This window comes from Telopea speciosissima, chromosome 2, assembly GCF_018873765.1.
Source record: "Telopea speciosissima isolate NSW1024214 ecotype Mountain lineage chromosome 2, Tspe_v1, whole genome shotgun sequence".
Taxonomy (NCBI): domain Eukaryota; kingdom Viridiplantae; phylum Streptophyta; class Magnoliopsida; order Proteales; family Proteaceae; genus Telopea; species Telopea speciosissima.
Window position 1 is genome coordinate 68,837,113 of NC_057917.1, and position 125,870 is coordinate 68,962,982.

At 39.5% G+C, this 125,870-nt stretch overlaps 9 protein-coding genes across 18 annotated transcripts; 5 read left to right on the forward strand and 4 right to left on the reverse strand.

Moving 5' to 3' along the window:
* Positions 1 to 5,007: 5,007 nt before the first annotated feature.
* LOC122649606 (protein RICE SALT SENSITIVE 3-like) lies at positions 5,008 to 7,488 on the forward strand. 2 transcript variants are annotated; one of them, XM_043842820.1, is made up of 7 exons: positions 5,008 to 5,392; positions 5,518 to 5,568; positions 5,724 to 5,864; positions 5,976 to 6,081; positions 6,277 to 6,318; positions 6,427 to 6,483; positions 6,644 to 7,488. In XM_043842820.1, the coding sequence occupies exons 1-7, from the start codon at positions 5,262 to 5,264 to the stop codon at positions 7,445 to 7,447; spliced, it is 1,332 nt and encodes a 443-aa protein (XP_043698755.1). In that variant the 5' UTR covers positions 5,008 to 5,261; the 3' UTR covers positions 7,448 to 7,488. The 2 variants fall into 2 exon arrangements, with proteins under 2 accessions (XP_043698755.1, XP_043698756.1); XM_043842821.1 differs by having other exon boundaries at positions 5,010 to 5,392; positions 5,724 to 5,852.
* An 11,328-nt stretch (positions 7,489 to 18,816) lies between these two features.
* Positions 18,817 to 20,363, reverse strand: LOC122652426 (UDP-glycosyltransferase 90A1-like). The gene has a single exon (XM_043846160.1). The coding sequence runs from the start codon at positions 20,232 to 20,234 to the stop codon at positions 18,849 to 18,851; it is 1,386 nt and encodes a 461-aa protein (XP_043702095.1). The 5' UTR covers positions 20,235 to 20,363; the 3' UTR covers positions 18,817 to 18,848.
* An 11,537-nt stretch (positions 20,364 to 31,900) lies between these two features.
* LOC122652427 (dof zinc finger protein DOF1.4-like) lies at positions 31,901 to 33,324 on the forward strand. Of its 3 annotated transcripts, none has more exons than XM_043846162.1 (3): positions 31,901 to 32,086; positions 32,272 to 33,013; positions 33,044 to 33,324. In XM_043846162.1, the coding sequence occupies exons 1-3, from the start codon at positions 32,051 to 32,053 to the stop codon at positions 33,199 to 33,201; spliced, it is 936 nt and encodes a 311-aa protein (XP_043702097.1). In that variant the 5' UTR covers positions 31,901 to 32,050; the 3' UTR covers positions 33,202 to 33,324. The 3 variants fall into 3 exon arrangements, with proteins under 3 accessions (XP_043702097.1, XP_043702098.1, XP_043702096.1); XM_043846163.1 differs by having other exon boundaries at positions 32,272 to 32,870; positions 32,916 to 33,324; XM_043846161.1 differs by having other exon boundaries at positions 32,272 to 33,324.
* LOC122652428 (squamosa promoter-binding-like protein 3) lies at positions 32,516 to 41,939 on the forward strand. The gene is given in 4 exon segments (XM_043846164.1): positions 32,516 to 32,551; positions 40,366 to 40,787; positions 41,725 to 41,864; positions 41,867 to 41,939. Coding segments are annotated over 3 exon segments (582 nt in total). The 5' UTR covers positions 32,516 to 32,551; positions 40,366 to 40,413; the 3' UTR covers positions 41,935 to 41,939.
* Positions 41,940 to 48,295: 6,356 nt separating this feature from the next.
* Positions 48,296 to 61,599, reverse strand: LOC122651745 (glyoxysomal processing protease, glyoxysomal). Of its 3 annotated transcripts, none has more exons than XM_043845266.1 (14): positions 61,380 to 61,599; positions 61,232 to 61,278; positions 60,966 to 61,137; positions 60,746 to 60,793; positions 60,569 to 60,649; positions 59,440 to 59,586; positions 51,943 to 52,041; positions 51,683 to 51,786; positions 50,956 to 51,041; positions 50,779 to 50,873; positions 49,938 to 50,682; positions 49,614 to 49,815; positions 49,086 to 49,177; positions 48,296 to 48,972 (listed from the first exon to the last, which is right to left on the reverse strand). In XM_043845266.1, exons 1-14 carry the CDS (start codon positions 61,443 to 61,445, stop codon positions 48,707 to 48,709), a joined length of 2,250 nt encoding a protein of 749 aa, XP_043701201.1. In that variant the 5' UTR covers positions 61,446 to 61,599; the 3' UTR covers positions 48,296 to 48,706. The 3 variants fall into 3 exon arrangements, with proteins under 3 accessions (XP_043701201.1, XP_043701199.1, XP_043701200.1); XM_043845264.1 differs by having other exon boundaries at positions 51,943 to 52,068; XM_043845265.1 differs by having other exon boundaries at positions 51,943 to 52,052; positions 59,439 to 59,586.
* An 8,098-nt stretch (positions 61,600 to 69,697) lies between these two features.
* LOC122651973 (putative E3 ubiquitin-protein ligase RING1a) lies at positions 69,698 to 84,493 on the forward strand. Of its 3 annotated transcripts, XM_043845567.1 has the most exons (10): positions 69,701 to 70,075; positions 70,179 to 70,221; positions 72,390 to 72,448; positions 81,883 to 81,964; positions 82,143 to 82,263; positions 82,354 to 82,395; positions 83,015 to 83,545; positions 83,634 to 83,741; positions 83,857 to 84,090; positions 84,182 to 84,493. In XM_043845567.1, exons 1-10 carry the CDS (start codon positions 69,967 to 69,969, stop codon positions 84,212 to 84,214), a joined length of 1,362 nt encoding a protein of 453 aa, XP_043701502.1. In that variant the 5' UTR covers positions 69,701 to 69,966; the 3' UTR covers positions 84,215 to 84,493. The 3 variants fall into 3 exon arrangements, with proteins under 3 accessions (XP_043701501.1, XP_043701500.1, XP_043701502.1); XM_043845566.1 differs by having other exon boundaries at positions 69,698 to 70,075; positions 83,015 to 83,538; positions 83,630 to 83,741; positions 83,857 to 84,493; XM_043845565.1 differs by having other exon boundaries at positions 69,700 to 70,075; positions 83,857 to 84,493.
* Positions 84,494 to 88,645: 4,152 nt separating this feature from the next.
* On the reverse strand, positions 88,646 to 95,307 carry LOC122651974 (ADP,ATP carrier protein-like). Of its 3 annotated transcripts, none has more exons than XM_043845569.1 (4): positions 95,255 to 95,307; positions 89,853 to 90,354; positions 89,318 to 89,689; positions 88,646 to 89,173 (listed from the first exon to the last, which is right to left on the reverse strand). In XM_043845569.1, exons 2-4 carry the CDS (start codon positions 90,330 to 90,332, stop codon positions 88,874 to 88,876), a joined length of 1,152 nt encoding a protein of 383 aa, XP_043701504.1. In that variant the 5' UTR covers positions 90,333 to 90,354; positions 95,255 to 95,307; the 3' UTR covers positions 88,646 to 88,873. The 3 variants fall into 3 exon arrangements, with proteins under 3 accessions (XP_043701504.1, XP_043701505.1, XP_043701506.1); XM_043845570.1 differs by lacking the exon at positions 95,255 to 95,307 and adding an exon at positions 94,737 to 94,757; XM_043845571.1 differs by lacking the exon at positions 95,255 to 95,307 and having other exon boundaries at positions 89,853 to 90,368.
* A 10,518-nt stretch (positions 95,308 to 105,825) lies between these two features.
* On the forward strand, positions 105,826 to 106,631 carry LOC122652184 (auxin-repressed 12.5 kDa protein). Its single transcript, XM_043845861.1, has 4 exons — positions 105,826 to 105,917; positions 105,949 to 106,087; positions 106,167 to 106,389; positions 106,496 to 106,631. The coding sequence occupies exons 2-4, from the start codon at positions 105,982 to 105,984 to the stop codon at positions 106,530 to 106,532; spliced, it is 366 nt and encodes a 121-aa protein (XP_043701796.1). The 5' UTR covers positions 105,826 to 105,917; positions 105,949 to 105,981; the 3' UTR covers positions 106,533 to 106,631.
* Positions 106,632 to 107,927: 1,296 nt separating this feature from the next.
* LOC122649966 (mitotic checkpoint serine/threonine-protein kinase BUB1) lies at positions 107,928 to 115,060 on the reverse strand. Its single transcript, XM_043843234.1, has 15 exons — positions 114,921 to 115,060; positions 114,753 to 114,803; positions 114,490 to 114,637; positions 114,229 to 114,386; positions 114,052 to 114,142; positions 112,578 to 112,688; positions 112,422 to 112,500; positions 110,119 to 110,222; positions 109,953 to 110,024; positions 109,776 to 109,865; positions 109,532 to 109,689; positions 108,780 to 108,834; positions 108,565 to 108,699; positions 108,355 to 108,473; positions 107,928 to 108,114 (listed from the first exon to the last, which is right to left on the reverse strand). Exons 1-15 carry the CDS (start codon positions 114,935 to 114,937, stop codon positions 107,928 to 107,930), a joined length of 1,575 nt encoding a protein of 524 aa, XP_043699169.1. The 5' UTR covers positions 114,938 to 115,060.
* Positions 115,061 to 125,870: the final 10,810 nt, after the last annotated feature.

The window sequence follows — 125,870 nt, forward strand, 5'->3', positions numbered from 1 at the left end:
CCGCCATGGTTGGACAGGAGCCAAGTCCATCCTCTATGGGTAGAGAAAAACTGTCCTTTAATAATTACTTTCTCCCATTTTTTCGTTGAATTATTTTCAAAAGACGACAATTGTCTCATAACCACGATCAAAGGAGAATTCTTTCACAGATGCATTCGACTGGTTTAAAGAGAGCATCAAGAACAGCAAAAGAAGGTATTATCGATTTCGCACTATAGGGGCAGACATTAAATCATCCACATGGAAAACTCTCCTTTTCAAGATGGATAAATGTAGCTAACTAAACCGGATTGTTTTCCACGTAACTCCTTATTTCATCATTGTAGCTGTTTGATAGATGGAAAATGATCTAGATAAGTCACATGTTGAATTTGTGATCTTATCTCAATTTTCAATCATATGGCCACCAAGTAAAAAAAAATTTCATATGATCTGAATTACTAACCAACCATTTCTACAGAATTGCAAACAACCAAACTGGACATATGATCTCATTCAATGGTCAAAATGACCAAAGCATCGCTATCTTTGGTGGTAAAAACATAAACATAATTGAAACTAAAATAATTTCATAAAAATAAATGTGTCAATCCAATGAAATGGGACAATCTACCAAAAAATATGAAATGGGACAATGTGAACAGTGTAAATGAAGAAAGAAGACTTGCGACTATGCCGCACTTGTCAACAATACCAAAGCTAATAAACTCCATTTCAGCTGAGACCCATATTGGGTAGGGAAAGAGGGATTAAAATCATCTCCAATTCTTAACATGTGCAGTGTGGTGGAGGTCGGGGGTGGGATGTTGACACTTAGCAGACCGTTGGATGTCGTGCTTACCAGGTGACGATCTCCCAATCCTGAACTACATGTTTAGGGGAATAGAGAGGATTTCTTTTCCAAGAAAGAGTAGTTTTGAGTTTTGACCGTGTAAGAGCATGGTTGGTAATCTTGGTATTATGATCGGATCAATATAACCTCAAAATCTAGCCAAATATGACACATTTGTCCCATTTTTTTTAACCTTTTTATCTTGTCCGTACAAGTGTATCGGATCGATCTCAAGATCAGTCGTAACCAATACCGATCCGATCTAACCAAAATCAATCGATCTGATCTGGAATCAGGAACCATGTGTATAAGACAAGATATGAAAATTGAATATATCGTTTTAAAATCTAATCACAAGATCACATCACCTGAATCTCTTCAATAACCTATCACCAAAAACTCTTTTTTTTTTATAAAATTGAAAAAGTATCAAAGGTCTTTAATCTTAAACTGGGTGTGCTCGCTTAAAGAGATGGGTTAGTCTTTTGTCATTGGGAAAAAGAGGTCCAAAAAGGAGTAGGTTAGGGTTAGGGTTGTAGAAGAAAAAAAAATTAAGAGATGAGGGGACCCACCTAAATAGGGTCAGCAAAAGAGAAACAAAGAACCGAGGCTTGGGGCGGTCAATACGGAGGGTAGGAGATGACCATAAGGAGGAGTGAAATAATGGACGACCACGATTGAAGATTGAAATGAATGATGAAAGATGATATGGTGATGATGATGATAACGACGACAACGACTACGACCTCTAAAGATCCTTAAATTGATATTTTGATTAGGCGGACGATGTCGTGGGCTTGGGGTGCATAGCCCGCAATTCGTGCGCGCTTCGCGTCCCTCAGGCCTCACCTTCTCCTTTACTCTCGTTACCTTACAAACTCAAAAGTCTTTTAATCTTTAAAAGTCTCTTTAAGTTCATTGTATTAGTTTCCTCTTTTTTACTTTATGCCTAACGATGCACTAACCCCACTGCTACGGCACGTGCGAGCACGTGACTTTCCTCCATCTCCACATACTGTCCCTCACTCCCTCTATGTTTCTTTTATACTTCTACCAAGTGCTGAAATTACCCTGATGCCCATTCTCTTTAGACCATTGCAAAGTGATCCAACACTACCACATTTAATATGTAGGTGAACCATTTCTTGTGGGGGAGTATGGTCCCTGCGTGCGTGTGGGGACCAATGAGAGTGCATAAAGAAGCATCAATAAGAGTGTCTTATCGTATTTCATGGAAGTGTGGTGGTCATTTCATTCTTATGTTTCTGGACGTAGGTGTCAGGCTCCTCCTTAGAATTATTTTCCTTATATTTTTTAAGGAAATATATATATGTCTCTAAGTGTAAGGCGTTTCCTACACCTTCTTGTATATATATATTTTGGGTAAGAGATCGTTACCCGGTCATGTAGCTCCTACGCCAATGAGAGCAAGTATAGGAGTATCAATACGAATGAGATTTTTTATTTCAAGAGAGATTGGACGATAATTTTACATAATCTTGTGTGTAAGCGGCATAGGAGTCACAGGAAAACAGTGTTTTTTTTCCATATATTTTTTATTTAAAAAAGATACTAGGAGATAACGTAGTATAGTAAAAAATGTATAATAAAATAGTATCATACGTTGAAGGACAATAAGGTCATTTTGCATGATAAATAGAGAGATTGATACAAAGGTGCTAAGTGCCAACGTACTTGGCCAACCTTTTCTCAACCTATTTTATTTTATTAAAATATTAAACCAAATCTCTTAACTCTCAGAGTAGTCAGAGGCAACATTATCTTTTGACCAGTAAAGATTCTGTGCCATTCTTTTGGTTTCCCAAAACTGCCCTCAATCAAAGACCCTGCGTCATGTTCTTCAAGCTGAAGTCAGCTTGCGTTTCCCTTGAAGGCTAATGATTATATACACTCAAACCGATCTAAGCGATGGATGGTGATGGTTCCTGACCAAATGTTTTATTGGATGCGGGGGTTTTTGTTTTTTAATGGAAGTTATTGGTTGGATTTGGTTGAAATTAATTATTAGTATTAAAATTTACAACTAGACTCTTTTTCGATTATGTACATCAAATTGGTCTAAAGATCAACTCATTAAGGCTAGTCTCAGTCGCCAAAATATGCAATGAGTCTCATATGCAAATCTTCTAAACTCCTATATAATGAATTATTTATTGGGAGAGGGTTTTTTGAGCAAGTGGAATAAAGGAGCACATCACTTAGGTGAGCAAAACGATATTGTACATAGGAGGGCAGTAAAGTCATTTTATGTGAGGAGGAGCGAGAGAGATAGACAATGAGGGTGTTAACGTACCCTACCCCAGTGGTCTTTCGGATCAAGCAATTCGTATCAAAGCCAAGGTCGCAGATTCAAGTCACTTAACAAACATTGAGGGATCATTATCCTCTTAGGTTCCCTGCCCGGTATAGTTGTCTGGTTCCTCTCATAGGGAGGCGAAAATGACAATCTAACCCCCTGCCCGAACACACTGCTCGAGTGAGATTAAGTTGTCATTTTCGCACCCCTATGAGAGGAACTGGACAACCGTATCGGGCAGGGAACCTGAGAGGGAAAAAATTCAACATTGAGAGGAAAGGCGAGATTGCTCAGCATCTACTGGTGACTCTAGGATTAACTGTTCATCTTACATAAGCAAATAAAGTTGTGTTCTCACTACCACCAATTGATTTTAATGTATTGATAAACACTTCATCCGAAAGACCAACAATTAGACAATTGTTGTATATTACATATATGGAGAGGTGAAATCCGTGATCCAGAGAAAAGAAATAGATCTTTGTGCTCTATACATGTAGTACACAGATTTATTTATTATAGTCTCATTTAGCATATTATAAATTCATGTAAAAATTAACATGTTTGGATGATTATTCCTAACTACATTTCAATGGTAGACAAACTAAATATTTAAAGACTTATATATAGCTCACATGGCAAAACATCATTAGAACACGTAAATTTTCGGTGTAAGCAAGCTCTCAAATGGGACCCATAGTGTTCTGTCCTGATCCTCTATTGAATAGGCATTTTCACATGTCGTATTAGATGCCAGCCTAACACTATTTTTCTCCTTAATAGAATAGTTAGCTTCAAGCATCACAAAGAGTTGGGATTTGACAAGTACCTATTCATTTTAACAGTTATTAGGTTCAAAGCCCATTTTCTCTTAATATGGGTAAATCTTGATATCTATCAGTCTCAGTAGTCTTGATCGATGGTTTTAATTTTTTAAATAAACAATTTCATTCATCCAAAGTGTCACTGCTTGCATGGTAGATTCTTACAATTTTTATCTCCAAATCTGTTCCCTGTTCAAGGCAAAGCTATTCAGCTCTTGCTTCAAATCCATGCATAAGTTAGGTTTAGAGCCAAAATCCCCAAACCATTTCTCTTCATAAACAAAGTACAAACCAATTGTACTTTGGTTATGAATAGAGTAGTAGAGGCAACTATTAACTAAAAAATTTCTTGAAGAGTTGAGGTTGGAGCTTGGAACCCTGAACTATAAAAACGCAAAAAGTGGAGCATAGAGGATGATGTTTTCATAGAACTAAAATAGGACGGATAGAGTAGAAAGATGCGTCCAGAGTGTTGTGTGATTAGCGTATTCGTTTAAAAATTAAAGAAAATTTTTTATAAGACAATCAGACATCGGAGATGGAGATGAACATATTAGATTTGATTTGGAAGTAACTTTGATACATGATAAGCTATGAGAATATCGTTTGAAGTGACATGATCATGTTTAACGAATGCTTTGGATGTTCCACTATGGAGAAATGATTTGATTGAGGTTGAAGGAACTAATACAACCAATAATCCTTTGTCTAAGAATAGACTCAATAGAGTAGTGGAAGCAACAAGTAACCAAAAACCCTCTTGGCTAAGAAAGGATCAAACCCTCAAGTAGGCCTGTACCCAAACTATAAAGGGTAAGACCGTAATTTGATTATTAAAAAAACCGTTTTTCTTTTCTTCTCTCTCCTTAATCTTCCCCTTCCTCACTGACTGTGCTTTACAAGAAGAGAGGATAAAGCTGTCCCCACGGATTACTTTTTGTGGTTAATTACAAACAGCAGGAATATCACCTCTCTTTTAACACATACCCACGCACGAATAAATCCAGAATCCTCACAATCTTCTCTCACATAATCCTTTTTACCTTCTCCCCACCTGCGATTACCAAACCTGATTACTAGGGAGAAACAAACGAACAAGTGGTAAAGTTCACACTAACAGAGAGAGAGAGGGTCTCCCCTGTTGCTAGGGAGAGTGCAGATGCTGAAGAAGATAAAAAAGCTTAGTTAGAGAAATTCACTTATATATAGCAGAGAGAGAGAGAGAGAGAGAGAGAGGAGAAAAGGGGTGATTGTGTACTGAAAGAGATCAAAAAGGGGGTGAAGAGAAATGGTGGGCTCGGGAGCATCAGATAGGAGCAAAGAAGCGGTTGGGATGATGGCCCTTCACGAGGCCCTCAGGAGTGTTTGTCTCAATTCAGACTGGACTTACTCCGTCTTCTGGACCATTCGACCTCGCCCGTATGTAAACAACACTCCCCTTTGCTCTTTTTTTTTCCCCTCTCTGAATTGACTAATTTCTGTACTATATGTTTCCTTCCATTTTTGGTTCTTTTCTTCAAATGGGTTTTCTCTCCTGATTGTAGAAGAAGTAGAGGTGGTAATGTTTGCAAGGTTGGGGATGACAACGGCAGCTTGTGAGTAAGCTTTTCCTTTACTCTTTGTTCTTACTAAAAAGCAGAGGAATAAAACAGGGGATGATAAAAAGACAGAGAAAAAGATATCCAGAGACAATTTGGTATTGTTTGATAAATGGGTTTTGCTTGTTAATTAGGATTTTTGTTTTGTGTAGGATGTTGATGTGGGAAGATGGATTTTGCCGTGGAAGAGTTGCAGATTGCCTTGAAGATATAGATGGAGAAGATCCAGTCAGAAAGGTTTTCAGCAAGATGTCCATCCAGTTGTATAATTACGGAGAAGGGTACGTGGGTAGGTGTTTTTAATTTTTTTTCCCTCCGTAATTTCTTTCTTTGAGGAATAAAAAGAAACATAATGAGGTCTTATCTCGTCTCTGTAATTTGATGGGTTGAATGGTTTTGAACAGGTTAATGGGAAAGGTTGCTTCAGATAAATGTCATAAATGGGTCTTCAAAGAGCCTTCAGAATGTGAACCCAACATCTCTAATTACTGGCAGAGTTCTTTTGATGCAGTACGTATGTGACCCTAGAGTAAACTAACACATGAAATACATAGTTAATTTAGAATTTGTATACAATAAGCATTAGATATCAAAACCAGAAGAATAATCAAACTCTCTTGGCTCACATGGTTTCATCCTCTGCAACTGCTTAGAACACAGCTATCATATCCATAGATGATATCCTATACTTTTTTTTCCTTGCAGATTCCTCCTGAATGGACTGATCAGTTTAATTCAGGCATTCAGGTAAGAATAGGATTGTTTATGCAACTGTTTTTGTTTTATGTGCTATTTGCAATTTTTTGATTTTTTGGTCACCATAGTTTTTCTTACTATGAATTTCTCTTTTAACAGACTATTGCTGTGATTCAAGCTGGTCATGGCCTTCTACAATTGGGTTCCTGCAAGATTGTGAGTTTCATTCTCTCTTGTTTCCATCTCTAGCTTTTGTATTCTTTATAATTATTCTTCCTATTGAATGCTCCAGCAGAAAGTTTTGTGTGTCTTGGAACCCATTTATACAGATTGGTAAAGAAACAATGACATTAACTTGCATAATATCTATCCTCAGATACCAGAAGACTTGCATTTTGTGCTGAGAATGAGGCATACCTTCGAATCTCTTGGGTATCAATCTGGCTTCTACCTCTCCCAGCTCTTCTCTACTAACAGGAATACTTCCCCTTCTGCTTCTTCTTCGAAACAATTCCTTGCTCCAAGCCGTCCTCCTGCTCCCATTTTTAAATGGAGTCAAAGTCCTCTACCATCTGCAACTTCTGTATTTGCTTCTCCCAATTTCCAGAACTCTTCTCGACTTGGGTTGCCACAGACTAAAGATGAAACTCATCTTTTTCTCCCTCCACATTCATCTGAGACCCAAATGGAGGACATGAACATGATGGCTGATCATGACTCTGACATAAAATGGCCAAATGGGCTATCATTCTTCAATGCACTCACCGGACGGAATGACGATGCTAAACTTCTCTTCGGCCACGAGGGCTTAGAAAACAAGATTCACCAACAACATCATCAATTTGTACCAGGGGGAGAGGATTCAAACTCTGCCTTAAATCTTCGTGGAAATGCTGATGAGTCTAAGACCCTCTCAGAGACTCCAAATTCACAGAGTCAGCATGGGAACAGAAGTGATAACACAGGAATTGCGAATTTCAGCGAATACTTGAGCTTGGAGAGCCAATCAAACAATGTCAGGAAGATGGAAAACAAGTTCAAGAGGAGCTTCACTTTGCCTGCAAGAATGGCCTCATCTTCTTCTTCCACTTCTCTAGATCACCATTCACATCATTCCATTGACTACAGGAGCTCTGATGCCAGGATTTACTCTGATATAATGGACACCTTCTTAGAGTGATTTTAGACTGCTTTGTATGGAGAACAGTAGTAGTAAGATGTTAATTTCTCTCCCCCCCCCCCCCCTTCTATTGTTTATGTTCTTGTCACTTGTTATGATGCCTTTGCATTGATCCACAGGACTCTGCCTTTCTTTTTCTTAATCAAGTCCTACATTTTTTTTCCTTGAATCTCGTTTTGATCATGATATCAAGCTTGAAAAGGGTCAGTTTGTTTGCTTGGAATACCACCAAGTTTGAGTTCACTTCACCTGGGAGATGGGATTTTGATTTCTTCTTTGGTTTGGCTCAACTTTTAATTCATCATTTTTTGAGGTTGTGTAGTTAATTTGCATCAATTCTTGGATGGGAAAGAGAAGGGGGGGGGGGAGTTTGGGGTTAAAAGGTAAAAGTGGAATAGATTTCCTCCCTTTCTGTTGAAGATTCTCGCATTCTTGGAGAATGGCCTTGGTTGATGAAGCCAATTAACATTCTGTACTACACGCCACTAATTTAATGGTTAATTTCAGGAGAGCCTTGGTTTTTGTGAACCATTGACCCTAATACTGTTAGAATAGATAATTAGTAGTTTACTAATTAATACTGATACACTAAGTAGTTGATTAAATAAGTACCTAAGTAAACAAAAACTAATTTACCTGAACTTACAACGATCCACGTGAGGATGACACCCGAAAATTTTCCCATCTCCAACTTCCAAAAAATTCTGAAACAATGACGAGGTCAGAGTGTGGAAGTTGTTCTGAAAGTGGAAGAAAGGAAAAGAAATAAGGTATAACCTCCGTGTAACCATGCATGGTGACAATGAGTTGTAACCTCTTTTTAATCTGAAAAGGATTCTGTCCAGCACTTTGCCCGGGCTGCATGTGCAGCGTCGGACACAGTGAGGCATGAAAAGACCATCTCACCCCTCTTCGAGTAGGGGTGAGACAATCTTTTCACGCCTCACTGTGTCCGACGCTGCACATGTAGTTCGGGTAGGGTGCTGGACAGGAGCCGCATCTTTAATCCCTATGCAGTTGACATGGATCGTATAGGATAAAGGGTTATATAGGAAATTCAACTCTCATTATATATAATACTACAAAAAGAAGACCAATGATCATATAGAGGGCATAATGATAAAAGGCATCCCATCAATGAAAATGCTCCTGTCCTGTAGTGGCGGGAGCTGGAGCGTGCAGCCCAGCAAAACCACAGCAAAAATAGGGGTGGGGTGGTCATTTCACAGGTGGGTCCCACCTAGGCCCACATGTGAGATGACCACCCCACCCCCTATTTTCAGGTGGTTTTGCTGGGCTGGACGCTCCAGCTCCCGCCACTACAGGACAGGAGCCAAATCCTCCCATCAAGCGGTGTGGAACAACTAAAGTAGTTGCATCTTCCCTAGCCGCTCTAGATACCCAGGGAGGTTGAGGCTGGTGGTGTTGCTGTTGTTGCTGAACATGGTGTTGCGTAGCATGAACATCAAGAAACTCCTCGGCAGCTGATCTTTCATAGCCTTGGGGGAGCTATCAGTCTCTTTGGCCCTCCATCAAGTGGTGTGGAACCAATTAGTAAAAGGTTTGTTGGTGCCAGGGCTCACTGGTTGCACGGCCTTCTCTCCCTAGTATACTCCCACCCAGTGAGCCTCTATGCAATGGGCTTGCCCTTCGGATATAAAATCACAGTGGGGTGATGGTCATCTTCCAAGAAGGAAGGTGAAAAGTATGGGTAGACAACCACCACCTTTCCACAAGAACGTACAAAAGATTTAAATTGCAGGCTTGAGCTTGCAGCTAGGCAAAGTCCTTGAACCCAACCTCTCAAATCCTCTTTTGCACTATAGGGCTCACCTCATTGTACCACTGTAGTACAAGGTCATTGCAATCGTACTTCTTCAAGTTGATGATTAACTACCTACAGAATGTAACATGATGAATATACAGAATTATGATGATTGATTCCTCTCTCTCTCTCTCTCTCTCTCTCTCTCTCTCTCTCTCTCTTATCATCGGGTGAGCAGAATCTTACTGACACCTTGCGCTCAAGAGTGTGAAAGCACAACAAAATGACAAAAAATGAATACTTATGGTAGATGCTGAATTTTGTGACACTCAACAATGATGAAAAAAAGGACGTGGACTAACTTTTATATCTCTCTCAAGGAGGAAGGAGGACTCACTCGTGCACAAAGATCATATCACCCTTACATTTGTAATAATGATAATGACTATGGAGCCGATTTTGGCATGGAATTTATGTAAATACCTTTTAACCAATGCCGAAAGAGGTACTGTTCACCTTCTTTGACCGTGTACGGCGATCTCACTCACCATTGAATGGGTTGTGGGGATTATATGGGGCAAGAAGCCCCCTGCCAGAGGGTGTAGGGGGGTGGAGCCCATGACCAATTTTTTTTTTTATAAAGTATGAAGGACGAAGCATTGGCCAATGAGAAAATGTCATGTCAGCCCTAGTCCTATAGATCCATGCAAAGAATCGGGGTGTCACAGGGCCGTACAATGTACCGTGGTACTTCATGTGATGCCGTAGTTATTCCGCAGCCTCGCAAATTGCACTTCGCGATACCTTGCACTGAGCCACAATATAGAAAACGACATTTCGCAGAGCTATGGAAACCGAGGTGCATCCCGATGACCCCCAACTTCTCATTTTTGGGTCCCCTATAAATAGAGGACCCCCACATTTCTCAAAGCACCCCATTATAACTCAAGGAACCCCTTCCTTCCCCAATGTGAGATATCACTTCACCTCAGAGCTCTTGAATATTCGAGCTCTGATCCCTCTCAGGGATAGTCTGTTGATAGTCCTTTGGTGCTCTGAAACCTTAGAGAATGTCTAAACTCTAGGGGATCTCAAAAAAACATCCAATGACAGGGAAAATTACCCAAGGCATTAGAGTCTTGAGAGAGAGTGAGAGACAGAGAGAGAGAGAGAGGCCAATCCCCTCCCTCTGAGGTAGGAGACAATCAAAGTTCGTGCTTGAAGTGAAGTTGTCCTCCGCTTACGACTCTAATCCAGAGTTGACCTTAGGTACAATTTCGTCCCTATCTAGTTATATCATAAAATGTAGATCATGAAAGCAACATGGGGTAGTATAATTAAATTATTATAATATGCATATGTAGGAATAGCATGCGAGTCCTTTCTTTATACAATAGTACATTCGTCAATCAAATATTAGTCATGTATGTTGGTATAAGCCATGTGACTTAGGGGAATGTTTGAACTTCAATATCTAATAAAAAGATCCGTTTTGCTAGGCGGAGTGGGTGCCTAACACTTTTCCACTATCCTTACTCGAATCTCTAACTAAATAAACCATGTCGAATCAAATTTGTCTCTTTCCCCTAACCAAGGATTGAACCTCTCCTCTTATAGATTATATGCCCCATCCTAGGTAGTGATTCCTCATCATGCATAACCCAATCCCCTGTTATCACGCTAGATTTTAGGTCGTGGTGCCTACACTTACCAAAATCATCAAAGACACGTACGGTTAACGATGACAAAAATTAATAACTCAAAATCGTCGAGGGTAAAATATTAGATGTCAAAACGATACCCACGTTTCAAAAGCCTAAATGTTATGTATGTCTCGAATTCTTGGACCCGTTTCAAAGAATGCCCCGTCGAGGGTAAATCCGCTACCATCACAGATCTCGTTGGGGGTGCGGGGGCGAAGTCCCTGCGGTACGGTTCGACCCGGATCCGATGGAGGAGCATTTATGTTCCTTACCCGCTTTATTGTAAAGTAGTGTGTAAGATTTGGGGTTTTTCATTCTAGGGTTTCTGAGAGAGAGTAGCAGCGCCATTTTGGGTGTGCTTGAGATCTCCATTGTAGTCTCTTCTCCGACTTGCATAGTGAATCATCTTCGCCTTCGTCCATGGATGTAGCATACCATACTGGTGTGTGAACCACGTTATATCTCTGTGTCCTTATGCTATTTCTTGTTTTTTTTTTTTTTTTGTGTGTGTTTTTGGTTGGTGTTTGCTATAACACTAAATGACAACCAATTGGCTCAGAATCGTAAGGTTTTTAGAAGACATAGAGATACCGGCATACTGCTCGACACAGTCTACCCTAATTATTAAATGCATTTTGATCCTGTTGGATCTTACAAAACCCTGCATATCGTTATTTAATTAATTTTTTATTATCAACTATCTTGATACGGATCGAATTCGACAATTTGGCAATCCACTTAAGATTTCTAGTCTAAATCCCGCAATATAATTTAATATCCAATATCACTAATTTCAGGCTGTGTTTGTGTACGACATACAAAGATTGTATAGAGGCATACAAAGATACAACACTGATGAATCAATCCTTTTAGATAGAGATACCGGCATACTGATCGACACAGTTTACCCAAATTATTAAATGCATTTTGATCCTATTGGATCTTACAAAACCCTGCATATCGTTATTTAATTCATTTTTTATTATCAACTATCTTGAAACGGATCGAATTCGGCAATTTGGCAATCCACTTAAGATTTTTAGTCTAAATCCCGCGATATAATTTAATATCCGATATCACTAATTCAAGGCTGTGTTTGTGTACGACGTATAAAGATTGTATAGAGGCATACAAAGATACAGCACTGATGAGTCAATCCTTTTAGATAGAAATACTGGCATACTACTCGGCACAGTCTACCCAAATTATTAAATGCATTTTGATCCTGTTGGATCTTACAAAACCCTGCATATCGTTATTTAATTTATTTTTTTATTATCAACTATATTGATACGGATCGAATTCGACAATTTGGCAATCCACTTAAGATCTCTAGTCTAAATCCCATGATATAATTTAATATCCGATATCACTAATTCCAGGCTGTGTTTGTGTACGAGGTACAAATTAGGGTATTTGTAAGGTTTAAATGGATAAACGATTACCATTTTTAATAGAGATATTCTGAAAAAATATCCGAATACTTCAAATCGAACATCATTCTATTTTCTAAATGGATAGGATTTCAGTACATACAACCTAAAGAAGTCCTTAACTCGAACCTCATTTTATTTTCCAAATTGACAGCATTTCGGTACATAACATACAATATTGTTTACCTGTAAATAAGATACTAATAATTTTAACAGAAATATCTAAAATCCAACATCAATCAACTAAAATTCATTCAAACGTAATTCAATCCCATTAACATACCAACCGTGAAATAGTTATCCAAATCAAGCCCAACCAAATACACTTCAAGTCATCCGTTTAAACACCTTAAAATAACAATATTACAACAGCTTGTGTTCACAGCCCATAATACAACAAAAATAAATATCAAAGACTTCTTCAAGGCCACCATCTTCTTCTGCTGCCCAAACATATGTACCATCACCATCTCTCACTGATTATTTAAATCCATCCCACTGAAGGTATCCAAGAGTTCTCTTAAAGCTCTTGTTTGATTCTCCGAGCCTTTGATAGGTGCCATCAAATATCCTTTCACGAACTCAGATGAAGGTGTCGGAGCTTCAGTAATGGAGATTTCCACACCGTCAGCTGAAGTTGGAGAATCTTGGGTAGAAGAGCATTGTCCTTCATCTTCTATCCATTTGAACATTCCACACCCTTTACGTTTAGCCTATTTTTGAATTCACAAATTGTTAGTACAAATCAGAGAGTCAATTCCAAGATCGACATAATAATGCAAAACTTGATATGGTAGTCATACCGAAATTGAGTTTGGGCAGCACCAGAATGGTCGACCTTTGCTTTTATCGGATTTAGAAGTTCTCACCTTACATTGTCCATTTCCACAGTCACATAATCTGAACTGATCAACCCACATGAAGAACTCACATCCTTGTCGTGGACATTTGTAATATTTTCGACCATTATTTTTTACTGATCTAGCAATGTTTTTGTTACAACTTATACCACAAAGATCACAAATAGCTATCTGGTCAATTATATCAACAAAAGGTAGCATAATATCAAGTAAGCTCAAAGGAGATTCAAATTTGTAAGTTGCAACCAAAATCATGGCATGCTGTACACGTAGAAGGATGCAACATTTTTTTATGCTACTTCTCTTTAATTTTTTTAAATGCTCTATTATATGTCATTTAGGTGAAGGAGAATTCGAGGATCTTGTGTGGTTTGTGCAATTCTGTGTTCCATGGTGTAAGCATTGGTAAATATTCCATTCCTGTCTGGTCCCTTACAGATCCAAAATAGTATAATATTTCTTTCTACTGTTTGACTACTGATCCTAGCAAAATTTGTTTTCAATAAGAACTTGGGTTCATTGTGGGAGGACCTAGAAGAAGATCCAGATAAACAAATCCATGGATAGACAGTACTTGCCATAAAGTAGAATCAATCAACATTTTGCATAAAATTCAGTAGGGTACAGATTGAGATGAGATTTTAGGGGTTCATTCATAATCCTGAAGGCCTCCCAAAAACAACAACCAGCAGATTCAGAGACCATCCAAAAAATTACTAACATTTCCCAGAGAATACTCTAGTAGAACAGTAATGAATTTCAAATTTAACTCATTACAAAGCTTCAAGATTGGAAGCCAAATCCATACTATTAAAGTTGGTTTTAGTGGGGTTATAACCATAAAAAAATCTCAACTCAAACCATCCGGACTTAGGGTTCATCAAGTTTGAACATAATCACCTCCAAGTTTGAAGTTCCAAGCTTCAATTAAAGTTCCAGCCAAATTCAGTTCCAACAATTCACTGAATTTTTACAACTGAACCTATAAGAGACATATATCCAGAACGAATCAAAGTCTACCAGATCTGAGAAATTTTTTAGGGATAAAGCTAAAATTTAAAAATAGAACCCAGAAGCTAGAAAATGTAACAGCAGCAATTGGATACCAAAATAGAACACATGGGGACAGCTACACATGTATTCATATGATACCAAAATAGCGAATCAAACAATGGTTTATCAAGTGTGGTCACTGCAACACAACAAGATAGCAAGACAGGTATTCATGTGAAAAAAATATTTGAAGAATGAAACAATGGTTAATTAAGTGCAGTCACTACAGGACAACAACACATGAAAAATTATTTGAGAATCAAGCAATTGCTAATCAATTGAGGTCTTATTCAACACAACAACATATGTATTCATATTTGAAAAATGCTGAGAATTAAGCAATGCGTAGTCAAGTGTGGTCACTTAAAGACAGCAATAATCATGTAACCTTATTCATGACCAGGACTGCAATAATCATGTTCTCTCATTCATACATTATGAGGAATCATGGATGTACCTTAACACAGGCAGATCATGGATAAGCTTCAACATTAAGAAATCATGAAAACATCTCAACACAACGATCGGGTTAGGTGCATGTAATTGTCATATTGTTTAATCAAGATTAGCAAATCAGTTTCAAAATTTTTATTCATATAGATATGACAACATCAGTCCTAATCAGAAATGAGAAGTCAGTTAACTCGAAAACATGGGAATCACACCATCATGATATCAGTAGAAAGGAGAAAAATGAAGGATACCTTACCTTGCTACAATATTTCACCAATTCAAAATTCCAGATTTGCTATGACTGGTCACCACATAATTGTAAACAAGAAATCACAATTATAATGAAAAACAAAATGATGACCAACATTGATTTTATCTACTGACCATTCCTTTTACCATGAATCCTCCTTATTTTAGTGTGTGTGTGTGTGTGTGTGTGAAGGAGATGACCATCTCTCTTTTACACATTTCAGTAAGCCATAGTGCCTCAAAATGGAGTTCAAAGAGTTTAGAAACTTCGGATTTAGTGATCAGAACATCACTTTCCCAATTCAGTGGCACAATCGAGTGTTGTGACCAACTCTACTTGTGCGTGTGCAATGTGCATTTCAGAGACAACAGTCAAAGAATTTTGTTGGATTCCAAATATCATAATTTGCATCTCATTCAAGGACTGCAAACATTTTAATCGACGGTGAATGCAATTAAGCGATATCAGTTTGTTGAAAATGATGTTCAGAAGCTAAGGAATGAGGCCTGAATGAAATAAACCCCTCAATATTCATGATTTAAGATCATTTGGGCTGAAAGCTTAGCGAATATGGGAGAACTGAGAAATTGAGAAATATTTCCCACATTTCAGGTACAATATGTACCAGTTTTTAGCGAATATGTACCCTTCATTGTACCAGCTGTCCTACCGATTCAGGTGTGCATCACTTCAACAGCAATATTTCCTAGCTTTTAGCGAATATGGGAGAACTGAGAGACTACCAAACAAATCTTTATCCTTCTCAAATTTGCTAAAAACTGAATCTTCCTATTTGAACCTTAAAAAATTCAAATGAAATACTGAACAGAGTCTCCAAGAAAGGCATTTTGGAAGGTCAAGTCTAGCAAACCACACATAACAGACTTCTTTTCTAAGAGAAAAATTGCAGGCAATGACATTCACTGCTATATGCACTTAATAGTTAGCTCTCATTCAAGGACTGCAAACATTTTAGGTGTTCAAACCTGACAAAGAACGATGCTTAATGCAAATCTACGGCTTCAGCATAATGCTCACTGCAAAATCGTAGACAAATGCTGATAATTTCCTTTGCCGGATACTATTCCCTCTTCTATAAAGCCAATAATACAAAAAAAACACATCACCATCTAATCCAATCCAACTATTCAACAACAGATTCATAAAGTGAGAGCGAGATAGAGATACAGAGAAACAGAGGAAAGATTCTACCTTAATATCGCTTGGAGAAATAAGTCACAGATTTCTTCGATGATCTACAAGCAGGACTTTACGATCGGAGAATGATCAGAAGGAGGAGTTCGCCGGAAACACAGACGAGACGAATAGAATTTTCCCTTTTTTTTTTTTTTTTTTTTTAACCTTCGTTTGGTCGATTACCGGCTATGGGCAAGTGTTAACCGGTAAGGAGGTAAGTATTGCGAACGGTTAGGATGTGTCGTATATATCGAACGGTTTAGATTAATCCGTTGTGATTATCGGTGCGTTTATCCGCCGTGGTGCGACCTTTTTCCCTTTTAATTATGTTCATTTGTTTATATTGTTCTGTGCCGGGGGTGCAGGCTACTCCCAAACACATGGAAGTAGGCGAAATGATTACCCTACCCCATGAATGGCAGGCCCATGTGTCTAGGCGCAGGCTGTCTGCAGCATAGAGAACATCAGCCCATTGTTTTACAATGTCTTTCACCATGGCTTTTATCGATGGTATTTTTATGTTGATCAATTTTTTTCTATTTTCATGTTTTTTTAGCATGCTTATGCTAGTTTTGCATATAGGGGTATTTTGATAATTTTGTATGTACATGAATTTTCATAGTTTTTTTTTATGTTATTTTATCACATTATTCTTTGTCGGGCACAAGAAACATTGTTAGGATGTGATTAGGCTACACTCTCATCAATTTTCTCATTCAGGACGATAATGTGTTGTGTTTTGACATGAGTAATGGTATTTTTCATAATTTCTAGCATGTTAATTAATCCTCTCATATATTGTTAGAGCATAACAAAAATTAAATTTAGGGTTAATTTGTATGTGTATTTCTTTTACTTTCAGTATATTAATCCTTATCCGCAATGCAGGTGGACAGATGTGAGCATTCATCTCTTCTTCATTTTTATCTTTACTTTCTAGTATCATGGTGAGATTAGATGTAACCTATGTATTGTTTTACTTGATTTGCATGAAATTTGGGGAATCTTTGAAATAAAAACATTCTTTTGTTATATTTTATCCAATACTTTTCACCAAAAAAATATATATTCAGTTTTTCTCCCATTTTGATTATTATAGTTTTTTGACTTTTTTTGTTTCAGTTGATATTGTGCCCTATACAAGGCCTGATAGCAAAAAAATGCATTTTCCAAGCATTTCAATCCGATCTAGGCCAAGTTGGTCCAATCTGTATCAGGACCGATATTTTAAACCATGTTTTACCATTTTTTTTTTGGACTAAGTTTCCCTCCACCCATAGAGGATGGTTCACCCACCATCCTAGGGTTCACAAACCCCTCCTAGGGTTTTTGTATGATCCAAAATACCCTTCCGATACTTTATCCCGCCCTCTCCCGCCCCGCGGTGAATGGGATCAGAATGGGATCCCATTCACCACGGGTGGAGGGAAACTCGGTCCTTTTTTTTTTGGTTAAAGTTAAACTATGTTTTACACAGAGCTGGAAAATTGGGTTTTGACTAGTCGAGTAGCCCGAGTCGAGTCAAAATTTTGGAAAAACTGGTCAAGAATCATGTAGACTAGGTCAAGATAAAAAATGACGAGACTTGGTCATAAATCGTCCGAGTCAAATAAGATTCAATGCTTTTACTCAAATCATTACAGATTTGGTAAGTTTAGTTGTTTTTTAAAAATCATAAAGCCGGTTCACTTAGAAACTAAGTTGAGTAAAATAGTAAATCTGTATTCTAAAACAGTAAGAAACCCTCAATTTCTCATGTCTCTTCATTTGTTCAACGGACGGTATAAACTCAAACTGCATTAATATGTAATTCCTTACTTTTTCTAGTTTTCCTATATTTTTCTGCTTCTTTTTTACTAATTTATACATATTTATTGTATTGAAAAATAAGAAGAAGAAAAAACGTGATTCGTCTTGACCAGGTTTTATGGGCTGCATGATAACACTATTGTTTTTTTATTTCTCTGTTTCTAAGTTCCTAGGAATAAAAAAAGAATAGAAATTCGTTTTGTTAATGACGGTTCATTTTTTTGTTCCTAGAAGAACTAGGAACAAAAAAGTTGCTCAGAAATTATTTTAAAAAAAAAACTCTATCCCAAAAATAAAAGGAAGAAATAAGGTAGAGAGTTACTCTTTAATAAGCACATGGTTAATTTAGCGGGCAAAACAGTAATTTCAAGTTCAAAATAAAACACCACCTCCGGTGCAACTTCAACCACCACTTTCACTGTACTCACCATCTTCACCAATTTTTTAGGTATTCAATTGCATTTAAAAAAAAATTTATAGAAGTTCTATAAACAGAATCGGCTCCTATCAATCCGAGCAGTAGTGCTGCATGTGCAGCACCTGAGATGAGGCAGTGCACATTTACCGTCTTACCCCCTATCCAACACCTTGCCCGAGCAAGAATAAGGCGATCAATGCGCTTGCCTCATCTCAGGCGCTGCACACGGTTGCATGCTGCCCGGATTGACAGGATCTTTTTCTAAATTATTGTGCGTAACAAACTCATTTTTGTTTCTTTTTGGATCCATATCAAACACGCTTTTTTCCAAAAATTTGACCTAATAATATAAATTCAAAAAGTCATCTCTGAAATAGATACATGGACCAAATTAATCTGGCTTTCCAAGAGCAGCTGGTCACGAAACGAACGGTCCATAATAATACCACCCAGGGAAAGCTCATGGATTCTTCTTCCTGCAGGTCTCATCGATGAGTTGGTCTAATGTGCGCCAGGACGATCCACCTTCCATGGCCTCCGTAGCAGCCTCTCCAATATCCTTCACCTTCTTCCTCGCCTCCTTTCCCTCTTCTCCCTCCATCAATTCTCTCACCATCTTCTCCACTATCTCCGAACCCACAAACCCACGAACCGACCCATTGTTTGCCACAATCCTCAGTCCCACACCAAGCTCATCCGCCACCATGCGAGCGTTCAAGGGTTGCTCCGCCATCATGGGCCAGGCCAATATCGGAACCGACGCACATATACTCTCCATCGTCGAGTTCCAACCGCAGTGACTCATGAACCCCTTCACACTCTCATGCCGGAGTATCTCCACCTGGTCCACCCACTCCCTCACCACCAATCCTCTCCCCTCCACCCTCTCTTCCAACCCTTCCACCTTCGATCTCACCACCCATAAAAAACACACCTCCGACCGCTCCAGCCCAACAGCTATCTCTCGTAGCTGCTCCTCCGAGATCTCCGCCTGTGAACCAAACGCCACATATAAAACGGACCGGTCCTCGGCCGATTTCAGGTCGAGAAATTTGATCCATTCGGGTTTCTGATCCCGGTGGACCTTCGGCGGTTCAGCCAAGCAGAGGGGTCCGACACACCAGGCCTTGGGGCAAAACTCACGGTTCCAGTAATCCAAGTAGGCCGGCTCGAGTTCGCTGAAGCTATTGACGAGGAGACCCTGGCTTTTGGACGTCGCTATGGCTACTTCCATCACGAACTCGATATGCGGACCCTTCGGTTCCGGTTCGTTGAATTCTGGGTCAAAGTCATTTTTGGTAAGCTTGACCGATGGGAACCCAGGCACCGTGAAAGACTCGTCCGGGCCGAGTTTCAAATGAGAACGATCCAGGGCTAGGACTCGGCAAATCGTCATGACGTAGTTGTTCATGCCGTAGAAAACCAATCTTGGGATTCCCAACTTCTCTGCTGACTGCTGAGTCCAACCGAAGAAGCCATCGGAGATTATGCAGCTGACCCCACTAGACTCGGAGAGGTTCTCGAGGACTCGTTCGAAATCGGATTGCATCAGCTTGGTTGCGTTAGCGAAGGGGACGAAGAGAGACATTGAAGGTAGACGATCGGTGCTCTCGACACCCGGTGGGAGTTCAGGGATGTCGGCAGGGAACTCTAGTTCGACGATGTTGATTGGGTGTTGAACAGATAGAGATTGACGGATGAAGGGAGAATTTGCTCGGGTGGTGAAGATGGTGACGGTGATGCCGTGACGGAGGAGGAGGAGTCGAGTAAGGTTGAGCATCGGGATGATGTGGCCTTTTGACATGAAAGGGAAGATCACAATATGCAAAGATGAATTAGAAGACATCTTCTTCTTCTTCTTCTTCTTGGTTTCCTTAGTTCCCCTTCCCTTTCTTTCTGGTTTCTGTTGTTCTAAGAGTCTTGGTATATATTTACTCTGCTAAATGCTACTATCCAAGCTCTCATGCACAGATGTCCCACTTGAGATGTGTTACGAACAACGGTGGGAATACAACATGTTCTCCTAGCTACTAGTTTAGGTTTTAAAAAATGGGTGGTAGCAGAACGTACGAACCTCCAACCTAATCTCACTTATCTTTAATTGTAACCGTAGATTTAGTAAAAGATTAATCTATACCGTTATTTGAATTTTCAGAGACACTGGTTCTCGGCTGTTACGGTAAAACATTTTAAAGGGATCTAACTGCAGAAACAGATTGTGGTTACCTGATAAGAGAAAGAAGGCAGTGACGAGCCACCGACGACTCTTCCCCAGTGTAGAGAAGGTTGAATGAAATGTGAAGCTGGATCGATTGATTTCCAATAAATTACGTGCAAAAACAACAAATGGCGACTAAGACTTTGGGGGATGAGATTGTGGAAAACAACATTAAAGAAGGGGTGGGATTATATCAGTCCATTGAAAGAAAATTAACTGCCTAAAGTTGAAGAAGATGGAAAGAATTGGAAGAGGTGGGGAGCAAGAAATTAGAAATCAAGCTCCAGGACCATTTCTGTAACGATAGAGCTTGACAAAGACGTGGACAGCGGTGACGAAGCCAATGAAGCAGAGGATCATTACGAGGATGACGATGGGAGTGATCTTCAAGCTCGGAGCGTCGTTCGTGTAAAACCTCAACATGGTTGCTTCTACTTTCGCCAACACCAAACCCATTAGATCTGCCTTCTCCACCACCGCCGAGCCTCTACCGGATGCAGTTGCTGCCACAGAACTGCACGGGGCCATAATACCCGACTGGGACACTGGAGAAGAGTGTGGGGGGGAGGGAAGGGAAATATGGAGAGGCGGGAGGGGAGAGAGAGATGGCGGGGAAGGGTACTGAAATGGTACAGGGCGAGGGAAGCAGATGGGGTGAGCACTAGCAGAGTTGCAGAGGGGAGAGGGCAGGGTAGAGAGAGAGCGAGAGAGAGAGAGTACGGTCCCAGCCGGTCTTAGGTAAGTATTTCAATGGCTGAGATTGGATGGACCTAAATCAACGATAATGAATTGAAGAACGGACTATCTTGCTATTTTTACGCACGTACTGCTACATTTTAGCCTTTAAAAATAATTTTAAAAGTGACAATTATTATATCTTCGTAGTTATGCATATTTCTTTTTATTATACATGTGAAATGACACTACTACCCTCTTTGGGAAAAAAAATTACATGTCATACTATTAAGGCAAAAAAGTAAGGTTATAAATTATTTGACATCTTTAGCAGTGTCAAATGTCAATAAGAAAATCTCTTAATTAAATAAGTTGTAAATTAATGAATAGGATTGAGTTTAATAATAGGAAACTTTTTGCAGAAATTAAGGTTGATGAAAAACTTATATCCTTTGAAAATTTTAGTATGATACATTCCCCCTTTGGTTTTTTTCAATGAATGTGAATCTTATTTTTATGATAATGATAGTCATGATAAGTCATTTTCAAATTATTTTGAAGAAAGTGTAATTTGTTATCATAAAAGTGGTGAACAAAGAAGTTACAATCTTCTTTTAATTGGCCATTGTTTTATTTACAAAAATATTTAATGTAGGGTAAAAAAGGGTTTTCAAAAAGTTGGAAACTATTTAACCTCATACGGTATTTAATGTAGTACTTATATATGTGAATATGACCAGATATATCCTCATTTGAAAGAAAAAAATGTTGTATTGGACATTAACAGTACAAGAATCCAACATATATTGAAATTTCCATTTTTTGTACGAGAGTTTTATTAAGAAGGAAAGAAGGGTAAGAGTGTAAAGGATTCAAAGAGTGGAAATTTCAATTTATGTTTTTTTTTTAGGTGGATAACAGGGCTATTCATTCACGCACGCCCAACGCAAACAGAAAAACAGAATACATATAAAGATACTGAAAAAAGATAAGTAGCATGACCAACAGAAGGTTTGGGTATACAGAACCCAAACCGACGGAGCGGAAAGCGACCCGATCTCGCATGCTATAGACTGAGTCATCCGAAAAAGGGGATGGGTGAAAGCCATTGCCCCAAATAAAGTGTTGTCAACACAGCAACTGTTACGCGCATGCACTTTCGTGCCAATACAAAGGACCCCATAAGTGCCGAAAAGATCAGCACCATCATGCCCACGCGAGCTGGCACGTTGCCGCACCGAGAGGAGTTTCAGTGAACGATGACAGGGCCACAAGATTTGAACGGCGAGAGGGGTAACGGAGCCGGCCATTTCCATGGCGACACCAACGCCAGAACTGGCATAACCTGCAAAAAAGAAAACAAAGATCGAAACCTGTATTTGGAACACAACAAAAGAGGTTGAATGCCGGTAATGGCAAAAAAACCCAACAATCCACACAGAAACAGGGGGCTTCAAAGGGGTAAGGGTATAGCTGCCGGCAGCGGCAGTGGGCATGAACCCCTGCTGTACCATTGCCTTCTCCTTCTGCTCGCAGGTCTGAGACTTTGAGATCTCACAGATCAGCATCGCCCATAGAGTAGGCCCACCATTCATCAACACCCCACAAGAGACCAGATCGAGCAGTCCATTTCCTTCTTTAAACTTAGCCTTGCAGGACTGAGCCATCCCCATCGCCAAAAGGAAGGTTGTTTGCCAACAACAGCAAGAAACCCCAAGGTTAGGCACCATCCAAAGGTTAGGCACCATATAGTAGTACAACATTTTCGTCCTCCCACAAGGTTAGGCACCATTCCAAAGGTTAGGCACCATATAGTAGTGACGTAGAGAATCATTTATGGTTTTTTGTTTTGTTTTTGTCGCAAACAAAACAATCATGTATGGTCTTTGTTCCACTGTTTTTTCCAACAAAAAAAAAATCTTTGTTCCACTGTCCACGGATCATTTGTGACCACAAATGAAAGAGGAAGAGACTAGAGAGATGGACTCCGAGTAAATAAAGGGGGAGAGTGTTGGACACGCTGCCGGCTTATCGTAAGTTAACAGATGTGCTCAATGGAGAGGGTAGGGTGGGATGGAAGGGATGGGAAGGGAGGTCATTCCATTTTTGGGGTTTGGGGTTTGGGGTTTGGGGTTTTGGGGAGGGGTTGGGACAGAGACAGACCCAGGCTGGGCATAGTGTCAGCATGCCCAGCTTTTACCCACAAATAAGATGTACTACGTCCCCGCTTATTAACTATGATACAGTGAGGATCCGAGGATCAGTGTAAGAATCTAAATTGGCCAAAAATATAGTCATATCTTCGTTTTGGGGTTCTTTTCATAATTTTTTAGTTAATAAAAAGAAATAGGGAAAAGGAATGATAACCAGTGTTGTGCCTCAGAGTGTACCTGTGTCTAGGCACAACCGCATGCAAAAATGACCCGCACACCCTTTGTCCTTTCTGCCTTTCTAGGGGGTGCACTGGTCATTTTGCATGTGGTTGTGCTTGGTCACAGGTACACACCGAGGCACAACACTGGTTAACGTTCTTTTTCCCTAAAAATTAAAAATCAATAAATCTTATATTAGCAAGATCTATAAGACTTTAGATAAAAATAAAAAAAATAAAAACTACAACAGATTGAAGATATGTGAACATCTTTGCTTCTTCTCTTCGATTTCATTATTTTTAGGGTTTTGATTGATTTCGGCCAATTTTGATCTGATTCGAATCGAAATCAATGGAGGCCAATTCTCATATCGGATTTTAGGTTTTTAAAACTTTTTTATAGTACAATTTTTTGGATTCTTAAGCCATGGGATGTCATTTGTGCTAATCCACTAATCATGTGAGAGGATGACCGCAGAGAGAATATGTGAGTTTTCAGTTTTTTACCATGCAAGTCTATATGGTCTTTCCCTATCTCTCTGCCTTCGTATGTATCATGCTGTCATACCTCGTTAGTACGCCCTCTTTGTGATGGATAAGATACTCCGCCACCTTATAGATACTAATTAATTTATGCGGACAGTGCGGTGGCTTTCTGGTAAGATTCTGGCCTTCCCCCGATGATTTCTTATGGTTGGCTTGGCCATTGTGACTTACGAGTGGGGATTTTTTCGCGCAAGGAAAATTGCCATTAGTTGCACCCTTTTTTTTTTTGTCTCTTTAGAATTTTGTATTGTGGGTCCCACTCTTCCACCTTAGATGGTTACCCTTCAGCCACGTCAAATCTCCATGCATCAAACAAAACAGGCGACACAAGGGATGACATGTACATCAAACAGATATTTTTTCTTAGGAGATCCAGGAATATACCCCACGTGGCAGCTGAGTTGGCAACCTCCAATGGGTGTAGAACTTCAATCTTTTTAGTAAATTAGTTTTCCCTTAGTTCATAGTATTATCATAAGTATGACTGTCTGCATTCTAATTTATCTCACAAGACAAGAAGGAACTCGGAAAGTAGTCTAGGGGTATCAATCGGTCGGATTCGGTTGGTTCTGATCAATCTTAACTAGGCTGAACCAAACTCGAAGCCTATACTGTGACCACTTGTTTAAATAATCGGGTCAGGCCTGGACAGATTTGATTGGATTCGAGTTATAATTGGGCACTAGAATTGGGCCTTAATCGGATTATAGGCCTGTTTAAATCAAACCGAGTTTTAAATGTTGTGACTCTAAAAATTTATTGAAAATCAAAAGGATCTTCACATAGAGATACACCATCTTACCACCTCGCTTTTGTCTTTTTCCATTAAAATTAAATATTCAAACCGTTTGAACATGACCAATTCATTAAGAATAGAAGTGGGCTCGATAGGGTTACTGTGCCTGGCCTGGAATTATTCCCGTTATCGGAAATTCCATATGGAACACTCCATTAAATTTTTTTGGTAGTCGTCACACAAACCATACGCCAAACCTAAGATGTGTCGATGGATGAGGGGTAAGATTCTTTTAGGCCATATGGCCGGTGCGGTGGCTTCTTGCCTTGTGGAGATCCCCACGCATGCTCTTGTTTAGGCACCACGCTCCAATTTGTTTGTCAAGCTACCCCAATCATTGACGAACACATGGGTATAAGAGAGCTCGGCCCAGCTGCACGTACGCTGGTAAGCTAACACATGTCTCAGCCTTGACCAGGTATCTATCCCGTTATCTATTTTTTCAAAAATGTTTTTATTTTATTATTTTCTTTTCCAGAAAAATATTCTATTCATGAGAGCGTGTGGAATGTATGAATATCGAATAACATTTCTTTTTCATGTATCAATAAATTAGAAATAGATTAAACTATCGTACACAATAAAGATAAGACCCTTCTTGCCAAGAAGTTGATAATCCTTTTATTAACGGTTCAGAAAATAGGTTTGTAATTGTAAAATATCAACAATGTGTGTCTTAATAAGAAATTGCAATTCCTTCGATTTGTCTTGAAGATACGACACCACTTCTCTTAGATCTGGATCCTTTACGGTTGAGTTGTCTGGCAGGACAGTACTGCACACAAAGATCGTCTTACCTCTACTCGGGCAAAACGTTTGGACAGGGGTAAGACAGACATTACGCACAGCATCATGTCTGGACAGCATGGTCCTACCAGACAGCTTAGCAGTAGAGGATCTGAATCCATTTCTCTATTATCTGAGTCCATGATGAGATGCATGATATCCTCTAATAATGCCTCGGGCATGCCAAATCAAATCGCCAATGCTTCACTGATTGTAGGAAAGATAATCAAATTGGTTTAGAATCAAAGAAATAATTTAATAAGATAATCACGACAAATAAAACCAATACCTCCTTTTATCTGTATTTAGGAGAAGGGATGCATCACAATTTCTTATACAAATTCAGAGGCGGAGAAGTTTAGCTAGAGCCAATCAAGTTGGATGGTCTGTGAAGCTAAACCTAATACGTTTCTCTCTTGTGTCTGATTTTTTTTTTTTTTAGTAAATTAAAGAAAATCTTTATTAGAGGAAACCAGGGAGCAAGGATCTAGATCTCCTACGGTCCAGATGCCCGTAGCAGCCTGTGCAATGTGACAGGACTGTGCACGCAATGATCGATCGTCTTACCCCCGCTCGGGTAAGGTACTAGGCAGGGGGTAAAGCGATCATTATGCGTGCAGCCCAGTCTACGTTGCACAGACTGCTACAGGCAGCTGAACCGTAGACGATCTATATTGAGGAAACAAAGTTCCACACGCATCAAAGTACAACAAAAGACAAATTATAAAAGGAGGATAAACATTCTACGAAACAAAAGTTTGTTGTGATGCACCCATGAAAGCAAGAAGATCAATAACATGGTTGGCTTCTCTGAAAGTAGCCGAAAAACGATTTGAGAAAATCGCTACGATAAGGCGAAGCAATCAGAACATGATCGACTAACAAATTATCACTTTCAATAAAAAGATACTGATTCATTCTCTCAATAGCAATTAAGATAACTTGTCTAACGGTACAAGCCTCTTGCTAGAGTGCATAAGTATTCTAGATTCCTCTAGTGAAGCAGCAAAGAAACTGACCCGATGAATCCCGACAAACACCTCCAATGCTATTCAATGTAATCCAAAATAAACAATATCCATGCCTTTTGCTCGGAAGCTCACCAGCCAAAAACAAGTTATTACTAAACAAGTTTGAGTCTGAAAAATGATTTTACAGTTCTCAGAGGACCCACAAAAAAAAAAGGAAAAATGTTTTTTGTACTGGGCGCAAGATATGCCCAGACACATGGGGGTGGATTGTCTGGGCAAAATGACAGTCCTACCCACCCTAATGACTATCAAATCCCATCCCATGTGACTTGGCGCAGCCTGTACCCCTGTGCGCTCCTGGGTAGAGAACATCGCCCTAAAAATAGGAAAATAAACTTAGGCAAAATGGGTTATGTTAGCTTGTTGAGAGGATACGACAAGAAGAGAGAAGGAAGGATTCTGAGAAAAATTCGCATCATTTACACATTTTCCTTCTGCAATATGTGGTGTGGAAGTCCATTTGCCACCAGGTGGTCTTGAGTTAGATCACATCTCCTGTAGATAGGAAAAAAATTTGTTGTTACACGATTGTTCCTGCTACAAGGCTGACAGCCAAGGAAATGGAATAATTTACCTCCCCTTTGGGTTCATAAGTACCCTCCCAAGTTTTAGTATTTTCTAAAATACCCTTTAAGATTCTATTTCTTTGACTGCCAGTCTTGTAGCATAAACATTCCTATTAATGTAGCAGCAAAATTTTGTCCCTGTAGACATATCAGAATATTCAAAAAAAAAACATTCCTATTAATATAGCAGCAAAATTTTATCCCTGTAGACATATCAAAATATTCAAAAAAAAAAAAAAAAAAAAAGCTAAAAATAGATGACGTTTAGGTTTTATTTTTTACACGTGTCATCAAACTAACCTATGTAAAGAGTAATTATTCTCCACGGACGTGCAGCTGGACAAAAACATAATGACATTGGAAATTAGGAAGAAAGCCATGATTACATAGATAATTACCTTGTTAGGTCACTGCTTTATCTCAAATCAATTCATTATCTGGGTATCATGGACCGCAATCATCGTCCATAGGCGACTGTATCAGTCTGATCCAGGCTGTCAGAACCAATTTTTGGAATCCATTACTGTATCGATCGAAGAAAAATAATTAAATTAAATCCAGAAATTTATAAAAATGATCGGTATGTATCAGCCAATCGCGAACGACACAAGTGGATATGATACCATTAAACAATGTATTGACCGATATCGTGAATGATATCGTCGTAACAGCCGATCTAACTGATACACCTGATATCATGATTGATTCAGTCAATTGTTATGGTACCGGTTTAGATATCAATGATACCGATACATGTCGACCAATACAATGCTGATGCCTAAATCCATGGTTTGATCTAGGGGTGCAAGTTTGACCCTAACAGTCCGAACCTGCCCTGAGCCAGAACAAGGCTTGGGTTGAAATACCTTGGCCCTGAGGGTGGGTCAGATCGGATTGGATCAGGGTTGAAGCCTCGGGCTAACCCGGCCCATTCCAACCCAACCCAACCCTGTCTTATTTTTTCTGTTCTTTCTTTTCTTTTCTTTTTTTTTTTTTTTTTTTTTTTTTTTTTTCTGCTTCCTTCTTTCTTCTATCTCCTCTTCTTCTTCTTCCCAGCGTGGCTAGCCATTCCCAAGTCCATTCATCTCTCTTTCTCAAATTCTCCAACCCTTGCATCTCCCTTCCCCTAGACCCCTTCCCCTAGACCAGGGCCAATCAGGATAAGTCTGGCCCAACCCTGAGGGCGGGTTAGGGTTCAATTTTCCTGGCCCTGAGTCGGGCTGGGCCCAGCTAATGGGACTCAAGGTTGGGCTAGGGTCTTGAAAGGCCCAGCCCAACCTAACCCTGTTGCAGGCCTACTTTTGCGTAATAAGGCTATATGATGCATAATATGGGCTAAAATTAAGACTATAAATGGATAACCGAAAATCCGAATTCGATCCGCATCTGTATCCGTTTAGGAGCATCCGTATTCGATTAGAGATATCCAGAAAAAAAAATCAAAATACTCCGATAAAAATCCGAATCCGAATACTTAATTATAAAAAATTAAGTAAATAACGATCTTGAGGGTTTTTTAAGATTCAACAAGTTCTAAAATATGAGGAGAAGAGAATCATGATCTAAAACTATGGATTGAGAGTGAATTGTATCCACTAGGGGGAGGAAGGTTCAGGTTACACAAGGCAGAGGTGTAAACGGATGGTCAAAAATCTGAATTCGATCCGCATCCAAATCCATTTAGAGGTATCTGTATTTGACTAGGAAATATTCGAATCCGATTACATCCGATCCGTATTCGAACCGAATCCAATCCGCTTACAGGCCTAGCTAAAACAGTATTGTACCTATAAGCACCGGATCACCTAACCCTAGCAATGTAAACATATTAAAATGAGTCACCGGAAGGATTAGATTATGTGGAAGAATCCATTCACATTGTTTAATAGATATGATATATGTACAAGAATACAAAGAAATAAAAAATAAAAACAAAGGGGAGAGAGAGACCTTTTTCCAACTTTGTTTAGGATGCAATTCGGTCCATCTTTGATGAGTGGTATTGGTGTGGGTATGATTCTTTGCCCCCTAGCCTTTCCATGGTGTCTTTGCCGGTGGGATGGAAAAGTGTTGATGGGGTACTTTAAAATTTCACTTAAATCTTATTTGTTTAATCTGAAATAATGAATTTATAAAAATTCAGGGAATATTATTAAATGCTTTGTTTACTATCGTGGCACTAGAAAATCTCATCTCTATGTGATTATATTTTCCAAAGTCCTACAATAAACAAAAGACTTTTGGTTCATGTTTAAGGGAAAAATATAAATCAATTTGGATCCTCTACTGCCGAGCGACTCTACTGCCAAGAAACAGCAAGGCGAGAAATGGCCGCCTTACCCCTGTCCGAGCGCCTTGCTTATGTGGGGGTAAGGCGATCATTTACCACCTTGCTGGGTCTTGGCAATAGAGGATCTGAATCCAGTGTAAACTTCGTCCGTGTTCTTCAATTCACTACATTGAAAAACCCAGTTTCACAACATTCCCACCCCATGCTCCCTGTCAAACAAACGGAGCTAAGTTCTGACTAATTGAATATGAATCAAGTTTCTTTCTCTATTGGCCAAACTGGAATATGAAGGACAGATTGAGGTGGCGGTGGTGGTGGAGTGGTTGGGGAGGAGTGGCCGAGGCTCAGAGAATGGTGGTGGGTGGGGCCCACATCCAGCCTGACGATTTGACAATCATCTATCGCCCATATTGTTTCTTCCGAAAGGACTTCTTTCTTTCTATTTCTTCTTCCCTTTCCTTCTCATGTTATGCATACAATATCTGGCACCATTAGATTTTTAACATTATGGTTAAAATCTTTCAGTACTATTTCAGCACTTGTAGATCACATGCAAGCATTTTGAATCTCATTAAAATATTATTCTCCACTGTTAAAAAGAACTGACCTGTTAAAGAACATCTTTACCTTGGGACCCCTTTTGATCAGGTTTTGGTGGGTTTTCTTGGTTCATGAGAGATGGAACAAATGAGATTCAATTTATTAAATGACATGGGAATAGAACCATGGGAGTGTGGGGCACTACTATCTTTGAAAATTTGTCTTAGTCTATTAATTTATTAAAGATTGCTAAGACCAAAGTCTCATTAGAAGTATTAAATAGTAATTAACTAGTAAAGTTGGATTTGAGGATAGGAATAATTATGGGATTTAGAGAGGGAGGAGGAAGATCCCTTGGGACACTACAAAATCCGTTTGGTCCCTAAACCAGGTTTACTTTTTCTTTCTGTTTCTTTCTTTTTCTCTTGAAGATGAGCTGCCCACCACATGGTTCTGGCGTTTTTGTGTCATCCAAAAATTCTGGCACACTCTCTAACGGTTTTTTTTAAAAACCCAATTGGAGAACTGAGAAAAAGAGAACAATTGAAAGATGACGATGAAGCTGAAGAAGAGTAGAGGTAGAGAACTACATTCGGGTGCAAGTTTGGCCATATGGACCCGAGTCCGTCCTGATCTCGAATAGGGTTTGAGTTGAGATACTTAGTCTTGAGGACGAGGTAGGATTGAACCAATGTTGAGTCCTTGGGCTGAGCCTGATCCTATCTTTTTGCTTCTTCTTCTATTCGATTTAATTTTAAGGATTGGTAAAGATTGGATTTTTCAAGCTCTGAGTTAGGATTGACCCGGACTTGACCCAGTTAAAAGGACTTGGGATTGAAGTGGGTTTTGAAAAATCCGATCTATTTCAGCCCAAAAAATTATCTCCTCCAATTCTCTGTGGCCCAATTCCCTAATGCCTCTATTAAGGATGGTAGACCTCACTCAAGTAAAGTGTTCAGATAGGGGTAGGATGGTCATTGCCCCCATTGGGGAACTGGACCAGATAGAAAATTGAAGGGTATAAAGATCCATCGCAGCCCTAGCACTACATATGTAGAAGAAACACTGCTTCCTAATAAAGCATGGTCGTTCATGGACCTTGACTTGGGATGTAGACTTCCACATGGTGCCTTCTTGTCCCTTTCTTTTTGGAGTGTACACCCTCTTTCTATTCTACATTGCTACTACTAACTAGAGAGATAGATAGAGAGAGAGAGTACCGTATACGCATGGGTACATCAAGAGACCATGGTAGATAGCATTATCTAGTAACTTACTGTCAAGTGGGGGATTTTGATATTTTATAAACAAAAGAACAAGAAATAATAAAAAAGGGAGAAGGGAGGTAAGTAGGATTTGAGAGGGAATTGTTGTCTAACAGCCTTGGGTGTTGGACCCTTTGGGATTCTCTCTTTTTCTTTCTAATTCAGATCAAAATGAATGAAAGGAAGTTAGAAGAAGAAGCGCAGCAGAGAGAACATTACCCAGTGATGCGAGAGTTGAAATCTGTAATGTTCTTTCTTGAACCTCGTGGGAATGTGATTCATCTGCTCCTTCTGTCTCTTTGAAACACTCGTTTGTTTGTTTGTTTTGCTCCTTTTGGCCCCTAATCACGTGAATTTTGGCTTTAAAATTTAATAACGAATTAATAAATTAAATTCCTTTCTTCTGTCATTCTCTCCCTCTCTCTCTCTCTCTCTCTCATATCCTCATCATTCCCTCCTTCCCATTTCAACCCAACCTGTCCAGAAGGACTCACGTCGCCACCTGCCCTTTGTCCGTTTATTCTCCGTTTCAACGATCCCTTTGAAAGGGGGAAGAAACGTTGAGTCATTGTGAGAAGATGATCATCTCTCCTCCCCCTAACGAGTGGCCACAGGTTCCTCTCTCTCTCTTTCAGACACAAATACAAACACATACACGTCTCAATTATTATTCAACATAACATGACCATTTTGTTTCTTAGCTTTTGTTTGAGAATATATTGATGTTGGGTTCTTATTTACTTCCTATACCAACTTGTAATCTTCCTTTCTTTCCCCTCTTTTTTTGGTGCAACAGCAACATCAAATAGATGAGACAGGGTTGATTGCTTCAAGTGGCAGGGTAATGGAGAAACCAGGGCAAGAACAAGCACTTAAATGCCCTCGTTGTGACTCTTCAAACACCAAATTCTGTTACTACAACAACTACAGCTTATCCCAGCCCAGACACTTCTGTAAGGCCTGCAAGCGTTATTGGACTAGAGGGGGAACTCTGCGTAATGTCCCAGTCGGTGGAGGCTACCGCAAGAACAAGAGGGTTAAGAGGTCTTCATCCAACGATGTTTCTTCTCCTTCTTCTTGTTCTTCAGCTCTTGGTACTCCAACTACTCCTCCTGTTTCCACAGCTTCCATCCACATTAATCCTTTGTTATATGGTCTATCCGGTATGGGTTCTCCCTCAGACATCAATAACTTCCCCTTCCCAAGCTTTCATTCCAGAGTCTCTAACATGGAGACTTTGCCCACATCATGCAACACCGACTATAATCTTCAGCCACGATTGAATGTTCTTGGGTTGGGTTTCTCTTCTGCAGCTATGAGTACTACTGATGCACATGAAGATGATTACCGAACTGGGTTTAATCCTTCTTCCCAGATCCAAGATATGGTTTCAAGCTATTCCCTTCTTGGATCTTCTTCTGCTCCTTCAACAGCTTCTTTATTTGCTTCTAGCCTTCATCAGCAGCTAGGTGGGCTTAAAGGTAGGAAACCTGGTAATAATCATTTTCAGGCTTTGTTACCCTTTGAAGACCTCCAAATGGGTTTGAGCAGCGAAATGGGGACGGTGAAGGAAGTGAAGTTAGAGACAGGGGACAAACGAATCCCATTCCAGAATCAAATCGAACCAATTGGACAGGCGGCCGACTCATCTCTCTACTGGAATACCACGAGTGTCAGTGCTTGGGCTGATCTCAACAACTTTGGATCTTCGGTCACCCCTTTAATTTGATCTAGCAAAACCAAGATCAAATCTTTAGCTTCTTCTTTCTTTTTCAACATCTGGGTATTTGTTTTTAGTTAGATTTTGTTGGTTATTTGCTTCTTTTAGTGAAGAACTTGGTGGCCAGAATTGGGGAAGAGGGGGGTATAGTAAAACAAGAAATTTAGCATCAAAGCCTATAATGGGAGGAGATCGGATCGGAGTGATCATGTCAGTTGCAAACACCACAGCCTGTTGTTTTCCTTTTTTAGGTTTTCAAAGGTTGAAGAGAAACAGTTTGCTCTGAGAGGAACCTCGGATCATCTTCCTCTCATAATCTTCCAGCATCATCATCAGCTAAGTCTAAGCTGCACTGTTCATGAAGGGTGGTTCCTAATTAACAAAGGATTCATGAGATGAACAGTTCATGAATGCATTTCTTGGACAAGTAAGTTGGTCTTCTTTGTATGTATATATGCTTGACATGCTTTCTTTCTAATGTATCTGTCTTTAGGTGGTGGTGTTGAGGGTTGTATTGGTGATACATTTTGAATTGAAATCCTCAAAAAAAGAAAGATCAGATTGGGAACTAATAATTTCTTTTCTTCCCTACTGAAATATTGTTTGGATTCAGGGGGAAGGGTTGGGTATAGTAATATAAAAGAGAGGGTGATTTCCTATGCAATGTGGGTATTTGGTTTCTGTGGTCATAGTCATTGTTGTTCATTAACTTTCTTTTTTTTTTTTTTTGGGCTTTGTACTATTAATGAATCTATGAATAAGGAACTGTGGTCTTGGGCTTCATGCTGATCATTAAGAAGCTAACCACACATGCATAAAGATAATAATTCAGCCAACAATTGCACCTAGAGTTACTTTTTTTTTTTTTTTTTGATGAAAACCTAGAGTTACTTTTAGTTGACTGGTTATTGGTACTGCAATCCAATCTTCCTGGACAACATGAAAGCACACATCCTTACTGCATTTGTGACTTCTGGTCATGTCACTTCTTCACCTGATAAATAAACTGATACACCTAAAATGTCCACAACTAGGAAAAATGGCATATTGTTCAGTGGGTTGTCATGTTGTATATTACTCGGAATGTGATTCAAGAAATTTATTTTTTATTATGTGCAATATGTTGTCCTAAGGTTATACCGTAAAGTGTCCACAATTAGGGCAAATATTACGCATATTGTTCATAGGAATGTCACATTATATAATTCTTGGAATGTGATTCAAAAATATAGACGTGAGCATTAATATTGTAGTGTTTTGGACATTATCATTATGAGAGTCTTGTAAGAATAATTGTCAGATATTTATCCAACAAGGCTCTTTTTTCCTCATACTTGAGAGGTCTACCTTTGTAAGTAAACTTTGTTGCTCTTAGTGTGGCAATGGTTGATGCTTATACTGGCTATAGATATATATATATATATCGGTCAGTTAGATTCATGAGGTGTATCTGTGAGTAAGAGCAGTGATGCTCAACATGGAATCCACTTTCTGATTTAGGAAAATATCCTAAGAGAATTTACTGACAATAATTGGTTGAAATTTCGAGCTCGGTGGTAGTTTTGTAAATTGTTTGCAAATTTATTTAAATATTATTATTAAATAATTATATTTTTTAAAATGTTTTATAAATATATAATGTCCAATCAATGGTCAAATTCTCTACATTGGTTGTTTCAACGTATTAGGTTTTCAACGGTTGTATTTTTTATACCAAAAAATATGTTATGCGATTATAAATTGGGCGGACTTAAATGTAATGTTTTCAATCACTCGAGGGTTTGAATATTATTTTCAAGTATTGTTCCACTAGTTATTAATTAATTAGTATTATTTACTAGGTAAAAAATACTAAATATTATAGATGAGTTAGACTCACCTTATGAAACCTCGGTGGCAACACCCTAAAGCGTCACACCACTTGACTAGCACACTCAGCATGGGAGCGTATGAGATGGCATTCTATATATGCATAGCTAGGGAGGAGAGAGAGAAATACATAATCAATAATCAACAATTTTAGGCTTTTAGCCCAAAATTTGTGGCAATCTTTCTCAACCAAGTCTAAGTCCAATTCCAGGTGTCTTATCCACTTAAGCCCAAGTCTAAAAAAAAAAAAATAAGCCACGAAATTAGGCCCAGGCCCAAGTCCACACATGTTACACCAACCAAAAAGATAAGTGGGCCATAGAACCACACATGCACCAGCTGAGCCCTCCTAAATCTCCTCAGACATAAGACATAAGACATAAGGGAGGAGACAGAGAGCTTTCTCTTCAAGGAACCACACCCTTAGAGTTCACATATAGACATGCAAGTTCCAACTTTTTTCCATTTTCAATGTAGGACTAAAAGAGTTATTGCTTATTTTTCTTTGTGAAAGCAAATCCGGACAGGTCTTGGGTTCAAGTATTTGTGACAACCAAACTTTACAAACAAAAAAGAAAAGTTTCAAAAATATTTATTTTGAACACAGTTCTCCACAGGTTTCAAAATACCGATAAAGCACGAAACGAAATGTTAAGCACATAAGATATAGTAAAACACATCGTTATAGATGTTTTTGGACTTGAATATATACTAGGTCTGATGAGTCATGTATGCTGAGTACAGGTGAAGTCAAACTATTTGAATCTTTCCCCATCAGTGTAGCCAACTGGCCCACCAGCCACATTCTACCAATCAACCCTTGCGACATCCATTTTATTGATATGGACATTTTTCACCGGCCTTGTTCCCGTCTCAGACTCAAGGATGTTTAGAAAGTCTGTCTTTTAAACTTTCATCGAAAGTAATCTCACTTCCTACAGCCAATAAGGTCAACCCATAGTGTACACCACAGTTAATATACTCCCACTTTTCACGAGATCTGAGCCTCGAAACCTTAGGAATCACCCCACAAATCAAGCGACAGAATACAAGACATTGTACCCACAGCACCCCATGGCCCTTGGTCCCCATCCCCTCCAATCAATTAGCCACAGTACCCGGTCGTTCTCGGCTTTGAATTTGTCCCAAACCATGATCCTGTGAATCAACTCACAACTTCTTAACCATCTTCCAACTGTTCCTTTCCCAATTCACCCATGTCTCATCATTTTCCTGTTTATCAATCAAAAGGTGTTTCTTTCTTTCTTTCTTTCTTTCTTTACACCTGAATTTTGGGAGGATTGGCTGGTTTAGGGGAATGGGAAAGATGCATAATCCAAGCAATGGGGCTACTAAAGTCTTCAACCATGTCTCTTCTTTCATTTCAGATCAGTCAAAGAATCGATATTTTACTCCTTTTTGGGATTAGAGTCGTTGCCAATTCGTCTAATATCTCTTCTGTATCCAACTTACCATTGCTGGACGGTTAAGACGGTTAAAAAAACAAGGTTTCTCAGTTGAAACCATGAGAAATTTGCCCACATATTTACCGAAAGAAAGGAAGAGAACTGGTGAAAAAAGGACGAAGAAAAGAAAAAGCCAAGGCAGAGAAGCAGAGGGTACTAAGTTGCCACCAAAGGGAAGTAACAACCAGGCGAGGCAAGGTACAGTGACTGAAGGCTGGGATTTCCACATTCTCTTCTTTCGGTGCTGCAAACGAACATATTGGTCGCTCTCAACTCTCACATCCCAAACGAATCATACAGTTTTGTTGTACCATTGACCATCATCACTGATCACTTTCAATTAGTAAACAAAATGATTTGGGAAAGATTCTCTGAACTGCCAGGCAGCCAGGGTGTGTATATTTGCGGATTAAAATCCGGTGCAGTTCACCAATCTGGCATTGCGGTGTGCCCTTGCAAGCTCGACAGGTGGATGATGCGACATCCAATGGCGCCAAGCTCGAGAAAAAAAAAAAATAAAGTGCACTCGAGCTCGCACTGTTGGATATCGCGTGGATGTAGTGCACTGCAGAGGATTTTTTTTTCTTCCATGTATTAGCACCTTCTCTTTCTCATGATCTCATCATCAAATGAAATGATTAGCTGCTGGCGGTAGGATACTTGGGCACCTCTATGTGTATCTTTCTCTTAGGGTAGGGTGCGCTAGCACCTCTATGTCTATCTATGTCTTTTTCATATGAAATGACCTCGTTGGCCTTCTATGTAAATATTGTTTTATCGCACCTCCTTGGTGTGCTCCCGCTATGTTGCTTGCTTAAAGAAATCTTTTTCAAAAAATAAGAAAATAAAGGAAACCCTTTCAACTTATTTTCTGAAAACTGAATACAGTAGCCAATTTGCTTGGAATTTTTGTTGGCAATATGTTAATTAAATCCAATTTAGGATTCTAATTAATTTACATGATATGATGGGTTTTGGTTATTCTTAGGTTGTCACCTAAAATGATATGTCACTAGGAATATGATTGGACATCTCATTCATATAGTCGTCACACTATGTGTATTTGGAATAACGATTCCAAAACACAGGTGTATATAAACATACAATGTGTGTGCATTATACAATATCACACGAGAGTCATACATGTGACACTACTAGTCAATTTTCTATTAGTCAATTTTGTACAAGATTCACGTTAGTAGAATTCAATTGGTCTCTTGTTCTAAGAGGTCCTTGTCATTGCAATTACGCATCATGTGTTTTGGTGCAACAATGATTGATGTTTCCCTGATTATATATATAGGTGTATTGGATTCATAGTGTATGGTCATGAATGAGAGAGATGCATACCACGGAATCCACTGCCCTAATGGGGAACATCGAGGAGAGAGAATGTATAAGTACGATTGGATAAAAATCTGAATTCGATAATCATTTCGTAAAGAGTGTAGATGGGTATCGACCAGGAGGGGTGCATTGGTCATTTTGCACCCCTATGTTTTGGGGTAGGGACGTGCTCTTGGACAGAAAATGCTTTCCCTATTGTTTATATATAATACTATTTTATTAAATATTTTTAGAAAAATATTTTGGTCCAATTAATCATTGACACAAAATCTCTATATAAGCATGTTGGATGGATTAAGGTTTGGTTGTAATAGAATTGCATGGTCTATAGTCCATTATGTGGCATTGTTTAGTTAAGGGATTAATATGCAATTAATTAGATTAACTTGTGAATATCTAATGTCTAATACTCTAATAAGTAAATATCTTAATAATATTAGATATTGTAAGATATTTAGATGAAGTAAGATAAGATTCTACATCTTCCTCCCACTTTTGTAGAAACCAAGAACACTTGTCATTAAAGGGATTGACAAAAACTCTTGACATTGAAGCCTATTAGAGAAATTGGAGGTGCCCGCGAATTGGAGTTGATAATTATTCGTCATTTGAAGGGAACCACCATAGAGACTTTGTATAAGATTAAGGCTGTGTTTGGTATGCATTCTTGGAATGCATTTTAGGTTGATTATGCATTCTCATATGATAAAAATAGTTGTTTTTATCGTCTGTGAATGCGAAATCGACTTAAAATGCGTTCGAAGAATGCATACCTGATACATCATAAAAACTACCAGCTGATGAGAGGCTGACACGTGTATTAGGGATAGGGTGAGGTTGAGTAGAATGAGCACGAGCTATCCCTGTCCAGAAGAGGAAGATCGAGTACATGCGCGAGGCCCCAAAGATCGTTGGCACGAGGCCAAGCACGCTCAAGCAGCGAGAGATCGTCAAACCTAGCCGACCAAAAGGTACGACCAGATCGAGGCCATAACCACCCTACATCGGGGACGAGGACGACCTATGTGGGATGACCCAGACACCACACCTTATTGAGAAAGAGCACAATCACTAGATGGGCCTTGATGGCCCGAGATTGTCACTCATACGCCACATAATAAGGCATAATGGGATAAGGGAGTTAACCTTATCCCTAAAATCACTCCTAAATTATCTCACTCCATGCTGCAGACTCTCCTTTCCTAATAGGGCACATCTCTGTCCTCCAGAGTCTCATTCATCGTCTATAAATAAACCGGATAAATTCCTTCCATGATTATCTGAACTTTACTGTTCTTATCTGTTGCTAAGAGTACTAATTTAGGCATTACAGTGGCTAAATTGATTCGCCCGGCCTCTCTTGCTAACCCACAATTAGTGAGCAACCTAGTTTATAAAAGAGGGGGGGAGGGGGGTTGGCTATGATTTGGCCTTTTTTCTTCTAACTCCCACGAAATCTCTCTCTCCCTACTTCCTTCATTTTTGGTGGAAATTAGAGTTTTGTGAAAACCCTAAAGAAATAGAGTGTATGTGTATGCTGCATCCAGGGGTGTCAATACCCAACCCGAACCGATGAAATCGGCCCGGACCACACCGGACCGAACTCTTAATGGTTCGGGTTCGGTTTGTGGATCCAGAGAGGCAAATGGTTCGGTTTGGTTTGGGCTAGCCCGATGGTGCACCGGTAGCCCGAATCGTTAGGCCCGAATCCAAACCGAACCGACCTAACCCGATAAATAAGTAAATCAATAAATGCCTAATGCCCCATTGCCCCTTAAATGTGTTGTGATAGTTTCTCACTTTATCTCATATCCTTTGTTAGTGATTACCCAACCAATTGTATCCATAGGCCATAGGACATAGGATACAAAGATGCATTGTGTTTGAAATATTTTATGTACTTAAAAGAGAAAGAGAAGATAAACTAGCACTAACCGGACCTTACTAGTTATATAAAATCGGTACAAAACTGAATCCAAACCGATATCAACCCGTTATCATAAATCGAAATCGACACGAAACCAAACCGCACCGAAACCGAACATTTCTTAATGGTTTGGTTTCGATTTCTATAAAAGTCACACCGAAACCGAAAAATCCAAACCAAAACCGGCCCGAACCGACCCATTGACAGCCCTAGTTGCACCTCATTGGTACTATTCTCTATACCTCTCCCACATTTGTATGAAGAAACAAAGTAACACAAGAACAAACAAACACACGGCCACACCCACTCCAATTCACAAACCAACCAATCTTTTAACGCGTAAGACTTGACCTCTCTCTCTCTCTCTCTCTATCTAATTACCATTCAATACTTGCTCTCCCCAGTCCCCCCCACCTCTCCTTGTCTCTAAACTGACACGGGGGGTCGTTGGAATGGAGTTTGTGGTCCTCGCACGCCCTTCTTTCTCTTTTTCACCTTTTCTCCTGATATCTGGTTCGCTTCGTCGTCCACTTCTTCTCCTGCTGGGTCGCTCAAAGTCTTCGCCTTCTTCTCCTCTGTCTGCTTCATCACTTCATTTGGTAGTTTGGACTAATGGAGGCGACGAGCAGTCGGTTCGAAGGGAAGCGGAGCGCCAGGGAGCAGGCGAAGAAGGAAGTGGTGGTGGCAGTTGACGATGACCCAGACGAGGAGGAGGAAGAGGAGGATGAAGAAGAAGAAGAAGAAGCTATGGGTTATGAAGATGAAAAGAAAAGGAGGCCAGCGGCAACATTCTCCGCTGCTAAAAAGCGATCCACCGGAGGTGGCGGTGGGGTGCCGCCGCCTAGCTGCCAGGCTGAGAATTGCAACGCTGATCTCACCAATGCTAAGAAGTATCATAGCCGTCACAAGGTCTGCGAGCATCACTCCAAGGCTCCCGTTGTTCTTGTTGCTGGCCTTCGCCAGCGCTTCTGCCAGCAATGTAGCAGGTCCAGTATACCATTCACTAAAGCTTCTTTTTTATATGGAAAAAAAAAAATTTTCTTCGCATTCTTTAGCTTTCTATTGTTTTAACCTTTTAATGGCTGTAGAGCTCCTCAATTTTCCGAAGCTCCAGATTTTGAACTTGAGGTGTCTGGTTCAATTCTCGTGCTTATCTAATTGAAGTTAAATTACCTTTCTATCCATTTACATTCCTCTGTCTGGGAAGCTTTCTGCAAACCTGTTACGTCATACATAGCTACTATAGAAAATAGCTTTTCTATTCTTAACTCCTTGTCCGAGTTGATGTTTCTGTATGTGACCATGGATTTTAATTTTGGGCTCTGGTGGCTGTTATCTCATAGTGGAAGGTTAATTTTTTCCCTCTCTGTTTGCTTGCGATGGGGTTTCCTTCAGCCTAGAGTTTTCATTAGTTCTGCTAGACCCTATATTCGTTTCAAATTAACAGTAAGAAGATTAATTGACTTTTCTGAATTTTGAGATTTCTCACTAAGGTAGTGTCAACAAATGAGCCTTTGTGCCTTGGGTATTCCACCACTCATGTAGTATCCTATATGAAGAATTTTAGCAACTCCATCTCGGTGCAGGGGTCTAATCTGTTTCAACTCTATGTAATTGATGGGTTTGGGTGCCTTCAGTGAGATGGTTCCACAGTCCACACACATTATCTGGATGACAAATTCAGTGTGGTTCCTGTGACATAAGAATGGAACCCGCGGCCTTCCTTTTTCAACATGTATAATTCTTTAAACAGATATGTGGTTTCCTTTTCCAGTTATAGCAATATCATTTGTTCTGTTGTTCTACATGGTTTTCCATTGTCTAGTAACCTAGAGAAATTGGATAATTGTTATGTTCCTTCATTTTCTTCACTGTTCACCCTGTTCTGTTGGATGTGTGTCACCCAAATATTCTGCTCTGCAGGTTCCATGTGCTGTCGGAGTTCGATGAAGCTAAGAGGAGCTGTCGAAGACGTTTAGCTGGACACAATGAGCGACGGAGAAAGAGTTCAACTGACTCTCATGGAGAAGGCTCCAGCCGCAAGGAAAACCATTGCATGCAGGCTACCACAGTGGGAGGATTCCAGTAACCCTCCAAGGAAATGCCACGTTTAAGCATTTCCATATCAGATAAGATGGCAATAGGTTTTATGGATGGTCCCGTCCATAGAGCATCTATTGGTGACCCACCTAGTTGTGCCTTGTGGATTGGTGATGTGGAAATTCTGACCATTTATTGTCATGCACCTTCTTGCTAGTCTAAGCATTTTCATCCACCCCTCTTGGTAGTATTGGATTTTTCAAGGCTTTATTTTGCCACTTGGCCAATTCCAATTGGGTTAAAACTTAACATGTGGGCAGAGGACCTTTAGGTCTACCTCTCTACAAAATTTCAGCCCCCGTCAAACCTACTATGAGGTTCAAATAGGTGGGCCGTCCATATATACCCTAGGAAAGGCACGTTCATAAAACCTGCTCCCATATAATATGTAACTGTTCATTCTCATGTATGCTCTCTCTCTTCTGTCATCTGATTGCTTCCTTTAAAACACTGGTAGTAGTGTTCTTTGTGTCAATGTAGTGAAGAATTGTATCTAAATCAAATGGAAAACGTAACAGCAGGATAATATCCATCTCATGGTAATGCCCAACTGCTGGTTGTGGCAGCAGGTAAAAAAACCTTTCTGCGTCAGCTAGTTCTTTAAAAGTAGTGTTTCATATGGTGGTCTTATGGTTGACTACATACATTTGCTTCCTTCTTACTAGATGAGTATTTCCTAGTTTATAATGCTTCATAAGGCTGACTGTGAAATTTTGCTGTCTGGAGAGGAAAGATCCGTGCCTACAGTTGAGGTGTGCCAGAAGTGCCCTGAGCTGAGCTGGGTACAAAGTGGGGTAAGCCTTGTCTAAAGGGACTCCCTCAGACATGCTCTTCTAGAGAGGGGTATACCTCATGGTGCTTGCAGAAAATCCATGTATGTTGCTTCCTTTTTCTTTGTTGTTTAGGGGGGAGGGGGGAGAGTTCCCCTGCCTGCAGCATCAATTTTCTTCTTTACTGTGTGATGTTAAAATTACATTCTGAGGTGAAGCCATAATACAGACACTTTAAAAGAAAACGAAAAAGAAAGTCTTTCTGTGCATGATTATTGCTCAATTCTATCTGACAGAAATCTGGTTCTCCTTTTTGTGTGCAGTTTCATAACTTAATGATTTGAAGTATAGGCACTTGGATTGGGGGTATTCTTACATGTTTGGTTGGTATTTATAGGGGCTATGTGTTCTGTTGTTTTTTACTTCACACATTTGATTGATCATGGATGTAACTGTAACTTTCTTAACTTATTTGTCATTTTTTTTGGCAGCCTATTTAAGTTTTATTTATCAGGGGTCCTTTGTGCTTTGGCTAATTGTATATTTGGAAGTTGGTTAATGCTAATGCTAGTTAATGCTAATGCTATCCGGCGATTTCATACATCATGATTCACATTCCGTTATTGGTGCTCTTGCAAGGTTTATCTTTTTGATGATTATTGTTGTCAAGGCAACAAATGTTCACGGCTAGGAACAATTGTGACCATGTACTTTGCTTGTGGGTAACATTGGCAGAAGGTGCTGGTCAGGCATGCCCTTTTTAATTGTGTGTGCTCCGAACTTTTGTTGTAGATGAGTAATATCTGGATTTTGTGATGGAACAGTTAAAATGTATCTCCCCTTGTCCTATTGCCAATTATTCTGAGTTTAGTATGGGTTGTTTGAAGAAGGGAAAGCAGGAGAGGGAGGGGCGATGATTTCTATACTTGATGGGTATTCTGTTTTTTCCCTCTTTCTACTAATTGTTGATTAAATCAGATTATTGCTAAGGTGTAAGGATATTATTGTGTACCTACAATTTTTGAATGTTCAAGCTCTTCACAGTTGATGTCAACTTCTTGGATGGGTTAAAACTATTATTGTTGGTTCCTTTTTTCATAGCTAATTCTTTATAGGATGATGTTTTGTATTGTTAGTTCTCAAAGAATAGAACTTTGCTTACCGATGCATGTTCATCAGTTTCTTTTATGTGCATAGCATACAGATGGCACATACTTTATATATTGTCAAAACTACTGGCTCTTTTAACTTTTAATGTTATAAGTTATAAATTTATTTTGCACTAAAATTGTAATGGCTTTTAATGTCTCTTTGTTCTTGCCCAGCTAGTTTATTTTTGCATCCATTCACTTGGATGCTGTTTGGATCTGGCAGCCAAATATCTTTAGCATGTTGCTTACAAATGATTCCCAAGTTTCAACTCATGCTGAGAAAAGTTGTCTCTTTTTTTTAATCTTTTTTAGCACTATCAAATTAGAAGATCTTCAAAAGAATTCATGTTTAAAACAGTCCATATATTTCTAAAAGAAAATATATTATGTCCTGGCCTGCAACTCTCCTTACTAACACTAGGAGATTTTGGGATAAAATCACATTTCATCTATTTTAAGGATGCATTTTAGTGTAAAAAGTATTAACTGTTGACTACATGATATAGCATTCAATAAAGGAAAGTTGAATCTCAGGTCAATAACTTTTCCAGTTTTATACAATTAAGATTCAGTTCCTGTAAGTGGCTATCACCTTCCTTTTGTCTTTGTTAAAAGCATAGTCTTGCAATCATCGTTTATGTATGCTACTTACTCATGTACCACTGTTAATGGTTATTGTCTTCCATTAATTTTGTTCAATGTTTGTGTAAAGAGAATTTATTATTTGGTTAGCAACGTGGCCCAAGAGTTGACATGGTCCAGCCAGATTTTGTTCTTAAATAACTTTTCTGGTGAGGAAATAGATAATTTTTGGAGGAAAACTTATGAAATTTGATTTGAACTTAATGACAGTTGGATAAAAAAAATATACATCTTGAGTGTGAATGGACCAAGCTGGAGGATTCGCTTGTTATAATTCAACTCCAGGCTCAAGCTTCTTGTGCCTGCATTTGAACATTCAAAGGATATTGCTATCTTTCTTTTTTTGTGGCTAATGTAGAATATAGTTTGCCAAGAAACTTTATTCTGTTCATGAGCAAATATATCAAAAACTTGAGATTGCAATTTTGGTCAATGGTATTTCCTTAGGTCAGATTTGAATTGTTTGTTGAAATCATCAGATGACCTATTCAAAAACTTAAGAGATTGCAATATTGCTCCTCCTTTTGTTTTAACTATTTAACCCTTTGTATTCTATACCACTCTCCCCCCCCCTCCCCCCCAAAAACATAACTGTAGACTTATAGACTTATTTGTTTTGTTTTGAACCCCATATGTACACTGCAGAACCAACTACGGCTGATTTGTCAATGATTTTGACTTGACCTGCTCTCCAGCTTAACCCAGATTTCTTCTAGATTGGTTAACTCGATGACTTCGTAAAGAATGTTATTCGTAAGATACAATCAAATCGTGTTCTTCATTAGATCCTTCAACCCTAGCCACTCATCTTCTGTCATCTTATTTGGCTTGTCTGATTTCTTCCTAAGAGTCTTGAATGTCCCCTTTTGTGAAAATATTTTGACTTATTTTGGCCACCAAGTGAAGTTATTATGGCTATTGAGGGGTTTGTAAGTGAAGGGTTTTGTAGAGAAGCCTGAACACTTCAACACTATCTGATTGACCCCATTTTTGCCCTTCATGGCTTCATGCCTACCATTAACCTCAACAACTTGATCACCATGGATATTGTACGAATTTACATGATCTACACCAAGATTCGCACCATTATCTGAGTTTGTAGTGTTAGAAAACCGTGGTATACCAACCTCTAGTCTTCCGTACGTGAGCAAGAGTTCCACATTGTGGAGTACACCCAATCCTCTTTTCTCTCTCCTAGGGCATATCGTACACTTTGTTCCCCTTTCCTTTCTACAATGTTTTCCCCTCACCCTTTTAGGGATTTGTGTGCCTGACCTTTCCTTCCTCACCGTGGGGAATTTAGCTCGTCTCTAGGGAGGTGTGTGCCTAACCTTTCCTTCCTCACCGTGGGGAATTTAGCTCGTCTCTAGGGAGGTGTGTGCCTAGGGTGTTGTCAGGGGGCATCTAGCGGTTGACATGTGCTGCATACATCTCGGTGCACGTCTAGGGATGTGTGTGGCACAGCCCAACGGTTGGCAGCGCCCTTGGTGTTCCCTGCTCCCTGGAGACGATCCTGATCCCATCGTGGGTCATTTTTTGGTTTACTTTATTTTTCCACTTTCAGCATGCGGATCCGGATCCTCTACTTCCACCTGCCCAGTACTGCCGTGCGCTCCACACACAAGCAAGGGGGAAAATACCGCCTTAACCCCATTCGGGTAGGGGTAAGGTGGTATTTTTCGCCTTGCTTGTGTATAGGGCACACACGGCAATAAGGGCAGGCGGAAGTAGAGGATCTCGATTGTCCACCATGTGCACCTTCTTCCTCTCTCATAGACACGCGCACTGTAAAAGAAAAATAGATATGTGCATTCCTGTGAAAAAAATGTCATGTTGTTGTACCTTCTTCTGTTCTCCTTGTGCGCCACTCATTTCCTAGATTTGCATGTACTAATGACAATCTACTAAACCCTATTCTGATACTAATTAGAATGAATGCGCAAAAATGAAGAAGAAATTAAACAATCACACAAACACAAGGAGTTTTATGTGGTTTAGCATGAATGCCTACTTTCACAGAGAGAACCAAATAATTTTTTACTAAGCCAAATAAATACCCTAAACTACCATCCACTTTCATTATGTAACCTCCCTTGCTTATTGCTTGGGTTTTCTCCACAAACATAATATATAGACAACTTATAAACCTCAATCCTCATATAATTACAATTTTATGCATGTATATGTAATGGACTCAAAACCTGATATAAATATATATAAATCCAATAATAATTGCGTACACCACTTCAGAAGACAAGACATAAAACCCAACACCTATGATGCTATGATGCCATGATCATGACTATATATGTCACCATTCCACATTTTGCAGCCCAAATGCCCAATGATATCTCATATGTCACCGGTAGGCCCGTTACTAACATGTTTAGCTCGTGTCGAGTCTCAAGTCCATTTATACGGGATGATTGGAATCCTTGGTGGAATAATGGTTGAAGTATTCCAATCTGATGGATTTTATGAGAACAGACGCACAATAACCATGATTCATGACTAATGCCCTCTCAAGTGTGGAAATAGATTTGGAATTGCTTTATTACCCTAAAAATTAAAAATCTCGTTTGGAGAATTTGTGCGGGTTGTATTGCTACTTTAGAAGCCCTCAACCATAGACAAATAATGGTGGATCCCCAATACCAGCAGTATGGGGTTGTGACAGAAACTAGTGATCACGTCTTTCTCCATTGTCGTTTTGCAAGGTTGGTCTGGTTTGGTTGTAACCTTTCCATCGTTCCTAATGAGGAGGCATACCCTATGCTTTGTTGGATTCAATATTGGAAGGCCCTTCATCCTCAAGGCAAGAAATTCTATAAGGAATCTTCTTCATATGTGCTTTTGTTTGTTGGTATTTGTGGATGGCCTGGAATGATATGTTTTTTGCTTGTCGTCAATGGTCTCCTATGGAGGTAATTGAAACGGCTCAGAAGTCGTGGAGAGAGTTTTTGAGTTCTTCAACTCTTGTTCGCCATCGACTGTGTCTCAAAGACCAGCAGCTAATACGTCATGTCAGCCTCCACCTCGTTTTACTTTCAAATTGAATTGTGATGCTTCGGTTCTATCAGAGAAGAAGCATGGAGGTTTGGGTTTTGTGATTAGAGATTACCGAGTTCGTTGCATTTCAGCAGTTTCTGAACCATGTGCTATGAGTGATGTTCTTCTTAACGAAGTGTTGGCAGTAAGGCAAGGTTTGTTAGAAGCTATTCAGAGGGCATTAATGATCTGATCATGGAGAGCAACAATCAAGAAGTGATCTGAGTCTTACAATCGAGGTCCTTTATTTCTCCATTATTGATTCAATCCATTGTGGATGATATTCGATATCTCCAAAGTTTGTTTTGGGTCTTGTATTTTTCAGTTTATCCCAAGAATTTTTTATTGCTGATGCTCTTGCTAGGAGGGCCTTGTCCTTAGCAAGTAGGACAGTTTGGTCTTATGTTCAAGATGGCAGAAGTGTATCTCGCTCTTTTAGATAGATTAACCTTTAACCAAAAAAAAAAAAAAAAAAAAAAAACAAGGCTAGTCATGCACTCATGCAGATGTCTACCCCCAAACACTGAAATGCTCAAACTACGTAGCGCCAACAAGACTCACAACGACCCCATGTTGCTTGTTGCCAAAGTAGGGGTGTCAAAAAACATGCCGACCTGATTGGACCGATCGAACCTGATTGATCGAACTTCTTATTGGTTTGGTATCAGATACGCCCCAAACTTCCGTGTAATTTCATACAATCTTCCATATAATTTAGCACCATCGCACAGAAGCACAGTAGCAAGTTGGATAGGGACTTAAACTCTCTAAAAGCATGCTGCGAAAACAGGATCCCATGACCATTACCTATCTGGTTAGTTGCAATGAACCTGTGCACATAAAGCTATTTTATATGCTACACATCTACCCTCTAACATTTAGTCATTTACAAACGTAGACAAAATTTATTCACCTATTTCATATATTTCTTTCAGCTAATTTCTTATTCTATTGCTTCTAAGAGTAATTAACAAGTACATTCTTCAATTTGAAAAAAAATAAAAAATAAAAGCATAATAAGTTATAAGTTACAAAATTCATTGCCAACCACAAACAACTTACAGGAAGGGACATTGAGCTGGTGGGTACAGACCGAAACATGTAACAAATCACAGGAGCAGTGGAGGTTGGTCCCAATTAGCTTCCCTCAGAAGCTCCACTTTCCCAATTGACCACAGTAGATTTTCGATATAGTTAGAATTTACTGCGTAGAATCTCATTAGAAAGCTTTGATACTTTGAGAAGCTGGTTTGACTTGGCGAAAACATCACCATGTCTTTCAGCGATAAATTTAGCAAAACGAGAACCCTTGCTCTCTTCTTGCGAATCCGATGGAGTATGTGGCAGATGAGGAAGTTGGGGCTTAGGGCTGGGAGGCAGCGGAGGCATCAAAGTCCATACAGAAGAAATGCGTTCATTTGGTTCATCAAGATCTTGTAGAACTGATGAATTCTGCATGTCTGCCACAGGAAAACAACTATTCTTAGATTTCACAAATATTTCTTGTTGAGCATAAATAACAATGTTGTCAGATCACATCACTTATGTGCATGAAAGAACTGAGCTAATTGACCTTTTGAGAACTTGAAGATAGGCTCTAAAGCCACACAAGGTATACTGAAGTTAAGATGGGGTATGATTGTTCCTCCACTGTGTCTTGCATTGCTGTAACAAGAAAACATCCCATTAAGGATTGAAGTTCAATCTAGATGATGAGAAAATTTTACAAATTGCGATAATGCTTTATGCAACTAAGATGATTAATCAATTCCAACCAGTGGCATCTCTATAATATATGTTGCACAATACCAATGTACTACTAGTCTACTACTACCATTTCACCAGCCTAAGTTGGGCCTGCTAATGGTACCACTACATCAAGATAAGCAACAGAAGGTTCCAAAACAAAATCTCCTTTCATCATATGTGAATTGGAAGTAACCACACAAACACATGCAGAAGCCACTGGCAGCAACTACTGCAACTTCTGACTGTTAATTCAATCCACATTATGATGCCCCTCATTAGATATATGAGTTATTTATTCATTGTGCATGAAGTTGTTAATGTATGAGATTGTTGCCTTGCACTGTCATAGTACCTTGTTACAAGTCCAATCATATACCCATCTGAATTGAGAACGGGACCGCCACTCCCACCAGGATGCACGGCAGCAGTAGTTTCAAGCATTAGAGGTAAGATGTTTGATCCATTCTTTTGCAGACTACCACCATTGGTGTAGAAAGGCACCTGTACTTCCACCACCCGAGCAACTACACCAGCACAGACGGATGGGTAGATATCTGATGCAAAACAAAAGAGGAAGTCAATAATCAAAATCTAAGGGAGAAACTCAAAGCTGGAAAGCAGATATTCTTTAGGCAGTGAAAATGAGAACATCGAAACAGCAGTATCAGTCTCTCACCACATCGTGGTCCAAAGAGTCCATGTCCGATAACATATGCTTTTGATCCTGGAGATGGACGAGCGAAGTCCGGAGTAATTGGGCTTAATTGATCTGGAAGAGACTCAAGCTGCAGTAAGGCGACATCCAAAGGTCCTTTAGAAACATACACTACCCTAGCATCGCACCAAATCCAGGAGCCCATAGTATCCACGCGAGCACGTATTCTTTTGGGGCTATTGTAAATTGAGTCCAATTTATATCTATCATGCTCATCAACAAAAGAAATATCTGATGTTTTCACCATTTTTGGAATCAGACTATGAAGTTTCACTGGACCAGCAATGTGTTTATGCCATGGAGACATTGGTTTCTCAGAGATGATGGATGCTGCTTTTGATGTGACTCCATCTCTTCCACCCTGTACTGTTGTTTTGCCAAATCTCCATGGTTCCAAAAGGTGAGCATTTGTGAGGATGAGGCCATGTCTGTTGAGTAAGACACCCGAAGCCCAAACTCCATCATCAATCGTAATAAGAACAGTAGAAGCCATTGCCTTTTCAACTGGCATTGGTGGAGAGCAATCAGAATTTAGATGATCATGAACATAGTTAAAGGTTCCACGTGCATTCTGATTGTTTAGTGAACATGCCTTCCCTACAATCTGTAAATTCTCCTTGCCTGGTATCCCTTTCATCAACTTTTGAGGTTCATTTGACATCAAGTCATTCCGAGCAGTTGCTATGGCTTCCCATGGAATCACTAGCTGTTATACTAGCTGTTATCCATAACTAGAGCGTGCATAGTCTGTTAAAGATGAATAATAACTAAATAACAATATATTCAAATGCTTCCAGGGTACCTGAATTTCAGCACCACCAGATCTTTGTCTTAAAGGCCTGGTTAGGATACCAATAAGATGTGCATGTTGATCAAAAATGGGACCACCTTCCATCCCTAGCATAATTAGTATCAAAATGGAGTGAGAATGCAGCAACGTGAATGACTCTGTGAATGCAAGAAAGAAATAATGACACACCAGGAAGGCACCGAATGTCAGCCATCAGTAGTGTGCTGTTAAAAGAATTCGATGGAAAACAGTTCCCAACAGATCCTACAGATATACTGCTTCAAGCAACAAAAAATTCACATAAAAGATCCCAAAGCACAAGACAGTTCACACTACAATGCAAACCAAAATGAAACATGGGAGGAGTCAGAATCCAAACATTTCACAAATATTGTTTGCCATGAAACAAGGGATACCATGTAATTGTCAATTTGGAATGTAATGAAAAGAACAGGACACAGTCCTGGAATTGGATCAGGATTAGGAATGGCCACAAGGCAGGTCAAACAAGTAGCCAGAACTCTTGAGCATCCTACCCCGTCCCTCATAGGCAGGGTTTGGTAGCCTAATCAGGTTTTCAGTTGGATTGTGTTCATTTGGCAGCCTGTGGCAGGATCTGGCCATGCCAAAACATAAATTTATTCAGTGCCTTGAAAATCTATGAGCACTATACAGAAAGAGTCTATTCCTGAGATGGGTAATACAAATCTCAGGTTTCTAATCAAGTCAACATCAAAAATAAAGTTTCACAATTTTCCTATGTTGCAAGCAACCTCGATTTAAATAGCACTCCTGATTTTGTATCCCCTAGTAGATCAATGCCAAACAACCCTGGCAGTGTTACCTTATTAGGGGATGTGAAAGTTAGCTTATGAAGCCAGTAAATCTGTCTGGGGTGGGCGTTTGATGGCAATACCTATTAAAGAAGTGAAGAGGTGAGAGAACACCAAAAGGAGACCCCATTGCCAGAAGAAGATCTCCCCTCTTATTTGGCGGTGAGATACCAATATCCAGAAGGTCCTGAATAACCATGATTCACCCTCTCATACTCGTGACATTGAAAATTAAGTAATAAATCATGCAGAGAACCATGTCTTGGAATAAAAAAAAATCGTGAATTTCATTGTAACTGTAAAACCAAAAAGGCCATGGCGATGGCTAATAACTGAATCATACCTCAGAATTAATCGAAGGAACTCCAAGAAAAGCAAGTCTAGAAGCTGACATGGCCATATGACGGTGATTATTTGGTTCATGTTCTGGATGCATTTGATTCTGTAATGAAGATCCATCATGTCCAACCTGGATGGGTTGAAATGTGAAGTCAATCACATAAAACACATGAAGTATGAGATTTTAGAAGAAACCTACAAGGGACTTTAAAAAGTACCAATCTGTCAAGATGCATAACATACAAGCCTAAAAGGGGCTTTAAAAAGTACCTATCTGTCAAGATGCATAACATAGATGGTGTATGCAAACAAATTATGTTCAAGCAGAAAGGTCTATCAAGAGAAAAAAAAGGACCTAATAAAAAAGTGAGGAACGAGAATTTTTAGGTAACTTAGGGATATATGTCATTTAATCTATCCCTTTTATTCAATCACTCAAGTGACATCTTTTGACTGATATATGGATATTAATGGCCAGAGGAGCATGATAAATAAAAATGTAAATAATTAATAATGAAAGTGATAATGTTAATAATAATAATAATAACAATTGTAAAAATATCAAAACTACACAATGCAACAGTGCAAACCAAGAGAAGAGGAAAGAAGAAGGCAATACGGTAGACACTGAATGCCCCAACTGTAGCCACCTAGTATATTTATAATACTTAAAATACAACTAATTACAAGCAGCCCTCTAACATAAGCAATTACCCAATAGCCCCTAAAAAAAAGGGTTTACCCAGTGCATGAGGCTCCCGCCACTGCAAGGTCTGGGGAGGGGTCATAATGTACCCAGTGATCACAGCCTTACCACTGCTATTGCAGAGAGGCTGTTTCCAGACTCAAACCCGTGACCACTTGGTCACAATAGAGCAACCTTACCGTTGTATCAAGGCCCACCCTCGTACAAAGAAATATTCCCAAAAGACCCCCTACAATAGCTAATATGCTGCAAAAACTTTAACACTCCCCCCAAGCCAGAGGATAAATATCACACATGCCTAGCGGCCCTAGCTTGGAACAACCGCGAAGAAACAAAATTTTAAACAAGGCTATGGTAAACAAGTCATCAAGCTGTTGAACAGAGCTGACAAATGGAATGGAGATCAACTTCCGCATCATATCATCTCTGACAAAGCAGCAGTTGACTTCAATGAACTTAGTCCATTCATGGAAGATAGGATTACTAGCAATATATATAGTTGCCTGATCATCACAATACATCTCTATAGGCTTGTTGACTGGAAAACCAAATGCTTCAACACTAGACTTAGCCACTTCCTCCATATAATAAGATTACCACCTAACAAAAGTAATGTTACTAGTAGTTGACCTCCTATCATCCTTAGCACCAGCCCGGTCAGCATCACAACATCCAACAAGCTCAATATGACCATAAGGCTTCTAAATGAGACCCTTTCCTGACGCACCCTTAAGATATCTCAAAATAGGACAACCCATCTCCCAATGAGCTTGCTTGGGTTTCTCCATAAATAACTTATAACACCAACTGCATATGAAATGTCAAGCCCAATCATTATAAGATAAGTTTACCAACCAATCTCCTATATTGATTCCTATTAACAAACTCCTCCTCGTCACACACCCCAAGTTTCTGATGAGGATCCATAAAAATATCTACAGGTTTGGAACCTAACATGCCAGTCTTCGACAAAAGATCAATGACATACTTTTGCTAAGACAGACTGATACCCTTTTTGGTCCGAAGAAGCTATTCCAGGAAAAAATCTGAAAGCAGTATAGCACCCAAGTTCTTCATCAGGATGTGTTGTTGTAACTTGTAAGTAGACCTTAACACCTTCAATACCAGATAAAATGTGTCCAGATATGATAATATCATTGACATAAACTAGTACTATCACCTTGGAATCCCAGCGATAAGCAAAAACAGAATTATCTGAATACAACTTTATGAACCTATAGCCAATAACCACCTTGCTCAATTTATCAAACCAAACTCTCAAAGACTACTGAAGACCATATATAGCTTTATGAAGCTCCCCTTGAACAACATACCCATGTGGTTGTTCCACATAAACCTCTTCAAGTAAGTCACCATACAAGAAATGAGAACACAAACAGAATTAAGGTGGGAAACTAGTGAGAAGGTCCCAAATAATCAACACCATATGTCTAAGTGTAAGCTTTAACAACCAAAATAGCCTTGAGCCACTCAAGAGTACCATCAGGAAGATAATTGATAGCATACACCCAAGATACTTCACAAATTCCTTACCTAGAGGCAAGTCAACTAGAGACCATGTCTGATGACTACGAAGAGCATCTATTTCCACATCCATACCTAATTTTCACCCAGGATGAACTAATGCTTCATGAAATTTTGTAGATAATGACAAAGAAAAAGTACAAAGAGAAGAAAGACGATGGGAAACAGAAACAAACTTGGCAATAGATAAGGAACTTGGGATTGCTGACTGCATGAACGTGTATCTTTCTAAAGAGATAGGTAGGTCAGTGGTAGTTGAGGGGCATGGTGGAGCTCTAGAGACAGAATCAAACTAGATAGAGGGTAGTATGGAGAGACAAAATCAGACTCCTTACCTCTTTTAGACAGCATATGCAGCCCATTGCATTGAGAATCTGCAGACAATGGGGGTAAGGCAGCCCAGGCAACCATCTCTAGTGACTAGTTCTAGCAGGACTTGAAGAAGGTCCTTCTTATATTGGACCTAGTGGTAAGGATATTGAGGATGGTAGACTCAGAGAAGAAGCCTACCTTGCCATACCTGTATGCTACCATGGAGCTAATAAAGCATCGTGTGAGAGGCACGATAACTTGAGGTGAGAAGGCGTACCTTAAAATCATTGAGGACTGATGGGAGAAGCACTTGATGCATCCACTGCATAAATCTGATGGGTTTTATATGTTTAGTTAAAGATACTTAATTTACATTCCATACATATTCATAAGCACTGACAAGCTATTTATGTAATTTCTAGGATACCATCTCAATCCCAAGTATCACTACAAGCGTCACCTTGGGATTGATGAATCATTGTTAGAGAATCTGCAAACGCTGGTAGGTCCGTTGTATTATTTGTTATCTTGTCTTCATTGAATTATATACCTATAAGTAATCCTAATATTTTAAATTTCTAATGCAGTTGATTGGTGAGTACTAGATAGGAAATACTCACCTGACTTGAGAAAGATAGCAATCAAGGTGCTTTCTTAGACTTGTTCCGCCTCCGGATGCAAGCGCAACTGGAGTATATTCTCACTGATCCACTCCAAGAGACGAAACCGACTGGGTCACAAACGACTAAAGCAGTTGGTCTATAACATGAGACTGAGGAAATAGCACATACGCCAAGGCATGGAGGGCAACAACATTTTCCATCTTGACTCAAATGATGAGGATGATCCCCCTATCCAATGGGTGAAGGACCGAGGTGACCTTGTCAAGGATCAGGTTGGGGGTAAGCCTGACCTCAACATAGCTAGTTAGATGGGTACCAATGTGGATGAGTATATGCCATCTCACAAGGGACGTGTGCATTCACAAACAACCCAACCTTTTGAGTCTTAGGCTGTCGGGGATGATGAGAACCCCGAATGGTCGCATTCCAGTGATAGTGGTGATGGGGGTGATGAGGATGGTGATGGTAATGGTGATGGGATTATCGTAAGAGGTACTAGTACCAGCTTGACCCGGAGTCAATGCGTTCATAGGCGAGACTTAGTATACTCATGCCACAAAGGATGAGGACCACGGTGCATGTGCCCCCACCCATGCACCATCTGCAGGCTACTCGAGAGGCCCACATCCTCGATTCATACCACCACCTGAGGATGATAGCATGGACATCAGTGTCAGGAGCTTGACTGACACTCTCAGAGGCATGAATGGAGGAGAGTGGTATGCATGGGACTATGGGGTGCACCGTCATATGGATATGGCGTGGAGAGCACCGGTTCCAACTATAGTCATTATACTGGGTATGGTCAGTTTGGGCAGGTTAGCTCTTCATCTTCATTACCCTATGTTTCTGAGTACGAGTGTTAGTCACACATTGGGTCAAATTTTGTGGATAGCATCTTCTGGTTCCCAGCCCCCCAACAATACATGAATGTTCCAATTCCACATGCACCATCCAATAGTAGTGGCTCTCGCTCGAGTTCTGCACCGTTTAGAGATCCATACACTAGGTTAGGGTACCTCTAGTTTGTTGATGATTCAGTTTATATGGCTTTTGTAGATGACTTCGAGCAATTCTTCTACCATACTATGAGATGACCAGCTTATGTGATGCAATCGAAAACTAACTTGGTTCGGCAGCGGCAACTTGCTAGTGGATTTGATCCATCCCGGCACTCGTTTCAATACTAGGAGTATAGAACTCTAGGATGGGCATAGGGGTGAGATGACCAGCTTATGTGATGCAATCGAAAGCTAACTTGGTTCGGCAGCGGCAACTTGCTAGTGGATTTGATCCATCCCGGCACTCGTTTCAATACTAGGAGTATAGAACTCTAGGACGGGCATAGGGGTGACTTGTTGCTAATGTATTGTTGACTCCGATATATTTGACTTTTTGACCCTTGTAACAAACACTGTTAGATGTATGATTTATCATAGTTCGAGATCTCGATTTTTCAGGAAGTCGAGACGAGTTGTTATACGATTTCTCAAAGTGCAATTTCTCGGTCGAGATCTCACCACGACATCTCGACCCAATCTCCTTTATATGAGTGCCAGATCTCGAGTTCTAGGCGAGATCTCGGTGGGAAATCTGGTATACTTGGAAATCTTGGTATACAGACACTTATTTGTGCCAGCAATCAGGACAGATACTTATTTATGCCTAATATCATTTAAGTGTATTTCATTTACTTAAGATATTATTCATAAATAAGCAAATACACCCCTATTTGAATCCAATAAAAATAGTTAAAAAATCAAATTCCAAAAGGAAAAAAAGCCAACCCCCTAATTCAAGAACAAAAACTGGATTTTCAGTGGTAGGTGCAATTTTCAACTTTCTAATGCTGGGGTTTTTCTCAAATCTAAAAATTCCATAAATCTTAATATGGTAAAACATTGCTAAAAACCAAAAGTGCAGTAAAATATTCATTTGTTTTGATGTCCAAAAAAATATATTCATACAGAGCGATTTTGACAACATTCGCGCACACCAAATTAAGTTTGACCGGTACATAACTCCTTCAATATAAATCAGATTTAAGCAATCTTGGACTTGTTGGAAAGCTTTCACAAAGGTAGTTGAATCTTAAATGGAATACCTAAATGGGTTTCTCATGTAACATAGGTAGTTGAATCTTAAATGGAATGGAAGTCACCCAGAATAATCAAGAATCATAATATCCATTTTTATGGAGAAAAGAATATCAGCAGGTCAGCAGTTTCATTTTGTATGGTTTTGGTTTTCCGCTGATGCATAATGAATAACCAAGGGTGTACCCAGAGCACGAGGCTCCCACCACTGCGGGGTCTAGGGAGGGTCATAATGTATGCAGCCTTACCGCTGCTTTCGCAGAGAGGCTGTTTCCAAAGTATAATGAATAACAAAATAAGAATATAATAATAAAAATGAAAATGATGTAGTCATGATGAGCATTTAATGCTCCCTCCAGTTTCTCCCTCTCTTCCAATGTCTTTCTCAAGTAAAGGCTCTTTTCTTAAACGAACTCTTTCCAAGATGTTTCCAACAGCTCATTTCCCCCTCCCCTACATATATATATATATATGGTGAGCCACATTGTGAGTTTGAGGTTGTCTTGCGGTGAGTGAATTCCACACTTGGGTTGAGTGAGTCCACAATCTAGAGTTAAGTAGTCCTCTCTGACCCTTGTTATCCTGTGTTTTTCTTCAGTTTCAATCTTATTAGAATTCTGTCTTTTTGAACTATATCAATTTGGTATCAGAGCAAGTTTCGATTCTTGTGACAAGCAAGTCTACAAAGTTGATCCGAAATCAAGCACCACACTCGACAATGGAGAACATGGCCAATGATCAAATCGCCGCTCCAGTCACCGCTTCAAACTCTATCCCTTGTTATCCTGTACTTTTCTACATTTTCTATCTTATTAGCATTCTACCTTTTTGAGCTACATCAATTTGGTATTAGAGCAAGTTCTGAATCTTGTGACAAGCAAATCTACAAAGTCGATCCGAAATCAAGAAGCACACTCAACAATGGAGAACATGGCCAATGATTGAATTGCCGCTCTAGTCACCGTCTCAAACTCGAGGATGAGTTCTTTCAAAGCGGGGGAGAATAATATAGTCATGATGATGACCATTTAATGCCTACTCTAATTTCTCCCTTTCTTTCAATGTCTTTCTCAAGCAATGGCTCTTTTCTCAAATGCACTCTTTCCAAGACATTTCCAACAGTTGTATTCCAATGGCTCTTTTCCCCGTCCCCTATATATATGTATCCTCTAGCTTAGAAGTAAAATGGCTAATTTGTATTTTTGGAACTTGTTGGTGTGTGCCATGGTGGGCCCCATTGTGAGTTTGAGGTCCTCTTGTGGTGAGTCTCACACTTGGGTTGAGTGAGTCCCCAAGAGATCCGGAGTTAGTGGTCCTCTCTGACCATTGAGTTAAGTAGTCCTCTCTAACCCTTGTTATCCTATACCTTTTTTTTTTAAATCTTATTAACATTCTCCTTTTTTTATCTGCATCATAAAGGTAATGGTAATATTGTGTCCATGATAATAGAGAAGAGGTTTTCTAGGTTGGTCAGCCAGTTTTCTTTACTAGGAGATCTTTTCAATATGAGGGAAGGGGAATAAGAGAAAATAAACTAGCAATAACAATAAAGACAACTACAACAAAAACAGCTGGATGTACTAAGAGTAAGAAGAATAATTACAACGGCGCCCAAACTAAATTCCAACTATTACGCTTTAGTATGACTCTTAATCACACTCCAACTCAAGCAGCATGATGGATAATTCCATGCATAACTTGTAAATATTTTATTATAACTTGCTTTGGCCAAAGGGTTACATGAAAAATGTTAACTCACTGATACTGGTCCAATAAAAAATAGCATGTCTCTTTAGAAATTTTTGCATTGACAAAGTGGCAACCCATCTCTATAAACTTTATTCTCCGGCCATAATTGGAGTTGAAGTGATGTCGACTGTTACAAATCATTACACTATAATATCATTGCTGGCTTATTTTTCCCATAATGACCTCAATCAAAGGAGCTCTTATACTAGTCCATGAGCCATTCTTGAGAACTGAGCTCCAAAACCAGACTGACCAAACATTTCTTAGAATTTCATGTCAGCTTACAGCCTCCTAAGGAAAAAAGTAAAATCCAGATATAGCAAACTTCCTGTCATGTATTTTGTTTTCAGTTCATTTGTATTTATTTTTTCTAGTTCTACTCTATAGAGAGAGGAGAAAGATGCAACTAAAATTTAAACAAGCCAAGCATCTGATGACAGAGAGATACAAATAAACCATCTGGGATTAACCTTTGTTCTAAGAGCATCTGTAGAAGCCCAAGGACCACTGTTCGATGTGGACAAAGACCAACCAACATCCCAGGAGCCATGCTCAATTGAGCCACTAGGAGCTTCAATTAGCGACTGGAGAGCAAGGGAAGATGCAGGAACATCCACCTATATGAAACAGATTGTATTATAGCTGAATAGTAATGCAGCAACAATCACAAACTAATTCAAGTCAATTATCATGAATATAAGCAACACTTGAACAGCACCTGAGAAATACGCATTCAAGGATCTATCATAAGATTATCAAGCTCATTTTGGTGTGAAGCAAATAAATTTGTATATTGCAACAAATATTATTGTTTTGCTTCGAAGCAGAAAACTATTCTGTTGCTAATACATAGATAAGTAGCAATATGTATAGAAAAGGATATAATAATGTAGTACTGCAAAATCTGAATTGGGATTACCCACTAAATTTCATTTAAAGGACTCAAAGACTCTAAACGATGCTTGACCTTGCTAAGCAAAAGTAAAGAAGTACCATTCCCAAAGTAAGCATAAAGTTTAGGTCGTGAGGACACTTCTAACAAATCCTACTTTGATAGGTACTTTTAACAGTTAAGTAAAAATAAACTTTTTTTGTGATATCTTTCTGATAATATCAGTAATAAGATGTCCATGAGATGTGTGATACATGGTATCCCTAACGCATTCAAGTCATCAAATTGCTATTCTTAAGAAGAAGAAAAATCTTCAAATTGCTCACATATATAAGTTCAGAATTATCATATTGGAAGCTCAATATCTTGGTCACAAAAGGCGCTAACATCATCTTATGCGAGTATAACATCATATTTTTCAGCTTAACAAAATGATTCACAAGGTCAACATATATTACAAGTCAAAAATTCAACCTAGATCAATGGAAAATATAAAGAAAATAATAGTTTGGGAAAAAGGTATTAATAGATTATGGTGGATTCTGTCACAATAAAAATACAAACCACATCTTAAGCATGGTCCTACGCCTTAATGCATGTGCAAGTGCCATGACGACGCATACACTAGCAACTCAACTAGAACTTCATATCATGAATCTAAGTAACACTAAAGCACTACCAAGCAAGAAGGTTCAGTGAATGCATACCAACGCTAGAAGCTGAGACTGGAGCCACTGGGAAGTTTCCTTAGCTTTAACATCAACCTGACTCCCAGCCTTTATCTTGGGCTGCAAATCAGAAAAACGTCAAACAAAATATTTCTCCTTTTTTTTTTTGGTGGCCCCAAGGGGGTGGCGTCAACATCATAAGCAATGGCACTTTACCTCTACCATAACATCAATTTGTGCTCCAAGAATCAACTCTGGGAGGGGCTGCAATTTGTTATAACCAGGTCAATTAACCCAATCAATTTATTACAAAACAAGTCAATTAATCCAATCCCGATAGAGAGAGTGTGTGAAACCCTTGACCTCTTAACAGGAATAACATTTTAGAAAATACATTAGAAAACATCCATAAGGCGTAGAGAGAAAACACTTCAACCTGGGCAGCGTTCTTTCGATGTGGTAGCGATAGAAATGGCTCCACAATTGATGCAATAGTGACAACAATAGCCATCGTAGACGAAGACTTCCGAACATAATTCAGAATGGGAGAGTCACTGAGGGAATCGGGCAATAACAGCCCAGATGCCGAAAGGGTTGTCATGCCGGACCTAAACCCAATCGGAGATAATTCAAGGTCTTTCAAACTCTCAGAGGCAACAATTTATTAATCAATTAAAGACTAATTGAACAAAATTTACTTACTGGTAGTGGTGGAAGGCATGTCTTCGCATCTTTAGACCTTTTGGGTCCTGAAAAAGAATTAAAATCCGAAATATCAAAAGAAAGAAGAAAATTGAAGAATCACGAATTAAGAGAATGGAGTGGATGAGGAGAGAGCTCGAATACTTACAGGGCCCTGGATTCTAACCATGACGGCGAAGTTCCGGGCAAATTCGACGATTTCAGGCAATTCCATATGCGAAAAGTGTGCTTCGGGGGACTGATTCTCACTTCTCAGAGGGATGAACAACGGCTTACTTAGTTGGTAGGTTCTGCTTGGGTTTTTGCAATTTCGGATTCAGTGCCATGGCTTTTGCAAACCAGGAATGCAATCCTAGGCAGAAACTCTGCATAAGCAGCGCTCGTGAAATAGCTAAACGACAACGATGGTTCACTCCGTGGAGCCCACCTGCTTTGCTCGTGATGACGAGTGCAGGCACCCAAGTCAAGAATCAAGGCTGCTCATCGGTCGCCACTCACTATCGATTAATCGGTTGGATTGCGATGAGTGGATCGGGATCTTCTCCAATGAGGCATCCAACGGCTGAGGTGAGCTGGCTGGCACACATCCTTATGTATGCCCTGTCAGCGCATCCAACCAGCCCAACTGTTGAATGCTCATTGGACATTCATTGGTATACTCGTCATTGGAGAGGATCCGAATCCTTGAACTCAAAACATGAAAGGTAAAAAACCAAAGGGAACTAGTTTTTTGTGAATTTAGCTCTTCTCTAGGGAGGTGTGTACCCAAGGTGCTGCCAGGGGCATCCAGCAATTGATCTTTGTCGAACACATTTTGGCGCATGCCTAGGGATGTGTGCGACATAGTCCAACGGTTGGCAATGCCCTAGGGTTCCCTGTTCCCTAAAGACAATCCTGATCCGTTTTTTGTTCTGTACTGTGGCTATGCTAATGGAAAGAGTGAGACTCATGAAAGTGCTGGTGTAGACAGAGTTCTTTTTCCAAACCCAAAACATGGTTCTAACTTCCAATATCTCAAATCTAAATTGATTAATAAATGATTCAAGTTAAACGGATTTTAAATGTTTTCGAGTTTTTTTTTTTTTTGGTAGAATGTTTTCGAGTTTAAGTTTCGGGTTTGTTGTCGATTCTAGTTATCAATTTGGGTCCAACTAGGAATGAACCTATCTTTGTTGGGCTTGAACTACGACATTTTAGGTTCAAATTGTGAGTTATGAAATAAAACCATATTAGATTAATTTACATGGTGTGAATTTACTATACAACACCAGAAACCGTACTAGATGTCAGGGCTTATCCATTTTTAATCGGTTTAATAAGCATAATTAATTCAATAGCAAATCAATTCTAGTTGGTTTTAATGGACCTTTGTCCCCTTGGATGCCCAACCCAATTCCCCTAGTGCCTGTAGTAAGGGGGCACAATGGTATCGTACCCCTGTCCAAACACTCTGTCTGGGTGGGGTCCACCCCCCTTTATTACAGGTACTGGGAACTGGAGGAGATAATTTTCCTATTTTAATCTGTTCAAAACCAAATTGAATTGTTTAATAAATGATTTTACTTTTAAAATTTAAATCAAACCAATTAATAAATGGTTTATTAATTTCGATTTAAATGGTTTGATTTGGTTTTAGTAAACGATTGACACCCTTAAATTTACGGGTGCTCAAAATTAGGGATGGGTTTTTACATGTAATGATGCTATGCTGATGTAGGAATACTCTTTGACGAATTATACATGGGAAAATTTGTATCACTTCCCAATAGTTCTCGCCTTCTTACTCAGTTGATTTTTTTTAAAAGAAAAGTTCTATGTAGGGAAATATACCACCCATGTCCAGAGGGGGCGAAATGATCCGCCCACCCCCATGAAAAGCAAACATCCCCAGGACACAGCCACACGTGCAATGACCACCTTACCCCTGCCCGAGCGCCTTGCCTGAGCCGGGGTAAGGTGGTCATTGCGCATGTAGCTGTGTCTACGCCGCTCAGGCCGCTAGGGCAGCTGCGCCGTAGAAGATCTAGATCCCTCTTTCTCTCCCTACTAATTTTAAATCCCTAAATTACCCCTAGTATTCCCTCTCCTTCCCTTCCCTTCTCTCCCAGCGACCCCTCCATGGTGGACACCCCATCTTGCAACCTCTAACTTTAACAACTCTTTCTCTACCTACTAATTCTAAATCTTTAAATTACCCCTAGTCTTCCCTCCCCCTTCCCTTCCCTCCCACAGGAGTTCAGATCTGCTACCCACAGACCCCTCCAGTGGCACCCCATCTTGCAACCTCTATCTGGCATCTCCCCCACCCTCCGCCCCGCTATTGCCCACCTTCCCCTCATCGTGAGCCAACCCTTTTTGCAACCCCTGCCCCACCCTCTCTCAGTCTCGTCTAATTCAAATATGTCAGGTCTTTTTCTATCTCTAAACTTTTGTATTTTCTCAAACAGATCCATGCACTCTCTCAGTCACTTTATCTTTGTTATTGCACAATATTGAGCCTCTTCTTGCTGTCTGGTTCCTAGAAACAAAAGAAAATACAAAGGCTTTGGTTTCTGATTGTGTTGCAGGTGTCAACGATATTGCTGAAGATTGATTGATCTTGGGTGCTCACGCTGCTATTAGAAGATCAAGAAAACCCTCTGCAAAGGTCGCGGTGAGATATTCAACAAGAAACACAGCACCGCCCCCAAAAAGCTAGCTAGAAAGCTCTGCTACAGTATTGGAGATTCCATCAAGTGCATTGAGATGGATAGTATTACTTCTTCAACTTCAGCTTCACCTCGAATGTGGATGAATTGTATTACTCGTTTTCCATTAAGAAAGATTCTCTGGTGTCGAGGTTGATGGTGAGTCAAATCGGATATGTTTTAGCGATTCACATGGCTGGCCGACATGGAACAACGAAATTAAGCTAGAATATTTACTGGTATGCACCCAAAGACCAATGCGATGATTACAAAGTGTGTGGTGCTTACGTTATATGCGACGCCAATGCATTGCCGGTCTACCAGTGCCCAACAGGTTTTGAGCCTAGGGTTTTGTGGGGCGGGAGTTGCGGAGAGGGGAGGGACTTGCAAGGGGGTTGGCTCACAGTAGAGGGGAAGGTGGGGTGAGAGGTGGTAGCGGAGTGGAGGGTGGGGGGGAGATGCCGGAGAGAGAGTGGGAGTTGAGGGATCGGGATCCTCTGCTGCCGTCTGCCTGTGCGGCTGGCGTGCAGCCTCACACAGGCAAGGGTGAACTGATCATCCTACCCACTGTCCGAGCATCCTGTCCGGTGGGGTCCATGCCTGCCTTTGTGAGCCTGCATGCTAGTTGGACGGGTAGGCGGCAGCAGAGGATCCATATTGGGAGTCGAGTGCCACTGGAGTGGTTGTAGGATGAGAGGGGAGAAAAATTTATCAAGTTGGGATTGCATTCACTTACGAGAACATACGAGAATGGGAGTGAGCCGCACAAATGGCATCCACCTCGAGGGGGTCCCACATAGTGGATGTCATCTATGTGGCTCACTGAACGTACGAGAATTGGATCCCGCCTCAAATTTATCCTCTGGTTAATGCACCACATTTAAGAATCCAACCGTCCATCCAACATTTGGGAGGATAAAAAGACGCCACTGTCCATGTTTTTACGGTTGGATTCTTATGTGTGATGCACTGGGCAGTACACTGCATTTGAGAGGGAAGGGGAAGATGAGTAATTTAGGAACTTATTATTAGCATGGGAGAAAGAAAGATGAAAGTATTTTTTCTAGGGGAATTAGAAAAGAAACTATGAATATGAGAGTCTGAGTAAATATAGCGGAGATAAAATATTCTCATTATACTGGATTTTTTTATTTATGTTCGTTAGGTTTGGTTTTTATTTAATGATGGATGTAAGCACATTTGTTAAGCTCTCTGTATTTATTTATTAATTTTGATAAGGGGTTTATTTAGATGTCAACTGTCAATGAACTGTAAAGTCTATGCTGAAGGGTCACTGATGTAATTGTAGGGGAAATCATCACTAACAATAATTGGATAACTAACCTAAAAATTTATTAGACATAGTAAATAAATTACACATATTTTTAACCAAATTTCTTGAGTTTTAAATTTTGAATAATAAATAATCAAATGACTAAGGATTTTATTGTAAAAAAAAATCATACATATATTTGGTGATAGATCTTAATTACTTATAGGTGAAAGGTTTCATACAAGATCATGAATATTCACGGTCAACACTTTAGTTGTTGATAGGAATACTTGATTTTTGTGTGCCTACAGATGATTAAAATGTTGATTATGTTTCATATACAAGCATGTATGTAATCGATTCCTTAAAATACAAATTTTACTTTTTTTTTAAAATTAATTTAACTTTATTTTCATTTCCTTTACTTTTTTTAATGATAACAAAAATATTGGAGACAAAAAGAGAAATAAAATGAGAAAAGTAGATAATGCAAAATAAATTTCCCAACGAAGTATCCAATTGGAAGTAAAGTTTACACTTTGCATGATAAACATGTGAAGGTGGAGACACAATGTAGATAAAGGAGGAATTCAAAAATTCTTATGCAGTTATTTAGAAAATAAAAGCAGTCATTTTTGGATTAAATAATATCCAATAAGACAAAAAAATGTAAGGCCTACAAAAAAATATTCCATTACAACCAACAACATGAAATTTTATTTTTAAAATAGATTGTATTAAAATCAACGCAGGGTCAAATCAGCAACAAGTTTGGAACACCACCAGTGACTTTCTCAGGGCTCCGTAGGAGAAGAAAGAAGCTCCAGGTCTACTTTAGAAGAACCGAAGCGAAGGTCCCACCGAAGCACTTCGATATTTTCATTTGCTCACTTTTATTAAATTATCTTATGATGAAATATTAATTTTACTTCATTTCACTTGATAGATTGAAGTTTTTGAGACGATTCTCTCTTGAGTTACTCTCCAAATCTATGGATCCTCATGCTACTTCAGATAAGTTAAGGGTCCTTGTGTACAAGATGACCACGTTAATAGAGAATCACACCTTAATAGTCAAGAAATAGAAAGAAAAAAAAACTGTTAGGACGAGTGACACCCTCCTTGATAGAAAGAGAAAAGGGACTGCAATCCATGAATATGATACCCTCTGCCTTTTTTTTACTCCTTTATCTATATTTCTATTCTAGTTCTTTTAACAGTTTTCTTAGTTGTTTCTTTCCAGTTGATAAATCTGGACTTGCGTCTCGCTTGGGTGAAATTAGGTTTGATTTCATTTCTTTTTGCTTGTGATTTTACCAGTTTTTTTTCTTGTTTTTGTATTATTTTAGTTTGTAATTGTAGACTATTGTTTATGTACTTTTATGTGGACAAAGTTTTCCTCCACCCCATTGAGGACGGTTCACCCACCGTCCTAGGGCTCACAAACCCCTCCTAGGGTTTTAGTAAATTTCAAAATACCCTCTCAATGGGATCCCATTCATCGTGAGTGGAGAGAAACTCGATTCATTTTCCTATAGGATTAGTTTGTTTTGCTTTGTTCCATTCTTCTTGCCGTTGTGCTCAGAGATCTATCTACTTTGGATTTATGAAGATCTTGTGCTAGAATATTGTCCCTATCTCTATGTGAGCTTTAAATTTTCATTTTCAAATTCATAACCCAAATATTATCTTCTATATTGAAACTAAATGTGTGAATATTGCTGATATAATAATTCTGTCTAGATCTCTGCAAGGTTTCAAAATCTTTGGGTTTATTTCAAGCATTGGCTCTAGAGGTCTAAGTGGGGAGATTTGGTGTATCATTTTTTTTTTCTGATGAAAAAGAAAACAACACATTACTTAAAGGGTGAAATGTACAGCATGGTTAGAGTGAGGGTGAGCACATTGGTCCCATATGGCCTTGAGAGCTAAATTTTGTATCCTACTACAAGTCCATCCCTGCTCCAGCTAACTCTAACTTTAGTAAGAGTGTCAGTTGCATCCGCTAATTGACCAAAAAAAAAAAAACTTTAACTAGGTTCCATGGTAGACATTTTTGGTCAGTTGGTTGTAGGATCGATTGGAATTCCCGATGTTGGCACCAAAAATCTTCGAGATTGATTTTAGCCTTCTTAGCATGTTTCCACCCTTGTAGAAGTTCATATAACTCAGCCTCCAGTACATCGTGGGTTGGTAGACAACCTTTTGATGTTAAAACACCCTGTCCAACTAGCAAAATGCAAAAAGCCCAATCGATTAATCTTGGTTGAGGTTCATATATGTTTGCACAAATTAAACCAGGGAGCTGTAAATCTGGGTTAGAAACCCGATATATTATAGAGGTGGGGTGTGTGATATGTGGAGATGCATTGGATGGGGGGGGGTGGATATTCATATTAGAGAGCTATTTCAGTACCTCCCGAAGAACCAACATAGGATCAGCCTTGGCCAATCCTTTAAGAATCTTGTTCCTTACATTTCATATAAAATAACAATTAATTATAAGAATAGAAAAAAATAAAAATAAAAAATTGAAGATTGTTTATTGAGCACTTTAGACTTAAGGAGAGAAGCACACAGATGTGCCAACGAAGAGTTAGAGAGAAGCTCTGTTCTCAATCCAAGAGGGCCAGATGCCCAGATACGTTTAGTCCAATCACATGACAGAAAAATGTGTCAAATGGATTCATCACAAGAACCACAGAAAACATATGTAGACTTGACGGACATCCATTTCGAGAGAGTAGCTTAGACAAGCAATCCTGCATGTAAGACACACTAAAAGAACATTTTAAATTTCAGATGGATATTAAGTTTCCAGAAGAAAAAAAAAGGCAACCAATTGGTAAATATGGGTCTAGAATGACTAGGTGGGCACATCAATGAACTTGGGCCCGAGTTGAGTAGAGAGGAGCATCTCCATTGATCATCATAATCTAAGATATTGGTTCTCAAAATAGCATCAATGAAAGTATGAGGAAAGCAACTAATGAGAGATGCAACATTCCAAAAATTATTAGAAATCAGATCCCGCACAGTATTGAAAGAACGGATTGGGGTGATTTCTTTGGGTATAGCATACTCAGGAATTGATTGTATCCAAGGGTCATGCCCCTAAAAAATATTTAATCTATTACTAATATTAGAGTACACTATTTTTTTAAGGTCCGGTAATAAAGCAGCAATAGTATTCCATTTCCATGATCCTTTTTTGGATATAGTTTTTGGATAAAAAAGGGATGCCTTGGGGAAGTATTTGGCCTTGTAAAGTTTTACCCAAAGAGACGATTTCTCATTCAACAATCTCCACCCAAGTTTTAGAATCAATGCCTAGTTATGGGTCATTGATTTACGAAGGCCCAGTCCACCAGAATGAGTGGATTTACAGATTTGGGGTATCATGACATCTAATCTTGCAGTCCATCATTTGTTTCTGGGGTGGTATTTATTTCTATTATTTCGAATGAGCCCTTGAATGATAACCCATGGTGTTTACTTTGTGTTTATGCCCCACCATCTATGGATGAAAAGGATGTTTGGAAAAATATGTGTGGCTATGTTAAAAATATATCGCTGCCTATTTTGATTATAGGTGACTTCAACCAAGTTTTGTATCCTTATGAAAAGCTTGGGGGAGGGGTTTTAATTCTAAAATCCAACCTGTCAAGAATGTTTTAGTTTTGTGAATAATTGTGGGTTCGTCGAATTACATTGGGTTGAATCTAGGTTCACTTGGTTGAACAAGTAAAAACCCTTATTTTTTTTAGACAAGTTTTGGATAGAGTAATAGCAAATTATTCATGGTTATCGTGTTGGAAGAATGCATGTGTTAAGCTTTTATCTTTTTTTTGGTTCTAACCATGGACCATTACATGTTAATAAGACTTCAAATCAAGCTTGTGGGTTTCATATGAATAATACCATTTTCCAACCGTCTATTGATTGTACTATACAAAATCCTTCTTATGCTGCCCTTGTAGGAAATCCTATCTTATAATTGTATTAGTTTTGTATGTAAATTTACATAGATTGTACTAAATGTAAATGTTTAGATTTTTTATTTTGGGGGGTGACTATGCAAATGTTTAAATAAAGATATACTAAATGATTTGCACATGAGCTTTTATTTCAGTGACATGTATTTAATGATTTTAACCCAACAGATCCTATATAAATGGTTGAAGGGATTTTTCCCTTTGCCTAAAAACTATCACTTAAAAGAGTTAAATCAATGAAGAAAGAAAGGACGACAGGGGTAAAGAGGAAATCTCACCGGTGACTATTCTACTAAATTTCCAAGCTGACGCAGACAAAGAGAGACACAAGTAAGGGACAGCCGATCGGCTCGCTACGCAAGCCATTGAAATCACGAAATTACCCCTTCCAAGTCCGTACCCCGTTGAGCGAGCAAGGGGCATGCGAGATGGAAGAAATCGAGTGCATGTGCTTTGTCGCCGTAATATTCATATATTAAATTCCGGTAGAAGTAAAACCTCCTCTCTCTCTCTCGCTCTCGCTCTCGCTCGCCTCTCCCGTTCCGCGTCTCTGTCTCTGTCTCTCCCTCTCCAGTGCCCCCTGCGTTCTATGCGCTAAGAAGAAGCAGAAAAATAAAGCAAAGCAAGGCGAGGAAGATAACTAGACAAGTCACCAGCGGGAAATCTCTCTGGACACGCGATACAAACAGAGAGAGCACCGAAGAAGAGGAGAGGAAGAGTAGAGCCTCTCTGGCTTTCCGTTCTTTCGTCAGAGAAAGTTTTTTTACGGTAAAAGCAACAATGCCTGCTCAGAAGCGTTCATCGGAAAATCTCGAAGAGGAATCCCAGCAACGCCATCATCACCACCAGAACAACCACATACAAGCAGCAGTAGAAGAAGATGGAGAGGGTACGTGTTCTCATCTCGGTATTCTCAGCTTAGTGTTGTTGAATTGTTTATTTCAGTTACCGTATCGTTCATAATCATTTCCGTTGTCATCTTTATTTCTCAGATTCCGATGGAAGCCCTTCGTCTAGTGGCGGAGATAAAAGCGAGTATGTTGTTCTATCTTCTCTTTTGGTTTTACGAGCCTTTCTGTCTTCTTATGACTTGGTTGTCGTTCAAGCCTTCAAGGGGATGATTGTTTGCTGGCGAATGTTGGAGTTCTCCTTTGTTTGGATCTTATGGATCGTGGACTATCTTTTCTTCGTTTTGAGTCTGCTTGATTTTATGTGTAAGAGATCATTTGCATGTTGTGATCTATCGATGGAGGCGCATTCCTTCTCCTTCCGCCCCTCTTTGAACTATCCGTTGCTGCAACGTCTCGTGGTGGCAGTGCTGATATTAGACCAATTAAGCTCGAAACAGCTCATGCCAACGCTGCCATGCACCGAATTTTGGTCTCACTGGGATAATCCAACTTGGAGATTGCCGCGGTCTGTAGTTCTTATGATCTTATTAGGAAGCACTTGTTTTTCTGGTGCATCATGTGATTACTGCTGCTGGAAGTTTTATTTCCCTATTCTGCCTATTCCGTCCGGCTTGATTGGTGAACGTCTTCCGGTTGTTCCATACTTCCACTGATAATCGAGTAAAAGCTGTGTAAGCGGTCAAACAGGAATGGTTGGCCATTTTGTTCTTCTCGTCTCTCCTCCTTACCTCCGCCCCTTCCCGCTGGATATTTTTTGCATATATTATTTTCCGTCATAATTTCAAAACTTCAACTTCTCCGTAACAATCGAAGGACTCTAGTTGGTAACTTGAGGCCGATGCTAAGTTGGCGTTTTTACTTGTTATGGCAAAATTCTGATCCTTGGCTTTTCGTTGTTATAGTCTAGTGGCACATTGAAAGGTTTTCTCGTTTCCTTCCTTTTCGCAGATTTTCGACTTATATAGCGATGATATAGTGAGATCGAGCTTGGGCGTACTCCTTTGCCCTCTCAATCTGCATCCTCTCAGTTATTTTTTTTGTCTGGCGGAAGTTTACTAAATGTCTTCTTCGAATAAAGTTTGTGATTGGTTTGTGTTGTTAGATGAGTTGTTTTGCCTCTTTTCTCTCCCAGCTTTCACTAAGCTGCTGTCACTAGCATATGCATGCGCTACCTCCACGCAAGACTAATACCATGATTTGATTTGTATTTTGCATTTTGGATTTCAATCCCTTGTATTGGCTGGCTAGATGCTAGAGTCTTCCAGAATTCCAGTAACTTTTCTTTCTCCCTCTTCCTCCTCCCATGCAGGAAGCAAACTGCTACTTTTATTTTCATTAATTACATTTCAGGTGAAAACACAGAGGTGCTAGGATAATTGTCTTGCTGCAATGTATGATTTATAAGAAAGTATTTCTAGATTTCCCTTTATCTATGAAGATAATATAACTATTGTACATATTTTTTGTTGGGAAATAATTTCTCTACTTTATCCAGGCATCCTCAAGGTGTATTTTGTTATTTACACGTACAATCTGTTTATGTGTGTATATTGAAAAAAATTTCATGGTATATTTTCTAAATTTCTGACTGAATATGTCCTTGGAGAATGATGTGTAGAGACCAAAAATCCTTCCAACAAGGACCCTTTGAAAGCTTGAATTTTGATGTCCGATCAGAGCTGGGATCCATGTCTGCTCTGTATTGCAACATGTATTCAACTCTTTCTTCTAGTCGACCCTTGGCGTTGGAGGAGTAAAAAATAAACAAAGCGAATCCAACAAGGTGCCTAGGTGGCACCTAAGGCAACCAAGGCGCCTCGACGCTTGGCAATGCCTTGAAAACTATCATTTATTGGGCTTTAGAAACCAATTTAAATGATCTGAGCACATTTGCAAGCATATGCCTGATGTGCAGAAGGGACGTATGTGGGCTGGCTGATGAAATGACTGGACATGAATCAATGAAATTGGGTTGAGCATTTTTCTTAGACCTATTACAATATAAAAAAAAATGCATTGACAACAGCCTGCCCATTGACATCCTTATGTGTCTTCTGTACTGTGAAGGCCACAAAATTACTGCTAATTGAGTTATTGGGAGAAGGCCAAGCATAATAGAAGAATGATTATTTTCCTTCTATTATCTGTCATTATAATTGAAGGTGTAAGTTTTGTGCCTATATGTTTTATATTTTTCTCAAGGAACTGATCTATATGCTCCCCCCCCCCCCTTTCAAATCTTTACCCAAAATTATTAACTTGTCAATACTGTCTCTTGGTATATGTCTGCAGATTTGTAATGGTGAGATTGTCAGACATACGCAAAGAAGTACAATGTCCAATATGCCTAGGTATGATTATTTTGTGTATTTTCTTGTGGACCTGAACACTGTTCTTATATCAGTTAACTTTCATGCTCATGTTTGACTATGAAGAATGGCAATTATTGACATCCTACCATACAGTTAGCCTTTTACTATTTAGATTAGTTGTAACGTACACAAGTAGAATGCAAATGTTTTATTTTATTTTTTATTTTTACTTTTTTTATATGTAGTAGAACACCAGTGTATCCTTATATGCCTTCCGTATAAGCTTATGTACCGTGTAATCAGTAATGTTAACATATCACAACGCTATGCCTGTTGAAAATCAAGGGAGAAAATCTCATCTCCAAACTACCATGTTAAGATGAGATATCCACAAGAGTAGGTTAATTTTAGCCACATATGCATGTGAATCATGGGAGATCCTTTGGTCAAACACAACATACATGCTCTTGGGCATCCTTAATGGCATTGTTCCTCTATTTAGATCTTCTCTGATGACTGTGAAAGTCTACATATGTTTATGATGCATATTATGCTTATGCTTAGTGAGAACATATGGAGATCACTTTGTTCTCACTATCCATATTGGAGGATTAACTACTGAGACAGGGAGTGTTATTCGCTTATCTCTTTTACACCTTGCGCTCTACTAGTTCATTGGAACACACACACTCAGCTCTTTAAGGCTTCCTCTCACTTTGTTCTGTTTCTCAATTAGGAAGATATGATGCATGTCTAGATGTCCTTGTAAGTGAAGTTCAGTCAGTCACTTTCAATTTCAACATCTTCTTATGATGCATATTATGCTTATGCTTAGTGAGAACATATGGAGATCACTTTGTTCTCACTATCCATATTGGAGAATTAGCTGCTGTGACAGGGAGTGTGATTCGCTTATCGCTTTTACACCTTGCGCTGTACTAGTTCATTGGAGCACACACACTTGGCTCTTTAAGGCTCCCTCTCACTTTGTTCTGTTACTCAATTAGGAAGATATGATGCATGTCTAGATGTCCTTGTAAGTGAAGTCCAGTCAGTCACATTCAATTTCAACATCTTCTTATGAAGTATGGGCATAGAAGGAACTTACCAACTTCACGCAATAAATCACTGAGCTTTTGCAAAATATTTCAGTTTTGACAAAGGTCGAAACGAAACTGAGTGCGACTCAGTAGGAATGCGGTGTTTTGACCGAAATTTTGGCATTTCGGCTGAAATTTCGGTTTCGACTCGGTTTCAGTACAAAACAGTTCATATAAAAGTACTGTTCTGATTGCAAAATATTTCAGTTTTGACGAAGGTTGAAACGAAACTGAGTGCGACTCAGTAGGAATGCGGTGTTTTGACCGAAATTTTGGTTTCGACTCGGTTTCAGTACAAAACAGTTCATATAAAAGTACTGTTCTGATTGCAATTTTCGGTTTCGACTTGGTTTTGATTCGGTTTCAAGTGGTTTCACCTGTTAGAGGGGAAAAACTCCAAAAAGTGTTGGGGACTGCTACAACGTATGTACAGTGTCAATTTGCCTCATTTGAGCAACGTTTGGAGCCTTCCCGGAACTCTATGTGGTACTGACATAGAGTTGAAGGAATCGTTTCGCAGTGGTGTTTTAACCTTGGTTGTACACTTGTACTTGACTACTTATAACACTTGTATACATGTACTTGTAACATTTTAACAATGTATAAGATTAACTGGTTTTTTTCTTCATTCCCAATTTACATTTTAATTGTTTTCGTTGAATTTTGTGTGTTCCAATACTAAATTATGTGTAGAATAGGCTATATTTGAGAAAATATACAGCAGCATACGGTGTACGCTACCAACCTAAGGTACAAAAACAAACTATCATTTTCGGTGTGTTTTTTACAATCTAAAGGTTTATGTTTAGAAATGTTTAACCTGAAGTTTTGGGCCAAAATATGGCCATTTCACCCCTGAAAGGGCCAGCCGAAACATGAAGAGTTTCGGTCGAAACCCGAAATATTTTGGTTTCAGCTTGAAACCAGAATCTTAACCCTTGCATGCAATGTAAGAGTAGTAGTCATGGTACACAGATATTCTAGGCCCCATTTTGCTTCATGCTTCATTTTTTATAGTGGTTTCCTCTCTCTCTCTGCCTTCCTATTTTAATTTGATGGGTACTTTGATGGCTGTCCTTAACAATTTCACATTTTCTTGGAAGACCTGTGGAGTTAAGAGTAGGATGTTAGAGGCCACTTAAAATATTGACTAGGTTAGGTGATTCCTATTAAAATACTCAACTCAACTCAACTCAACTGTACAAAACATCTCCACGACTACTTGGGGTGGCCTCATGAATCATTTTTTATCATTCCACCTTATTTAGACTCTCTGATAAGCGTTAGCTTTCATGTGTGTTCTCACTATCTTGACTGAAACCTTTGTCCCCCATCCTCTTGTCTTTCTAGAGTCAACTTTTCACTGCTTAAATATGTCTTGGTTGTTTGTGACTGAACCATCTTTGTTGCTCAAGAGTCTTCAACTTGCACTGTCACTTTTCACTTTTCATAGGAAACCTAATGACAACCTACGGTGGGCCCCACAATAAATCCAGCTTCATTTAGTGTAGTTGGCTTGATAGGAATTCTTCCCAAGGTTCTGCTCCAGATCATGACTGAAGAAGAGGTTGCCTTATTACATGAAATATAATTGAACATTTAACAATCTCATTTTGGTTTTTCTATAGGGATTTTGTTACTATGAAGCTCATTGTCTTTATAGTAGTCAACTAAATATCTTGTCAGGCAGTGAATTGATTGCAAATTGGTTCTTTATCAACCGATTAGTGAGTCAATTCTCCTTGGTTCTAGAAAACTAGAGAACTCCTAGGGATAGATGTGCACGACTGCCTATCACTGTTCTAACTGCTGGATACAACCATCGTTTTTATTTTTTAACAGCTTACTACATAAGTGTGATTGTTATTCTTCAATAGAGGAATTCCTTGTCCCTATAGTAAATTAAAAAAATAAAGTAAAATAAAGGGTACACCCAGTGCGTGAGGTTGCCGCTACAGTAAGGTCTGGGTAGGGGCATATGTACGCAGCCTTATCCCCCTTTTTGTGGGTTGTTTTTCTTGTTTCGACCAGTGACCACCAGGTTGCAATAGGGCAACCTTACCCTTGTGCCGAGGCCCGCCCTCTCCCATTACTAAATTAAAGTTACCATAAATTGGTGTTGCAAGGAGTACATGTGGCAAGCCTAAAGTAACCATAGGAGAAGTGGTGAGGACAGACATGCTCAGCTTAGGCCTCGTATCATGTATGACTTCAAATAGAGCTGTTGGAGAGCAAGGATTCATGTGGCCGACCCCATTTAGTTGGGATAAAGCTTTGTTGTTGTTGTTGTTGCAACTTGTAAGGAGTACATGACTCCTCCACATGGGAGCATTTGTTAGATTATATTTCTGCTTAAAATTTAATATCTCTATCCTTGGTTCTTTGGGGGAAGTTAATTTGCCTATAGAGAGACCGGAACGGCAGATTCTCAACCAAGGAACCAGATGACCAATGAAGCAATGAACTAGGTAACTATGGTATATGTTCATAAGATGGGAGTGATCTTAACTAGGTAACTATGGTATATGTTCATAACATGGGAGTGAACTTATGCCAGCACAAATGGATGGATTACGTCTTCAAGTTCTTTCTATACTTCAAGCATTATGGCTCCCCAAGCTATACAATAGGCCTTGACACATTAATTTTCAAAGAAAATATGCACCTAAAATTTTTCAGAGTGAGAGAACCCAAGAACCTAGCCTATATCCATCAATGGACATTGAGATATCTTAGAAACTAAAACTATCAGATCGCAGTTCAACTCTGTCAAGCGGGTATTCCATTTTATCATGATAGAATCTACCATCTACGGTTGATTTGCTTAGTTCGAGGACAAGGTGTCACTTGAGGACTAGGAGTTTCACTCCATGTTCTGTTCTACCAATTGACAAGTGTATAACTTCGTGACGTGAATTATACTCCATGTGCTGTTCTATCAATTAGCAAGTTAGATATCTTCATTACGTCACTTGGACCTAGACTCTGCAAGGGACACTCATAAACTGAAACTAATGCATATCTATGCTCTAGCTCAAAGGGGGTTATTATTGGATAACAAATAGTTGGTTTCTCTTGGAAAAAAAAAGCTTCAACTACAGTTTATAGCTAATCATTTTTATTGTCATCATCAATCACTGCATCCAGCTCTGCTGGGGATTTTCTTTGTCCTTTTTAGGGATTGGTGTTCCAAAATCTTGTACTTGGCAGTCACAGTTGCACCCATGAGCTGCTTTCTCTCAATTGGCAATGTTCCACTCCAGTCTTTCCTTGCTTAATCATGTTGATGAAGTAGACATTCACTGTTTAGAGTAGAATCAGCCCCAAATTCATAGTTGTCATGGTGACAAGGCGACCCAAGGGTCTGGCCAGGCACCCAGGTGTGCATAATATTTATTTTTTAGAACCCAAGTCCCTAAGTTTCTGACAAAAGAATCTTCCGAGCAGAATTAACTTGGTCTTCAACTTCCAAAAATTGCACCACAGAATGATTAAAGCATTCACAGAAAAGTAACACATGCTTAATGGTATAGCAAGAAATTGAAGCAGGATAGGGAGCACCACAGAGTGATTAAAGCATTCACAGAAAAGTAACATATGCTTAATGGTATAGCAAGAAATTGAAGCAGGATAGGGAACAGGGCAGGATTACGGCTTGGTTGGAGAAAACTGATATCTCACAAACTAGAGCTTTTCTGGGGTGGACAGTCAATTCATGTGGTGGACTAGGAAGTTCCTATAGTGGTCAAACTCTCAGGAAAAACTGAAGCCAGCAGTAGGGTGTGATTGTAACTAAAGCAAGCTTGCAGGGAAACAGGGCAGAGTAGCAAGATGGGTATAGAATCAGAGCTGGAATGATAGTTTAATGAATTGGTCTAAGAGGAATAGATGAACAGGGTTGGTGGGTGAAGTTTCAGGGTTAAGAAAGCAGTATCAATTGAGTTATGTCAAGTTGCGGATTTCAGAAAAGTAAGCTATAAACAGAGCCTCTGCAAGGGTTGAAAAGGTTAGCAAAACTGAGCTAATTGATGGTAAATAGTAAAGGGACTTGCAGGATTAAGAATTACAGGACAGGGCCTATGAGTACAGCAGTAACAGTAGCTTAAGGACTAGGAATACACCCACTTGGCCAAGGATATTCCACTCATTTCACAGAATCCACAAAGAAAGAGTAGCTTACCTGTTCCACACACCTCGGTTCTCACACTTGCACCATTGCTGTCGCCCATTACGAGGAAGCAAAGAGGTTTTCAACGTCACAGTCCTGGGCCCTCAGTTCCACCTCTTTGATCTATTCTCCTCTTCTTTCTCTCTTTTGTTTTTTCACAAAAACATGCATGCTATCATGTATGTACCTAAGTAATATGCACAAGCCAATCAAAAAGGGTAGAGAAAGCATTAATTTGTATCACAGAAAAAATAAAAAAATTTGGAAACCAAGGTGACTGCCCAGGTTACAAGGCGGCCAAGTTGACGCCTTGGAGAGCAAGGGGGTGTCTTTTGTGCTAAAAAAAAGGCAAGGACACACCTAGCCTTTGAAAACTGCCTTGACAAGTATGCCCAAAATGCAATCAATTTTTGGCTGTGGGCCACATGATCAAAGACAGATTATTTGGTAAGCGTGTTAAACGGTCTGGTTTCGGTGTAAACGGTTTCAACAGTTTTGTTTTAGACGGCTTTAAACGGTTTTTAAAATTCTTTACTCAAACGGCTTCTTTCTCTTTTAATTTTTTTTATTGAAATAGATGCAAACTTAAGTACTTAACATTGAATTGAACTGGATATTGTTATATGTTTTCTTATAATAATTGTAAGATTATAATTGTTCATATATTTTAAATTTTTATTCAAAAGGTTTGAATGCCTCTTAACTTTTCCGTGGGATTTGTTTTTTCTTACCATAGCTATTTATTTTAACCATGAATGACTTATTATGTATATATTAATAGGTTTTAAATGATTTATGTTGGTTTAAATGGTTCGGTTTGGTTTAAACTGTTTCACTAAACGATCTCAAATTTGAAACCAAAACCGAAACCATTTATTAAACGGTTTCACTGTTTCTGTTTAAATGGTTTGGTTCGGTTTCGATAAGTGGTTTCAGTTTGGTTTTGACACCCTTACTATTTGGGCAACTGATAAGGAAAGTGCAGCAAAAGTTGTCGCTTTCTCCTTGGTTTGCCCAGCTCAAATCTCTTTTGTCCTATTTTTCTCTGTACAATAACACTTTGATAATTTCTGGTATAGTGATATTCTTGTTCTTCAGGTTTTCTTTTGGTGCATTTTCTAAGTTTGATGGGGTTTTCTTGTAGCTGGATTTATCTGTTCTGGTTTCTAGTTGGTGTAATAGCTATTGGAAATATGTTTGGATCTCAAATTACAGTCCAAGTTTAATTAGGAGTGTTAAAAGTTTGTGTGTTGATATTATATACCAGAACTGGAAGATTGGGGTTGGCTACAAGACCTGAGTGGAGAGGAAGTTATATGTTAGAGAATATCCCTGAGTGAAATGCAAGATTGAATTCTAAATAAATTTGTTTCTGTCTTTCCTCTCTTATTCTTATACCTCTTTAATTCACTTTTATCTCTTTCTCTATCATTCATTTTATTGTTCATTGAAGTTCTATGCATACTCTCTCTCTCACCCACCTACCCACTTCTCTATGTTTTCTCATCCTTCCTCTTCTTTTCTTCTAGTCTTTCCGTTATCTGCAACCTTAAAACCTGGTTTTCTACTTTGGTGTCCCTCCACACTGCTGCTGATCCTTTTCTTTTCACCTTCTAAACACCATCTAGGTTAATTTACTTTTATTAATTAGCTTAGGCTGTCAATCTACATCAAATGTGATATTCTGTTTTTTTTTATGGTAGTTAAAGTTTTTGATAACTTTCTTCACCAAGTTAGATCTTTACCAGATTCCTGCTTGAGTGCACAAATTTCATTGTATTCAAGAGTCTCTTCCACATCTTAACAAGTTAGAGCATACTGTATCTCCATCCTCAAAACTGTATTCATGTAGCTGCACTGTAAACTTGCACACCACACCCCTTCTCTCTATGTGAAACAGCAAATTCATTATGCAAATAGAGAGGTCTGTGTGGGTTGAACACTGTAAAAATGTAAAATAGAGCAGCTGAGATTTAGGACCCAGGTTCTAAACCTGTTTTCAGGCAGTTTGATTGAAGTTCACTTGATTACAAAAGATTATGTTACAAATGAAATACTAGACTGATATGAACAGATTCTGGAAGGATGGGTGACTACCTTATTTATCTGGGGTCAACCATAAATAAAGAAGGTGATATAGAGGATGATGTTTCAAAGAGAATTAAAGTAGCATGGATGAAGTGGATAGGTGCATCTGGAGTGTTGTGTGATCGATGCATTCCTATAAAGCTTAAAGGAAAATTCTATAGGACAGTCGTACGACCGCTATGATGTTTCGGGTGGAATGTTAGGCGGTTATGAAGCGTGATATAGATAAACCAAGTGTAGCCGAGATGAGGGATGTTGAGATCAATGTGCGGCAAAACTAGGAAGGATAAAGTAAGAAATGACCATATTAGGGCTGATTTAGGAGTTGCCTTGATAGGTGATAAGCTCCGAGAAAGTTGTTTGAGGTGGCATGGCCATGTTCAACGGAGGCCTTGGGATGCACCAGTACGGAGGAGTGATTTGATTCAGATTGAAGGAACTAAAAGAGCTAGGGGCAGGCCTAAAATGATCTAGGGGAAGTAGTGAGGAAAGACATACATAGTTTAGGCCTTGTCAAGTATGGCCTCGAATAGAGCTGATTGGAGGGCAAGGATCTATGTAGCCGGCCCCATTTAGTTGGAATAATGTTGAGTTGTTGTTTTTGTGTTCTTTTTCTTCTTACTATTATTTTTAATGTTTTGTCTTGTAGCCGACCCCATTTAGTTGGGATAAGGCTGAGTTGTTGTTTGGGGGGGGAGGGGACGGGATGAAACAAATTTTGTTGATGGAAGTGCAAGCAAAAGTTTCAAAGATCAAAACTGTAAAAATATTAATTTTAAAATCTAAATTTTAAAAATGGACCTAGTTTCTCTTCATCTATGGTGAAGAGAGAATCTCCTAACCATGGAGATCTGAACCCTTTGATTAGCAAGGGAAAGGGTATTTTTGACCCTGTACACTGGAGGGGGGGAGTTAATGATGACACAGGAATCCAATTATAGGGTCACATCACCAGTGGTGAAAGAATTCTTCATTTTCCATGGGTGAAGGAAAACTTAATTCTTTAAAAATTGACATGCTAAAATCATTTTTTCTAAAAAATATAAGGTGCGGGAATTCGGCTGCACCTTAGCCAGAAACCTTTTGGTTCCCTTGTTTTTTCTGCCATATGGTAGTGTTTGTTGGCATCCAAACTTTGTAGACATGTTGTCAACATCATCACCTAATTGAGGATTGAGTTTCACCCAATTTGACATAGCCATGTGTCAAATAATGCTCCAAAATTGTTTGAAACAGTCAAATCTGTTTGATAAACATGGACTGTTGAGGAAAGCCATATGATTGAGATGGACTTCTTAATTTAACATGTAGCCTATCCAAGCATCCCCATCTATCCAATAGGCAGAATGATCAAATCATCAGTCCATGTGGCAGAAATGGGTGAGGCAGCTGGGATGGTGCAAGGTACTAATTGACATGTAAAATTTGTTGATCTACATTTTATTTTGTTCACTCTGCATTGTTCATTTCTTTCCCCCTTTCCCCCCCCCCCCCCTTTAAATTTTACCATCTTGTCTTCCCTTTAATTCATAAGACACATGACAAACTTTTAAATAAAAAAAGAATCAGAAATTCGTTCTCTTTTCATTCGTTCCCTCTATATGGTAGCAATTTTCTGCAATCAACCTAATCCAACTGACCCAACCTGATACTTATGTCAGGTTGGATTCTTGATGTAGGAACTTGGGTTAGGCTTGGGTTGAATAATCTTAACTATATTGGTTGGTAAAGGGGGAAAAACAGAGTAAACAAGTATGTCTTCTGATACCTATAGACCTTGGCTCTAACTGTTCTTTGCCCTCTGGTTTATGGAATGGCAGCGTGATGGCATTATTCATGATGATGATGATGGCCTGACTGCATCTGCCAATGTTCATGCGGATCTAGTGTATAGGCTATGTGTATTGCTCCGCCGTATTCCTTCAGGATGATAGCTATTCTCAGCATGCACCCCCATTTGATTGTCAATCAGGACCTTGCATTCTCTTCCTATGGATGTTATTGATATTTTTTTATAGCAAGCCAGTTGGTTGTGTATGTGAACTTGGCAGGAAACTGATACATGTCTCTATTTATGTAGGAGAAGCTAATAATTGATCATCTGTTTTGTTGATCAGGTATCATTCGGAAAACAAGAACTGTAATGGAATGTCTGCATCGCTTTTGCAGGGAATGCATTGACAAATCAATGCGACTGGGGTATGTAATGCATCTATGCCAGCTTGTCTTTACTCAATTCAATGGGACAATTGCTTCACATATTTCACTCATTATCTCTTTGATAAGGCTGATCTTTTTCAAACCATTTTCTATTGAAGTGACTGAGCGATAAGCTGTATGTCTTTTTTATTTAAATGGATTCATTGCCTGGTTGCAGGAACAATGAATGTCCTGCTTGCCGGACACATTGTGCAAGTCGGCGTTCTTTGAGGGACGATCCAAATTATGATTCTCTAATTGCAGCTTTATATCCAGATATTGACAAGTATGAGGAGGAGGTATAAGTTGACTCAAATATCCTTCTCTTTCATATTTTTAAATTGTGATTCAATTTGTTGAATTTACCTTTGCTGAATGTATGCTTGCAGGAACTGGCTTTCCATGAAGAGGAGAGGAATCGGAACAAGCAGGTGAATATTTACAAGATATATATATATATATATATAGAACGCAAACCGGTTGCGCTCTAGGCGTGGCTCCAATACCTAGACACATAACCGCCTAACCGCCTTGCCCCATGGGATTTCCGCCTTTTCATGGGTCAAGGTGGTCATTTCCAAGGCGGTTAAGCGGTTACTGTGTCTAGGCATTGTAGCCACGCCTAGAGCATGACCGGTTAGCATTCTTAAACCCTATATATATATATATATATATATATATATATGCCATTTAATTATTTGTGCTTGCACCTGCTCTGCATTTGTGCACATAAAAGTCGGTAGTACTAAATTCTATCATAAGGAGCACATGGTCAGTCTGAATTTGTAGGGCATCCATTCCATTGGTTACATCACCAAAAAAAAATTTGTTCGCTGCATGTGATTGAGAACATTAATCTAGTCTGTCTCATGGCTAAGCCAATGTGATGCCAAAACTGCCTTGATCATACTTAAAAGTGATCTAATTGGTGTGTATTTTGCACTCTTGTTGCTGGTCCACAGCCTAGAAAAGGGGATGCCTTTATTGTTTTTGTCTTGGATTCCTTTGCCCAGTGTTGGTTTAGAACCTTCTCTTGGTTTGCTTGGACAGATCCAAGCATCCATTGCCCAGACATTAAAACGGCAATCAGAAGCACTTGGTCGGAGACGCACTACAGCTAAAGCCACAGCAGCTGCATTTGTGAGGAAATCTCAGGGAAATTATCGGAACTCTCATTCAAGAACGAGAAGAAGTGGTCGTAGTTTGGAACTTCAAGGATCTGATGATGATGAGACAAATGGCAATGATGGAGCCAATGATTCATCTTCTGATGAACATATAGAGGTAAAACCTAAGAGGTGCAGGAGATGGGCAGGACCACGGTTCTCTCAGCCTTCTGCTGCAGCTGCCAATGCAGATGGAGGCTGTGATGAAAATGATGATTTGGAAGTGATCAGAGAAAGCACAGGTGCATCCCCTGGGTTGATTGGAAATCCAGAAGTACTGGCTTGGGGCAAGGGAGGTGTGCGGAGTCACACACGATATGGTAGTGTAAGCGGTAATAATGGTAAGAATGCTCGGACTACCCGCTTATCTAAGTTGGTAGATTACCTCAAAAGCTTGGATGAAAATGAAGATCAGGTATAAGAGGAATCTGTTTGCTTATTTGCTTCTTGGGCTTTCACATGCACACACTGACTGAGGTCTTTACTGTGGTTTTTTTATTCAGTTGGATGTACATCTCACACTTATCCCTTTGGACAAAGAAAGTATACCAAGTTTGCAGCGGCCATATCTTTGCTGCCGCCCTGCGTTGTCTATAAGACACTTATGCCAAGTAAAATCCTCTACACATCCTCTCTCATCAGTTTTTATTTCACTTTACTTCCTGACTTGTACAAACTTTAACTCACTTCTCAAAATGGTGCCGGTAATGCATGGGTGGTGCACAGTTTGTTGCTCTCCAGACTGCAGTGCAAGCTGACGACGTCCAAATATTGATGGTGAAAGAGCCCCACTATACAAACGCTGACCAGTGTGGGTCGTTGTTTAATTCTTCAACTTCCAAGGATGATCTGATTCTGAAGTCCCTAGTTAGTCCTTCCAAAGCTGAGCTGCAATTGTTGGAAGAGCAAGAAACCCTGGCAGAACTTCAAGCTAATTGTACCTCCTGCAAGGGCCAACTGGTGAGTTCACCCAGAAATAGATGTGTTTTAGCAGATTTTGACTTTGTTGTGTCTTGCAATCATCAGCCTCTTCTGCCTGTGCTATTTTCAGGTTCTGGTATATCGGAAGAAGGAAGGTAGATAGTAAACAAAAATGTGCCAACTGTCAACTTTTTTATGTTGAGCAGGTGATTACATTCTTCGTAGCGATTTGTATATAAAATGCTCACAAAAGGTGTCTCCCTGATCGGGTTTCTGATGATCCATTTTTCTTCCAACACCGGGTTATGAAAACCATAAAGAAACAAGAGTTGCTTCGGTTGTGTTGGAAGAAGGCACAAGAACTGCAGTTCAGAACAGGGAAGGTTGTTATGCTTGATAGTTTATATAAATTAATATAGCAATTTCTTCATTTCTATGCCAATCTGGTCATGTGGATGTCTGTCAACGAGTTTTTTTTATGTTTTTCACCAGGAGGATTTCTTGTTTCCTCTCAAAATGGATGCATGCCAGTGGTATATATGGTTATATGCACAGTGCAGTTTTTGCATACCCCATTTTTGCTACTACACATGCCAAATATGGAAAATCTGCACCATTGAATGAAGAGAGGGTATTATATTGGGCCCTAATTCTAAATTCGATCTCATAGCTCATATTATATTGTTCGTTTGCCCTTGCAGTGTCAATGGTCTAGAATTGTTCAGACCGTGTGTTTTTTCACCGGTTCTGTTGCTTTCTTTTAAGAGGTGAAAGAGTCGGATTTGGCTCAAAATAGAAACATAGAGCAGGAGAGTATGAGACTTTACTGTAACTAAAGTTTGGGCACATATGGCTTGCTAGATGACACAATCTATACTGCACAGTGCACTGCATTTCCATTGGGCCTGCAAACATTCACCTGTATGTTACGTGAAATCTTTTGGGACTATATGTTTTGGCTGGGGAAGAACTAGTAGCGTATGCTAGTGCCGGAATGCTCTCATAGTCTCATGTCTCATGTCTCATGTTCTCGTGTATCAGTTTGCACCACATTGTGTACTCGAATGTTTACTATGGGATCTTTCCTGCATGCTTGCATGGGATCGGTAATTCCTCAATTCAGATCCTCTACAGTGCGCTGCCCTTAGCAGCTTGAGCGGTGCAGACACATGGGCATGCGCAATGACTGCCTTATCCTCATTCGAGCAAGGCGCTTGGGCAGGGGTAAGGTGGTCAATGTGCATGCCCATGTGTCTGTGCCGCTCAGCTATATGGCTTGACCCGGTGATAGGAGACGTTGAACGACAACCCAATTTTATACTATAGAGGACAGTCCGATCAAGGGAGTGTCTGGAGCATTCTCTGTTGACGTTAGGCTGCGGAACAGGTCTTCTGCTTACGCCTTTTTGACACTGGATTTATTTATCTTCTCTCATATCTGTCCAATTATTAAAATAATTAGGTGGAGATCTCTCCATTTTCGGTTTTGTTGAAATTATCGCCACTAAACCAAGATATGACGGATCTAGATGCGGGCAGCCCGTCCTGCTGTGCTGTTCAGACATAAGGTAGCGCGCATTGATCATCGTACTTTTGCCCAAATTCTTTGTCCAAGTGGGGGTAAGGCAGTCATTGCGTGTGACCCTGAGTCTATGCAGCACAAGTAGGACAAGGCAGTGCGTCGTAGAAGATCTGTGTTGAAGTATGACACTTAAGTTTTGTGGTTACAAAGTGGAGCTTTCTCTCCTCTAATATTTTTTGATTCTTTTAAAAAATGTTTCAATAAAGGTATTTCAATCAACAATTGAATTTACAGTCAAAGTCGTTTATATTCAACCGAATGTTGGTCGTCTGATTTTTTTCAAAGTCCGTGTCATCCACTCAATTACCTATGGAGTTTGTTGATGGGCTTGTTTGGATTGAACATAAGTGGAACTTGAAGATTGTCACGATGGTCATTACATGGTAATGTGATATGGAAAATTGGGTGCGTACCCATTATTGAAGAAGACGGATTGCTTGTTGAAGCCTAAAGTGACAGAGTCCACGATAGGCTCTACATATCATGTTATTGTCTGTTTCGACTAAGGTTTAGCACACGATTTTAAAACGTGTCATATCATGTGACTGTGGAATCATACTAAGAGCATTCCCCCACATTCTAGCTCTGATACTAACATAATCCATGATAAGTTCCACATGTTACGATACTGTTCGCTTTGACTAAAGTTTGTCGCACAGTTTTAAAATGATTCATGTTAAGTGAAAATTGGCCGCCACTTATATGAACATTCCATAACCTAAGTACAACCGATGTGGGACTAAATTCTGTAGCACAACAAAGCCATCATTAGAGTTGTCCATTTGTTTATCACAATTAATTCATTTCATCTTGCAATGTGATTTCTTGTAATGCGGTTGTACATTGAATTCCCTTCTCTTCACATTGTGAAAAAGTATAAGCTCCAAGATCAGAGCCTACATTGATACCAAATTGATGTAGGCAAAACTCAAGAGGCAAAGCAGGTAGAAATAGAAGAAAAATTTTTAATAAACAATAAACATACAAGGAATATAACTTCGGGACTCACCCAACCAAGTAAGAGAACTCACCAACTCTCAGAAGGACTCAATAACTCTTCAATGGATACAATATGTTTATTCAAAAATTACTCTTTCAAAATATAAGCATATATTTAAAGGGGAAGAAGAAAAAGACGTTGGACGGGGGTGGAAAAAAGGGCCGCTCAAGGTGATGATGATGGAAGCCATAAGACGGCAACCATACAACATTTGGACCGTTCTGTGCAATAGGAGTTCCCACAAGAGAATTGGGTGAAAGTGAAATGTGACGTAGTCTAAAACATAATTTAGATTTTGGTGGTTTGGGGTTAATCTACAGGAATCATCAAGGTGATATTTTGCTGCTTGTGTCTATGCCATATAACTTTCATACAGCTATTGAAGATGAGGCATTGGCTATACTGTCAACGTTACTTTCAAACCTATTTTGGATGATGTTCATCATTTATTACAACGGAACAAAATAGTTTGGCTGACTCCCTGGCAAAGAAGGCACTGTCAATTGTATATGGCGGTATGGCCTGTGTCCGATCCATGGTTAATGGAGTTAATTTCTTCTCCATCCATTTGTACTACACGATAGTATCCTATTACTACCAAAAAAAACTCTTGGGAACAGAAAAAAAGAAATGTTTGGGAATGGGATTAGTGGAGAGTGATGTCATCAAAGAGGTTGCAAAGGTTCGCCTAAGAAGCATAATCGTGGAAGACACATCAAGGAATCGTCCCAGACGAGGCCGGTACCGAACTTGCTCATTGTTCATTGCGACCATCCTCCAAAGAATTGTAAAATCAACATGTTTGACATAAAAAAGATAGATAGATCACATTGTATCCAACATCATCCTTTCTTAAAAAAAAGATTATTAAACACAACAATCCTTATTTTGGTTGAATTGATCTGTTTTGGGACGAAAAGATTCAAATCTCCGAGTAGCAGGACCAAACCCCGACGCCTTACCTCCACTTGAAACCCAGACGACATTGTCAGGGAACAAACAGAAACAGACTAGATTGGCGAATGAGGAGATGAATTCATAGGTATGGTAGGAAATCAGCAGAGCCAAATATCGAATCAAAGGGAGAAGATCAAGATGGGACTTGAGGCAGTGGGAGGAGGCGTAAGGGGAACTAGGAACAACCAACAAACGTTGATCGCAGACTAGAGGAGAATAGAGGAGTTGAAAGGAGAGATTTCACGCTTTCCCTCTATGCCCCGAGAATGAATTGATTCCCATTCATAATAACCCAGTGGAGTGTTGTGGAGATTTAAATTTCAGAAGCATTGGTTTCTTTGCAGGCTTAGCAGGATACACAAAGAGAGGGAGAGATGCAAAGGGTGATGCCACTATGGTTTGTAGCAACAAGTTGGGGGGGGGGGGGGGGGGATGTAGAAGCTGCAGCGACAATGAAGAGAGAGGCAGTGGCAAGCGAATTGAATTGTTGGATCTTTACTCCCCTATCCAACAATCAATAAGGTACTAGCGTGAGAAACTGTGGGAGATTTCATTCCACCCTGGCAGCTCAGAGAACCTTTTCCCTAAATTTTTATATATCACATGAGTAAATTTCACACAGCTCGACACATGTACAGAGTGACACAGCACAATCACATAGCATAGAAGCATACACTGCCAGGGGGAAAGAATTGTTTCCCAGCTGTTAATGGAGAGACGCTACAGAAAACAAAAGAAAAAACTCTTTCATATCAGCAAGAATTAAAATCCAATACACATTGAAAGCTGAACAAATGCTCAAAATCGAATCGGCCTGACCAGGGAATACGGAATCAATGTTACCATGGTTTTGGAAAAGGGTGGGGGGTGGACAATAGTAAAAAAAGTATGGGAATCTTGGGGCAAAATCATCCGATTTGCCCAAATCCGTATCAGTATCAGTATCAGTTTTGGAACTGGCCGATACCCTACCTTGAACTAAAATCATGGGTCAAACAAACAACAAAGAGAGGGACTGGAAAGATCCAGGAAATAAATCCATTTGAAAGTCTGATTGCTCTAATATATCTGACATTGCAGGACCTAAATTTAAGTACTCCTAACTAGTGTCCATCACATGGGCAATATGGAGCTTCATGATGCACTGAGGAAAACATGGAAAGCGTCTAAAACTATACAAAACTACAAAAACGCAATGGACAATTACCATAATCTCTCATCGTAGTCGTCATCATCATCATCATCATCATGATTGCCACCACTAAAGAGTGACCAAATTAGAGTTAGCCACCACCTCCGGATCCATACTTCTTTCCTAACATAAGCATCTGCAACTTGTCATAGCCAGCCAGCACACCAGCACCAGCAACAGCACGCAGAATGTTTGCACCTGCACCTTTGAAAAGGGACTTTGGACCTTCGTTTTTAATGATCTGTTGGAATGCATTCAATGAACTCTTGTATTTGACGGCTTCTCCTGATGTCATCATCATCCTTCTTCGCACAGTATCAATTGGGTATGATACCAAACCAGCACCTATCGTGATTCCCCATCCCAGCAGAAAACTTGCTAGGAAACTATCCTGTAACAATCAAATGAAAAACCAAAAAAAAATACTGAATTGTGATTTCCAAAACCATTAACCACATATCCAGTGGTTTTATGGGTGACTTCCTATTCATTATCCTTTTTAATTTTCTTCTATTGGAAGAAAAGGTCCACTGACCTGTAATTTGCCAACCAGCACCACTGGTTTCAGAGAATCATACATTCCAAAGTAGAGACCACGGTATAGAATAATCCCAACACATGAGATGTTAAACCCACGATAAAGACCAGCAATGCCATCAGATTTGAGGGTTTTCTTGTAGACATCAATCAAACCATTGAACTGCCTTTCACCACCCTTGTTGGCAGCCTTAGCATCATTTGCAAGGCGGGTTCGGGCATAATCAAGGGGATAGACAAAGATCAGAGATGTAGCACCAGCAGCACCTCCTGATGCCAAGTTTCCAGCAAACCATTTCCAGTAGCCATCTCTTTCTTTTTTAAAGTTGAACAGCCTCTTGAAGTAATCCTTAAAAGCAAAGTTCAGAGCCTGGTGCAAAGAATAAGCCCAAGCATTACAGGTAAAACAAACTGATAGCACAAAAAAGCAGAAGCATGATTCAGATGAGTTAAATAAGAAAATCATATGTATGGACAAGAGAAACTGAACATGTATGCAGTCAACCATTGACTTCCAGACTTAAAGAACTGACCTGTGTAGGGAAGTATCTGATAACATTGGCTGTGTTGCCTCTCCAGAGAGAGAGGAAGCCTTCATCCCTGATTGTTCTGGCAAAGCAGTTAACAATTCCCTTATAAGGCTCAGACAGACGGCCAGACTTTATCATTTCATCCTGATTCTGGATCAAAAGCTTCACTCTCTCAATTGGAGCAGCTGCTGTCTTGGAGACTGCAGCAGAAACACCTCCCATAAGGAAATCGACCATGAAGGCACTAAATCCCTTCTCTGATGGTGCTTGGACAAAGACAGGTGATACAGGTAATGCAACTGACATGACATTGGTTTGGCATGATAGGAGCAAAGAACTATGGAGGGCCCCAGTTACATAAGCACCAGATGGATTAAACATGCCAGAGTCCCTAGTGTGCATCCTGGGAGCAAGCCTAGAGAAGAGGTAAGACTGCCCATGTATCTTTTCAAATGTAGATAGATTCTGTGATTCATCTTCCATTTTTGTAACTCAAGGCAGTGACCTGCACAGAACCAACTGATTAAACACGGGATCTTTTCAAGATATTCCCTCCACACCCAAGCAGATGAGTACATTGATGTCCATACTTAAAACCATAGATGGCAAAAATCCAGGTACACATTCTTATATAGCATGTTCATTTTCAGATCAATCATATTAATGAAATCAAGCAGATATTATAAATTAAGCCTAATTTATTTAGAAAAGGGCCACTCACATTTGAAAAAAGAAAATGCAAAACTAAAAATAAAAACCATATTACCAAATGAAAATAATAACAACCCTATTATCAAATGAAAATAATAACTCTATTACAAACTGAAAATAGTACTTTCCATAATGTATACTTTGTCAAAATAAGAAAGAGAAAATAAGACTAATACAACAATTTTTTTATAAAAATCTGCAAACTGAGCGAAAGTTTTTAAAGCAGGTCCAGTCTAAATTTGGGCCAGAATTTAATATAGGTTTGGATTGGGCCTTAGTTTTTGGGTTTTATCATTATAATAGGCTAGATTATAGAGCCCAAAAATGGGGTTAAAGGGGTGCACAAGAACTATTATTTTATTAGTGGGTCCCTTGACTAGAGAATAGCTGTCACGGCGTCCAGGCGACCCAAAGCGTCAAAGGGAGTCTGGATAAAAGGCACCCAGACGGCTAGGCGGTGGCAACTATGGTCTAGAGTCCAAGGTTATCATAAACAAGTGTTCTATCTTAGTTATTTTAGGCTAGTTAGATTTTTATTATTTTTGGTTGTTCATTTAGAGTAAAAAAAGTGTCATGAGTCCATATATATAACAACCCCCACGGATGATGGGGAATGGAATGAATTGATTTTGGTCTAGTAATGTAGTTCTAGGTTTGAAAAGTCAAACTAGGAGCCAAACAACCAGGATCTATTATGAACACCAATCAGGTAGGCCAAAAATAGGGTTAGGGTTTGATGGTAGGGTTAGGGTCAGTTGACGTAGGGGAGTCTATCAGTGAAGGTTACATTAAGTTTTGATAGGTTTGAGAGTGTAAACTTGGTTTTGCAGCAACTTAGGTTTAAGTTTTTGGGGTTTGGAAAAGAAGAAGATGAGGGAATCTAAGGTTTAAAGTGGTCAACTAGGGCTGGCGCTTGGATCAAGTTTCCGTTAGGGTGAGGGGAGAATTCAATCCAAAGTTGGAGGGTTTTTTATGGTTGAATTGGTCTGGACATAATTTGGGTTATGGAAAAAAGGTTTAGAGATGGGGGGAATGCTAGGGTTTGGTGGTCTAGAGGATTAGAAGGAGGAGGTTGGGGATGGAGTGATTCAAACTCACTGTTGTTGCACAGATCCCTTGGCAGCAGCTTGTTTGAAGATGAAAACTTGAATAAAAATCAGAACTTGAATGAGAGCTTCAAAGAACCACCCAGGCTTCCCACCGCAAGGTGTCAATCGGATCAAACATCGATTCCTTCAAACGATCCACCCGGGCTTCACACCGCAAGGTGTCGATTAGATCAAACACCAATCCCACCAGCCTTGATCAAATACAAGACAAAAATCTTCAATGGAGAAGAAGAGCAGCAAAAAGCTTTTCATTAATATTAAAATCCGTGTTCAATACTTGCCCTCTTACAACCTTATATAAAAGACTCAAAAATAGACTCCTACACTAAAAAGGAAAGGCCTAACCCAATCCTTAACCAATTAGGTAACTTAACTGGCTAGGAAATTGAAATAGACTCAAAACATAGTCCTAATCCAGCCCCACTAAACACTTAAAAGAAACTACTAAAATCACTTATATTGAACCATTGGTTGAACTGGTTCAATTTATGAACACAAACACCAAAATAAAACTAAGTATTGAACAAGCTCTCTCTCAAGTATTCTGTTGCAAGATTTGATTTTTCTTCAAGTTGCTACTGCTGCCTACATTCCCCTGCATCTTCAAGTAAGCCCAAGGTCACCCCATCCCCAATCCTCTACTTCTAAACCCTCTACAGCCCAACCCTAACATTCCACTTTTTATTTTCTCCAATACCCAAACCCTAATTCACTCACAGCCCAATTCCACCATCAGAACTCAACCATATTTGAACCACAGTACTCTCTCAACCTTCCCTCCACTCGATCCAAGACTTTTCCCCTTTCCCCCATTAAAACCCTAAATTCCCTCTTCTCCATTAAAACCCTAAAACCCTAAAATTCTACCTAGACAATTCCACCCTTCAAAAGCCCTCCATACTTTGGTCGAGTGCTCATCTCCACCCTTGGAGAACTCGATCCAAAGCCCCCTCCTTAATTCCCACCATAAACCCTAAAATTCCACACTTTCATTTTTTTAAAACCTAAGACCCTAACCTGCTGTCCTTCGAATTCTCCCATTCCCAACCATCCAAACATCACCAGACCTAGACTAACAGACTCCCCTACACCTGCCTAGCATAACTATACTATCAAACCCTAACCTAACCCTAACCCTTTGGCCTAAACCCTAATTCTGCCCCAATCAGACTGCCTGTTCATAGCAGATCCTGAAGCCTTGGCTCCTAGCTGGTCCCCTTGCCACCTAGGACTACATTAACCTGAGGTCAGTATGCCAGTTCTCTGCATATTCCTAACTTGTGGCTAGTAAGTTTTGTACTTTCTCCACTTTGTTTTGTGGTGCAAAATTTAATATTCTGCAAGTTGGTTTTCTGTTGGTTAATCTACAGTTCCTGTCCTATCTTCCATCCCTAGGTTAAGCCCTGTTTCAATGCTGTTTCAGGCCAGAAATCTGCCATCGATTTCTCAGACCCCAGTTGATGTTTTGGATCTGAAACTCCTATTTCCTGCAACTGATTTTCTACTTTTATCTCTGATTAGGGTTGCTGAACAACTGCTGTTTCTATTTTCCATCAGTTTCTAAATCTTGTTTGTAATTCTGATTTCAGTCAGTTACTATTTCTGAATCTACTTTATATTTCTGTCTTGTTACTATTCCTGAACTTCATTGCATTTTGGAAACTTTCTAAAATCAGATTTCCAATTCTGACTTGCTATTTTCTGAGTTTCTAAATCAAAGTTGATATTTTGGAAGTAACTAAATTCTGGTTTCTATCTTTCTAATGCAGTATCACTTGACTGGTTGGACCAGCATGATAGGCTTTTGGAGATCCACAACGGTTTTTGGTTCAACAAGGGTTGAAAGTAGTATATCAGTTTATTTATTTCAGGCTTTTATTTGTTTTGGTTTGACTACGTAGGAGTTAGATAGAGTTTGAGTTTGAGTTGCAATTTATTTCAGTTTTGCAGTTAGAATAAGAGTGGTGTTCTTTTTCCCTTTAAATACTTGCATGTAACCCAACAATGGACACAGTGAATTGAACAGAAATTTATTAGGTTTACTCTGTGAGAGTGTATGATTGTGTGATCCCCCTGCAACTTTTTCCTTCTCCTATCTGCCCCCCCCCCCACCACCACCACCACCACCACCACCACCACTTTCAGTTCCTACGCACTGCGAATCAGGAGTTCCCCTTGGTTTTCTAATCCCTGATTTCTTAGGTGACCTAGATTCCCATCAGCATAACGATAGGAAACAACCTCCTCAAAACAGGAAATAAAATTTATAAAAAAAAAAGAAGGACAAATCCTCCCATCCACAAGCTATACCTAACTAAAACTCTTACTAAAACACTACTAACAAGCCTGAAATTAATATGGAATATTCCAGCTTTTACAAGAAATTAAATAAAGCAATAAAGTAATTAAGCCTAGTCTTAGAATAAGCCCCCACGATCTAGTTTTGAGTGAACTGAAAACACCCAAGCCACATGCTTGACCTGAACTAGAAATTGGTTCAGTTGAACCACTGGGTTTAAAGTGGAACTGCAAGCCCTTTCTTGGACTTGGCCTAATTCCTATGGTGGTACCTTTGATCTGCATCAGAAATGTATAATAAAACTGAAAGACTATTTCGCTTTCCCACCAGGATTTTAACTCCAATACTTATTGCACAACTCCCTACTCCCCACCCCCACCACCCAAAAAACCAAAAAAAAAGAAGAAGAAGCCATAAACACACGGATTCATCAGAACCTCAGTACTACTGTTCCCAGTTCGAATATACATACGGTTCCCAAATTCGATGTCAAAGAATGACTAATGCAACGAAGGCCCAGCTCAAGCAAAATGATCACTTCAATTATCAAAAGAAAGGCAATAATTTGAGAGGCTGCATTACTTGATAAGGATCAAAGCCAAAATTAAATTCCTATAGTTCATAAAACGTTTCCTTCTACTTTATATGCCTAGCAACACAAGTCCCAAAACAAGCATGCGCCAATACAGAACTGCCACAGAAAGCGGAAAAAGAAGCTACAGAGTTACAACAACGAATAGGGGAAGACAAGAACAAGAAATCGCATATGGTTTCTTAGGAAAACAATACAGATAGAAATGCAACCGCTATCACAAAATACAGAAATCATATCACATCCGTAACGCTTTCACCTATGATTCGATACTTTCAATTTAATCCTTTGTAGTCTCTCATCAAACCATATCTAAAAATACAAATACCAGTGATCAAGAAAAATCATAGGAAAAGAATGATAGCAGAAAAGCACAAATTTTACTAGGATCTCAATGCATGTCGAAGCCAGAAACAAAAAAATGAACAATCGTACTGTCACATACCTGGATCTAGCTCCGATAAAATGAAAATACATCAACACTTCATGAGTTCCTCCGATTTAAGGAATACTTAGTGATAAAATAAAATAAAAAAACTCCAAAATCATATATACAGAAGCAACATAATATAAAGAATCAAGCACACTAACGCACATCAGTATACACAACTGCAGAGCTCGAGCGCGCGAGCGCGCGAGCGAGCGAGCGAAAGAGAAAAGGGGAAATAGAGACACGGAGAGGGACACTCCTAACCTGTGAACGTCGCTGAGAGAGAGAAAAACTCCTCGTTTGGAACGTCGGAACGACGGAACGACCGAACGACACTTAAGACTAGCGAGCATTTTCAAAAGGAAGAGGGAGAGGGCCGGGTGGCAATTTTGGCAGATTTTAAAATTACCGAAATACCCAATATTGAGCTTCCCAAGTCTTTAGTCGTCACTGCAATATATATGAGTATATGACCAAGCGGTCCAAGCACTTTTTTTTTTTTTGAGTAAAGTATATTCGTATCTCTGTAATCTTTACTGTAATAGTGTAATACTGCCTTTACCCAAAAAAAAAAATAGTGTAATACGGCAAAACTGTTCTTCATCGTATATTCATTCTTTTTTTGGTAAATCGTCATCGCATATGTATATTTGGGCAAAGGTGTTTGTAATCGACCCGGTTACAACATTCATATTTTATTTTCCTTTTTACCCTTAATTTTATATGTCACTCTCTTTTTTAAGTGGGTGTGTTTTTGTAATTTTCTCTTCCTTTCCCCTCTCCCTTGCCTCTTCTTCTTCGTTTCCGTCTCCCTCCCCTCCGGCTAGTCCTCTCCCTCTCCCCTCTCTCCTTGGCTCTAGCTTCAGCTCTCCCTCCCCCCGCCCAGTACCTGCTGCCAGCATCTCCCGTCCCCTGCCCTCGCATCCATTTATGCCATACCCCACCAACCCATGGCGAACTTCCTCACTCGGCTTCAAGTGAAACTCAAGATTCAGAAAAATGTAGTACCCAGACTGGCTGAAGCCCGGAAAGTATTTGCACCCTAAAAATCCTCGACATGTGTTAGCCCATGAAACAACGACAAGAGCCCAAGCTTTAAAAGCCTTTCCCTCATTACAAAAACAACTCTCATCAACCAAAACTGACAAGTGGAGATTGCAATGAAGACTGTAATATCATTATTACCTTTTGTCTTCTAACAAAGAGGAAGAAATCTGTGACTAGAACAGGATTTACAAACCAATTGATTAAAGAAGAAGAAATCAAATCTAGGACACTTCTAGAACCATGAACGAGCACCGCGACCACTGAACTTCTTGGGTTCGCACCACCTATGGGTCTGCAACTAAGAGAAACTAAGAGCATCCGATGAAACCTGATTGAACGAACCTATTTGGTAATGGTCTTGCACCGGCTGCCACTGCTATTTCTATCATGAATAAGGAAAAGAAAAACACTATGCGATCACCTCACAATTGAAATGACAAGAAGTCTGACTTCCATTACAACTATGGATACAGAGCTCTTGGCCTCTAATTGCAGCGATGAGCAGCCCTTGGGACTCAATTCTTCAGAAATTCTCAACCCCCTCCTCTAAACTACGCTCGCCTCAAGTCCACCTCCGCTTCCCTGCCCCAGCTCTACCCGCACCTTTTGTATATCTCCAAACCCACTCCCACCTACGGTTGGTTAGAAAAGGGTTTGATCAAAGATTGGGCCTTGATACATTCTAGTAATGAAAGACTCTGTTAGGGTTTAGGGTTTAAGCACAAAGTTGCTTAAAGCATTACACCTGATATCTAGTTTGGAATACCTGCATTCCTAAGCTTAGTATATATAGGAAAACTAGGGTTTAGGTCGGATGGTAATTACTAGATTGCCCTCATGGCACGGCATTAATACAAGTAGGATTATATGAGAACATATAAAGGGATATTACATAAATACCCTTACAATCTCCTCCTATGTTCTACATATATCCATTACACATGTATAGGAACCATTGTTCAATCATAATTGAATCAATATAAATTGAATATCAATAATCCAATAAATCAAATAAGAAATAAGTAGACTTCAAGAAATAAAACTAGGGTTTTAGATCAAAACTAAACCCAAAAATAAATCCGAAGTTCCACATGCAAGTGGCTAAACCAAAAGAAATAATCAAAAGAAAAAGTCCTTGCAATCCATGTGACTTTACTCATCAAGTAAGTCATCCTCATCGAGATCCGATTCAACCGTTCTCCTCCATCTTCGCCATTCTCGTAATTTGTCAAATATGAATTTCATAAGATATTATGAATTCAATCATTTGCACAATAGTATCTAGTTCAACAATAAGAACTTAGTACATTTCATATATGGTGAAGGTAAATCAAAAAACAATAAGCATCATCATCAAGTTTCTTTACAAGAACTCGATCCTATATAGTCTCTATCATAAGGACCATACCATGTTTCCATTTGGAATTGTATTCGTCATATCAGTCATAGATTTATGTTGTATCATCAAATTTGGAATGGTACACCATACTATGAAAGACATGTCATCAAATTTGGAATGACATAAAGACTAGCACAATATCATTGAAACATATCGGACATTTTCCATATTCCTTTGTGGAATAACAAAGTAAGGAGACTTCACATGAAAATTTGCTACCCCATCAAGTTTGGAATGGTTTCACAACCCCCATACTTAGTAACCTAACTAAGTTATCGAAACATGTAAGCTGTCCCGAATGCTTACAAGGCTAGATGAGATTCGAATAATTCAAAATAATATCGGGTTAGGTTAAGACCGACTAAATGGTCTTTAACCCCATCTCCCCGTAGTTTTGAATGTTCGATCTTTGTTCAATCCCTTTATAAGGGCATCTGCCGTATTATCCTTCAATCTCACATCAATCAAAGTGATAATCCCTTGTTCGTTCTATAATTCAGCATGGCTGTTTCGACCTGATGTGTCTCCTCTTACCATTAAAGAGTGAGTTATTCACAATCGTCTTTGTTGCTTGATTATCACAGAATATAGATATAGAGTTTAACTTAAAACTCCTCAATGGAATATCCATAATCGGATCCTTTATCCACTCTGCTTCATCTCCTTGAAGCTAGAGCATAAAGTTCGATTCCATAGATGAGCAATACTAGTGTCTTTTGGATTTCCATGCTACAGTGCTCCTCCTAGTGTAAATACATAACCCTTGGTGGATCTTTGTCTCCCAAATCGAGCACCAAGATGCATCGGAATATCCTTCCAAAGTTGGAGGATGTCCATTATAACATAAAGCATAACCTTGAGTACCCTTAAGGTATCTCATCGGCCTCGATAGGGCATCCCAATGCTCTTTTTGGGATTACTAGTGAAGCGACTCGACATGCCTACCGTAAAGGCTATGTGCGGCCTAGTGCAACTCATTGCATACATGAGACTACCAATCGGTTTAGAATAATCTAACCGATTCACGGTGTCTGTGTTAGGTTTCAACCGTTTGTTGTAGTCATAGGGTGTCTCAATCGGTTTACAATCTTGTATCTCCAACTAGAAAGTAACTTCTCAATGTAATGAGTCGATTAAGGGTGATCCCTTGCTCATGAAGCTTACTCTCATTCTAAGAATGGTGTCTACCACACCAAGATCTTTCATGTTGAATTCTTTGGACAAGGTATCTTTAATGTCACTCACTACGGAGAGATCGGAACCTAGAATCAACATGTCGTCTACATACAAGCAAATAATCGCGACCTTGTTTGACTCGGACAAAAAATAAAGGCACTTATCCGAGTTCTTTGGTTTGAAAACCAAAGCTCTTTCTTGTCTTGTCAAACTTCTCATGCCACAATTTAGGTGCTTGTTTAAGACCATAGAGAGATTTGTTTAATTTACAAACTCTTTTTCGAACCTTCCATGACAAACCCTTGAGTTGGTTCATGTAGATTTCTTACATTAGGTCTCCATTAAGGAAAACCGTTTTTACATCCATTTGATGCACAACATAGTGCTCAATAGATGCTATGGCAAGAAGAATCCTTATTGTTGCCAAATGGCCGAGCCAGAGTAGATGTCAAAATAATCTATCCCTCTCACTGTTTATAGCCCTTAGCTACTAATCGTGCTTTATACCTGGCTATAGACCCATCCGGATTAAGTTTCTTCTTGAGTCCCACTTACACCCTATTGTCTTGGCCCCTCTAGGCGAGATCAACAAGGTGCCAGGTCTCATTACGCATTAAAGAGCTCATTTCCTCATCAATGGCTTCTTTCCATAACGGGAGTCCCTAGATCTCATCGCTTCCTTATAGGTGGATGGATCAGCCTCTAAATGGTAGGTCACAAAATCCTCACCAAAATTCTTGGGTACTCGATCTCTAGTAGATACTCTTCTAGATTCGATTCAAGGAGCATTGTGGGAGTAGTGTCGAAACAATTGGTTCGAGATTCCAAAGGTGATTACGTAACCACTTGATCAAACCAGCAAGGTCGGGCCTTTATCTCTAAGGAATTTATCCTCAAAGAATATAGCAACCTAGATTCTATCACCACATTGGTTGATAGATCCAAAACCGATCTGTGAAGATGTCTTACGCACAACCAAGATATACACAAGTGTTTGTTCTAGTTCCCACCTTAGGTCTCCTAGGGTCTTGTATCCTAACATAAGCTACAGACCCCAAACCTTAAGAGTGTCATATCTACAGGATGATTATGCCATAGTTCATAAGGTGTAGAAGTCGAGTTTTGAATGTGGTAGTCTATTTAGAATGTGATTTGCGATCAACACTTGCTTCTCCCCAATAGCAGAGGGCATACCATTGTCAATAACATGGAATTTAACATCTCTATTAACGTCCTATTCTTTCTTTCGCTATGCCATTTGATTGAGGTGAGTAAGGAGCGAGTAGTTTCAAGGATTATGCTGCAGAGGCACGAGAATTTCTTGAACTCTGTCAATTTGTATTCTCCTCCCCTATCACTTCTAAATCTTTTAATTTTCAAGTTCAAGCGATTTTCTACCTTATTCTTGAAAATTTTAAATTTTTCAAAAGCTTCATCTTTAGATTTTAACGGTATAAATGACAATATCTAGAAAAATCGTCTATAAATGTTATCAAATACTTGACCTCCTCTAGTTGTGTAGCTTTTAAAGTCACAAATGTCGAGAATGTATAAGTTCAAGAAGTTGAGTGCTCCTAGAAACCGAGTCGAACGATTTTCTAGTTATTTTAGTTTGAGCACACACTTCACATCTGTTAAATCTAATTGAAGTGTCTAATGGTAAATTATGAGTTTTAGCTAGTTTGAGCATTTTCCTATAGTTCACATGTCCTAACCTACAATGTAGTATTTTGGGATCAAGTAAATTATGGTTAACCTGGTTTATTGTCTCATTAGCTAAACTCAACCTAAACATACCATTCAAATTATAAGCACATCCAAAATAAAAGGAGTTAACAGACAATGTTACTCTACCACTACTAAAAGTAATAGACATGCCAAGCATCAAGCAAAATTCCAATGGAAATTAAATTCTTTTCAAAACCAGGAAAGATTTTAACATTTTTCAAAGTTAATATTTTACGATGAGAGAACCAGGTTCGTTGTCCCTTGTTGAGCCACTTCCACGACGTCTCCATTTGCAAGTGTGTCTCGCTACTTGAACAACATCGGTGAGCGGGTCCTTGCTATTGCAAACATGACAAGTCGCTCAGTCTAACCACCAATCGAAGATGTCTTGGCCAACCCTTACCCTTGCCAATCATGGCAACAAAGTTAGTAGGCTCGAGTCTTGTCCACCGCATGTGAACTTCCTTACGTGGTGTGCAGTGTTCCCTTTCTTAGGACCCCTACACTCGGATGCATAGTGACCCCACTTTCCCAGCGATTCGGCACTTGCCCCTCTTTTAAAATTAGGCTTTTGGCCTCCAAGCTGTTGGGGTTCTTTCTTAGGTGGCTTGGTTCGCCTAGGATATTTCTTGGGTTGTGAAACCAAATTGGCGGATACTGTTGTTTCACCATCTCAAGTTATTCTGGCTCTGTTCTCATCTTCGATTCTAATGAACCGTTTGAGATCATCCGGCCCCACTTGTGTTTTCTTCTGTGCATCTCGGTTTTAAAGGAATGCCGGGTAGAGGGTAACTTAAAGATAATTGCACCCACTAAGAATGCATCAACAACGGGGATGTTTTCTTGGTTCAATTTTGTTCTCAAGTTATAAAAAGCATTACTTGTGGAAGTATCTCCTTATCTTCTTGAAACTTGAAGTCCATAAACTTGTCAACCAAATGAGTTTTTGATAGGTCCTCCTCTATTTTTGAATTGAGAACTTAGGATTTCCCAAATCTCTTTGCTATGACTCAGTATTTACTATGAGTCTGCCCGGCTATCTGACCAGAGCGAGTTCAATAGGTAGTCTTTGCCAAAGTCCTCATCAACTTATCCATTGGGCTTGATTGGAAGTCAGTCTGATCGAGAAAAAGTATTTCTACGGTGTAGAAAATATTAAGGTACCTCGATCCAAGCCGAGTGCTTTCTTTTCAAGAACTGACTCTGAGCCACTAAAACTTTTCAATTTGATCATCTCAATTGGAGCCGTGTTTCTCCATATTAAGTGATTTGTTTATATGCCCAAACAAAGATCAAATAAAAAAATAAATGCTCGAGATGCGATTAACACACGAGATGAGAACCCTGGATTTAGATGAAGGAGGAAAAGATGCGTAGTATCGACACTTGTAATGTACACGCTAATGCAGGCTGCTAGCGCGAATGTTGGCTGCTCGCAGATAATGGCCGAACCCAAAAATAAATTTCTGCCAAAAGTTGCTTTTATCCTTTTCTCAAATAAAAAAATAGAAGAAAAACCAATCGATGCTCTTTGAAGAAAGCTTTCTGGAAACCACTTCGGTTTTTTAAATTGAATCAAAAGCAAAAGAATTCAAAAGCAAACGTCCTTCTCTGACAAGTTAATGGTTTTTTTTCTTTTTCTTTAATCTATCAAATCAAAACCTTTTGATGAAGAAAGGACAAAAAGCCTTTCAATATCAAATAATGCTTTGGAAACGTAATAAATACTTTGGAAAGATAACCAAAAGCTTTGATCAAATGAAGCCTTAGAGAGAACTGCAATCGTGACGTACGATTGTCCAAAAGCCGAAACAAGAAACGATCTTCCAAGCGTAATGTGATCTCTCAAATCAAAATTGTGAACCACGATCGCACCTAAAGCCAAAGACGTGAAACAGATTTCTCAAAGGAAAACCTACGCCAATCTCTCAAAAGAAAACCTGTAAAATCGTCACATACGATCTCCAAAATCGAATCAAGGATCGATCTTAATGCGATCTTCAACGCAATTCTGCGAAGCCGATCTTGATCGCGGAGAGAAGCGAAAAAAAAAATAATAATGCTTTAAGATTGTTAGGGTTTAGGGTTTAAGCCTGAAGTTCAAAGCATTAACCCAGTATCTAGTTTGGAATACGCATCTTGCCCATTAGTATATATAGGAAAGCCAGGGTTTAGGTCGGATGGATTAATTCTTAGATTGCCCTACACGACGGGCGTTAATACAGTAGGATTATATGAGAGCATATAAAGGGATATTACATAAATCCCTTACAGACTCTTCTCGAGAAATTGAACCAACTCGCTCTTGAGATTCTCATTGCTGTCTTCATCAAGAACGAAGGGGGGGGGGGGGACTCAAGCTGACCCATTTCGGTCCCCAATGGCCATGTGATCTTGTCCAATCAAATAAATAGATGGAAATGACAATGGAAGTCCAGAGCCATCCAACGAATCCGGTGGGAAATCGTAACGTGTATTTATACTCCATACCTTTCACAGTGAAGCAAAAGTAAATAATTTGATCCTTCATTGCCTAAAAGATACTAAAACATGGTCACTGTTCAAATTTCATAAATCACGAATATCCTATGTTTTCCGACGAAGATGGAAACCTTGCCGTAGCTCTTTTGTCTGGCCTTTGCTCATCGGCAGTTTCACTGTGGAGACTATGGACGTTGCTTACTGCTCACTTGGGAACTATTTAGTCTAACTGGGCACTCAGAAATTAAGGGTTGAGAGGAATGAGGGAACTACTGTTGCTATCGCACAGTCAGAGACGAAGGACAGTAGAGTGCGCGGTGGAGCGATCGACAAGAGATGATGGAAAAATCCCATCAGAAACATAGTTGCAGCGATGGTGCCTCTCTCTCTCTCTCTTACATTGGGAAATTACCTTACTAGACTTTCTATTACTTAACCACATCATTGAATGGAGGGCAAAAAAGACCGGTTACAAATTCTGTTTGTAACCTGCTTGGTTACAAACAGACGCACCCTATATATTTTTTTGGTAAATCTTCATCGAATATTCGTATTGTAATCTGTAATCATATTCGTTATAAAGTACATCAGAGATAAAACAGAGTTTTTTGAAACCCGAATGACCCAACAGTCGAACGGCCAAACCAAAACAACCGGTTCCAGTTGAAGAGAATGAACTGGACCTAGCGGCCTAATTCGGCTCAGTCCTGACAAAGTAATGCTCTTAAAACTCAAGAGAGATGAAATATTTTGCAAGTATAAAGCTAAGGGTGTTACACAGTTCGATGCAAGTTTTTTTAGGTGAAATTAAAATTGAATCATTTAATAAATGGTTTCACATGTTAAAATCGAAACCGTTTATAAATGATTTTGATTTAATCCTATCATACATGATTGTTTTTTTTTCTAGTGATAATCCGTTGAGTTTTCTATGTATTCATTTATTTGGTTTCAATTCCAACATAAATCGTGTACCTAAAAAAAGATTCTAACATAAATCAAATTAATAGTAAAAGGGAAACATTTTCCTTCTCCTTCACCCATGAATCTACTGTCATAATTATCTACTCCTAAACACTCGTTGAAGTGCATTGATGGCCATTAGTGAGGGGATTCTTCTTTCGCAATAGTGAAGGAAAACTCGTCCTTAGTACAATAAAAACTGTTTAATCATTACTTAACATTATTTCATAATTATATTAAAAAAAAAAATAAACATTTTAATATTGGTTATTAAATTTTATGTTCCTTTGGAACTAAATCTCTTTTAGGTTTTCTTGTTTTTACTTAACGTTATTTCAAAATTTTATTTTACTTTTTGTAACAAAATCTCTTGATTATTATATTTTATTTTATTTAGAATTATTTCGTAATTATCTCTAAAATATTTTAACTTTCGTGATTAAATTTTATTTTACTTAATAACTAAATCTTTTGGGAAAGAGAACACAACCTAGTCATGTGCGGCGCACAGTCCGTGCACCCAGACACAGTCCATGTGAAATGACCGTGGGGTCTTCAGGAATTTTTGCCTTTCTATAGGGCACAACGGTCAATTCGCGCAACCTTGTGTCTGGACACAAGGGTTATGCACTGCATACAACCAAGTAGCATTCTTTCTCCCCAAATCTTTTTTATTTATCTACTCAAATATGATAAGAATGGGAAAAAGAACAGTACTAGCCTTATGCCTTGACACAAGAATGGGCAAAATGACCGCCCCACCCTCAATGAAATCAAAGATCTCACCCATGTTGATGTTGTTGTGCACACTCTCATTAGCCCCCGTGATGGTACATGGACTACATGACCAAACTGCGATCTCTTACCCAACAGGAATTTTAGGAGACTTGGTATTTTGAGTGCAGCCATGTACATACATAGTCAGTGACATCTAGCAATATCTAGCTTTTCATTTAGTATTAGGGTTCGAAAAACAGGATTCGGGATTGATTCCAACCAATTCTAATTCGAATAGAATCAAAATTGACCAGAATCAATCCAAAATCAATGGAAATCAGCCAACAAAACACCCTTAACCCTAGTGTCTATATAGGATCAATATGATCTGATTTTTCAAATCCTATTAGTATAGGAAGAAATATTAATACATCTCCCTCATCCGATCCAACTGTTGTACGCTCATGATCATGCACAAAACTTTTGTCTTACGTAAGTTAGAATGTTAGATTACAAAATTTTTATTTTATTTTATGGAGAAAGAATGTTCAATCGCGCAGCGTATGCCCCCCCTACACCCAGACACAAGGGCACGCATAATTCATTACACGTGCTAAGCATAACGACGGGTGCGCTGCATTCTTCTTTGGGAAAATTACATGATTAGCTACTTTTGGGTTTTCATTTACAAAACTGTCCACCCTATGTTTGAGTTAACAAAAATAGACAAAAACAAGTTTTAGTTTTACAAAACTAGGCAAAAGAGTGACTCTCTTTCCTTCTTCGACAGTTCCCTTCTGAAAAAATCTCTTTTTAGTTCCTCTGTTACTTGGGATAACAGAGAATGGCGGTGGCTGGGACAAGGGTAGGATTGCAGGGAACGAAGGATGCCTGGGCAAGAAGGCAATGACAGAGGTAAAAATGTCTACAAAAGTAAGTGTGGGAGGGAGAGACACTATTTTGTCCAGATTTGTAAATCTTAGCTTATTTTTGTCCATTTTTGTAAACTCAAATGTAGGGTGGACAATTTTATAAATAAAAACCCAAAAACTAATCATATAATTTTCCCTTCTTTTTTTCCTTCTTTTTTTTTTTTTTTTTTTTTTTTTTAATTTTTAATCAATTTTACATCCCTTGCTTTACTTTTTTACTTGCAAGCAGACGAACCCCAATGTCAAAATCTGTGGGACATGGACACAAACACTTGTCAAACAAACCCTAAACTACTCCGCATGTCCCGATATGATGAGATATTATTGGAGGGACCCTCTCATCCTTATCCTCCACATCATCACCTAAGAAAATTCCCTCTGCTGGGGAAGACCATAGAGATATTTACGGATTAGGATTTGCTATTATAAGCACCGACTTCCACCATTTAAAGCAGAGCAAGAGCTTGAGCCAAACCCTAACCCTAACCCTTAAAGACAGGAAAGATCAAATCAAAGAAGAAGAGAAATTTTCACTTAAAAACAGAAATATGGTTTTGCTAGACAAGCTGTGGGACGATGTTTTGGCTGGTCCTCACCCTGAACAGGGCCTCGGCAAGCTCAGGAAGGTCAACCCCAAGCCCTTAAACCTCGGAGGTACTCTCTCTGCTTTCTTCTTCTTTTTTCTTGCCCTAATTTAAATATTAACACTGGATAAACATATATACGTACGAAGGTGGTGTGGAAGGAGAGGGAAGCAGCAAGAACCAGCGATCGTTGTCGATGCCAGCAAGCCCTAGCACTCCACCAACGCCAGGGACGCCCATGACACCGTCGTCTGCTAAGAAAGAGAACGTGTGGAGGAGTGTGTTCCATCCAGGAAGCAATCTTGCTACCAGGGGCATCGGTGCTGCTGTCTTCGACAAGCCACAGCCCAACACCCCAACTGTTTACGACTGGTACGATTACAAAATCTATGGATCGAACGACTTGGATCAGGTTTTATATATAATAGGGATCATAGATTTATGAATGATATAAAAGTTTATGTTTCATGAGTTGCAGGCTTTACAGCGATGGCACCCGAAGCAAGCACCGCTGAAGAGTGAGGATCGAGTGAGAGGGGAGTGTGTGAGCAATTGTGATGTTGCCAGTTGTCACTTATTGGATGGAGATCTATGTATGCAGTAAAGACCCTGTCTATTCCCTCATGTACATAAAAGTGTTTTTTTTTTTTTTTTTTTGGTCGTATTAGGTAAGTGGGTGGTGTGGTGTGTACTAAGTCAATAAATAAGAGTGTGCCAAGTAAAGCGCGTGTAGGGTAAGGTGATGTGTGTTTGCACGTCCAAGGAGATGTTCTGTAACATCTACGCCGTAGTTGGTTATCTAGTATCTACTGCTTTGTTTATTCTGAACGATGATGTATAATAAAACACAGTGCTGCATAAAATTTTCTGGTTTTATTTGTTTATGTTGTTTGACGAAGTGTTTTATAATGTATTTGGATTGTGATGGACAAGTGAAGAATCATGATCCATTGATTTCGGATTTTATCATGCGTGTGTGGAACACCTTCTGATGTATTGTTGGCTTTGAAGGTTTAGATATTTGATCGTCCAAACAAGAGCAAGTGTAAGAAACATATTGACGGTGATGGGTACCATTCTGATCATGGTTCGTGATCTCAGTGTCGCCCAAACTCGGGCAGATCTGACACTTCTGTTTCTGTTTTCTTAGAACAAAAATTAATTTCTTTACATTTTTACCCTGGCCGTACAGTTGGATCAGATCAGATGGGTATCGGGATTGATCTCGGTTGATATTGATCTAATCCAGCTAAAATTGGCCAATCTGATCCAATACCTCAAACCATGATTCTCATAAAAGATTGGATCGGGATCCTCTCCAATGAGGAGATTGCCCAATGAGAATACGGATTGGATGCTCATTGGGCAATCTCCTCATTGGAGAGAATACGAATAGCCATAGAACTGATTCAAAACCCATCGGAGGATTTTTTTGTTTTTTTGGTTGAACCCATAAAAGGATCTCTCTCTCATGGTTTTGAGTATCGAACTGCCTGTAATGGGTGATCCGAATCGGTATCTCTAACACCCAATCCCGATACCTGATCGATCAAAGAGCATTTTCACGGGTCAGGTGTTGGGTCAGTATCATGGTATTGCCTGATCGTCCATTGTGTACTTGGATATTTAAGAATGAATATATGATTATTTGTATGCTTAGGCAAAAGCTTTTAGGACTTGGAGCTATCTTACAGCGACTCGAACCGATTAGTAACCAGATCAACCCACCCATTTTACGTCATCTAATCTACCACAAAAAAAAGTGTTACAGGACTTAACTGGGAAACAGATGCAGGACAAACTCTTCCAAAGCATGGAAGGATGAATAACCACCCCCCCCCCACCCACCCAAGAAAAAAAAAACCAAAAAAAAAAGAAGAGGAAAGTATGGAAGGATGATGGGTAGAAGGCTAAGAAGAACAGAGGGTAGTTCTTTGCTTCAACAATAAATGCTTTAGTTTCTTAATCAACTGAGGATTTGAACATATGTAATCCTCAAATGACTCCCTCAAACTCTGCAACATCTTGTGGTCATCACCCGGACCTATGTTCAGCAATTCCTTGAAAAGTTTCTTCCATAGTTCAACATTCCAATACCTGACGGTGAAATTAATTTAGACAATTAGTGGTTCCCATCAATGCAACTAGTCACAAATAAAGAAAATTGTAAATTTTTGAATAATTAATTCCTTTCCAAGCAAATGAATGAATGAGTTTTGAAAATCTTGTGTTCTAAGTTGAATAAATCTAGAGTTTATTTGAAAGCCAGGAGTCATGCATGAAAGTGAGAAAGTCTACAAGACTATTATTGAGCAGAAGGCAAACATGGAGTTGTACCGCTTTAATGATGATTTGGGTTGGTAAATATAGCTTTCATCTGCAAACACCTTTTGAATTTCCATGTATGATCCATGGAGCATCAAATGAACAATCACACAGAGACCGTATGTGTCAACCTGGTGCACAGCATTAAAATGATATCAGTAATGAAACTCTGGTGCGTCTAATTTTTTGCAAAAGCAACTACTGAAGTATGCAATGACTGGCCTGAAACCTCCATGGTTTATTTTCCTGCATCTCAACACAACGAAAGCCAGAAGTCCTACAGTCTCCCTCGAATTCTGTCCCATCAGGGAAAAGGCTTAGGTCTATACCCCTTCCCCAATCTACAAGACAGAGACCCTGCATCATAATATAATGGACCTATCAGAATATACATCCTTTAAACCACACAGCACTCTTTGATGCAAACAGTAAGTAACCTGATCATGCCAGGCACCAGTTTGGCTGCGAAAATCTTCTTCTATAAGTTCATCCCTGTCCAAGAAAAGATGGGGCAGAATATGAATCATCCAAAGAAACAAAAATTAAACAAGTGAAAGCTGGCTTTCCATTGCAGCAGTATAACTAACTTCCTTATGATTCTCCTGGTATAAGTTGCTGAACCTCTACAATATTGAGTCAGGGGCTCAGTGTTATACTAGGGTCTCAGATGTGGTATGAGAATTAAGGAAGTCAAACTTCTCCCCTACAATCTCAATTTTCAAGTTATATGGAATTTGTTTCTGGATGAGAAAATAGGACTAGAAATTGAAATGACTTGATGATCACTAGATTTAGTTCAGAGTAGTCTTGGATAACATATCATTTAATCGGTCAATAATTTGGCAAGATTAGTCTATCATTGGTCACTAGATCATTGCAGTGGAAGTGCCATAAGTTGTGCCAAGTAGCCAACGTTAATCTACCACTCCAAGGGTCAAAACAACAGATGGAGCAATAAAGGCAACTACCAGCAAACTTGAATGCATTGATCAATATCAACGGGAGAGATTCTTTCCCTTTGATCCAGATCAAGAGCAACATGCATGCAACAGCGGATGGTTAACCACATTAACAGAAAAATTAGTCCACATAGGAAGATGGCAGTAGTTTCCTGCTTTCCCTGCAGTCAATGTTGGTCTTCTTGTAGATGATAATGATAGAGTATATCAAATACGCAATCCTTAATTACCTGGCATAGCGAATGAGCAAGTTATCAGGCTTAAAATCACCATGAATGATGCTGGTTCTGTGCAAAATTTCAAGCATGTGGAGCATTTCTATGGTGTAATAAATGCACAGCACTTCATCCATCTTATGGTCAGTTACTATGTAAGAGTTTATAGCATCCTGCATAAGATGCTCATATAAAAACAATCTTGATAACAGAAAGACACAGATGTAACGAAAGCAGAAATATATTATGATGCACCAACCAGAAGTGTTCCATGACCTAAATAGTCACAAACTAGTATGCTACAATCAGAAAAGACATGTACTCTCTCAGCAAAGCCAAAGCTTGGTCTCTGCAAATGAAAGCATAAGAAATAAGCAACAGTATTATCACAACCAGATCCTGATGTGATTAAAGAAAACTCTGAGAGATACCATACTTCCTTGTTCGAAATGTGATTGTCCAGTTGGCGATACATGTAAAATTCCCAAGGGAATGCAGGCTTTTGTATCTGCCACAGGTTTTCACAGGTAATAACCCAGCATGCATCTCCATAATATTGATTCTAAGTTTAACAAAGAAAAAATGTACATTGATCCAAGTACCTTTAAAGCAACAACATCATCAGGGTTACTGTTAACATATGCTTTGAATACTTGAGCAAATCCACCTACACCAGCACGGCCTATGATCTGGTATTTCTTTCCACCTTTGGCATCAAAATACATTTACAGAGTTAAAGCTTCATACGCGGATACCCCTGTCATTACTAAAATAAAGTTCTGAAGGACACTTTTTTTTCTCTGTTTTTTTTTTTTTTGGGGGGGGGGGGGTGGGGAGTGGGGGTCAAAGTCAATAGAAGAGATAGGTTTGAAAGGCAGCATTTGTCTTCCAAACTTATTCCATTTCAATAGATCCCAAAGCAAAACCTAGTAGCAATATCTACCGACATTTCTTGGTGTTGCTACAGAATTTGTAACTAGAACAAAATGTAAAAACTTTCTTATTTCTACAAGTACAATGCTTGGTCACAGGATTCAGCATGTGGAGTTGATAATTGAAAGAGAAACATCAATGACAACCTCTCTTATTATTTTTTCAATTTTTCTGTTTTACTAGCCCATCGGATTTTATTTCTTCAATCCGCTGGCATGTAGCTTCTAGAACCTGTTTGTAGGCTGATGTAGATTCGTCACACCCTCTTTTTTCCTTAGGTTGTGTTTGTTTGTCATGAATAGAAAATGAAAGAAAATAAATTTGTACAAAAACTGCACGGTTTTCTTGGCTACCTCTATTTTCTCGGTGTTTGGAATGCTTCCGATCAATAGAAGATTCTGATGATTTGAATTTCAAATCGCCTCAGACAACTTGCATTCTTCTTGCGCCATCAAACAAAAAATCTCACCGGGAGGATAAAAAAAAATTAGGTTTGAACTTTGAAGAGAAAATTTTCTATGGAGGGGAGAGAGAGAGAGGAGGGCTGTGCAGGAGAAAGAAACAGGGGGCAGTGCGGGAGAGAAACAGAAGGGGGGGGAAGTGAGATCAGAGTAGATTACAATACGACATTTATTTTTATTACTATGAAATTCATAAATGAAGTAGTTAGTGGTTGGGTTACAATTATCCTTCGTGTATTGACGAATCTTGTATGTTCTTTTTGGCCGTTTTCGTGCAATTCGAAGGTGAAACAGCCCACCAACATTTTGAAGTTTGAATTTGAATTTTGAACTTTTGTTTTCTTCTTTGGTAAGCAAGCCTCCTATATAAGGGCTTCAAATTTTTCTTTTTAAGCATCTTACATTTTGAATAGAAGAAGTTTTCCGATTCCCCTACTCGTGGATTCAAGGTTTGTCGGTTTTAGAACGAGATCTAACCCCACAGTTTCCTACTGCGTCAAAGAGAGAGAGAGAGAGAGAGACTGAGTTTCACTGGAGAATCTAAAGACAAAAGTGCCTTTTGGTTTGGCATAATAAACAGATAAAACCCAACTTCAGGAAAGTATGATGTTTATATCCCATATGTCCAGCTCCCTAAGAAAGGATTGATCACTTTGAAGTGTAAGGAGATTACAGCAGCAAAGGTTAAGTTGTAACTGAATAAGAAACCTTGATGACCAATGCAAAATTAAACTAATGAAGATGGCTGGAAGAGTCATAGCTGCAAACCAAATCCAAGGAAGTACCAGTGAGGCAAGAGAAACACTAGATAGAAAAAGGTATGGAGTATGGATAATGTAAGAAATTTATATTAGCATATCTTACTTCAGTAGTCCAACCTATTTGTACCTCAGGATGTATCATATTTGGAATTGTTCCCAAGGAAAGCAACCTCCCAGTCCTATTAAGTCAGTCTTTGTAATTTATAAGCCAACCAACTAAATTTATGACTGAAAATTTCAGAAAAGATACACGACTTTCAGAGATTCATAGTAACAAACATAGATTAGTTTTCTTAAATGGGAACATAGTTGTCACGGTGGTTAGGCAACCCAAGGCATTGAAGAGGCTAAAAGTTCAAGGCGCACCAAGTAGGCGACCAAGGCGCCCAAGTCGTCCAAAGTGCCTGGACGCCTTGACAACTATGAATGGGAATGATAAGATGTTGATGAAGAATATATTGGGAGAGAGAAAATTTTGCCTCAAATTAAAATGTAAAATGGAATGTGCCCCGACCAATTTTGCCAAATTATGGGTGAATGTTTTCCCGTTGAAACTGAACTAGCCCCCATTCCCATCTCAATAGTCTTATTAAAAACTTAGTCACAATGTGTATATTTAGAGGAAACTTAAAATACTAGTTTTTAATTGAAAATAAAGCAGAGTGAAACATGGAAAGTTCAACCATAAAAAATAAATAAATAAATAGGCCAATAGTAGAATGGAAGCTTTTTGCGCATTAAGAATATTACCTATCTCAATGATCTTATTTCTTTGCAAAGAAGATAATGGAACTTTTCCCAAATAATTTTTAGTACTCTCATGGTATCCCTGGAAAATCTTCAGAAAATGGTTAAAATTAGAGGTTAAAAGAGAAACCATCCTGAAAGATCACTAACTTATCTCACATGGTACTTCAATATCTGCTTCTTCATCTTCATCAGTAGACTTTTGATGGTGGAGATTGACCATGGATTTATTAAACTCTTACTAGGATTAGCAGATTCCCTGCAATCAATCTGCAAAAGGAACTCCACAGGATCGGTCTACTCATCCCTCAGAAAAAAGAAGCAATTTATATAAAAACAGTCAGAAAGAGAACTAACAAACCACCAAACATTTCACTCAGCTATCTTAAATGATTCAAATCAAATGTTTTAGTACTGATAAGTTGAAATCTTTACATTAGTTTTATTTCAAAACTGACTGGTTTATACAATCATGAACAGCTAGAGTGTTTACAAAGGCTCATCGCAATTTCTTGTGGGTTGTACATCACAGCAGTCATTGTCCTACATATGAATAAGTTAATATGATATTCCACATGTGAAATAACTTATTGGTTGGTGGTTGGCTTAAAACACTACCTGAATAATCTAACTTTTGATGATTGGGTTCTAGAGTCCTATCACCTGGAAATCTATCATCATGTAACAATCACCAAAACCATTATAGATAGAAGCAGCACATGGTGGCAGGTTATATTTTGTTCCCTAATTCCTTTTCAATGTACACACCTACAAGAGTTAAATGGGAGAAAGTTTCTTGACATGGCTTCCTGAAATATATTTCGTTACATAAACAAAAGCAGTATGCAGTCTCTTGCATCCTATCTGCAAAAATGGTTTCAGATGACATAGTTACTACAAGGCTTTGGATGAGCTGCCCTACCAGTTCCGTGAGCCTCAATCTCCATAGAGAAACAACCAAAAAAATATATATTTTAGCAAACTATGGGGAGATTCTATGGAGAAAACAGTTAGAGAAAACCAATAGGACAAAATTCTACTATTCCATTTTCAGTAGTAACAGTAAAGGACTATGTTAATTGTCCTGAAAAAGTGAAAAAGAGGTCCAAAAGTCGTAACCTAGGTGTGATTAAGGTGGATATCATTCCAAGTATCTGTTTCTCGTTAATAATGTGGCTGAAGGTGCATCAAATTAAGAGCGAATTCTCAGCAACTGAAAATGGTTCAACTATGTTATTTCAGATTATATCAAGAAATTTCTTTGAGTTTCTATAACCTTCATCAATGAGACAATGTTCATCTACAGTTCTTCCCTCACTCCTAAGGCTCTATAAAGGTAACATATAAGCACATCATCTGTTACAGAACCATGGTAACATATAAGCACATCATCTGTTACACAACCATGGTAACAGCAGTTACCTTTAAAACTAAAAAGACAATAGAATGAAAAATAAAACAAAAATGAAATGGCAATTCAAATTACAGAAAAGTTCTAATGTTTCAGAGGGCTTCATAAATTCATGTTGTGGCAATCAATTGAAATTACAAGTATGATGTGGATTGGGCAAGAAAACAAATAGCAAAGACAACATATTTGAATCCCCGGTACAAAGATCAATTTGAGCAATACCTTCTGAAGTGAACAGGCATCCACTATAGCAGACATTCTGCTAACAAATAATGCCTCCGCTTTCTTTAGCCTCTCAAGAGGTTCAGCATTCCTAGTACCAGAATAGCTTTGAAAGCGTTATAAACAAAAAAATGCTACCAACAGGGGGGAGAAAAAAATCCCTCAAAAGAAATGAACCTTGAAATGCCCATTCGGTAAATTTCGAATGCATCCACCAACTTCCCTTTTGATTCCAGAAACATTGCATAAGATTCATAGAGTAGAGAATAGGTGAGACAAATTCTACTATCCTCCATCATTTTGAAAACACTTTTAAAGTCTTCAACAGCATCAATCTGTGGTAACCATTGCTTAGCAAATTATTATAGCATGTATTTCATAAATAAATAGCAAAAGGGTAAGGGAAAGATGAATAAATCTTCTAGATGGAGAATTTACATATAAAAACCATATCTTTAGAAATCGGACATCATTCCTGTACTGATTATCATCCTTGAATTTGAATATACAGTCCTTGAGAAGGGTTTCAAATTGGGAAGCCGAACCAGCACTTGAGCTTACACCATCAAGTGCCTTCACGATTGACCTGACTCAAAATTCGACCATCAGTCAAGTGCGAATAATTTTTTTAATTTAAATAACAATGAAAACTAAAACCCAGATTTATGGGCACCGTGAGGAAGAGAGGGGTAGAGACGCACCGTAGCCATGGCAAGAGGGGATCGTTGGCAGAGGCATTGTCTTCCGAATCCCTGAGAAAATGACGGGCGTTTCAATAATCCATTCTGCAATTTTACGAAAGAAGAGAAGAGAAGAGAAGACGAAGATGAAGAGGCAGCAGAAATGGAGGGGGTTGACTGAAATGAGACCTGCAAATGACCGCCATGTTCTTCTTCCCTCCTTGAATCCTTGTCCTCCGTGAAAAGTTTTACAAATCTCACTGTTTTCTCTTCTTCTCCGTGGGAGAGCGGAAAGAGATGATTTTGAATGCGTGTATGTTCTAAACTGCGTTTACAAAATAGAAAAAGGGGGGAAGATAGAGCGGAGAGATGATTTTGAAACGCTCTCTGGGCGCAGGGGCAGCGCACGGCACGCGCCCAGATAGCGTTCTTTATCTCATGTTTAATCAGCATTATAAAATAATAAGAGCAATAGATCGCTTGTGTCTAGCCCTGAAAAATATGTGGATGCTGCTACATCAATACATTTCCTCGTGGTAGTATTGTTATGCTTGCTTGAAATCCACAACAATGGATAAAACATTGGGAGAGGGTTTCCTACAATGCCTGAATGCAATTTGAGGCAAATGAAGGAACCCATTTTCGAATCTAATATGAGGGGAAGGGGCATTTATGATATATCACCTTTCATATGAACAAGGATATGTGAGGGGGGGTGTGTAATTTCATTTTTGAGCTGGCATTGTCAACAACTTTTTCCATAAAACATTCACTAAAAAAATGCCATCTATAACCCATCTAGTATATGTATATTGACATGTGTCCTACGTAAATGGATAAACATCCACCTAATAAACTAAGAAGTAGATAAGATGAAATTGAAAATCAATTAAGGGACCGATATCCCCTCCACCCACAGTGAATGGGATCCCATTCACCGAGGGGCAGGGATGGGTGTTGGGAGGATATTGTGGAACATATTAAAACATTCGGAAGGCTTTGTGAAACCTACGATGGTGGGTGAACCATCCTCTATGGGTGGAGAAAAACTTTGCCCTTAAGTTGTTACTGATCAATATAGATTTCCTAATTTAAATATGAAAATTTTGATCAAAAAAATTTAAATATAAAGAATAAATAGGCACACTGCTTGCTCTAGACAAACTAACAGACAGCAAGCACATGTGAAGAGGGGCAAGGGAGAATAGGGATCTTTGCACTACAAGGAGGGAGAGAAACAAACACAGGCTGGGCACCGTGGCGGTGTGCCCAACCTTTACCCATTTCTTAAATATCCAATAGTAATCAGAATTGCCCTATCAACCAATCAAGTTGCACAACTAGGCATGCACACCTTTGAAAGTTCTGTTTATATCAGTCAATCAAGTTGCACAACTATGTAAACCCCTTTTTTTGTTTGGTAATGACAAAATTTATTGCGAAAAGCCTCTAGGGAGGCAGGCACATCAAGCATCGAAATAGAGCAATAATAAAAGAAAATGGAGCGAGATAGTAGTCCAAAACATTCCTATATTAAAAACATCATAAGATGCCATAGCGTAAGCAGGGAACTTGCCCTACCAAAGGGTATGGGAGAAGATCACTTGATGAAGGAAGTCCATTCACACACAAGGGTGAAGGAAAATACCGCCTTACCCTCGCTCTGGCAAGGGGAAGGCAGTACATTCCTCCTTACTTGTGTGTGAAACGCACACGGCAATAGGGGCAGGCGTAAGTAGAGAAATCGAATTGCAATAATAAGTTAATAACATGTTGGAAAACCTTCATGAATGCAATAAACAACTATGTATAGCCACTCATAAAAAGTTTTATTTATAAATCATTGATTTAGTCGTTATAATAGAGTGGTTGGACTGTTGGAGAGCATCTCCTTCTTGTTCAGGCCGCGTTTAGGCCGGGCCTAGGTTAAACTTAAACCAAATTAGAATAGCATAAAAGTGAGCGTCCATCAACCGCAATGACCTACTGGTCGCGTGACACGGTACAGGTCTTCTTTTCTTAATGGCCCTAGAGCTTGAAAGTAGAAACTTGGAAGAAGAACATGTGTTGACTAGTTGAACTTTGAACCCAAAAAAAAAAAATTGACTAGTTGAACTAACCAAAGAGCTCCTCAGCATGTCCGAAACGTGTTTCTCAGGAACTTACGTGTCCCGCAGCGATGGTGCCACCTGCTTCCCGTGGTACCCTTATATCCCAGTGGACGAGACAGTGAGGGAAGAACACACAAGGCAGTTTAACTTTCGGATTTGCAGAAGCCAAAACCAAACAATGGCAGCGAGTTATCTAGCGGCATTGCTCAATCTGTCTAAGGCTTTCCTTCGAAATCCTTCTGTTTCTCTTCAAGTTTCACCGACCGGTCAGATCTCAAGGGTTTTCTTCGCTTCTGCTTCCAAATACTCTGAGGTAAAGACTGTTATTATATTATCCAACAGCGTTTCTGTTTTAAGCATGTGATCCATTTAGTTGCTGATGACTTGCTGTGTGGAATGAAATTATGGCAACAAGATCGAAATGCAGCAAAAGAAATGGAGGAATCAGATGCTTACATGTCGAAAAAGACAGAATTCATTGAGAGAAGCAAGCGAAAGGGCATCCGATATGTCCGAAAGAGCGAAGGAGACAGTGAAGGAAGGGGCCGAAAGGGCGAAAGAAACAGCAAAAGAGAAAGCAAGGGAGGTTAAGGATACCACGAGCGAAGTAGTAGATAATATGAAGGAGAGGATCGAGCAAGCAAGGAACTGAGAAGACAACGGAGACGGCACAGAGCTTAGGGGAAAAGACTAAGCAGAAGGTGCAGGAGGCATGGGGAGCGACGAAGGAGACGGGACAGAAGATCAAAGAGACTGTGGTGGGCAAGACATAAGACGACGACGATTACTCCATCACTGAGGATGATATCCAAGACCTCAGGAGGCGAGCTGGTGGGTATGATAAGAAGAATACTGACTTGATACATAACATAACTGGCTTCGTCAAATCTGTCTTTCAAGTTTCAACTTTGAACGGAGGTTTTTATTTATTTATTGTCGATAGGTAATAATTAGAATACAGATGGTGAGGCTCAGTTTGTTTAGAGGGGACATAGGTGGTGTAGGAAAATACTCATGCGGCACTTCAATTTTTATTGTCCCAATGTTAGCAGCCAATACACCCATGTGGTGCATTAGACGGTGCGTCTATACAATGTTTTTTATTTTATTTTATTCTCCCAAGTGTATAAGTGTACCGTTTGATACACTGTATCAAATTGGTGAGATTTTGATTACTCTTCATGGGAAAAGTAATTTTATCTCAATATTTTCATCCAATAAAATTTCACCAACACATGGGTCTTATATTCCGTGTATTCACCTTGAGTTAAAGATGATATAATGAGTTAAATGTGATATAATGAGAAATGTAGTTTTTCAAGTTATTTTTACGTTTTCAAAAGAATCAGTTCAATCAGAGTTCATGCCTTTTTTCGGTTCAAGATTTTCTTTCCAGAAGTTTGTTTGGATTGAGTCCAAGACATTGCAGGTTTTGGATGGGAAAAGAACACGTGACATCATATAGTTGGGATCGCACTGAGGACTGATTTGATTAAAATTGTCCTTCCAGCTTGGGAGAGGAGGTTGCATTTCCATTAAATAGTTGATTTTTAACTCGATTAACAATATGATTGAGAAGAAAACATTTAGACCTGGAGGGTCTATTTCTTTTAACTGACCAAATCTTTTGGACAGCTTGTTTGGTAGCTTGAGAGGTGTTTGGACTAAGAAGATAGCACTCTTGGAGAAGTTGATTTGTTGGCTCGACTGATCTTCAAAAAGGCCAATTATGGATTTTAGGGTAATGATATCTTCAGTTGTGGCTCGGCAGAAGAGCGTGTCATCGGCAAAAAGAAGAAGTAGGTGATTTCAAGTGCCGCTTGGAAAGTTTTGATTCATTTGAAGAGGTTGAGGTTGAGGTTGCAGTAAGTATTAAGAAGGTGGGAAAGACATTCCATGGCTGAAATGAAAATACAGGAATAAGGGGACATCCTTGGCAAATACTTGCGAGGGTTCTATTTTGTCAAAACAGTTTCCCTTGAGTTTGATTGAGAGAGAACATTGTGGAGGATTGCTCAAGTAATTCTCATATTTCACATTAAATGAATAAAGGTCCAGTTACATATATATAGTGAGACGGTTACACATCTACATCAATCCATATACAAGTGGACTCCAGAATATTCCTATGTAACCGCTGATGAGCTGGCGTCACTAATAGGTGGACTAGTATCCACAACACGCCCCCTCAAGCTCATCGGAGGAACAACTGTGAGCTTGGATTTTAGGAGCCCAAATCGCTGGCGTGACAGCCCTTTAGTGAAAATATCAGCCAGCTGATCCACTGTCGAAATGTACCGAACCACAAGATGCTTCGAAGCCACCATGTCGCGTACGAAATGAAAATCAATTTCAATATGCTTTGTCCGAGCATGAAACAACGGGTTGGATGTAAGGTACGTAGCACCAACATTATCGCACCAAACCACAGGAGCTGTAGGCAAGAAGATCCCAAGTTCCCGGAGAAGAGAACGGATCCATACTAACTCAGTGGCCACTGCAGCCACGGCGCGATACTCTGCCTCGGTTGACGAGCGAGACACTGTCTTTTGCTTGTGAGAGGACCATGAGATTAAATGTTTGCCCAGATAGACACAATAGCCTGTGGTTGATTTACGGTCCAATGGGCATCCAGCCCAATCAGCGTCAGAATAGGCCACAATAGAGACATTGGGCTGTGGGCGGAACAAAAGCCCATCGGTGGTTGTATGCCTAATATAGCGCAAAATACGTTTCACGGCTGTCCATTGTACATCCGTCGGAGAGTGCATGAACTGAGCAACACGGCCCACTGCAAAGCTGAGATCTGGCCGGGTAATGGTGAGATACTGAAGTGCACCAACCACCCGTCGATATTCGGAGCCATCGGCCAATGGTGTGCCACCAGTGAACGCAAGACTTGTGGCAATGGGAGAACAAATGGGCTTGGCAGCATCCATTTTGGTGGATGTCAAGAGATCCATCATATATTTATGTTGATTGACAAAAAGCCCATTTGAGTCTCGTGTGATTTCCATTCCAAGAAAGTAATGTAGGGCCCCGAGATCCTTTAAGGCAAATTCTCCAGACAAATGTTTTACCAAGGAACCCATAGCTACGTGATCATTCCCAGTGAGAAGGAGATCATCCACATACACCAGAAGGTACATAACGGTGGCACCCACCCGATATATGAATAACGAGGTGTCGGTTTTGGATGCTTTGAAACCATATGATAAAAGAGCACCACTGAGACGAGTAAACCAGGCCCGTGGGGCCTGTTTAAGGCCATAGAGCGACTTATGTAGGCTGCATACATAGTCAGGGTGAGCCGGGTCTTCAAAACCTGGTGGTTGACGCATGTAAACCCGTTCACTCAAATGCCCGTGAAGAAATGCATTTTGGACGTCAAACTGGCGAATGGGCCAGCTGTATGTAACAGCGAGAGAGAGCACTAGCCGAATAGTAGTGGACCGAATCACTGGGCTAAAGGTATCCGTGTAATCCACACCGGGCCGCTGGTGGAACCCTTTTGCAACAAGACGCGCTTTATAGCGCTCGATTGAGCCGTCAGCCTTTTTCTTGATTTTGAAAACCCATTTACATCCCACAACATTAAGATCCGGTTGAGATGGAACCAACACCCATGTGCCATTGCGTAAGAGTGCATCAAACTCGTCTTGCATGGCCTTGCGCCAATGAGAAGAACGCATGGCCTGAGTGTAGCATGTGGGTTCTGTAGTAATTAGGTCCAATTCAGCTACTAAATTCAACCGTTGTACAGGCCTTAAAGAACCAGTGCGTGACCTGGTTTGCATAGAATGGTGAGGCGGAACGAAGGACTGTTCAGTAAGATGGCCCGATTCGACAGCAGGTTGCTGGGCCTGAGAGTATCCAGGGTGCTGGGGGCCATTGTGGCCCACATTTGGACTGCTTTGAACCGTAGGTGGTAACGAATTGGGCCGAGCTGTAGTAGGAACATGTTGCAGCCCATGGAGTGGTGACCTTGGTGTGGCCACCGTAGCAGGTAAAGGATCATCAGCCCTCGGTCCTAGTGAGCATGGTAGAACAACCGGTGGTGGTACAGTGAACCATGCATCAAGGTGTCCAACAGACGTATCATCAGACCATGGTGCTGTGTTGGAAAAAGGAAACTGGTCTTCCACAAATTCCACATGCCGTGAGACATAGAGGCGATTGGTCTCAAGATCAAGGCATTTATACCCTTTGTGGGTAAGGGAATATCCCAAGAAAACGCAAGGTTTCGATCTAGCCTCAAGTTTGTGCCGTGTATATGGGCGTAACCAGGGATAGCATAAGCAACCGAAGGTCTTGAGAAAAGGATAATCAGGTTCAGAATGAAAAAGACGCTGCAATGGACATTGGTTGCCTATAGTTGGAGAAGGCAAACGATTGTACAGAAAAACTGATGCCTGAAATGCATAAGACCAAAATGTAGAAGGAACACTAGCATGGAGCATTAACGCCAGGCCAATCTCAATAATATGACGGTGCTTGCGCTCAGCAGCACCGTTTTGGGCTTGTGTATGTGGACAAGAAATGCGCCTGGTAATGCCATGAGATTGAAGGAAGGGGTCAAGTGATTGGAATTCCCCTCCACCATCAGTTTGTAAGGCTTTAATTGTGCAAGAAAAATAGTTTTCAACCAAAATTTTAAAACGTTGAAAGATAGCAAGAAGATCTGATTTTCTTGACATAGGATATAACCAGGTATATTTGCTAAAGTCATCCACAAGGACCACATAATATGAGAAATTGTCCACAGAGGATACTGGGGAGGGTCCCCACAGATCGCAATGTAAAAGTTCTAAAGGCTGAGAACAAATGGAACTAGATACTGAAAAAGGTAATCGGTGACTCTTTGCACAGGCACAAGAGCCACAAGAATCATGAGTCAAAGTAGTTACAGGTAAATCAAAATGTTGCACAACATGTCTAACAGTCTTATAAGAAGGATGGCCAAACCGATTATGCCAAGCAGACAGAGGAACACGAACAGAAGTCATGGCGACTGGGAATACCGGAGTAGATGCGAGCGGAAGCTCAAAGAGTCCATGACTACTCTGGCCGTGGAACAGAGTCTTGTTCATCCGATTGTCCTTGATCAAAAAGGAAGAAGAATTAAAAATAAAAGAAACATCATTGTCTAAACAGAAACGTTGCACAGAAAGTAAGTTTCGTTTGATGCTAGGAACAACCAGAACATTTTGTAAAAGAAAAGTGTTATCACCAAAAAGAACAGATGCAGAGCCAAAGCGTGAAATCTTTAAGGAATGACCATTACCTATGACGATATGTTCAGAACCAGAATAAGGAGAACTAATGGCAAGGTTGGATATGTCTGCAGGTATATGGTTGTTAGAACCTGTGTCTAAAAGCCAATTGGAAGAAGGAAATGAAGCAGAGAAGGAAGAGAATGTAAGGCAATTACCAACAAAGGCGTGATTAAAACGTTGTGGACAATGCGATGCCTGATGACCAGATTGTGCACAGATTTGACACAGCAAACCTGAAGAAGAACGGCACTGAGACTCAGAATGACCAGAGGAATCTGACTGAGGATCATTCTTGCGACCTGTTTGAGATCCAGCATTATAATCACGCCGGCCGGAGTTGTATCGACCTGAAGAATCAGATTGCCTGTTATACCAGCGACCATTCCGAGAGCGATGACCACCACGATAATGACCGGAGTTGGAACGGCCAGCACGAGCGGTGGAACGCGCCGTGCTAGAATCAGAGACAGAGGAAGTTCTTCCAGTGGCCACATTTGCAGTGGCAATAACCCCAGACGATGCGTCGCAGACGACGAAGAAAGCTCTCATGACTTAGAAGAAGTCCAGAGAGCTCAACATAAGTCACGGAGTGGCTCGAAGACGAATCGATGTCGCAAAATCCCTGTATTCAGGGCCAAGACCTCGAAGAACAGCAAGAATCAAATCCTCATCACTCAATGGTTGGTCAATCGCAGCCAGAGTATCCGTAATCGAACGAACGGAGAGGAGATAGTCTGTAATCGGATCACTGCCGCGCTGAAGCCTATAGAGTCGATCTTTGAGATCCATGACTCGCGTGCGGGAGGAAGGTGCAAAGACATGAGCTAGAGTGTTCCAGGCATCAAGAGAGGTCTTCGCACCAACAATGTGAGAAATTATTGTCTCGGAAAGGGAGGAGATCAGCCAACTAAGAATTAGCTGATCTTGCCGATCCCACAGCGCCAATGCATCAAGATCATCAGACGCCGGTCGTGGAAATGAGCCATCGACAAACCCTAGAAGGTCATATCCTCGGAGAAGAGGAAGAAACTGAGTCTTCCAGAGTAAATAGTTCGAGGAGTTGAGCTTGAGAGGTAATTGTGGCGCAACATTTGGTGAACAAACAGTGATTGAAGTACGAGAACCAGTAGCAGAATCAGAGGACGCCATTAGAGACGAAAGCGTAAGAAACCCCAAGATCAAGAAACGGAAGCAGAGGAAACTCGTAAGAGGAAGTGGCGTATGATACCATGTGGAGGATTGCTCAAGTAATTCTCATATTTCACATTAAATGAATAAAGGTCCAGTTACATATATATAGTGAGACGGTTACACATCTACATCAATCCATATACAAGTGGACTCCAGAATATTCCTATGTAACCGCTGATGAGCTGGCGTCACTAATAGGTGGACTAGTATCCACAACAAACATGCTATGAGTTTACTCATCAAATCACACGATTTTTTATTGAAACCAATGAATTCAAAAATAGCTCGGATGAAACCTCATTTCAGCCTATCATAGGTTTTGGACATATCACGTTTTAGGGCAAAATAGTCAATCTTTCATTTTCTTTTATTGTTTAGGAAATGAAAAAATTTTCTTGGACATTAATAATATTGTCCAAAATTTGTTGGTCTTGGATGAAAACTGCTTGGTATGGAGAAATGAAACTATGGAGGACGGATTTTGAAAAAAAAGTTAGGGTTGATGTTCTTTGTGTCGCAGCGTAGCTTGTGCCCAGACACATGGGCCTGCCATTCAAGAGGGCAGAGTGGTCATTTCGCCTACCCCCATGTGTCTGGACGCATCCTACGTCCCCGGCACAAAGAACATTTGGCCTAATAATAGAAGATAAAAAAAAGTGAATCACGAGAAGAACACACATAATTCACAATAACTAAGCATCAATCGAACCATATCCAATCAGGTTTTATTTTATCTTTTTTTGAGACACCGTTCTTGTCCATGGAGTCAATTATGAGACATTCCCTCCTTGGCTACTTGTTTCAGGTACTCTTAAAACTCTAAACATTTAACTCGATCTGTCCAATTAATTGATACAAATTATAATAATGGATTTTCTTTTCCATCAGTATGTAAAGTATAATACTTCACTATTTTTCACATGGTAATATATGGATTAGTCCATGTGACAAAGGATCAATCATACATGAATCTCATTGGCATGATCTTTATCGTCCCCATTTATCTACCTTTCCATTTCCTTCATTTTCTTTCATAGGGGGCATAAATGACCACCCTACCCCCTGTCCGAACACACTGCCAAGGTATGGTTCACTCCCTTCTATTAGATGAAATGGAGGATATGAAGGGGCAAATAAATGGAGACGATAATTTTTCTACAATTTTAGCTTAAAATGAGTAAAGAAAGTAGTTAAAATTACAAACAAAAGAAAAATGTCAATTTATATTTTATATTCATCTTCATTTGATGGTATGTTAATAATTTTATTAAAACTTTTATTCAAAGTTTTAGCAACTTTTCTTGTTTAGGTTGGATTAAAATTTGGTCATTGTGGGCTAGAGAAAATTTCGTTGCGACCCAGATTGCAGAAATGTTGCTCCTACCTAGGTTCATAGCCAAAGAAATGAAATAATTAACTTCCCCCTAGTTCACAATACCCTCCTAGTTTATATATTTACCAAAATACCCTTTTTTTATTCAATTTTTTTTGGCTGTGAACCGGGTAGCAGGAACATACCTGCAACCCGGGTAGTGGGCCTACTTAATTCCATCATGGTGAGATGTTGACGGAGGATGGGGTCAATCACTTTAGTCCTCACTGTACATAGCTTTAGTGCTGTGGCGTTTAAAAAGGAAGAAAAAGAAGAAATAGGACCCATATCTCAACATCAAAGGCATGAGGAATCGTTATCCTCTGCTGTCCTTTCACTTGGGCGTAAAATGACGATTTAACCATCTTACTCGAACACATTACCCGAGGGGTGGTTAAATCGTCATTTCATGCTCATGTGAGGGGACAACACTCTGCTGTCTGGGCAGCGAACAGCAAAGGATAAAAATGCAAGGCATGAGAGAGAGAGAGAGAGAGTGTCAAGGGCTCCATGCCTTCACCTATAACCTCAAATCTCACTTCTCCTGAGTGCACTTCAGGTTCTCATACGGCCTGAGCCGCACAGATGGATCCCAAGAGAGGTGGGTTTCTCTCTTGGATTCTATGTGTGTGGCTCAGGCCATACAAGAATGACTCTCTTATGGGAACCTGAGCCAGCCTCCCCTCCCCCAGTCCCCACTTCAATTCCAACCAATAAAAAGATTTTTACTACAAGTCCCTACCACTACCAAGCCAACCCTCCCAGCCCATGTCTCCATGTCCCCATGTCCCACCAGAAGGTGATATCATATGCTAGCTGTGATATACTGTTGATAGTGATGCACAGGAACCTAATAGTCCTTCGATGATACTACGGTGGCTCGCTAGAGGACTCGACTCCTGTCAATCTGGGCAGCAGTGATGCATGTGCAACACTTGAGATGAGGTGGTGCACATTTACCGCCTTACCCTTGCTGAAGCAAGGCATTGTGTAGGGGTAAGGCGGTCAATGCGCACCGCCTCATCTCAGGTGCTACACATGGCTGCATGCTGCCCGGATTGACAGGATCTTTTTCGCCCGCTAGATGTCCAGCTGCTCGTGTAGACTACATGCCTAACGTAAAGCTTGCCACTCTATTGCTCGTGTTCATCATGCATTTTGTGTGTGAGAAAGTGGTGTAACATGAACT

Bases quoted from the DNA above. Each gene is read 5' to 3' on its own strand.
- LOC122649606 (XM_043842820.1), top strand. From the start codon at position 5,262: ATGGTGGGCTCGGGAGCATCAGATAGGAGCAAAGAAGCGGTTGGGATG. The intron at 6,319-6,426 runs GTAAGAATAGGA...CTCTTTTAACAG, and splicing joins AGTTTAATTCAGGCATTCAG to ACTATTGCTGTGATTCAAGC. The intron at 6,484-6,643 runs GTGAGTTTCATT...ATCTATCCTCAG, and splicing joins AATTGGGTTCCTGCAAGATT to ATACCAGAAGACTTGCATTT.
- LOC122652426 (XM_043846160.1), bottom strand. From the start codon at position 20,234: ATGTCTTCTAATTCATCTTTGCATATTGTGATCTTCCCTTTCATGTCA.
- LOC122652427 (XM_043846161.1), top strand. From the start codon at position 32,051: ATGATCATCTCTCCTCCCCCTAACGAGTGGCCACAG. The intron at 32,087-32,271 runs GTTCCTCTCTCT...GTGCAACAGCAA, and splicing joins CCCCTAACGAGTGGCCACAG to CATCAAATAGATGAGACAGG.
- LOC122651745 (XM_043845264.1), bottom strand. From the start codon at position 61,445: ATGGAATTGCCTGAAATCGTCGAATTTGCCCGGAACTTCGCCGTCATG. The intron at 50,683-50,778 runs GTACCCTGGAAG...CTAGTATAACAG, and splicing joins CTGGTGGTGCTGAAATTCAG to CTAGTGATTCCATGGGAAGC. The intron at 49,816-49,937 runs GTGAGAGACTGA...GTTTTGCATCAG, and splicing joins ACTCTTTGGACCACGATGTG to ATATCTACCCATCCGTCTGT.
- LOC122651973 (XM_043845565.1), top strand. From the start codon at position 69,967: ATGCCTGCTCAGAAGCGTTCATCGGAAAATCTCGAAGAGGAATCCCAG. The intron at 72,449-81,882 runs GTATGATTATTT...TTTGTTGATCAG, and splicing joins ACAATGTCCAATATGCCTAG to GTATCATTCGGAAAACAAGA. The intron at 82,396-83,014 runs GTGAATATTTAC...TTGCTTGGACAG, and splicing joins AGAGGAATCGGAACAAGCAG to ATCCAAGCATCCATTGCCCA.
- LOC122651974 (XM_043845569.1), bottom strand. From the start codon at position 90,332: ATGGAAGATGAATCACAGAATCTATCTACATTTGAAAAGATACATGGG. The intron at 89,690-89,852 runs GTCAGTTCTTTA...TCTTTGCACCAG, and splicing joins TCAGATACTTCCCTACACAG to GCTCTGAACTTTGCTTTTAA. The intron at 89,174-89,317 runs GTCAGTGGACCT...TGATTGTTACAG, and splicing joins TGCTGGTTGGCAAATTACAG to GATAGTTTCCTAGCAAGTTT.
- LOC122652184 (XM_043845861.1), top strand. From the start codon at position 105,982: ATGGTTTTGCTAGACAAGCTGTGGGACGATGTTTTGGCTGGTCCTCAC. The intron at 106,088-106,166 runs GTACTCTCTCTG...ATACGTACGAAG, and splicing joins CAAGCCCTTAAACCTCGGAG to GTGGTGTGGAAGGAGAGGGA. The intron at 106,390-106,495 runs GTACGATTACAA...CATGAGTTGCAG, and splicing joins ACCCCAACTGTTTACGACTG to GCTTTACAGCGATGGCACCC.
- LOC122649966 (XM_043843234.1), bottom strand. The intron at 110,223-112,421 runs GTAATATTCTTA...TTGATGCCAAAG, and splicing joins AAATAAGATCATTGAGATAG to GTGGAAAGAAATACCAGATC. The intron at 108,835-109,531 runs GTAATTAAGGAT...TTTCTTGGACAG, and splicing joins TTGCTCATTCGCTATGCCAG to GGATGAACTTATAGAAGAAG.